Source organism: Choloepus didactylus, chromosome 14, assembly GCF_015220235.1.
Source record: "Choloepus didactylus isolate mChoDid1 chromosome 14, mChoDid1.pri, whole genome shotgun sequence".
Classification (NCBI taxonomy): Eukaryota; Metazoa; Chordata; class Mammalia; order Pilosa; family Megalonychidae; genus Choloepus; species Choloepus didactylus.
This window is the reverse complement of record NC_051320.1, coordinates 46600472-46709606: the sequence shown is the minus strand read 5'-3', so window position 1 is coordinate 46709606 and position 109135 is coordinate 46600472. Positions and strand designations below refer to the sequence as shown.

At 37.4% G+C, this 109135-nt stretch overlaps 2 protein-coding genes across 2 annotated transcripts; both read right to left on the bottom strand.

Annotated features, from left to right (window-relative positions):
• Positions 1 to 200: 200 nt before the first annotated feature.
• On the bottom strand, positions 201 to 91851 carry LRRC69 (leucine rich repeat containing 69). Its single transcript, XM_037803327.1, has 9 exons — positions 91769 to 91851; positions 89329 to 89514; positions 71387 to 71513; positions 62485 to 62557; positions 57698 to 57893; positions 55972 to 56043; positions 19173 to 19274; positions 14542 to 14721; positions 201 to 509 (listed from the first exon to the last, which is right to left on the bottom strand). The coding sequence occupies exons 2-9, from the start codon at positions 89509 to 89511 to the stop codon at positions 399 to 401; spliced, it is 1044 nt and encodes a 347-aa protein (XP_037659255.1). The 5' UTR covers positions 89512 to 89514; positions 91769 to 91851; the 3' UTR covers positions 201 to 398.
• A 10570-nt stretch (positions 91852 to 102421) lies between these two features.
• Positions 102422 to 104063, bottom strand: LOC119508839 (tandem C2 domains nuclear protein-like). Its single transcript, XM_037802599.1, has 2 exons — positions 103976 to 104063; positions 102422 to 103887 (listed from the first exon to the last, which is right to left on the bottom strand). Exons 1-2 carry the CDS (start codon positions 104061 to 104063, stop codon positions 102422 to 102424), a joined length of 1554 nt encoding a protein of 517 aa, XP_037658527.1.
• Positions 104064 to 109135: the final 5072 nt, after the last annotated feature.

Genomic DNA, 109135 nt, shown 5'->3' with positions numbered 1-109135 from the left:
TATAAAATATTCATAAAAGAAGTACTTTTCCCCATAAGTCTCTTAATACTAACCTACAAAAGGAAGGTGATAGCCATTAAATGACAGAAAAAAAATAATACTCACTCAGCACACATACCTCTTTTAGCCATTTTTTTTTTATTTCATTTTTAAGCCAAAGGAAAAAAAAAAAGGACACATAGAGTCGAAACTATCTAACGGTAGATCGTAGTGCTTAAATTGAGATCTTTACAATTAAATTATTTTTCTTCCTTTGTTCCTTTGCTCCTCTCTTCCTTTGCTGTTTATTTACAAAGAGATCAAATATAGCTTAGTATCACAGTAGGAGATAATCTGACAGTGCATGCAGAGCTGAGAGGGCAAGTTGAGTGAGTCTACGAGGGAGCTTCTTACCTGCTCTACACTTGAGCAATTCCAAAGAGGTTAGAATCATGTTGATTAAAACACTTGTAAGAACAAACTAACTTTCGAAGAGGTATCAGCTGTAGATTTCTGCTTATCTTCCACTTCTAAAAAGTAAAGATTAAAAATTAATTTAACAAGGCAGTGTTCAATAACTGTTTTTGAATGAAATAGATATTAGCTTACTCAGAGGCTTCAGAACATCAATTTCTAAAGGACACACAATTCTATTTATGCTTGACTTGCATATGTCACACAACACAAATAAAGTTAACTTAGAAAGCCATACTCAACACCATTGCAATGGTAAAGGATCATCTATGCTTTTATCCAAATATATTATTATATAGTCTAACCACAAAGTATTTCAGATGAAGGTAAAAAATGGTACAGAAGCTACATGAACCTAATATCTGTTCTAGCAAAATGTTAAAACAATCATCCAGCACACATTTACTCCTCAATGGACATCTGTTTTTACTTGTTCAGCACCCATTTCCCAAGGAAATTAATCTTCCTAATATTCTTCAGTCACTGTCCAAAATGTTCATTAAGATCTTCACCAGCCATGTCTTAAGCAACTTGCCCAAAACATGATTTAAGTTTCTGCACTTCAAATATCTCTAATCTTACATCCTATTGCAAAAAATAGGCAGTTGAAAGTGCTGCTAGCCACCTAGTGTACATGTCCTGACCACTGATGTTGAAATAATGGTAACTTCAAAAGCCTAACATGTATATGCTTTAAAATCAATTTCTGAAGTCAACACAGCTCTCAGTAAGAGAATCCAGAAGATATTAACAGATAGTTTAATTGGCTGATAATGCTACTGTCCTAGTTTGCTAATGCTGCAGAATGCAAAACACCAGAGATGGATTGGCTTTTATAAAATGGGGATTTATTTCGCTACACAGTTACAGTCTTAAGGCCACAAAGCGTCCAAGGCAACACATCAGCAATCGGGTACCCTCACCGGAGGATGGCCAACGGCCTCCGGAAAACCTCTGTTAGCTAGGAAGGCAGCTGGCGTCTGCTCCAAAGCTCCGGCCAAATGGCTTTCTCCCAGGACGTTCCTCTCTAGCAAGCTTGCTCCTCTTCAAAACATCACTCCCAGCTGCACTCGTTTCCTCTCCGCCGAGTCAGCTCATTTATGTAGCTCCACCGATCAAGGCCCACCCCAAATGGGCGGGGCCACGCCTCCATGGGAACATCTCATCAAAATTATCTCCCACAGCTGAGTGGGGCACACTCCAAGCAAATCTAACCAACACCAAAACTTCTGCCCCATACAAGACTACAAAGATAATGGCATTTGGGGGACACAATACATGCAAACCGGCACAGCTACTTACTTTTTACCAGGAAACCATTTGGTTTTCATCATCACAACCCACAATGAGAGATTTAATTACTGTTTATTCTTCTACAAAATAACTTTGAGTGCCTGTTTAAAGGTTAGAACAAGTAAGCAGAGTTATGAATCTACCCTTGAGAGTAAAAAGGCCTTTCAACTCTGGAGCCCAAAGTCATACATAATATCACCTTCCCATCTACCTCCAACATAAGTGTGGAGTACATGGCACTACCCTAACCATAAAGTATTTGGGATGAAGGTTAAAAATGGTACAGAATCTTTATAAACCTGAACTTCATCCTAGAGGGATATTTAGCTGATCAATCAGCAAACATTTACTTAACTCCCCACTGGACATCTTGGGTATTACCTATCCGGAATTCCTTTCCCATTCTGCTGGTTCAAAAGCCCACTTTTCCCTTTGGGGACCACCCCTCCTCCAATCTGAGTACATATGTTGAGGGCAGGGTAAATGATACCACTCCCTGGCCACATAAGTCAGGTCCAGCCAATGACCCAATCGCTTCCCTCTGACCACTCTGTTTAATCTAGGGGGTAAGCATATGACCCAAGCTAGTCCAATACAGCCTCTGAGCATCATCCCCAGGGATTTTCCTGGATCTCTTGAGAGAGAGAAACTCTCCTTCTACTGACAGAGGATACAACACAGGATGCTCCTGCCTGAGAATGAAGCCAAGAAAAAGGTAAGTAGAGCCAATAAAGAAATTCCTAATGATAAATTTGGGCACCTGGATCCAGCCATGACTCAATATTCAATCAGACACATCCTTGGGCTTTTTATGTACATAAGCTAATAAAATTCTTCATTACTTGAGTTAGTTTGTGAATTGAATTTCTTCAACTTGCAACCAAAAAAATTATGACAAATTACAAGTACTTACATTCTGTACCACATTAGGCTAAGTGCCAAGGATACAAAGATATTTAACAATCTCTGCCTCTAAGACTCTTCTCAATATCTACTTTTGGTAAGATGAGAAATAAACACAAAAATAGCTAGAAACATAGGGCTTAACTCAGTGATAGTTTCTACATGAATGCAGAGAAGGAGGATAACACCATAGGCTGCATATTAAGCAAGATTTCACATTATAAGAAAAAGTGAGCTAGATTTTGAAGGATGATAGAATGTGGCTGCCTGGAGAGATGAAAGGACATTTCAGGAAGGGTGAACTATATGAGAGCAGAAATTCAAGAATGTGCATTTCGTATTGGGGAAACAATACAGTATAAACAATAAATAGACCATAAACTGTTAAATCATGTAATATCAACAATAAGTACAGAAGTTCAAAACTTAAAAGAACTCATAAGTATTTCTTTAATGAGAGACATATTATGCATAATATTTTAAATCTATTCTAATATGATAATATCAATTACCTAACTAGATTATAATGGCTAAGTGTTTAAATTGCACTTGGAATATTAATGACAAAAGTCAAAAGCTGAATGTAGTCTTTTCCTTTTCCATATAGTAGACAACCCTCTCATTCAACCAGCTCTTCCTGCGTGCTTTTGTAACATATCTAAGCTATACCTAATAGGCTATGGTTAACAAACTATGCTACACACACTTCACTCTAGAAACCAGGACAAAGAGTAGAGCCAGGAACTGAGAAGAGGAAGTCAAAGGAAGAAAGACAAACATAAACGAAGGAAGCAGTAGGGCCCTACAGTTAACTGATGCGCTCTGTCTCATTGTTCCATGAGGTGAAAGTTTATAATAGAAACTATTGAAGGCATTTTCTATTTCTAGGGTGGTTTTAGCCATTTCCCCTGTGTCATTAAGGAGTTACATGGGCAGAGTTAGGATTGGCTCTTGTTCCAAGTAGGAATGCAAAATGTCTGTGTCCCTCTTTCCCCTTCTTGGGGTTATAATTATTTAGTTAGTTAAAATGGAATAAATGTTTCATTTAGCTTTATAGGAAATTATATTACCACAGGTCATTATCAGTTTTGTATGGAATATGAAGCATTGCTGAGGATTGTTCTCTTCTTTTTTCTATGTCTGATATATTTCTCAGTACTATAATTTGTATCCTAGAAATTTTATTGAGAAAAGTTGACCTCACAGGATTCCTTGGTAATAACTTTTCTTTCGAGAGTCATTGTATTCAGTAATGTTTACATGAAAAAAGAAATTTTCTAATACCTTACCTCTCAGTGCCTATTTAGATTCCCATTCCCATTTGTAGTAACATCGCAATTGTTTCTACTGGTGTGGCATACAAGTCCATTTGAAATGATGAGCAAATTACAAAGGAACAATGACACTCTCTTAGAGGGGATCTCCCATCACAGACCTCAATTAATAAAACCTCATGACTTTCCAAGGTAATTACTGCTTTGGTCCTTGTTCACAGAAATTAAAACATTGAAAGAAATATCATTTTTTTTGCAAGTCAAAGTCAGAAAAGAGGAAAAGGAGTCAGTCAATGATTTTGAAAGTATATCCTTTTAGCAAAAAGCTCTAAAAATCAAAATACCACATAATACTCTAGGTTTTTACTCTTTACTACCTATAGTGAAATGCATTATTCTCTAAAGTGAATAAACACATGATTATAGCCTCTCCCTATTATTGGGGAAAATAGTTTTCCACTTAAAATTTAAATATACATGTTTACTAACTTTTATGTCTGTTGAATGGTAAAATTAAGGAGAAATTTTTAAAATCATTCAACTTATGCCCCAGTGACAATCACTGCCATATTTTAAATTTGAGAAATCAAATATCATAAAATGTATATATATTCATGTCACAGAATATGGGTCCAATGTAAACACCAGGATCATTAAAAGTAGAAGAGGGAGGCAGAAGAGAAGGTGCAAGTGAAGTGGTGTGAGGAGGACTAGAGCCACCACTGCTGGCTTTAAAGATGGAGAAAGGGTACTATGAACCAAAGGATGTCTAGAAACTGGAAGGGGAAAGAAAACAGATTCACCTCTAGAGCCTCCAGAAAGGAAAACAGCTAATACGTTGATTAGCTAATATGTTGATTTTAGTCCGAGGAGATCTGCACGGGACTTCTCACCTACAGAACTGACAGATAATAAATCTGTTTTGTTTGAGCCACTATGTTGGTGGCAGTTTGTTACAGCAGCAATAGAAAACAAATACAGGTATCATGTTCCAAATCAGCAGGTCCATAAAAAGCTTGAGTGTGGCAGTCCTCCCCCTTCTTATGGAATTGAAGCACTTTGAGCTAGAAGCCCTGGTCCAATCCCTTCATTTTCCAAATGAGGAAACCTAGTCTTCATATGGTGATGGTTCAAGGCTGAGGCAGGACTTGAATCCATGTTCACTAAATTCTAGATCAGTGTTAGTCACAGTACACATCCCTACCTCTTTCACTAATATGGAGTTTAGATTATAGTTTGATAATCACTGAAGAACTGTTTGGAAGAATGAACAAGTGTTGGAAAGTGCATAGGTTTTTAAATAATGTTTTGAAGGAGTCCATTAATTAACTGTTCTGATCTCCTTCCAACTGATAGCTAAACATGATACTTGAATTATCCATGCATCGCTTGAAATGCAACATGTCTAAGATGCACCTCAACTCTGGACTTTGTTTTTCTCCTTCACAACCGTCAGAGGTTTCCCATACGCCATCCATCAGCAAGTACTGTTGTCCTTCCGTCCTCATGTTGCTTCCCTTCCTTGCATTTCCACTGCTACACCGTATAGCTACTCTAGGTGGCTATCTCCAACTGGTCTCCTTTCTTCAGTTTCTCTTCTCTTCAGTCTTGAATGAATCCAGCACACTACTGTCAAACAACTCTTTTTAAAACACACCTTGCTTTATGTCATTGACTTGCACCCACACATTCAGTAGGACTCCATTTCCAAACAAGATCAAGTTGGAACTCCCTAATCTATTCCTGAGGTTAGTAGAGTTTGAACCCAATTTGTTCATAATTTCTTCCACAAGCCAACTTCAGTTGATTCACTGCCACATGAGCATGACTTATTCTCCTCCACGCCAATCTCTCCTTCTTAAATGTCCTCTTTTCTCCCTTCTTCATTTACCTGAATTTCAACCTATTCCAAGGCCCTGTATAAGTCCCTGCATCTTTCTGGGGCTTTCCCTGACCAGACAACCTTCAGGGATCTCACCTTCCACTTTGACCCTAAAGCAATAATTGACTCGGCCACTCATTTAATATTTAGCTTTTCTCCCTAGTATCCCTAGTGTAAAAATGTCTTTACAGCTTTAGATTTTAAACCATTTCGGATAAACTAGGGCCCCTACTTTTTTGAATTGTGCTTAGCAGCCAGAGTTGCATACTTAAAGCAGGCCCCCAAATATTTATGGAAGAACTAAAAGCAATTTTTAAAAATGCAAACTGAACATTCAGAATGATAACTCCTCCACACCAGCAGCCATCAGTGCCAGCAGTGAGCACAAGTCTGAAGTTAACTGCTCCATTTGGGAAGGAGAGCCGTACACTCAGATTTGCTCCAGACAGTATTGTTTTCCTGCTGTTTTCCCAGGTATTGATAAAGTCCCCCGTCACTCTCAAAAGCATCTTGGCTTAGATGATACATGATATGGTCATTCCACCCTTAGGGCATTTTGACTGTGGCAAGGGCAGAAACCAGAACGAGAATCCTGCTTGTGTTCCAGGCAGCTATCCAGCGAAGTGGCGTCCTCTGCCCCACAGAGGACAGAGCGATCTTGTTCCCCAGCACCATCCCTGCATAGTCAAGGTCCTCTGAATTCCATGTGGGAGTTTTGAGCGTTTTGGTGATGCACAGATTCAGATAAACCGACTGAAGTTGAATACAATTCAAGATTCTTTAGAAGAAAAAATAATAATAATAGATGCAGGATACAATTGTGACTCTATCCAGCAGTTGAAGAACAAATGTTAGAGTTCTCTGAAGGAAAAAGAGGATTCAGTGATTTCTCACAGGAGTAGAAGTAATTAAGACACAGTGTGTGGGTTCAATTATACTATAATTGTTTTGCTATTTTCTGAATAAAATAATGAGCACTAAATACATATCAATTTTTCTGAGCAATAAATGCATATATTACTTTCATGACTGTTTAAAATTAGAAATACAACGCCTTCTTATCCTCTTTGTGCCTAATGTACATTAAATTGACTAACCACTTGCATAAATATTTTAAAACCTACATTCATTTCCACAGTTGACTGGTTGAAGTGATAAGTTTCATAAATGAATGTCAGTGGTATCTAAACAGTAATAACTTTTTACTGCAAAGTAAAATTTTGTTCTATAAGTAATGAGTAAAATTATTAAAACATAATCTTATATTATGTTTCATTTCTGGCAGCTTGTCATTAAAAGGAATTAAAGTTACAAATTTTCATTTATTTTCATAAAGTAGTTCAGCATTTTCACTCACTTGTAGTGAAACCTACTCACTCTAATCTCTTTTGAGGGTAGTTTTAATTACATGACATCATTCAATACAGGGTTGAGGGTTCATGCTCCAAACCATTCCTCTCCAAACTCCTCAATGTTAAAGGAATCTGGGGAAATGTAAGTTCAACTAACGTGACTATAAGAAATGAAAACTATCAAATGCATATCTTGGGCACATTCAAGTGTTTAGAAAGGATTTTTATGAGACTCTTTAACTTACCTCTAAGTCACTAGTTCATATATGGCTCAAGTTGGTAGTGACTAAAAGGGGTTGATTTTTTGTTATTGTTTCAAAGATTTTTATCATTAGTAGTTAATACTTAAATATTAATTGCATTGAAATTATTGATAATTTTATAACTTCTAAGGACTAACAAATTAGATGGCAAGGGCTATAACGTTTAGACAAAAGACAAAAGTGTTTGGATAAATCATGGTAAAAGTTACTAATGAGCTATGAGTAAAGTTTTTCATCTACTGTTTTCCAATCCTCTTCTAGCTGTTTCATTAGTAAGCAAGACATCCATCTGAATAGAAGCAAACACGATTTGATATTTGGGTGTTTCTAAAGATGCAATTATAGTCACATGTTTCCTACCTGCAAGAGTGCCTTCAGATGGCAAACCACATTAGAAATGGAACATTCTGTAAACCAAAACAAGGGCGACCAGATACTGGCATTATCAAATGGGTTCTCCCTTTATGATAAACTAAGTGCTATAATGATCAGCAACTCTAAGCTTAGCTCCTGAAGAAATAATTAAAATAGTTGTATTTTATGGTACAGAAGGGAGGGTTCTAGGCAACCCAGTATTTGTTTTATAATCTTTTCTCTACAATAACTGAAAAAGTAGCATAAAATCTTAAATAAATATAAAAGCAACTGTTTATCAATGTGATTAATCTAATTATCATTTCTATTAATTTTGTGCATGTAATCCTTTTTTTCATTCTGGAAACAGGGATCTAAACAACCCCATTAAAATAGCATGTTTCAAGTACAAAGAACCCAGTAATACAAATTTATATTTTCTTTATCCAAATTTTAATTTTAAATATCCTTAAATTTGGCTTTTTAATCAGCCCATTCTTGAATACATATTGGAGAGAAAAAGCAGCCAAATTTTCTCATGCCCCAGAGAGTGGTGTAGAAGTGGCTGGAAGAGGACCAGCAGACAATAGGGACACCACGATCAGAACAAGAAGGCACAGGGTGGATAAGCAGAGATCAGCAGGGAATGGATGTCTCAGCAGATGCCAGTATGGAAATATGACCATAAATGAGACCTAGAAAGGAAGTCCATGCACGTCGGAGGATGCCCGCATGGAACAGAGGACATCAGCTGGGTGTTGCACCCACTTCCTAATGCCAGGACACTCCTTAAGGGCTCTAAAAGTTGGATAATACAGGGTAGAAAGAGAGCAGAAGGTGGAGAAGGAAATCCTAAGTGACCAAGTTTAAATCTGAAATGACTGCGAACATCCAAAAATCACCACATGAATGTGGAATTAACTAAAATAAAGTTTCCAATAGAATTGAGGTCCAGATAGAGGCTACATTCAGAATTAAAAATAAGAAGGTTCTATTTCTTGCATATCCGTGTTTTATAGCTGGACAATTTGTGCCCACCATTCTTGGTTTTGCCTCTCCCCCACCAACTGCTCGTCTTCATTCTGCTTTGCTGACTCTCACTTTTGTCACACCTTTAATTTTGCTGTCCTCAAGGGTTCTGTCCTTCTGCTCTTCTTACCTCACTGTGTAAGTCTCTCTTCATCAAACAAAAATCTCATCTTGCCACTCCTCTCCTCAACAACTGTCTGTAGCTTTCAAAATAAAATACAACTTCACACACAAGAGCCAGCCTGATCTCACACCCGCATTCCCCTCTGACCCCACCCCCCTCAATAAGGTCCCTTTAGTTATATGCAATTGACTTGCACAGTGTTATCTTTGCACAGGCAGATCCCTCCCCTGGATGCCTGTCCATTCGTTCTTTGTTCTGACTCCAACCCAGCCTTCAAAGTATATTTGCAAGTAATGCCTCTTAAAATAATTTTAACATGCATCATAATTCTCCAAGTACCAAGCACAGGGATAGACCAGGGAATGAATCCATGTCTCTGAGATGCCATTCTCTCAGGGCACTCTGTGCACACCTACATCATAGTGCTTATCACAATAATGCAATCATTCTTTATTGTGTGAAGGCCTTAAAGCTCTTAAAAAAACTATATTTATTAAACACTATGTGCTACCTTTATTAATCACCCACTGTGCTAAGCACTTTCTATGCATTACCTCATTTATCACTCACCACAGCCCTGTGAAAGAGAAGCTCTTATTATTGCCACTTTGCAGATGAGGAATCTTAGCCTTGAAGAGGAAATTAAGATGACACAGGTGGCATGCGGTAGGACTGGTCATCAAACCTAACTTGTCTGATATTCCAGTCACATTATGATACCACTTCTGGTGCATGGGACTTCCTGAAGGCCAGAGCTCTGTATTGCCAGCCCCTGAATGAGTTTGAGTGGATAAATAAATGATAACAAAATAAAGTTTTTATCATAAATTTCTTAAATTCATTTGAAACAAATGAAGAATGCCTGGGTTGGAAAGAATAGGAGAGGTAGTCCAGCATGTCTGGTTAAAAGAAAGGAACATCATGTGTGAATTTCCTCCCCAGAGTCTCTACTTGGCAGCTTTGTGAACTTGGCTAAATTATTTCTCTATGCCTTTAGTTTCTCATCTATATCCTAGGGTTATTATGGACATTAAGTAACGTATTCCACATGACATGCTTAGAATGATATTGAACACACAATATCAAATAAATGTTGGCTCTGGTTACTGTTATTAGGTTGCAATTTCTGTAAGAGAAACTTGAGATGAGACTAGATGCTCATCAGATGGTTTTGAGAGGTAATCTGTCAGTCAAGAAAGGCTAGTTTTAAAAAAATAAACATGGCAACTTGTCCAAGGTGTTCAGATCACACCTGGTGGAAAGCAGGATATTTTGGCAAGTTTTGACAAGTAATCTAGCATGTGTTATATTCATTAAATGTCCCTTGAAGATAACAATAATAATCCATTCCAGGTGATAATGAGAGCAATTCACAGCTACGTTATATATGGGACCAAGATTACATTTGTATCCCCATTTTAAGGACTAAACATATATTTCTATCTTGACTTCTAACCTTGGGACTCATTTTTCTATTTATGATCTCTTTTCTCCCTTGGTATATAATGTCTTTCTGATTTTGATGTTGTCATGTCTCCTCAAACATTGTTTGAATGCTCTTTGGCTACATGGGACGTTCCAATCCCAGGGTTTTTTAACTTTCACATGAGCCCTCATTTGCAGCAGCTCTACTAGATTTTCCTCTGTGATACATTTAATATAACATATTAGTAACCTAGTAAAACAGGGGAGCTGGTATTCCAATTGAGATCTGATTAATCATTCAGTAGAAATAAAACATGTCCCAAGCACTTAAGCTCTATACATACAATGGTGAATAAAAACAAAATGATCCTTGAATTCCTTGAGCTTGGGGTTCATTGGTAGAGATAGACATCAAACATATGCAACACCAAATAAATAATTTCAAATTATTCTAAGTGCCACAAAGACTCCGAATCTTTCCAGTATAAATGCTGATTCAACTCTTTCAAAGTTATTTCCATAGCAAGAGTATAAGGTACTGAATGATCAGTAGAAATTGTTTCTTAATTTTAGGCAGCCCCTATAATAGAGCCCATCATATACATGTAACCAGTTTAAGGATACTTTCTCTGATTAGATGCTTCTTTCTAAATGACAAGTGGAAAATGTCTATTAAAGATAAATGTCACACATGACTGCATCAAGAGAAAAAAAAAAATCTAGCTTTCCTTTAGGTTCCCCATTCCCCAGAAAATATTTGCAAATCTGGTGCCAACATTCTATAGCTGGATTGTGTTGACAGTATGAATTTCTTGGAAATGATTCATATGGAAGAGGAGTGAGAGCCATATCCTCTCTTAATTTCTTAATATCATTCCTTTCTTATGAGTGAAAGCTCATCCATGAAGACATGACATCAGTGAGGTTATCAGGTGTAACTTTTAAACGGTTGGTGGTCTCAAAGACTTTGGCAAAAGACATTGTGAGAAAATGTTTAGTAGCTCTATACCAAAACCATAGCTGACTTACATCTTTGACTCTTTACTTGCTCTGGGAAACCTGGTAGTGTTCTGGACAGTATTCTTGTGTAAGTACCTGACACCAGGTGATATGAACTCCAATGATATTTCCCTGATTTCATTCTACAGGATTATAAATGACCTACTTTAAGTGGCTCTTATAAAAATGGTGCTTTGCTTCCTAGAAGTTATAAACAGAGCGGTACCCTCTGGATGTATCCTATGCAGACCAAGCATGGGTAGCATATCTAAAATAGCCTACACATCTTCTGGTCCATAAATATTGTGACATCTGCTGATACTCTTACAAAAGCTTTCTACCTGGTATTTAGGACAGATTTTGATTTGATTCATATTTTTGTATTTAGGAACTACTTTTTTATTTTTGCCCCAGAAATTGACACAATCTCTCTAGTTAGGCCATTTTCTTGGTTGATGACAATATCAAATTTGTTTTAAACAAGACATAGCCTTAAAAGTAAAAATTAACAAGACATAAAGCTAACGGAATACAATATTTAAAAGTGGTGACTCTAGGTAAAGGGTATGTATCTGTTCATTGAACTATTCTTTAAAGCTTTTGTTGCTTTCAAATTTTTAAAAATAAAAAGTTGGTGGAAAAGTTGTCCTTACTGAACTTGATCATGACATCCATATATAGAGAATGTCATGTAATAAATTCCCACAATTGGAGTTTTGAGAAAGATAATGTAGCTCTGAAATATAAGCAGTAATGACCCCATCCAGCTGTTGAAGAAATTTATGAAATGTAAACCTGTGAAACAACAACTAACAATGCTGGTGAAAATATATTATCTGCAATCACACACACTCATCAACTATCCTTGGGGAGCAAAGACTGTGAGAGGCGTCATCACAGTTCCACAGATAATGAACACATGTTTGTGTTCAGAAGCCTTTGTTTTGTTCCTAGCAAGATAAATTGAAAGCCTTTCAGCAGATGCATTCCAAGAAGCAGACTGAATGAAAGCAAACTCTTCAATGTGCCCTAAAGCAGCCATGTCAAGGATTCACTCAGGTTAGGGTAGAAGCCTTATTAAAGCGTTTACCAGTAGTATTCCACAATGAGTTTATCCCCTCCTCCACCGTATTTTTATTATTATCCATATCCCTTTATAAAAATAATTCCATCCTTTCACTAAAGATAATTTATTAATTCATATTCATTACTTCATCATTTATTAATTCATTTATTGATTCATAATTTATTAATTCACTTCACTTTGATTTTTGGCTATGTGTGAGGCACCAAGTGAGGTCTTGCTTACAATGGTAAATAAGACACAGCCATTGCCCTGTGGTTCTGGGACAGACTTAAACAAGCAGGGCAGACCCCAACTCTGACTGCTCATGAAAATCAACTGGGAAACTTTATAAAAATGTGGATGCCCAGGACACTACCCCCACAGATTCTGAATTAGCATGTCTGGGGTAAGATGTCTGTATTATTTTAAATTTTCATAAATAAATTGGTGAGAGGTCAGGGTTAAGATCTGCCTAGATAGATGTAAACTGACACTCTACTCAGGGTCATTGGCAAAAAGACTCCTCTGGGCTAACACTAAATCACTAGAACTAGAGGAGTTGGACTCAGAGAATCTTTAGAAATGGAAATGACTTTGGAGGTCATATATTCAGCTCCTCATCAAAACCTGCCCCCAACCCCACATGGACACTCACATACACACATATACACACATCCACAACTAACATTAAATCCTAGATCCCCCAGCACGTCTAACAGATTGGACATGGCTTCTTGTTGCTCATGATCCCTGACTGCAGGCTTCTCACACTTAACCATATCCAAAACAGAACTACTATCTCCCCCAATAAACCTGCCCTCCTTAAGTCTTCCCTACCTCAGTAAAAAAAACCTCCATCCATGCAGTTGTTTAGGCCAGAAAACTGGGAGTCTAAGTCTTATGAGTTCTTCCTCCAAAATATATCTCAAATCCATTCATTGTTCTCCATTGCCACTGCTACCAACATCTCTCATCTGGTCTAGTACAACAGCCTCCTACCTAATCTCCTCACCTCCTTGTCCTACTAGAATTCAGTCTCCACTCAGAAGTTATCTTTTTAAAATGTAAATCAGAATATGTCACTCTTTTTCTTAAAATTTTTCAGTAGTATTCCCTCATACATTGACTAAAAGCTATTTTCATTCTGAGATGTGGAATTAAGGGATCTTTGTGCAGCAGGGATGGCTTCATAGAGTTTCTCAGGTATGGACCAGACACTTCCAACCCAAGGAGGTCAAGTGCTCACCAAGAGCAGAAAGGAAATTCTGGTGTCAGGAAAAAATGTTGGATGGTCTACAATAAGTATAGGGAAGCTACAAGCTCCCCAGGCCAGATCTGGTCAGTCTCCTGTTTTCTTATGACTTGTGAGTTAAGAATGGTTCTCACATTTTCAAATGACTGGGAAAAAATTTAAATATTTCATGACACATGAACATTATATGAAATTCAAATTTCAGGATCCATAAATAAAACCACACTCATTCATTACATATCATCAAAGGCTGCTTTCATACTACAAAGACAGAGTCAAGAGGTTGTGACATAGATTGTATCTGCAAACCTAAAATATTTATCTGGCCCTTTATAGAGAAAGTTTGCTAACCTCTGGTCTAGAACATGCTTCACAGGCTATGTGAACTGCCCAAGGCTGTACAACTCATGGGAGATATAATGTTGTGTATGCACATCAGTGCACACTTAGTGTGACTGAACATCATCATGACATAAACTAACAAGCCCATCTAGCTTTCCTCCACCAAAAGTTTCACACCAGACTACTAAGAAATTCTCCTCCCTAGGGGAACATAGCTTTGGTTTCATTAAAAATGATTAAAAAAAAAAAAAAAAAAAAAAAAAACACCTCTTTTTTGATTGATTTAAATTTTTCAGTTTCCATGGAATTTTGCTAGAATGACATGCTCTGATAAATAAGGGTGTCTGTAAACGTAAATTGCATGGGTGATGATTATTACAGACACATCTAAATTTATTATCTAAAATTAACATCATATTATCACACACGTCAATTCTTAGATTCATTTCTAATTAGTATTGTTTGACTTAGGTAAGGGCAGAGGGTAGGAGGAGGAATTATGCTCGTATTCACACAAAAGCACCATTTACCTTTGGTGGAGGAACGAATTGAACACATTCCAGCCATATGGTTAAAAAGAACTTTCCACATATTGCACATTCTTTTTTCTGAGAGATTATGTTCCTGATCTGTGGGTAGCACTCTATTGCTTGCATTAGAAAACCTTTCTTTTCTCCTAGGTGATTCATTATAAATCTTGATGTTATTTCCTAGATTAAAAAAAGAAGGATATGGTTCCTCAGATGATTTCCAAAATAACTATTTTACATTATATTGATTCACATTTCACTGATTTATATTTTTCTTATTCCTGTTTTTTTATTCCTATTTTTCTGTTAAATTAATGTTCTGCAGCATATATAATGCATTATGTTTAAATGACTGACATTGCAAATAACTTAGTTTTCATCAATGTAAGGATAGTAGGTCAGTTACATTATAATATTTCTATGCCTATTATATGCAGGTACCCAAGTAAAATAAATTTGTATCACATATTTTATAAAATTAGATACATTTCAGATTAAAATCTGGTACCTGTCATTACAATAAGCAAGGATAGTGCAAATGTTCAGACTGGACTCAAAAGCTAAGTCAGTCATATCCACTAGGGTCTAACTCCTTCTTTAAAAATGCTTCATGGACCAGTAGAATTTGCATCATCTGGGAGATTGTTAGAAAGGCAGACTCTCAGACTCACCCCACACTACTGAATCAAAATCTGCAATTTAACAAGGTCCCCAGGTAATCTGTATGCAGGTAAAAGTTTGAGAAGCACTGGTCTAAATTATTTGCTGCATGGAGAACATGAATATAGTCATCTTGGTAAAGTTCAATGATGTCTATGAACCAAATCTCTGAATTAAGTCTGTATTAACCCTAATCCACATAGCTATGTCCAGAAATGCGACTTAGTGCAATAATAGTATAATAATATTAAATAACAAAAGAGGTATGAGGAAATGGAGGATGCCTTTCACCATGAAGATTAACAGCATTATTCTCTTGAAGGAAAAAATATTATACAATATATGAAATTAAGTCATCACTGACCAAACAAAGAAAACAAAATAAATATTTGCCTTACTCCACTAAAAGACCCCCATTGTTTATGCCAGTGGCATGGAAGTCCTGTATAAATGTTACATAAGCACTGCATGAAATTTTAATGGTGCATGGGGTTGACTTACTTGGGACATTTTTTTCTGGCCAAAGTGGAAGATTTTCCCCTGGAATTAAAATAGTCCATGTCCGGCCGTACTAGGGATCTTTGGGGACACAGCATGCATACATAATCTTTTACTCATTCACTCCAATTAAAATCTTAAACAACCTTAAAAATAACAACAACAACAAAATCCTATGAATTGCTGTGTCCCTGTTCCCAATCACCCTACCCTTCTGGTTTACAAGCATCTGGGAAAGCTGCCCTTATGCAGCAAACAGCCCTGAGCACGGCTTCCTTAAACATTTGATCCTTCAACAGCACATTCTCCTGAATGGCTACATGACTGAGGCTATCCTTTCTGAAAAAATTACCCTCTCACACTAATATTACCACAACTCCTAAAGTGGGTGTCTATAATCACCCTTTCTCCAACTGCTTACACAAAGCATAGTTTTTGATTCTGAATGAGATATTGACTTTATAGATAGGTTTTTAGCTACCTGCTGAATTCAACAGCTAGGTCTCAGTATAAAGCTGCATGTAACTCAGACAAGGATTCGCTCCTTGAAATAGCAGATGGTGGAAAAATTTGCAGAATTACATGGGACCTATAAATAGGTCACAATGCAATACAGTTCACTTTTTCCACTTATGATTTCTGGAAGGCAACATGTTTGTTGCACTCAATGTATCTCTTGACAACTCTTATATCACCCATTATTTACATTCTTCTCCAACTTGCTGCCAATGTGTTACTTTGGAAGAATAATATATACCATTAAAATATAAAGTTATCAGTTGGAAATGTGAGTATATATAAAATAAGATACTATTGCCATGACCAATATTAGAGACACATACAAGGCAGTTTTTAAAGACATACAACTTAATGATAGCTTAGTTCTAGTGTTATTTAAAAGTCAAGAAATCTTTTATGGACAAATACATTATTCCTTTGGAATAGTTTATATACAACTAAATTAGAATATTTGCTAGCTAACTATATGTAGGTCAGACATTATTCCTCTTTTTACTCCGTCACAAATTGAAATTATTTTCAGGTGTATTTTTTTATTTTCCCCTGCATATGATTTTTTATACTGTTTGAATTATAAAATGTCAAAACAAATATGAATCCATAGAAGGAATGATAAACTTTGGAACTGTGCATAATCAATTGTTATTATGTGCATGACAGAGTAAAGCCTAGAAGTCTGACAGATATATAGGTTTAAATCCTGGCTCTATGATTTATTGGCTGTGTGACTTTGGACAAATCACTTAATCTCTCTGAACTCAAATACTATATGTGTAAAATGGGGATTTTCCCAATACTCTCACATAGGATTGGGAGAATTAAATTAGCTAACACTGGTACAGCACTTGGCCTGCCATCTACTAATGCAATATATGCTATTATTTTTATTATAATCTAGTTATTAACATTAAATTTTAGTTCATAAATCTCAGAGGTTAGGACAAGTTTCAAAAAAATCTTTACTAACATGTAGCCTGAATTAAAGCCTTGAATTCTTTGATTTCCCAAGTGGTTTTATCAGTAATGTTGACCAAATGTCCAGAAGAAATGACTTTTAATTTAAGTACAAATATTAAATGTATAATCAGTTACCTCTCTAGGAAAAAAATTCTTGGAGATACTTTTAAAATACTCAAATCATTTCTATATTGTAAGTAAAAAAACAGTCATTTCTATACCAAATATACCTTGCGCTCCTAGGTTCTTACAGTTTTGAAGAGAAATACTGTTCTCTCACCCTGAGTCTTGGTCCTAGACACAGTGCAAAGTTCTTGCCCTTGAGAGCTCCCTTAAATGCTAATCCATCATCCTCCACCAACCAGAACTTCCTGTGATCAAGACTATCCCTCCCACCCTCACCGTCCCACACACCCCACTTTGTGAAGCAATTTTGCAGCACGTGGCCTGGAACCTTCCTGCTTGCAATGACTTCATTGGAGGATTAAATTAGTTAATTCCTGTTAAATGCTTAGAACAGTACCTTGCCTGTTAAAAGCTGTAGCTATTATTATTATTTTGAAATGTTTGAGGCAAGGAAAACAAATCCAATATGAAGGATGAGATAAAATAAACACGGCAGCTTTTAAAATTATTTATAATTAAATTTCAAATGAGATTTGTTTTCTACAAAAAAGTAGCAAATAATACTGTTTGTGGAAATATGGATTGATTCTCTGGAAGGGAATTTGACAACAGATAATTTGTGGGCCCAGCAATTTCACTTGTAGAGAAAATATGGATATGAGCTAGAAATTTGCTAGAAGGATGGTCATTATAGCCTTGTTTATAAAGGTCAGAAGGCCATAAATTTGTTAATAATCTAAATGCCCAACAATAGGAAAGTAGTTAAATAAATTATGGAACAATCATATAACATAATACTGTGTATTCATCAAAAAAGATGTTATAGACTGATTTTTACTGATAATGGAAAAATATTTGCAATATTTTGAGTGACAATTCTCTAAATAGTATGTATAGTTTGAACTCATTTAATTTTAAAAATTTCTGGATGCATAGAAAGTTCTGGAAGAGCTCAAGGAAAATGTAGTGGTTATATTTCTGGTACTGGATTGCTGAGCATTTTTATAAACTTCTATTGGCTTATTTTTTGTTTTCTAATTTCTCTAAACGAGCTTGTATTAGTTTAATAACAAGAAATATTTTAAAAATCAGTATAATATGATAACTAATTTTTATTTTCTTCCTTGCTCATCTCTATTTTCTAGTTTCTATAATAAACATGTACTACGTATAAGCAAAAAAAAAGAAAAGTTACTTTAAACCAAACTAAACCATCAAATAAGATTGGTGATTTCCTGCAGCCAGGAAGTCAAAACCTTATACAATTCCATAAAATCTTAAGACAACCTTGCCTGTTCAACTATAGATCCACTGGCTGACCCAAATGGATATGGGAAGTCAAGATCTGGGATGGAGAATCACATGCAAATGCAGGAGTTTCTGCAATCTTTAAGCCCTCTACCATCAGAGAACACAAAAGAAGGGTCCTCTAATATGCTCTCATATTCCTTCTTTTAATATCATCAACTTGTTATACTAAAGTGAACATGATTTCAGAATCATATTCATTCATTTATGAGGGATGGAGACAAGTGAAGAGGATGGAAGAGGTGAAAGCCCTGCCAGGGTTTTTGCTTTTGAACAAATCAAATACATCCTTAGATAATGCTGAAAACTTACTTGGAAGACTAAGAGAGAAATTAAATTTCTCTCCATTCTTTTCATCCAACAAAATATTTCCATTTCTCCAAATTTAATCACCCTAGAAATCAGATAGGATTAAATCAAATTGTGTAAGCAAGACAAAGGGATTACATCTAGGATTCACGGTGCCAACGGACTAGGGTTACATTAATCACTGGCGGGTTTGGCAAGAATCTTTAAAATCATGGCTTTAATTTGCAGATGTGTGTAATGACCTAAGCTTTCACCTGTAGACTCCAGACGTCCTCCTGTTGCACAGCCTTAACCGGATGCCTCAGGAGCAGTGGGTTTCCTTCACAATAGAATTCCCTCAGCTTCAGAGTCTGAAACTTTTAAAACAAAAGAACAACTTCACTGCCTAACAAATATAATAAACGTCACCTCTGTAGACTGAGGCTACATCTTCAATAAAATTAGAATGAAATTACTTTAATTAGGATTTATATTCCACTTTAGTATTTTAAGAGCAGGACATAATACTATAGTTGTTAGAAGCATCAGAGTCTTCACCCTGACATGAGTGCAATGCCCTAAGAGATGACTGATCACTTCCCCAACACTGGACAGCTGAGAAAACTTATTCAGGGTCCTAGAACTATTTCATAATAGAACAGGGGTTAATACTTCAAAAGCTGGGAACATTTTGCAAACATTTGTTAGAAAACCAAGTATCAAAAATAGCACTCTAAAATGCATCAAACTCCAGATTTATAAAAAGTGTCTTATGATACATGTACATTCAGTGAGGAAGGTAAGGGAAACAGAGGAGCATCATGTTATTCTCATTCTAACTTGGACTGCACAGTGAAAATAACTGCCCTACAGGATATTATTCTATTGTTTATGTCTAAACTCGCAGTCCTGTTTTTCAAACTGCTTCAGAATGTGAACATCCTGGTGCATGTAAATATGATTAATTTATATTAACTTCATTTCAAATTTGACCATGGTTCAAAGGACATGCATTTCATTTCAGGGATCATGTTTCCCTTGCTTCAAGTCCCGACCACAATCCTCTCATTATTTTTCCATCAAACATGGTAAAGAGCTCCCCAGCTTGCTAACTCACTACTATATCAGAAAGATGTTACCTTACATGAAAAAAAAAATTCAATAGCCTGTGTTTTGTAGCAGAAACGTTTCAGTAACCTACATTCTCACAATGTCTTGCTGTCCACTCTGAGGATTCCCCAGGATAATATTTTTTGTACCCACTTTCTATAGGCACTATAGGCCTATGAGCCTGGCTTCTTGAGGAACATTCTTTCCTAATGTGAACACTTCAGTAGTATAATCAGTTACTTCTTTGATAATAAAATATTGTTAGGGTCTTTTCAGAATCTCTTTTTACATGCCTATTCAAGCAACCAGTGTTATGGGATTACAGCAGTGTTGCTCAAATAGCACCCCCCAATGTCAGGGGATATTTTGGTTGTCACAGCTGGGAGGAGGGTTGATACTGGCATCTAGTGGATAGAGGCCTGGGATGCTACCAAGCATCCTACAATGCACAGGACAGCATCCTGCAAGAAAGAATCATCAGGCCCAAAATGTAAATAGCACTGAGTTGAGAAATCCCCTTTTAGATGCACAAGGCCACAAAAAATTAGATTCATCTAATCTGGAGAGGACATTAGCAGCTGGAGGGAGAATAAGGCTCAAACGAAGTCTTTTATTTTTTTAAGATGAAGATTTGAGCATATAGAAGGTAAGGGCCAATACACAGAGATTAATATAGAGAAGAAAGAAGTAATAGTTTAAATAGTAATTATCAGGTGAAGAACAGAATCAATTTTGAATGTTAACATTTTTAAATTATCTTCTCTGAGGCTGGAGGATAAAAGTTGTTGGTGCATCAGTGGATAAATTTGAAGTTGTGGGATTGGATGGTTAAAGGAATCAAACATGATCCTTTCAGTTTTGTCTTTGGAATAGGGAGTAAGACCATCTGCAGAATGAGTTGTAAGGTAAGGCATCAGCGGGGAAGGAGGCATGAAGAAAACGATGAATGTTTAGAATATACTAGAGGTTTTAAGACAGAAATCTACCTTCTGTCTTCTTAAAAAGCCGGGACAAGCAAATTATCACATAAAGGTGCTCAGGAACCCACTGGAGTCTATGCATAAATGATGATCCCTGTCTGCATAATTGTGTGCTTCCCTTTTGCATTCAGAAACACAGATCCAGTGCAAAAAGTATGCAGAATGGGTGTGTCAGAAAGAGAGGGAATGAGCAGGCTGTGTGTACTAAAAAAATAATGGTCACACAAGTCCTTTAAGTTCTAGATTGGAGAGAGAAAGAAAACAGTTCAAAGCTCCGTTGAACTAGGAGTAAAAGGAGAAGTAGAGAGACATGAAGTCTCAATGAAGTAAAAGAAAAGATGTGGTATACATAAAGCCATAAAAGCTAAAACATGGCAGGAGACAGTGATCAGATTGCTATTCTGGACTAGAATTCTTCAAATTTAGAGCGTGAAGATGATGTAAAAATATTGGATATGACTGTGGAGGTGGTTTGCTGCAGCAAAGACCGGGAAATCTCAATATTATCAAGGATTCAAAGAACTCGGCGCAATCCTTGTTTGTATGGGCCACTTTTACAAATCAACTTTCTAAGCTCCAGTCTCAAATTTCTGGCTGTCTCCTGGACATCTCCAGCTGGAAATCCCACAAGCAAATTAAACTCTAACATTCCAAAACTGAACTCATGATGTCTTCCCCAAATTTTGCTTTTTTTTTTCCTAATCACTCACATTGAATCTCTCACCAAGTCCTATTATTTCTCCCTCTTAAGACTTCTGGAATCTTTCCACTCTTCTTATCCCCCTATCCCAGCCATCTCCTCACCACTTTCACACAATCTCCTCCTACCAGCTCTCCAAACCAACTACCCCAGCCTGGTTGAGGCCTTCACCTTATTCGAATTATTGCAACAACACTCTAATTGGCTTCAGTGCAATCTTTTGCTGCCAGAGTGGTCGTTTTAAAATGAGTCTGATAGTAATACTACCCATGTAAAACCCTTCAATGCTTCCTTTGTCTGTAGGATAAATCTTAAGGCCTTAGTATGTCATACCTGGCTCTCCTTGACCTACTTCTTCAACAATATATACCAGCAAGCTCCACCTTCACCTTTACAAATCAGTCTTGCTGAGGTTCGTAGGGGTCTCACAGCAGACCCATGTCTTATCTCACAGTTAAGCTGTGCCCTTTTACTCACCCCACTCCTAGATAATTTCTTCAAGATTGAACAATCACCTCTGTAAGCTTTTGCAGCCTATACCAAATCTGTTTCCTTGTTTCCTCATTTGGCCCCATATATAATTTAATCATTGCATCTACAAATAATGTAGCAATTACTGTTAAAAAGCCCATATTCATTTATTAGGCTTTGGTTTCTTTAAAAACTATGTCTAAAGTGATTGTTTAACAAAAGCTCTAAATGCAGTACCAAACACATAGCGAATACTCTACAAATAATTGGTAAATAGATGAATGTCTTCTCAGAAACCCCAGGCAAACACACCTCTCCTTGGGTGCTCTAGATTTGCAGAGGCCTTCTTCCCCAGACTTGGTAAATGGTTATAACTGTTCCTACAAAGTCCAAGTGTCAGGAATAAGGCACAAGATGAGCAAGTTCCTCCATTGGGAAGAATGCTCCAGACTACCTAAAATAATTTGGGAGATAGGAAGGAGCCTAGTTTAGCAAGAACAGTGCTCATGTAAACAGGAGGAAATGAGGCTATTTCACATGGACTTGAAACTAGGACTGACAAATAGGCTACAGCAAAGTACTGTGTACTCATCTCAAAGCTCATAGGGTTACCCTTTAGCAAGAACTAAGATTTCTAAATAAGCTGAAGGCCGACTTGCAAGAAAATTTAAGGGTGGAGGCTATGGCATCCATGAAATATATTTAACTAACAATTCTAAAAAAAGATTCAGTAAGATTTACAACCAATGGGAAATTCAAGAAAATGTATGATAAACCTTGGTATCTAATCAGAATTGTAGAGTTCTTAGGCTGATATCATTTGAACATAGGAAAGTCAAAAAACTGTACTCAACCCACTTTCACACACTCTGCACGTGTGGCAGGGAAAATAGGCAGGAAACAACCCAGAGTCAGAATCCCTCAGTATCTGCTGGATACTTGTCCCAAGAGAAGATCCTTAAAGGAAGTTGAAGAGAGGATGCCAAGAGCCAAGCCCAGGGAGAAGAGATAACTGAACTCTCAGACTATGAACACATACACACACACACACACACACACACACACACACACACACACACACTGAGACCCTCCTGATTCTGGCCATGGAGAAGCAGCTGAAGTCCTCCAAGCCCAGGCCCTTCCCTGCCATCAATACCCTGGGCCTTAAAGTAGAAGAGAGCCCCCTCCAGCACTCTTGATTTTAACATTACTATAGAAAGGACAATGAATCTGGAGGCGCTGGTTTGTGTCTCCTCACAGTCCCCATCCCACTAGACCTCACTTCTGCCCTTTAACCACCTGTCACCAGCATCCTGGAAAGGCCTCTGCCTCCACTTTGCCTGTGTGTCTGTGTGTGGTGAGCGTGATCTCCAAATGTGTGATCTCTTCATGACATCAATCAGACCACACTGGTGCCCTGCTCAAAACTTTTTGATGATCTCCCAGCTCACTCAAAATGAAATACAAATTTCTTGTCCTGGATTATGCAACTCTGTTATGATTTGGCCCTGACACCATCTCTGACCTCATCTCCTGGTGCTCATTCTCTCTTTCTCTATTTACTCAGCACTGCTGGCTTTCTTTCCAAGCATTCTCCATCTCAGGACCTATGCACTTCCCCCTTCTTGGAACACTTTGGTATCATAGTTCTCCATACCATTAAAAAGTCAGGAAAAAAATGGAATTAGATCTTTTGAGGTCTGAGAGGGGAAAAGCTTATACCCAGGGACTCTGTATCCAGACAAGTTTCCCTTAATTTGCAAAAGCAATACATAGATCTCCTATATGCAAGAGCTCTGAACTTATACTAACCGCATATGTACCTTACTATAAGAAAATGACTCAGCACACAGCAGCTAGCTAAAAGAAAGTAGCACAAAATAAGTATTCAGGGAATACATAATTTTTGCTTGTCAAAACATAAAGAATAATTATTAGAACACACAATGCCCCAATGCAAACAAGATTAGGGGAATCTGATTGGAAACAAATTGGCAAAGTCATTTAAAAGCCTGAAAGTTCACTCTAACTGTGTAATTCTACTTGTAGAAATTTATCCAAAAGAAATATTTGAAATGGGAACAAATACTTATGCACAAAACATCTCTCTCAGCATTATTTAAAATATGAAAAAATATTTCCTGCATTAAAAAACATATGGTAAATTACATTATATGCCATTCCTTTGGTCCTCTACCTTTTCACTCCATCTGTCTTACAAAACCCAACCCTGGGTCATACCTGCTATCAGCTTTCACTGCCTCTGCATCCAAGCCATCAAATGCTGTTTGCAGAGTCACTCCTCAGTCAGACAGGAATCACAATAAATTCTTCATCACCAACTTCCATTGTACCCTTAGAGGTTGTGAAAATTCTACTCTACTTCTCTAGTCAACCTACTCTCCCACTTTATGTTTTCTTGACTGGTTCATCTTTCTTTGCCCAATCATGAAAGAGTCTTCCTAAAGCCTACTCTATTCTCTTTCCACTTTATCTTCTTTCCCTAGGCAATCTTACCCATACTCACTCCTTCATTACCACCTTGATGCCAGTGACTCTGGTTCCACACCCTAAACTCAATTGCCTATCAAAATCTTCACTTGGATGTCTTAAATACACATTAAACTCAAGACTGAACTCATGATCTGCCCCCCTAAACTTGGTCATTTTCCACTGCTTTCTATCATAGCCCATAGAAACTTACTAGTCCATCAACATTTCCAAATTTACCTCTTTAAATACCTCGACTCTGTTCACATCTTTCCACCACCTCTGCCACCACCTTCTACCAAGGTATCATTGTGTCTTACTTGGATTCTGCAAAAGCCCACCAGATGTGCACCCCACATTCCCTCTGGCCTCCCTCCAGCATGTCCTGCACACTATAGCCAGATGATCTTTTCAAAATACAAATATGATTGTTACCCCTCTACCTAAAACCCTTTGAGACTTTCCATTTCCCTTGGAAAAAAGATAAAAATCCTTAGCATATCCTGCATTCCCTGACCACAGCTCCCTCCCATGCAATTTCTGAGTTCCAGCCATACTGAATGCCTTCAGTTTCTGAATATCCATGTTCACTCCCACCCCAGGACCTTCCCACATGCCTGGAATGCTTCTTTTCCATTCAACTAACTGATTCACCTAACTTATTAGTCCACTGATTTTAGTTCATAATTATATATTCATCACATTAATAATTTTATCAATATCTGTCTCTCCATATAACTCCAAAAGAACAGAGACTGTGTCTGGTTTTGTAACCATTATATCCCTGGTTTGTAGTACAGTACATAGTTTGTAATATAAGATGTATGGATTTAGGAAGATGGACTTTGGAGCTAAATTGGCTTGGAGTCAAATTGCCACACTTAGTAGCTGGGAGACCTTGAGCAGCATTACTGGACTGCTTTAAGGAAAATGGGAATAATAATCAAAGGTTCCTCATATGGTTGGTGTGAATATTAGATGATATAATCTATATAAAGCACTTACAGCAATGCCTGTGACATAGTAAATGCCTAATTAATATTAACTATTATTAACAGAGTAGGTAGACAACAAATGGCTTCAACCATTAATAATTTAAATGTGTTGTTTATTAGTTAAAATTTATATCATAATAGGTTTTAGTAAATATTAAGATTAAATATAAGGCAGCCTTTAAAATTTATTCAAAATAAGAATGTTAATAAATGATGTATACAAAATATTTTTAACAACAAAGGAAAATTCTTGTAATATTGAGTAAATTAAGCAATATGCAAAATTGTAAAAAAGAAATATCTTTTCCACCATATATTTAAAACAAAGCATAGGAAAATAGAAAATATGCCTACATATTAATAGCTGTCATTGGTTTGAAGTAGTTTATTTTTTATTTTCCTTTCTATTTTTTTCTGAATTTTCTAAAATTTTCTTCAGAGAACTATTTTTATAACCAATGGAAACACTGGAAAAACCACTTGCTTCATTTTAACATTGGGAAATAGACCAAAAATGGGCCTTCTAATGTGAAAAAAAAAAAAAATTTGCTTTGCCAATTTTAACTTCAAGAGTCTTTAATTTTTTTTTTTTTTTTTACCTTTTACTCTTCTCTCTTCAGTGAGTTAATGTTTAAGAATCAGGCAACATGCTCATTGTTGGCCTCCACTGATTTTCTTTAAAGTCTATTCTCTGACCTTTAACAATCTAGTGACATTCACTAAACTAACCCTTATTTTAAATGCTCCTTTTTCTGGAAGACCATCACTACTAAATTAAATCTTATACCTACTTCCATTCAACTGTTTCTTTCTCCTGTTGCTGTTTGTAAGGTACTTCTCTTCTCACCAACTGTTTGTATTATCTAACATCTGCTATGCCGCTCTTCAAACAACTGACAAAGTCTTGCTAATTTATTTCTATGAGTTTTGTCTCTTTTCCTTTTAAATAATATCCAGGTCATACTTGATATACATTGTCTTTCTCCGTGTCATAAAGCAATAGATCCATTTGCCACTTAGGTTACATGTATATTATATCAGCTCCATGTGTTATTGTACCTCTGATATCTAAATATGTCACAAAATCATAATGAAATTTCTCTACAACTATATTTCAGAAAAGTGAGTGACCTCAGAAGTTTCTCTCTCTTTCCCCACTAAATAATTCCTGAGCATAGGGCAAGGGCACTTCAAGTTCTGTCTTGTCTTGGTTCCATCACAATTTTACATTTCACATTTCATTATTTCAATCTGTTCATAACTTGTCCAATAATATCTCCTTAATGATACAATTATTTTGTCTCTGGTAACTATTTTATTTCTAAATAATTCCTACAAAGAACTGCTAGCAGTTCTTGTCTTCTTTTCTCCAGATATCTCCTTGAAATAATCATAAAATTCTTCTAATCTTAAATCTTAATTCATTCTGTTCATCACTGGTACCTGAATCACTACCAAAAAATGCCTCTTAAGAATCACACTCAGATACCTTACAATAAAAATTTCAGAAAATAAGTCCAGTTGGACTTTTTCTATCAGCTTCTTTGATTCATAACGGGGCAACAACTTTTGACTAGTTCCATTCTTGTTTTTTTCTCTCAAAGATATTTGTACAGTAGTAAAAACTTTTTTTTTCTTCTTTTGCCCTTCCACTTTTTACTCAATTTTCCCCCAAAAATCTTTTGTTTTCTTTCCTCTTTTCATCCTTGTCATTATTTTTTATTCTCCATTCTTCCCCTACTATCATTCCCCACAGTCATTCTCTTTTGCCTCCTTCAACCCAAAAACATCAGAATGTAACAACTGTAGGTTGTGTACATTCTTTGTCCTGTGCCAGCCTCTTGTTCCTCCTAAACTTTCATGCATTCTCAATTCCTCCACATTTTCCCCCCTGCCTTCAGTTTTCTACACATTTTTGAAGTTACATCCTCAGCCTACAAAGCTAGAGGACAAAAATATGTTAGAATATTCTTGGCTGTTAGTGTATTGTGATGGTTTTAAGATATGTCCACAAATTATTTGATACTCCTTCAATATGGGCTAATTCTCCTCCCCTTGAGTGTGGATTGGACTTAGAGACTTGCTTCTAAGAAATAGATTAAAGGAGAAGTGAGATGTGCAATTTCCGAGACAGGTCATAAAAGGAACTGTAAAATCTGTTTGCATTCTCTCACTCTTGGGTCACTCACTCTGGGAGAAGCCAGGTGCCATCATGTGAGAACACTCAGGAATCTTTGTGGAGAAACCCAGTGTTGAGAAACTGAGACCTCTTGCCAACATCCAGTGAAATACTAAGGCCTCCTGCCAATAGCCATGTGAGTGAGCCATCTTGGAAGCAAGCTTTCCAGCCCCAAGCAAACCTCTAGATGATTGCAGCCCCAGATGAAAGCTTGATTGCAACTCATGAGAGACCCAAAAGCACCCAGCTAAGACACTCTCAGACTCATAACCCTCAGAAACCATATGAGATAATAAATGCTTTTGCTTTAAGTCACTAAGTTTGGGGGAAATTTGTCACATAGCAAAATGTAACAAATATATATAGCCTCTGTTTTACTAAAGCCAATGAATCAATATATTGATAAATTCCAGCACCTACTAAGAATTGGGCTCTATTTTAGAAACAATGGAAAGCAGAATGAAATGTCTCATTCCTGCCTTCAAAAAGCTTATAATTGAGGTGAACTCAGAAACTTTGTGGCACTAACCACACTGTATTATTATGTCCCTATTTACATTTTAATTTTATCATTTACATGGCCATCTCCCATTGTCTTTGAGCCCCTTGTATAAGAACTATTTCTTATTCTTCCTTGTCCTCCAATCTAGCAGAAGTTTAATTCATAATAGGGGACCAATAAATGTTTTTCAATAAATGCTTGATTATCCATACCAAAAAGGTATTTCATCAATAGAAGGTAGTGAATGCCAAGGGCCAAAAGAACAGTGCAGATGATAATGGTATTGGTGGAAAGGACATGTACTACACAAATGGTAGAACAGAAAAAGGGAAGGAGGGTGGAAATATAACACTTGAGCAGTGAAGACTTGTGTTTAAATGCAATCACTTTGGAGTCAGCTAGACTCATTCCAATCCCAGGTCTCATTTAATCTTCAATGAAGTAGATACTATTAGTTTCTATTTACAGAGGTAAAATGTGAGAACTCTATGGATTACAAACATTCTGCCAAACATGAATAGGAAAAATGTTTCATCTGAATTTTAAATGTCAAGAAGAAATTCTAGAGGAGAAGGGATAACACCCAGGGGAGTGGAAATTGGGTACTCACAGGCATCCAGGAAGAAAGCTGTCATAGCTTCAGGCCAATCCTGTCCCAGGGTCACCCCTCAGGTGATCCTGGTTTCTAGGGGCACCAATTAAGAAAAGGTCTGTTGCTAGAAGCTGGAAATCCACCCAAGAGTTCCTGAGACCCTTTCAAATAGTGCAACAGGATCCTCATATAACAAACTTCTCATGTCCTGAAGCATTTATACCCTGAAAACTCTGAATGTTCTTTAAAGTGTAAAAACTCATATCAGAGGATAATATTCTGTGAATTTTACAGGGACTTTTGTTTTATTTATCAGGAGTTTCTAAAAGTCATGAGCATCAACTTGGGTCCTAATATTGTCTAGTAAATAAGAAAAACAGGAAGATAAGAACAAAAAGTTAGTTTCCTGCTTACCAATATATTCACCTCGATTTCATATATTAATTATATAGAGTGCAAACTCAAGAACACTTGTCTTCTTGGATTGCCCCTAAATCTCTCCCCACGTCTAGAGAGGAAGTTATTTATGTTAATTACAGAAACTAAAATAATACTCAGAACTACTTAATAGCTGTCAAGGGTGTGGTTTCAAGTAGCCTGGGAAGAAGAGGGGTCATGGCAATGGTAGCACACAACTTTTCAGGTGTTACAAAGAGAACTGAGATAGGCCTCCTTTCCTGAGGTCTTTCCAACTCATTTCACCCTGTCACCAAACCTGGTGATCCCACAGCACAAGAAAAGGAAGTAAGAAGCAGGCAGAAAACTTACAATGTGATGAGATATTGCAACCTGGAAAGTATGTAGAGAGATAGAGATGAAAAGAGATAACATTATAGATTTTTATCCCTACAATTCAATTGCTAAACACTACAACTGGAGTTTTGTGTTTTTTGTGGTTTTCCTGTTTGTTTGTTTGCAATTTTTTGCAGTTGGATGGTTTATTATTTGTTGAGTAGCATGTCCAGTGGTGTTTCAAAACAGCAATCATATACACCTACAAAGGGACCTGGTACTATTGCCATCAAAAGAGCCAATTTTCTTATTGTATTAAAATCACTTACCAAATGTTACTGCAAGGACATTTCATGGCTGGCTAATCAACCAGAATGCTGGTTGATTAAATTATCAATTGACTGCATCTATGGCTGATTACATCTATGATCAACTAGGGGAGTGTCTTCTGCAAGGAGAGAATCCAATCAGTTGGATTTAATACAATCAGTTGAAGACTTTTAAGGGAGAAGAGAGAACTTTCATTTTTAATTCAGCTAGCCAGCTTCTTCTGGGGAGTTCATTGAGGACCTTCATCAGAGTTGCCAGCTTGCAGCCTGCCCTACGGAATTTGGACTTGTGCATCCCCCACAGTTGCATGAGACACTTTTATAAAATCTCATATTTACAGATATTTCCTGTTGTTTCTGTTTCCCTACAGAACCCTGACTAATACATCAAAATAAGGATCCTTAAATAATCATCTTGAACTATGATTCTTATTAAAAGTACTTAAAGGTAATAGTTGTTCATGTCATAATTTAATACAAAGAAAATGGAATAGGCAATGGAATATTTTCCTCAGCTCATATCTAAGAATCAGTCTATATAAAAAGAAGAATTTTCAGGCCTTTCCTAAAATACCTTCAGAAATAACTTAATAGAGAATATCAAAAGCTTTCTTTTAAACCTGCTAATATTTACCATTTTTTTACATGTAATACATCAACATGTGCAACATAAGTTTTGATACTATCCATTCAGAATTGCCACTGATGGTTCTAGACTGCACATTCTTTTTGTGCTAATCAGTAAGTTCCTGATTAAAGATATTATAATTAGAAACAAGGTTAATTCAGATCTGATTTTCCCCCCAAAATTAAAAGTTCAATTTCTAATCAAGGATACAATACTCAATTTTTGTTAAAATGACCACATACTTAGCTAGGTTTATAATTAGTCAATTATAAACATAAGTAAATTAAATAGGACAATATAAAAATATTTAAATTTATTTATTTAGGAGACATCATATAGAAGGATGGTTCCTAAACCAGCTGTCAAAGCAACCACTGAGGAAAGGGGCAGTGACAGTGTGATGAAAGTTGGCAGATGAAAAAAAGATGTATAATGAAATAAATGCCTTATTAGAGATATCAACAAAACATTAAATAATCATATGTGAGAGGTCAAAGAAGATTCATGAAAAAGATGCTGTTGATCTAGGCAAGCAATACACCAAAACGGAAGTAGAAGTCATCTCCAGAGCTCATCTAAAGTGCTTCTTTGAAGCGAAAGTCAGATCATGTCACTCGTCTGCTCAAAAGGCTCCCCTGGCTTCACATCTCAATAAGAACAGTGCCCTGGCTCTCAAGATACTTAAACATTAGTCAGGAATATCATTAGACACATCCTAGGACAGCTGAACTATCCCTACTCTGTTGATCCCTGCCCCCTTCTAATTTAAGCCTTCCACCCAGAGCCCCTGCCACCTACATGTTTTATACCATATGATTCTACCACCCGGATACTGAACCGACTGAACAAGGGCTTGAAACTTGATCCAAAGAATGCCAGTCATAGACTAATCAGCAAGCTCTGATCAAATCATCCAAAATCAAAAGAACTGGACTAATCATACGTTTTTTTTTTTGAGGATCTGAAGAAAGAAACATGGAAATAATATGGCATTTAACCCTAAAGCTGAAATAGAATAGCTATTATCAAGGGGCTGGAGAGTGGGCTATGTGTACATCAAAGTTATAGGGGCGTAGAGACACGGTATTAGCAGAAGCAGCATATGGAACATGGCTAACCTATGGCAGTAGTGTAACAAGTACGATGACCTACAAATTCATGCAGCTGAGGTTCCCAAACCTCCTTGAACTCAGAACCACACACTAGCTTCAGTACCCCTGAGCTCTGCCCAGCCTTACCATATATCCCTCTCTGAATCTCCAAGAGATTCTCCTTATACCTCCTTGAATAACTTTAATTAAACTCCATTTATGTTGCAACTAAAGGACTAAATGAAAATATGCACACCAAGTCCAGCATGTCATGGAATACTCTCATCCCACCCTCAGTAGATAAAGTCTCCAGTGTCTCTGCATTGCTCCAACTCTCATACATAGTTCTCTGCAAATCTTCCTTTGTAAAATGTAAAAATTTCACTTCTCGCTTTTCTCAATCTAGCTAAGATTCTCAATCCTGATTCACCAACTCTTCAAAAACAGCCTTCTTTACAGGTTTTAAAGTCCAGTTAGATAATTAATGTCTTTTCACTGCGTATGAGATTATATATCTAGAGATGCTCTTTTATCCATATTTCTAAGCCTTGTATACCTGATTACAGAGAAAAGGAAGAATAAATAGTAACCAAACTCTATAAAAGGCATTTTCTTCAGAGAACTCTAATGAAATGAAAGCTCCCAACCTCTGCCCTGGAATAGTCTACACTTTAAATTGGAGAATTCTATTTTACAATTTATTCAGACCAGATAACAATTCAGAGCAGTGAGCTAGAAAAAAGACATTCAAGGATTTTGTGAAAGCTGTTTATGGTTTGAAAACTAATTGTGGGATCTACTGTCTTTCATTTTTCTTATCCTGACAGGAAATTAAAAGTTGAGTGTGCAGATTCATGATGGGAACTACAGAAGGAATATCAGTTTATAACTTCTGCCTTGGTTTCCACACAAGTCCCAATATGGTTTTAAATAAAGCTTTTTGGAGGTAAAACATCTTTTACTGCATTCATTATATTTTTGTTCTTTTTTAATCAGAATAGATAACAATATTTCAGGGATTCCTGGTTATCTTTTTCTTCTTTTTCTTAAGCTGGTCACTGGTATTTTAACCACAGCACATTTTTTTTAGCTTTTCATATAACTTTATACTTAATACTAGAATAGAGAAGGCGCTGAACATAAAGACAGGAGTCTAGGTTCAAATTCCAGTTCTTCCACACAACCTTTCTGTACATATTATGTAAATTATCTGAGCCTGCTCCTCATCTGTAAATAGTAGTAATAATATCCATCCCACTGGTTGTGAAGATTAAATGAAGGCTGCTGAAAGCAACTGTAAATTTCAACGCATCCTAGAAAACTAAGGTACCACACCAACATGTCTAAAGCAGGCAAATCATACTTCTTATTTTCCCTTCAAAAGAAAAGACTAGATCTGCCATTTTTTCTTCTTTTATTCATTACTTTGTTTCAATTAAGCTCTACCCGAAAAGGTGAAGGCACTTCCACAGACTGCAAGTGTATTAGTAAACTGACACAAGTACTTCTAGTTTCAAGATGGTAAACTGTGCACATTTAGCAGTTTCCTTCTCCTACAAAACCTAGAAATGATGGAATGGCTTTTAAAATAATAAACAGCAACTTAAAAACAGGAAGACACATCAACACAGGAACAGAAACCGTAAGTAAATAGTATCGAAGTAAATAGGGAGGCATCAACTCAAGACGCAAAAGGGAGCCAAGGGGAGAACTCCCACAAATAATGGAAGTAAAACTGAGGAGCTAGGTACCCTGAGGTCTCTAGAGAAGAATGGGGTGGAACGGCAGCACACAGGGGTACTTTCTCAGGAGCAAGCAGACAATGTGCACCCACCCACCTCCCACCCTCCCACCCCCATAACTCCCTCTCCTGAATCTCATGCACATGTAGCCTGGCTGAAACAGTTCTTTGAAAAGAGAGAGATAAGATGGCGTCCTAAGCAGCCAGCAATACCAAAGAGTAATGGGGAGCTGTTAGAATGCATTATACCTGCTGGCATATTGCAACCATTTCCACACTCTCACTGACCAATGCAAGCTCCTGTCAGCATTTTTTCCTTTCCCATTAAGTAGATTGCAAAGACAGCTACCTGTCTTTCAGGGAATCTTGAAAGTTCCAAATACAAAAGTATGCTCAGAGAGTTTAAAAATGAAAGTACATGATAATCACATCATGAGAGTTATCAGTGGAAGAATTTATACCAGAGTAAATAGAGCAAATAGGATAGGACTCTTAAATAATTAGTATAATTCATATCTTCAGAGAGATTTGTGAAAAACTGCTTACATGAAGCAAGACTAAGAAGTGATATAAAAGAACCAATCAGAAATCTTGGAAACGTCAATTCATACAATATTTACGAAGTAAAGTTTGGCAACATTTATCAAATCAGTAAAACTGTCCATAATTTTTGATCCAGCAGTTACACTTGTATAAATCTATCCTGAGGGAATAATTACTGATATGCACAAATATCAGCTATATGGCCTCCACCAAAGACTTTTTAAAAGACTTTTGTTAAAATTTTTGAAATATCCTACCTGTTCAAAAAAGATGGTACTGCTTAAGTATACACATGTACCAATGCTATACAGCCATTAGACATAGAGATATGGGAAAATTGTTTAAATCATGGGGAAATGTCTATAATAAAAACTGAAAAGACATTATAAAACAGGCATGTATGAATAATACACTAACAAGTATGAATAATACTAAAACATAAGCATGTGTACCTATTCCATTTGTGGGGGAAAAGCTATATGTGCATGTATATAAAAACATTCATCTTCATATACAAATATATATTTCTTAAATTGTGAGAGTAGAAAAGAAAAACACCAATATGTTGACAATGCGGTAGATTTTTCCTGCATGGTCAGATTATGGATAATTTTACTCTTCTCCTTTTCACTTACCTGTATTTTCTAAATAATCCATAGTGAAAAGAAGTTTTTAAAAGCTTTTCAAGGAATGACTAAATTCACATCACCCTCATTCTGATTGCCAACCTGGCAACTTTCAGAGAAAGGCAAATTTGGGAATGGAAGCAATAGGAGACAGACTCCTCCTGCATGGTTTGAAAGTAGGGAAATATAATTCCCAAAGGGGATAAAATTTTCCCAGGACTAAAAATATTTCAAGGATTTCAAGAAAGCCATATGAACATCTGTGTTGATTCTGAGATTTTCTCAGAAGTTTGAAAACTCTCCTACATTATCTGGCCCATGAAGTATAAAATAAGAAATATTTTTTCATGCTCCATGCTGGTTGCACCCATGCATTTCAACAGAGGGTGATATCATCTACAAGGAGGTGAAAACTGGTTTATTGAGGAGGTGAAAAAAATCTTAGATATTTCAATACTTGTAATTTCCAAAACTCAACCCTACCTGACAACATAAGCAAATATACAGTGTATTTGTGGTATTAAAATTTCATTGGAGGAGTGGGAGTTTAATAGCAAAAAAAAAAAATCTAAAAAGGCTCCAGGGGCAAGGGAATGGCAATAATCAAAGAAAGAAAAAAAAAACATTGAGAAATACTGGTTCAATTATAGGAAGATAATACTTAAATACCTTTTGTCATATATCTTGTCTCTTGGATAGTCTGCTTAGAGTCTCAACACATACTACTTTAATTAGAAAAAAAATTATACACACACACACATACATTTATATATGCTCCATTGCTTCAGGAAACTATCAATTGAATATTCAATAACTTGCTTCTATATTGAAATTTCTACACCCAAAAGGATATTTTGTAAAGTGCTGGATTTGTTCTAAACATTGTGTTGCTTCCTGTTTTCAAATATAAGTGTTTGATGCTTTGATGAAGAATTGCAATGATTGCTATTTACATTAGGCCCAAGATTTTAGATTCACAGATTTTTTTTTTATTTGACTCTTGAGTCACTCACATTATTATTACTCCTGTCATAAAAAAAAGATTAGGTGTTCAACAATATTTAACTTAATATAATTAAGAGCAACAATTTTTGAGCACTGTTTTGGAAATTCCTGCCATGTTTTTATATGACTTACCTCATTTAATTCACATTACTCTGCCTATAATATTCTTTTCTTCATATCTTTGCCCACTTGTTATATTGGTTGCAAAACAGCAGATAATACATTGAGTGTCATTTATCTCATGCAACAAGTGTCCAGGGATAGTACAGCCATGCAATAATGCTGCCAGAGACTTGACTTTCAGTCCATCTCGCTTAGCTTGCAGGTCGTTTTCTTCATGCTTGTCACCTGATAGTCTCAAAATGGCTGCTAATAATGAAGTCCAGGCAACCAAAAAAAAAAAAAAAAAAAAGGAAGGACCAGGGAGCAATAGGTAAATCTAGGAGGAGCCTGTCCAATTTTATTGAGGAAATAAAGGTTTCTTAGAAACCCCACACAGAAGATTTCCACTGATATTTCTTTGACCAGAAGTGTGACCCATGGCCATTCCCATTGGAAGTAGTTCAGGAGAGGAGGGTTGGAGCTAGGGACTTGGGTCTGCTACCCAACAGCACTTGCCACATTTGTTCTTTTGCATATGTCTCTCTCTGATCACATGTCAATCCCTCCAAGAGCCTGTCCCAACTGCCCCACTTAAAATAGCAGACCCTCCTTTATACTCTATTAATTCGTCACACTGTTGTAAGCAATGAAGTTAGAGCAGTGCCCCAAACAGACATCTCCCCTCCTGGGTTTATAGTGCCCTATTTCTTCTTCTTCATAACACTACCTGAAATCATATATTTTTTGTTTACTTGCTTGTTGCCTATCTTGTAAGCTCCAAGATGGTAGCAGGTTTGTCTACCAAAATGCCTGGAACAGTTGCCAGCATACGAAAGAAACTCAGTGACTGTATGTTGAATAAATGAATTAACGAATAAGGAAATTGAGACTTTGGAAATTTAAGGATCTCTACCTGAGGTCACACAGCAAATCAGTGGCAGAGCAAATATTTTAGGAATCTCTGACACCAAAGATGTCCGTATTATTATCTCTTAGAATTCTAAACCAGATCTTCCACGGGTGTTTTGGAGTTGGCTGGTACTGGTCGGGAGAGCCACTTATGAGCATCAATTTTCAACTCCACTTTCAGAAAGTTCTATAATATTGGAAGCTTGAAAAAGGCAATGGTGGGAGTATTTACACCATGAAGTTGACAGATGCTACAAATCAGGGCTTTTCCTCCCAAGAGAGCCAGTTGTTAGGCATTTATCCAGCAATCCATTGATACTTCCCACTGCCAGTTCCTTGGCTATATTAATGCTGAAAGCACTCACATAAGCCATGTAGGCTTCCTGTCTCCCTGCTCTTTATTTTGCTGCTTCTATGAAACCCACCAAGTTTTCAGCATAGTGTCCTCCTCTTGCTATCTCCACTCTCCAAATCTCTAAATCTTGGAGCAAATATCACAGTCCAACAGAGAGGAGAGGGTTGGGCAAAATAGTAACTAAAAATTGTGACTATTCAGCAAGTAAATCCTCTAACATCACCAGGCCCTAAGTGGAGAAAGAGAACAACTGAACATACAACCTGCTTCATGTCTACAAAAATGAGCAGGACGGCACCTTTCTCGGAAGACAGTGCTTGGTTGGCAGCCCTTGGCTTACTCCAGAGAGGCATAAATCCTCTTGTTCTTTTTATATGAGGACAGATCGTGCTGGACTGACTCTGCTTCTTATTCCCCAGGGGACATTCAGTGAACTAGTCTTCTTAAAATAGTGAATTCCTGAATATAAATGTTGTGGAATAACATTTCATAAAACTGCCTCTTCCACTCTAATACTAAACAAAATATATATTTTATTAATTTATTTACTTTTGGTTCTTGCTTTACAGAGAAAATGTTTGACCCAGGAACAAATTATAATTCCTCTTCCTGCTATAAAGTTAAAAATTTTATATACCACTGTTGATATTAATTAGATTTCCAACAAATATATTTCCTCAGGTATTCAAAAATTTGATTTATCTATTTATTTATAATTCCTCCAAATCTCCCCTCTCTCCAATTCATTCTCTCATAGTCTGGGCCAGATTGCCCCAGGGGGCTCCAGACATGTAAAGGTTAACCGAAAGAAAAAAAGCGGGGAAGGACGCAATGACTTCACCTTCTAACACGACTTATTTAAGGCACTGACATCAGAGGGGCAGTCCCAGGACTGTAATAGTTTCTACAGGATGGGAGATCATGCTTGTGCTTTGATGGTGATAGAGGAAGATAGGAATTGGGAGTAACATAACACATACAGCACTTGCTATGTTTCTGGTGCTTTATGTTTGTTAGTTCAGTCAGTCTTCAGAACAGCCAGTACAGTTTGTACTATTATGCATTTTTTTAGATAAAGAAATGGATGCGACTTTAGAAAACTTGCCCATAGTCACTTAAGTAGAAAGTTTTTGCAAAGCTAAAATTTATATACATTCCATGAAAGGTTATGTGCCTTCTACTATACAATGTTGCCTCCAATGAAGACGGCACATAGCACTTCTTCATTCTATTAAGACCTAAAACAGAAGTCACCTCCAAAAATCTTAACTCACCAGATTTCCCTTGGAAAGCTAATTTGTAAATCCACCAAGGAAAACGTGTCTTCTGCTATGCTTAGCTCAGGGATCTCTTGCAATGGGCTGTTATCTGAAGGAATCATTAGATGTCAAACATAAATATCAGAACCACAATCCAAACCCACGTTTCTCTGACACCAGGGCCTACACTGTTTTCAGCCAACATTATTCTTCCATTAATGCAAAAAAGAGATCAAAATATATCTAATATTACATAGAAATTTAAAACTTGTTAACTACATATATTTATTAGAGTTTTGCGTGTGATCAGTACAACTGTAATTCTTGTGACAGAGATGGATGTGGAGGAAATAAAGTCTCAGACTCAAATAACCACCCCAAACCATGGGAAAATCTTGTCACCAAATGATTTTCATAAAATAGCAACAACTCCCAACTCGTAAGCATAAAAATGGAAAAGTAAGCAAAATTTTTATATTCGGGGGGGGGGGTGCGGATAAAAAAGCTCCATGGTCTCTCTCAATAATACAGTCAGCTTTCCTCAACATCATCTCTGAGTCAGTTCCATGAATTCCCTGTATAGCTTAGTTGTGCAAGCCTTCTACTAATTCAGTGTCTTCTGTTTGGAATTATTTTCTTGATTTGTAGCTGTTCGGGTTCGCTAATGCTGCCCATTATGGAAAATACCAGAAATGGATCGGCTTTTATAAAGGGGGTTTATTTGGTTACACAGTTACAGTCTTAAGGCCATAAAGCATCCAAAGTAACACATCAGCAATCAGGCACCTTCACTGGAGGATGGCCAATGGCATCTGGAAAACCTCTGTTAGCTGGGAAGGCACATGGCTGGCAACTGCTCCAGAGTTCCGGTTTCAAAACGGCTTTCTCCCAGGACATTCCTCTCTAGGCTGTGGCTTCTCTTCAAAATGTCACTCTTAGTTGCTCTTGGGGCATTTGTCCTCTCTTAGCTTCTCTGGAGCAAAAGTCTGCTTTCAAAGGCCGTCTCCAAAATGTCTCTATAAACTGCAGTTCCTCTCTTAGCTCCTGTGCATTCTTCAGTGTCCCTCTTGGCTGTAGCAAGCTTGCTCCTTCTGTCTGAGCTTATATAGTGCTCCAGTAAACTAATCAAGGCCCATGCTGAATGGGAAGGGACACATCTCCATGGAAATTATCCGCTGAAAGATTTTGCCCACAGTTGAGTGATCACATCTCCATGGAAACATCCAATCAAAAGTCTCCAACCTAATCAACACCAATACGTTTCCTGCCCACACAAGACTGCATCAAAGATAATGGCGTTTGGGGAGACATGATACATCCAAACCAGCACAGTAGCTCTGCTCTCTCTTTGGGGCATCCTCCCAGAAGCCACACCTGCAATTTCTTGAAGTTCCCTTTTCATCCTGGGCCACAGGACTGCTAGCAACGGAGTCTCAGATATGGTGCTCAATGCCTTTTCTTTCTCTCGATAATAAGGTTAGATGTTCTTTTTGTAGGGGGACTCAGATGTTGTTGATTGTCCCTCCTACTTACCAGGCACAAAATTCTGTTCACCAGGGGTTTTCAGTGTCAACTGCTAATCTTAACTCTTTATCACCAGTGAACCTGTGCCTTCAGCACTCCTAAAGAACACATTTCCAGGAGACCTGACTTCCACTTTGTCTAGTGAGCTTGGGCTTAGGGTATAGACAGATGGATAGATGGATGGATGGATGGATGGATGGATAGATAGATAGATAGATAATAGGAATATAGGGAAAGGAGGGGATCAAAGATCAGAGTTTTCTCTCTGGCTTATTCAACTCAGCAATGCCTTTCTCAACAAATGAAAGAACATGCCATCTTGGAAAACTGTCAGGAAAAATACGTGATAATCAGGCATAATATTTTTATATAATGTACTACTGGTAATTATAAGCACTTTGGTTTTGAAGTCAAATTTTGTCTACATTTGAATTTCAGCTCTGCTCTGTAACGTTGAGCAAGGTAACTTAATCTCTTCTCAAAGTCTCAGTTTTCTCATCTATAAAATGGACATAGTAATAATACCTGCTCATGGGGCCATAATGAGGATTAAATAAGACAATGCTTCTAAAGTGCTTAGCACAAAACCAACCACATGGTTTTCAGAGAATGTTATCAATTTTATTGCATGGTAACTTTTACATATTTTCTCTTAGAATATTACTCATTCCAGCAAGCATCTATGATCTGAGTACATGAAACTCTCACTAACCATCCTGTGCATATAACAGACTGAAGCGTATCCCTCCTACCATTGTCTTTGGCCATCTTTGATGGTTCTGCCCTAACTGTAAGATTCCTAGTCCATGGAATTTTCTTACCAGAATTTCCTAAAAGAGAGCTGCCCTGGTACCACTAAGAGAAAGGACTTCTTACTGGGCCTAATTCCTTGACGCCTCTGGGGCAGTTCTCCCTTTGACATAGAAGTGATTTTTCCCTCTCTATGTTCTGGGAGTGTCAACTTATCAGAATCTCAGTCTTTATTGGCACTAATCACTGTATCTATCTCCCTGCCTCACCTTCTCTGCAAGAAGAGAATGATTTTCGGCATATGGGCACCTAGAGAGAAAAGCAAAGAGATAGCTCACATTTATAAAGTATCAGGCAGTTTGACATAATCTTATTTGATGATCTCATAAAAATCCTAGGAGTCATGATAAAATTGATCCCCTCCATCCCATCCTCATTGCTGATAACAAATTGAATGTTTTGAAATACCTTGTAACTCTATATAGGAAATTTTAGAAGTCTCCTTGGATACCATCTCAGTCGGGGCCTAGATTTTTATTTTGGTTTTGGTTTGTATTTTAATCTATTTCCTTTTAAGGACGAATTTACTTGTTTCATAATAGAAGCCATATAAATTGTGGCCAATAAAATCATATGTAGAAAAAGATCATTTTAAAACTGTAAGCTCTTAATTTTTTTCCTGAACTTCTTGGCAGCCAAGATAAAAAGAATATGAAAGGTCTCATGTAATTTTAATTGTCTGATTAAATTAAAAAGGAAATATAGCAATAATAGAAATGTAATACAGTTATTATACAGAGATTTCCCTTAGAGTGGCTTGGAAGCTCCAAGAATCCTCTGAAGGAAGAGTGGAACAGAAAAGCAACATACAACCAAGCAAAGAGACTGAAAGTTGGGAGAGATAGGAACAAGATGGACACAAGTTTCACATTGACCTCAAGATTGGAGAAGATCCTTGAGACCTTCCCAATGCTTGTGACTCATGGGCATTAGACAAAGAGTAGGGAAGACAAATGGCTATGGTCAGGACATTCATTCATTAATTCCTTGGACAAATATATATTGCATGCTTACTATTTGCTAAGCACTGCTCCAGGCATTAAGCATATAGCAATAAATAGACAAATATCCTGCTTGCATGGGAACTTACATTCTGTTGGGGGTAGAAGGAGAGATGGTAGATAAAGATAAACAATAAGTAAGTAAACAAATAAATAAACATGCATTTTATAATATTGCAATAAAGAAAATGAAATAATTTGGTGTGATATAGTGATTAGAAATCTTCATTAATTGGATGGTGAGGGAAGGTTTTTCTGAGGAGTTGATATGTGAGCTGAGACTTACGATACAAAAGAGTCAGCCAAGGGTAAATCAGAGAGAAGGCTTTTCCTCCAGAAAAGCAGGATAAAAGAGACCATCAGCCACTTGATCAGAGAGCCAGATCCAGTAACTATGCATAAACAAAAGGATGGTTCGCTGGGTCAGAGTTAAAATGCTTTGCTCCTTCAAGTTTTGTTACCTGAAAAGTCCTAGAAATGATTGGAAGTGAATGTTTATTAAGAAGAATAAACCTTGAGGAAAGTAAATGTTTTTTTCAGAATGGATTCACTCAAGTTTTCTCAGTGTCTTAGTGAAATCTATCAAAAAAATTTCCAATTCCAGTAATGAAAGACAAGGTAGTTCTGACAAAATCTCCTATTGAATGTAAGTAAAATATAGTTCACAAGGTGAATGTTTCCTATTCATGTCAGTAGACAGTGGATGGTCCTATAATTTTATATTACTATTGGTATATCACTCTTAGAATATATAGTATATACAATATATAATAGCAATAGTTTCCATTCTTTAAACAGCAACTATGTACATATATCAGAGTTATAAATATCTTCTTAAAGGCATTAAAGAGCTAATAAGACATTGAAGAATAACCAGGACAAGATCTAGGGGCAGAAAGACATCCAGAGAAATGAGTTCCACATTTGGAATCACTTTTGCCCTAGGGCTGACCATTTATCTAGAAAAATATTAAACCATCTCATGCTTTGTGCTGAGACTGTAAAGGGATTTTCATCTAGAAATAGGGTGAATCAGAAATTACCCAGCCTCATACATATGGCAGCACAGCTTTGAACTCTCTGGGTGACTCTTAAGAATTAAAACCAGATTAGGGTGGTACCATATTATTAATGTCACCATTGTATAAAAATGATATTATTGCTTTGTCATGGCAAAAGAAAATAAAAGCTTCTCTAGGAAGTTATATGATCTAAGGCCTCAAGTTATTTTCACAAATAATTTTCAAATATAATGTTAAAAACACAATCAAAGATAACCAAGTACACAAAAAGGCAAGATGGCATTACCAGAACCTGCACAAACAATAGACAATAGAAATCAACACCAAATACTCCCATTATCAGATTTATCAGACTCAGACACTAAAACAACTACACCTAACATTTTAATCTAAGCTTAAAAATCTCAGATTATTGGAAAATATAAAAAATAGCACAGTAGATTTGAAAAAGAACCAACCAGCAAATGTAACACTGAAAAAAATTGAAATAACCTAATAAAATAAATTACCCTAATAGATGGGTTTGGCAGTGTGTAAGACACAGCTGAAGAATAAATTACTAAATTGTAAAATGTATCAGGAAGAACTATCTAGAATGCAGCATAGGGAGAAAAAAGGATGGAAAACAGAGAAAAAGATAAGACACAAAAAATATAAAGTGATAAGTGTAACATATGGGGAATTATAGTCCCAAAAGAAGGATAGAAAATGAGGTGGAAGCAATATTAGAAAAGAAAATGGCTAAGAATTTTCAAAAGTAATAAAAGACATCAATCAATATATATATGAGGCCAAATAAATACCAGGTAGTATAAGCAAAATGAATTTTACATCTAGATATTTTATAATTAAAATGCAGAAAATAAAAGACAATGAGAAAATCTTAAAAGCTTCCAAGAAAAGAAAAACACTATCTAAAAAGGAGCAATAGTTATACTGGCAACATACCTCTCCATGCCAGCAATGGAAGCTAGAAGACTATGGAAAGAAAGTTTGTGCTGAAAATGTATTACTGACTTAGAATTCTATACGCAGCAAAATATTCTTCAAGTATGTTCCAGTTTGCTAATGCTGCCCTTATGCAAAATACCAGAAATGAACTGGCTTTTATAAATGGGAATTATTTGGTTACAAATTTACTGTTCTAAAGCCATGAAAGTGTCCAAACTAAGGCATCAACAAGAGGACACCTTCACTGAAGAAAGGCTGATGGCATCCAGAACACCTTCATCTGCTGGGAAGGCACGTGGCTGGCATCTGCTGGCCCCTTGCTCCCAGGTTGTGTTTCAGCTCCTCTCTCAGTTCCTGTGCATCTAATCATCTGGGGGTCCTCTATTAGCTTCTTCAGAGCTAACTTTGGGCTAGCATCTCCAAACATCTCCAGGCATCTCTAAGCATCAGTGTCAGTGTCAGCTCCTAGCTTCTCTCCAAAATATCCCCCTCAGCTGCTCTATGTGAGCTCTCTTTAAAGGACTCCAGTGATCTAATTAAGACCCGCCCTGAATAGGTAGGGTCCACATCTCCATGGAAATAATTCAGAGTTTCCACCCTAATCAACAGACTGATCAGTCTGCCCCAAGATTGCATTAAAGAATATGGCTTTTCTGGGGGACATAGTATATCCAAACCAGAACAAAGTATAAAGCTAAAATAAAGATGGTTTAAACCAAACAAAAACTGAGACAATGAAGCACAAGTAGACTCCCTCTAAAGGAAAAGCTAAAGAATGATTTTTGAGCCAGCAGCAAACATAGAATCCCAAATGGAAGATTGGCGATACAAGAAGAAATGAATGGCAACAAAAATGGTAAACATGCATATAAATCTAAATAAACACTATGTAAAATGATAATAAAACTGCTAAAAAATACAAAAAGAATTAAAGTGCACAACAAAAATATCTAAGAATGGAAGTGGGTATATGGAATTCACAAAGCAAGAAAGAATTTTTCTTTAGTATTAGGATAGCCATTTAAAAAGTATTGAAAATTATACATAAAATCTCCAAACTAAGATTTTAAAAATGTAATCATAAAAATATTCAATCATTTCAAAAGAAAAGAGAGAAAAAGGAACATAGAATAGGTGGAAGAAATTAAAAATACATAGTAAGAAGTTAGTTTTAACCCCAAATAAATCAGCAATTACATTAAATTTAGATGAATTAAATGCTATAATTAAAAGACAAAGATTATAGCATTGGATTTTTAAAACTCAACAGTCAGATACTATTTACAGGAGCTATAGGAAGGTTGAAGGTGAGGGATAAAAACAGATATATCATGCCAACATGAATCAAAAGAGGGTTGATAAAAGTATTTTAATATCAGAAAAAAATAAATTTTAAAGCAAAAAGCATTATTAGCATATATTAGCACCTCTGGGCATGGAGCCAAGACATCAAAATTTTAACAAGTACCATGATGATTCTTATGTACTCTAAAATCTATTTGATAAGGATATATGTAATAGGGATTAAGGCCTGGAAAACATAGAGGAAGAAGTAGGTATCAAATGCCTTAAGTTTCTCAACCTTAACACTATTTACTTTTGGGTCATTTAATTCTTAGTTATTGGAGGCTGGCTTGTGCACCATAGAATGTTTAGCAGCATCTCTGGCCTCTATCCATTCAATGCCAGTAGTAGTACTACCACTCGTCAGTGTGACAACCAAAAATATCTCCAAAGATTCTAATGTCCCCTGGAGGGCAAAATCCCTTAGGGTTGAAAACCACTGCCTTAGACCACTGCATTGTTTCAAATCAGCTTCTATTTTTTAGGCAGAACTAAGCATGCATCTTTGTTAGTTAAAATCCATATACACTGTGCTAGATTGATATCGTTATGGACCCCAAAAAAGCCATGATCTTCTGACCAATCTTGTTTGAATGTTTCCATAGAGATGTGACTCACCCAACTGTGGGTGAGTTATTTGATTGAATTATTTCCATTGAAGTGTGGACCCCATTCATTCAGGGTGGGGTTTGATTAGTTCACTGGAATACTCAAGAGCCGACACAGAAGCCGATGCTTGGTGACGCTTGGAGATGCAGATAGAAGGATGTTTGGACATGCTAAGCCAAGAGATGAAGCCCAGAGTTTACCCCAGAGAAGCTAAGAGAGGACCCCCAGATACTTAGAGAGAAACGCCTCAGGGGAAACAAGCAGAGAGCTGAGAGAAGCTAAGAGAGACAGAAGAACAGAGACATTTTGGAGAAAGCCATTTTGAAACACAACCTGGGAGCAAAGAGCCAGCAGATGCAGCCACATGCCTTCCCAGCTGACAGACATTATTGGCCTTTCTTCAGTGAAGGTATCCTTTTGTTGATGCCTTAGTTTGGACACTTTCATGGCCTCAGGACTGTAAATTTGTAACCACATAAACCCCCTTTATAAAAGCAAATCCATTTCTGGTATTTTGCATAATGGCAGCATTAGCAAACTGGAACATACACCCATCCATCCATGTATCAATCCATTCATTCAACAAGTATTTATTGGTGCCTACTGGTGCCAGTCACTCTTCTACACGTTTGTGATATATCAGTGAAAAAGAGACAAAAATCCCTGTCCTCAGGGATTTTTTTTTAACATTTTATTAATTGTGAAATATAACATATATACAGAAAAGTGATAACTTTTGTGGGGGGGGGTTGGGGTGAAGAAGTACAGTAGGGAGGATTCATCATGGAAATGAAAATCAGTGCCTAAATGTGCTGCACAAGAGCTACCTTATTGAATTTCGCTTAAAGTCTCTCTTAAAAATCATCTCATTTTTTTATTAGGCTTACTCCCTGAAAAATACTGGTCCGGATTTTGAAATCATTTAAGCTCCACTTCTATCACGAGGCAGAAAAAGACAGCAGCGGTGACGCTCTGGTTTCATGAGCAGATAAACATCGGATATTCTTCCTATCTCTCAACAAGCAGGGATAAATATTGGAATCTGTTTTGAAGGTAAGCAAGGCATCTTGCTTGTCTCCCAAATCACTTTTTTTAGCTACTTGGCTAGAAGAACAAAATCTCCAAGGGGAACAACTAGTAATAAACACTGCCCACAACCCCAATACCACGTGGTACAGGAGAGTTCTTTGTTGCACCTAAATTTTACATGCACCTGAGTCTGGCCTATCTTTAATTCTGGTAAGAGCACATATAGAAACAGAAAGTCAGAATTCAGATTACTTAATTTAGCTAAGTCGGGAAAAACAGTTAAGCCCTCTAACTTTATTGGGCCATCAGTTTTTTGAACCAGAATTTTAACAAAACCATTATTGCATCCAGGGTATATATTTTATGAATTTTCTCTGTGCTTTTCATTTCAAAGGGTCTATCTTATGAAATTTTAGAAACAGAATGGAGAAAGAAGCAAAAACATGTAATTCAAAACCCTCCTACTTGCCCACCCCTCATATAAGAAACAACAGAAAACATGATCTCATTCTCATAAAAGTAGTAACAGGCAAGGCTTTAGTTAAGTTTTGGAACTCACTAATTCTATATTAGCTAAGCTTACATCACTTATATAAACCACAGAGCCCACAAGAGGTTTCCATTAGGAAATCATTGGCTCATGTCCCATTTTTTTAAAGGTCGCTGAATGTTGTTTTAAATGTATGTCTCCTAATAAACTGGGCCACTGAAGGCAGAACTGACAACCAAAGAAAAATGTACTAGTTTTAAATTAAGGTCAAATTTTAGAGAGGTATTTAATGAGCTTCAAGGATAAGGTCTAGTTTTCCCTGATATTCAACAGAGACAGAAAAGAAACTATAGGAATGGGAACAAGAACAAAGTGGATCCCTAATGTTACTATTCAAAAGAGGCAGAAAAACAAGGTAGATAACTGGAATTTCTCATGGCTATTTGAGTAAAGTGGATACTTCAAACCAAATCACTAGATTGTGGAGATATTTGAGGATGTCTTTGAGCATAGCTTTATGGACATGTTACTGCCTATCATTTTTAAACTTTTAGGCTATTTTCTAACCATCTTGCAGAAGAGTTTCAAAAGTCTTCGTAGATGTTTTGATGCAAGGCAAACATCACAATTTCACTTTCCCCAAGGAACTCCTTTCCCACAATTGTAATAGTTTCTAGACCACTTAAGGACACTTTTGATAATGGACATGTGGGAATTTGAAATAACTGTTCTCCAAATGTTCAACCAATTTCACAGAAATAGTTCTCTTAATCCAAAGATAAATTCTCTCCCTAGGAATGCAGGTTTTATGTGCATATATTCATGGGTCACTGCTCTTATACAGAAAATCATTCTATTGAAGTTGGATGAGCTCATTTGGAATTGGTGAAAGTCTTCAAAAATAAACACGGCTTTCTTCACGTGACTTTATATTAACCACAAAAAAAAGTAAAACATTGAAAGACACTGGGAGAACTTTTGAAATATTTAATCTTTATGAATTAGCCAAGTATAAAGTCAGAGAATGACAACAAACAAGTGTCTGTACCATGCTAATGCCAGGCAAGCATCTGGAGACAAGGACACCATAGCAAGATATGCTTAGACTGGTGTGCCAGTTTGAATGTATTGTGTCCCCCAGATGCCATTATCTTTGTGGTCTTGTGGGACAGACGTTTTGGTGCTGGTTAGATTTGCTTGGAATGTGCCCCACCCAGCTGTGGGTGGTGACTCTGGTGGGATACTCCCATGGAGGTGTGACCCCACCCATTCAGGGTGGGCCTTGATCAGTGGAGCCATATAAAACATGCTGACTCAAAGAGACTGAACTGAGTGCAGCTGTGAGTGACAGAGTGCAGCTGTGAGTGACGTTTTGAAGAGGAGCAAGCTTGCTAGAGAGGAACGTCCTGGGAGAAAGCCATTTTGAAACCAGAACTTTGGAGCAGATGACAGCCACATGCCTTCCCAGATAACAGAGGTTTTCCAGATGCCATTGGCCATCCTCCAGTGAAGGTACCCAATTACTGATGTGTTACCTTGGACACTTTATGGCCTTAAGACTGTAACTGTGTAGCCAAATAAACCCCCTTTTCATAAAAGCCAATCCATCTCTGGTGTTTTGCATTCCGCAGCATTAGCAAACTAGAACAACTGGTATGGATCAAAATCAGTCAGCATTATCTATAGGTATAGAGAAGTCATTATGAACCAAAAATATCCAGGAAAAGAAGGGACATCTGGATAAGTAGTAAACAAAAAGTTGAGTAATGGGTTAAGAGAAAGGGAGTTCACTAATAAGGGGTCCTGTTTTCAGAGGAACCCGGTCTACAATCAGAAACCAGGTGAGTCAAGAGGCACAGGGAAAGGATATGTCAGAAATAGAGACTCAGAGGCAAAGATTCAGGGAAAGTGGGGCTGCCCTTCAAGGAGACAGTTTGTTGGTTCTATTTTATGGTTTGACCAAGATAGACCAGAATAATGTAAATGTGTCTACAGAGGAAAATAACCTGGGAGGTTATTAGGGCAAAAGCACTTGGAGGATGGGAAGCGGAGTGAGTTCCTAATAGAGGCCATGCTGCCCCTGCACATAGCTGGGTACAGATCAGCATTTGTTTACCCTGATAATTAAAAGTTAGAATCACTCAGGTACACTCATGGCTCTGAAAGCCTACACGTACTTCCTTGCATTTGGGATGGATTGAGTGGCGGGTAGCTCAAACCAAACTTTAAAATGAAAAGAAAATAATATTGAATATTATCACGTGTCAAGCACTAGTAAAGGATTTATATACATTATCACATTTAATCACTCATTCATTCATTCTCTATTTGCCGAGTACCAACTATTGTGTCACTTTCCCGTGTTATGATACAAATGTTATTAATATCCCCAATTTACAGAGGCAAAAAAACAGCTATATTAGTGATTGAGTTATGTGCCCAAGGTCACACAACTAGTAAATTATTAAACTAGGCAAATTTGATTTTCATTTGAAGTGTTAAAAGAAATAAAACACAATATTGTTCCATGGCTAAGAAATTTCAAATGGAGTCAGGATGTCATTCTGGAGATTACTCTTACACAGGTCTCTGGCAGACATCACAAACTGCCAAAGTATGCAAGCCTCAAGCAACAATGTTCCTCAAAATGCTAAGGACATCCGGACACCATAAACAAAACTTAAGATAAAAAACTCAGTTAATGGTCTAACGTGAAGGACAATTAGAGTAACCCCAAATATCTACCAACCATCCCAAACAACTTGTCTAGTCTTCTTGTCCTGTAAAAACCCTTGCCTGGAAATGCCAAGATGGGACACAATTTGGGTTGCTACCTGGATCTGTGCTCACTGAATTGCAATTCTAAGACCCCCAAATAAATGCTTTTATTGTCTTGCAGCTTAATTTATTTCTAGGTTGGCGGTTGGCAGTTGGCAGGGAACTGTGGATTCAGATCTTCTCTTCGCTATTCAAAGGATTTGTGCATCTGGGAAAGTTACTTAAATTTTTTTCTCCCATGTTTCATATTCCGTAAAAGTAGAAAGTGCTTTTACTGTTCTCAAATTTGATTTATAATAAATCTCAAGAATTTCTAAAGGGGAAAAGGGGGCATTGATGAAATGGAATAGGTGCTATAACTATTTTCCCTTCTTAAATAGCCCAAGCATAGATTTTCTCATAACACCATTGCATGAGGAATTTTTCCCTTCTTTTTTTTTTTTTCTTATGAAAACACTATGTGCCTACAAATCTTAGGGAGATGCAGATACTTAGGATTCTTAATTCTGACACAGAATTTGTTTATGGAGGCTATAGATTCAAATGAATGTTAATATCATGAATTTGAAACTGTAAGAAAGTACAATTGCAAAAAAATATAGCACTGGCTATGATTTACATCTATGTAAGCATATTTCTTGAGTGTCTAATCTCAGCAAAGCACTTTCCCATATGCCATCACATTAATTTCAAATACATTCTCTTTGTTGTGTCCTTGGAAATGTTTTAGCTAAACCCTAGTTTCACTTCCAGGCTACAGCCACCCAATGTAAATGGAGAACTTAATAAAGACAAGACTCAGGAACAAGCAGGAGTAATGTGGTGAAGACTTGGCCTCCCCAAACTTTCTCCAAAATCAAATTTAGTATTTAAAGTACCTTGCTAAGAATCTCTCAAATTTTTAGATTGCCTGAAGAATAAATGTATGAGAAATTATACCAATGGCATATAGTACTGGGTGTTCTTCAGTGTGGCTGATGGGGAGTAAAACTAATTTGATTAAGACACCTACAAAACCCAGCCTCCAACTTTACAGGCGCTCCTTGTGTACACACACGAAAGTCCTAGTTTCCACGTGAAGCATTTTTCAGAGTACCATATACAAGAATCCTATAGTCCAAAGAAAGTTCCTTGAGTATCATTTTAGTCAAGGACACAGTTAAATTCTCAGAAACCAAACTCCTAGTGAGCTAAAAGAAATGTATTATTTGTGTAGTATTAACTGTGACTGCCCCTGCCTGTGGCTCCTGAGAAAAAGAAATGAATTCCTGTCATTTTTTTTTTTCTTTCTTAGAGGTAGCATGCTAATGTGGGAGGAATCCCAGACTTAAATTCCAAGTTTACCTTTGCTCCTTATTTCAGGCCAGTGGTTCTCCAAGTGTGGTCTACAGACCCTGCGGTATCAGCATCGCTGAGAACTTAACAGAAATGCAAATTTTGGGGCTCTCCAATCTATCAAATAATAAATTCTGGAGGTGGGGCCCAGCAATCTGGGTTTTAATAAGCCCTCCAGGTGATTCTGATACTCCTTAAGTTTGAGAACAACTGCTTTAAGCAAATCACTTCTCTGGAGCCTCAATATCCTCAGCTCAAAACATGAATAATGACACCAAAATTGCTTTCTTCAAAAGACTATTGAAAATCAAATAAATTTGGTAACATTCAAAATTGCTTTGCAAACCTGCAAATTACTAGATAATACACAGTATTGCTTTGGAAAGATAACTTTTAATGCCATATCTCAATCTGAAAGGTAGTTCTAATAGTTCAGTCTATTAGATGTGTGGCTATTACAGAAATGTGATGTTTTCTGTTAGTTCTGCAAATGTTTTATATATGATACTTTGTTATATACTTCACATCAAAGGCAAACCTCCTGATGTCCCAGGTGATGGTCATTAACGTTTGTCTGACTTCTGTCAGATCAATACATTCTAACTGGGCTTCTGAGGGAAAGAGGAGCCAGAGAAAGAAAGCTTTTGTTTAAAAAATAAAATATAATAATTGTTTCAAGGGAACTAAAAAACTCAGTAGTTTACCTTTATCCCTGTTGAAAAGACTGAATCACAACTACTTCAGAGACTGTTTTCTACCCTTTCTTTTAAAATCTAGAGAAAGAGGTTGGCAACCCTTTCCTACCAGAAATCTCATTATGATATCTTATCCAAAACCTTTCTACAGCAAATAACAATTTGTGTTTGTTTGTTTTTTCATTGTGAAAAGTTATGAAGGCAACTGGTAACTCTCCTTCATATTTTGGATGCAACAGGTAAATTACCACCCAACCTCACCCCAACCCTTTTTTTCCTACACTAATGCCAGTCTAATTATTTTTCCTTAATTTTAAATTTCTGCATGCTCCCTGTAGGGCCCATTTCAATTTCTAGAACTGTCTTCCAACAGGAGTTCCAAGGTTCCTACAGGGCAACATGCATATTTGTTTTCTTGCCTCCCCAGAATTCCCTAAGGGTAGGAATTCTTTAAATCTTCCTGCCTAGCAATTAGAAGAGAGGTACTCAATATATATTTGCTGAATTTAATTTTCATATAAGAACCACACAGCAGAGTTAAACAGAGAGGTGCTAAATAAAGTCCTAAAGCTCATTTTTCTACCCAAGCATCATTATTTTCTGCTCTGCACTGGCAGTGTTTCCATATATTGTCCGCTGTCCTCCTCAAACCACATTATAGAAATGTTGCATTCCCAAAGAGAGATGCATAATAAAAGACATTTTATTTCAAATCATTCTTTTCCTCAGAGACTTGTTCATTCAAAATCTAAGCCCAGTTACAGCAATAAATAAAAATATGAAAAAAATGAAAATATAACAAAGAAAAGGTAGTGTAACCAAAAAGTTAGGATTTAAGGAATAATTGTGATTACTGAATCATTATATTCCTTTTTACTTTCTGGTATGTTAGAGTAGACAGAAGGAAATACCTGAAATCTCTGAATGTAGTCCAGCTGTCTTGATCTCTGATAATGATTGTATATCCTTATCTTGTGCCCTGCTGATTGTAAGACTTGGTGACTAACCTTCACTTGTACCCATTTATCCAGTTTTTTTACTTTAGAGCCTTACCATCACTAAAGACCACCACTAATGCTCATTAATGAAGGGTCTTGGATCAGCTCAGAACTAACCCACCCCAAGTCCAAAGTTATCTTGATAACTGAAGCTGGATCTAACCAAAATGGGCCCACCTGACATAGGCAGTAGCTTAGACTTTAACCTACAAGTCACCTATACCTCATTATAATACTAAAAGTAATCATAATATTTTCTTACATACATCTGTGACTAAGCGTGTAACCAACCTGTGCATACTCAATAATTAGATCACATCCAATTAAATCATCTAGAGCCATTGTGCTCATTATCCTAAAATCTGCCCATCTTTTAATACTATAAAGCTATCAGAATTACTGCAGTTCAGGGAGACAGATTTTTGGGCTGATAGACCATCTGATCTCCAGCTTCACACCTAGCAATAAACTTTCTCTTTGAAACCCCAATGTCTCAGGAATTGGTCATTTGAGCGCATTGGGCAAAGAATCTACCGTCTTTGTCCGGTAATAGCAGGATAACATCTAGTCATTAAAAATCACATAACTGAAGATTTGTTTAATAAAAATGCTCAATATATAATGTTAAGTGAAAAGCAAGATGCATAATACTAAATACACAAAAAAAGCATAATGCATACTTCTGTGTACAGTATGTTTCAATTTTATTGTTTTTAAAGGGCACATATAAAAATGAAATGCTTGAAGAAAAAAAGACTGTTTATAGGAAGTAAACTTAAAGTCACCTTGCTTACATTTTGCTCTTTCTATATTTATTTATTTTCTAGATTTTCTATAATGTATGACTTACTTCTATAATCCAAAAAAAAAAAAAATGCTTTTTATAAAAAAGGGTATGTCAAGGCTAAAGAGCTAAATGAATGGAAAGAAAACAATTATCTTAAAATAAATCTTAACTATCCTCATTCATTCATGAAGCATAGGATACTTTGCAAACTATCAAAATGGAAATATTTTGACATGTATTAGACAAGAATTGGATATCAAATAATTTTATCTGAGACACTGAGGAGAATATACTCAAATTATGCAATGATATATCAGACCAAGAAATTCAGCCACAGAGTTTTGCTTTCTCTCTGCTGGTTTTTCTACTACTGATGACATCTTTTGAACATTTGGATGCTATTTTCTTAAAAAGTTTACTCATACTGGGAAATTAAATATAATGAAGAGAATGAAACCAATCCAGATATAATGTGATGGAAGAGTCTTTGATTGGAGACTTTCACTTCTATTCTGTACTTCTATATTGCTTGAAATTTTAGGAAGAATGCATAATTTGTATAATTCTTTAAATTAAATGCTTAAATCAAGAAAATAAATAAAAGTTAAGGAAATAAACAAAAATCCCAATTTACTAAATCTGACTACATGATAAAAGAACTAATGCTTTTCTAAAACAACTAATTCACTATGTATTACAAGAGAATTTTTCTTAACAGTTAATATTCCAGAAACACTCTGATTCAACATATTTGACAAATATTTATAATTGTCCCATTGTCTTGCTGTCTTACTATAGAACTCCATTTAATGTACAATTCTTATACAAAAATCTTGAGGAAAATTCAGTCCATGTTCTTCATTTCTATGTTATTCTGATTCCTAAAAAAACATGGCCTAATTGTTGTTAAAGTCAACTACCTTTATTTTGACACTTACTCACTATATCACTAATAATTACACCATGACAAGAATCAGCCATTTATTCTCTATGTTCAACATTTGGCCCACTGATTGCTCCATCCATCAAGTGTGAAAAATTATTGGTTTGAGCCAGTTGGACCAAAGCTAGGATGAGTTCAAAGACTATCTTATTTCAGGGAGTTTACCAGAAACTTCTGAAATACACATCACAAAAACTCCAACCAAATTAGATCCTGTCAAAATTACTGTCGATTAATGGGACCTGAAGTAATGTTGTTTTACCAAAGTTATAAGCACAGAATTAGTTTGTAGAAGAAAAAGTGAATTGATATTGTGACTAGGGTTGATACTGAATGTAGTTTAAGAACATTACTTAGATTGATTCATTTAATGAGTATTTATTGCACTGAAATTCAAGATACTGCACATATTGAGTTGACAGGAATATTTCTTCCCTTTGAAAGATTCCAGTCTAATAGCAGGGCAGCTCTGGAAAGGATTACTCTGGTATGTGGTATATCCCACACTGGTGCCATGGCAGAGGCAGTCCCTGGATGCTGGTTTGTAAGTCAGAAAAGGAATCACAAGGTAGAAAGGGTTGAGCTAAGACCTACAGGGTGAGTAAAATCATGGAGAGTTTACCAGGTCAATATTTATAACACTTTTAATATTCTTACTAAGCTTATTCAACTTTCAAAACTTTATACTTTTCCTAAAACACAGACATTATACTCATTTTCATATTTGATCATCTTTGGTGTAAAATCTTGTTCTAGTGGATCAAAAGGCCCAAAACCTCAAGTTGGGGTTGATCAATCAGAAAAAATAATTAATGGATCAACAACTATATATTAAGCACCTTTTGGATTGATGGGCTTCTGATTACCTTGCATGTACAAACATGTCCACTCAGATTTTAAAATACAATATGAAAAACTTTCATTTCCTTCCCAAGTGTTAAAAGTTGCCAAGACCAACTGCTTCTCAGTTATTTGAAACAAAGCAAAGTCAAAATTTATTTCCAAATGGGAAAAAAGTGCACTTTTCTATGTTTATGTCTCACAAACAACTAAAAGAAGTATCACCTTTGGATTAATTACAAGGGATAAAAATTTATGCTCTGGAAAGCAATATTTTCAGAAAGTCTGTGGTGACCAAAATCAGTGTGTAATAACAAAAACATTTAATCATAAGTGATATATTAAAATATTTATGATAGCAATCAGAGTTTACTTCAAACAAGTTCAGCAAGCACAGAAAATAAAGGAAGGAATGGGGGAGAACAGGTTTCGAAATGTTAGAACAAAGCAAACCTTTGAATCATTTATTTAATTCAAGGTTTCAATCAATACAAGTTTTACTGGTTGCCCATATTTTTCTATTCTCAATAGCATAAAAAAATTAAACTACAATTATAATAGAAAATTGATTCTACTTACTCCTGGTGGAAGTATCTGAACAATATTTCCAGCTATGTCTAGGACTCTTAAGTTTAAAAGAGCACAAAGTCCCTGTGTGAAAACAAAAGAGAGATTTAAATACATATATATATATATATTCTTTAGAATCATCAATTTTTCTTTTAAAAAAAGAAGGGAGGTGACCATCTTTTCTAACAAACTGATCAATTCTTCAGTACATCCCCTGCAAGGAGATTGCTCTGTCCTGGGTTGTCAGATTCTCCATTTCTCTGACCCCTCCAGGGCAACATAACATGCTGGCTAAGAATAGACTTATGAGTTCAAATCCCACCTCTCATACTTACTAGCTATGTAACTATGGGCATGTCTCTTAATCTTTTTGTACTTCAATTTCCCCATTTATAAAATGGAAATGCTAATAAAAGCCCCTACTTCATAAGGTTGTTGAATGGATTAAATTAGTTACTAATTGGAACATGCTTATTAAAGGGTCTAATAGGAGCGGGCACTGAATTTACACTAATTACCTGCCATTATATTAGAAAGAACCACTGAGGTACAGAAAGTATGTAATCTTGGAAAGTAGTCTCTATTGAGAATTCCACCAGCATTTATCAAGCATCTACTTCACACTTAGCACTGTGCTAATACAATCTTTTCCTCAAAAAGTAAGCAGAATTTGCCACTGTCTTTATCTACCTGCCCAATGTGATTGTGCATTATCATAGTCTACCACATGGTTGTTATGGTATATATGCTTTCTGTTATTTCTACTAGGAAGCAAAGGCTGAGTAGTTTCTTTTTTATTTTAATTAGAAATATCAGAAACATTTTTAAAATTTGAAACTAAAGATATGATTTACTAAATGTTTCCAACCATTGTAGACATATTTCTAAACTGTTACTCTTGTTTTGATGGCAGAACTTCTCGCTAGGTTGTGATATGTATTTTTAGTCTTTCCAACTGTGTTCTCCTCCTTGGTCCTATCACATGCTGGGTCATCCGAAAGCAGATGCTGAGATGGAGTTTGTGGTGTTCTAATTATAACGACCCACTCCTAACCCTGACGTCAACTAGCAGCACCCTGACAGGGAGGACGCCGGGGGAATGCCTTCTGGTTCTCATTCTCTTCCTGCCCTTTCACCTCCTGCTAGTGCCTGCAACTGACCAAGTCCAAGAGGAAGTCAAAGTACAATGCCTTTATGGCTCTTTATGCCTAAATGGCTCAGTCCCGCAGGCACAGAAAAGATTGCAGAAGGATGGAGAGTGGAAATGGAGGAAAAATGAAGATATCCAGCACATATTCCAAAGCCAAAATAAACTTAAATATAGGGTGGCCAGATAAAATACAGGACACTCACTGAAATTTAGATTTCAGTTAAATAATGAATTCTATTTTTTTAGTATATGTCCCATGCAATATTTTGAACATACTTACACTAGAAAAATATTTGCCATTTATCTCAAATTCTAATTTAAGTGAACATCCTGCATTTTTAAAGTGTGCATCCTGTATTTTTATTTGCTAAATCTGGCAGCCCTAGCTATGTGGAACAATCCAAGTTATAACCCTCCTCCCCCTTAGGGATTTGGGAATCGACTTCATCTAATCTGAGAGAAAACAAGTGATGAGTACTAAAAGGCTTGTACTCAGATGCCCAAATCTATTCTGTAACCAGCCCTCATCATTTTCAAATGAGTTCCTCTCCAACAAAAGGAACTTTGGTTCCATGTGTTGCTTACCTCCGGCAAAATTTTAATGTTGTTCCTGATTAGAAGAAGCTTCTGGAGATTCTGCAAGAACTTAATCTCTTCTGGTAGGCAAATGAGCTGATTGTAGTTAAGGTGAAGTTCAGAAAGATTCTCAAGGAAACTAAGTTCTCTAGGAATGCTGGTTAGCTGGTTATAATTTATACTCAGATGCGTAAGATTTTTTAATCTAAAAAATAAACAAAGTATATGAATGAAATTCACAAGAATAAAAAAGTCCATTGTATAGACACCACATATCAGAAGCCATGCATGTATCAATTCATTTTTTGTAGCTTATCTGAACCTGACTACAGTCAAGCGTTCACAGCTACTGTGAATATATGAGTATTAGAAGTCTTCACTGAAATTTATTTTTTAAGATCTTTAATAAGATGGTTTATTTTAAAGCTATTATAATCAAAACCTAGATTTAAAATAAAATTTAAAATACTTATACATACCCCTATGCAAACAGTAGCAAATAGGTGTGAGTACTGCTTAGGCATAAAGGTAGATAAGCCATAAATTTTGCCCTTATGGACAGCATAGTCTAGAAGGAAATATTAAAAAGAGCCATAAAATAAAGATAGAAATGCCATAAGACAGGGAGAAAAATATTAAAGAAATTTGATTCTATTAATTGCAGATTTGGTACCAGAGAATTCCTGAGCAATATCACAAGCTTTTTAGAAGAACTGATACTTTGAACTTGGTGCTAATAATTGAACTTGTAAAACTAAGGCATCAGGAAGGAATAATAAGCTGAGAAAACATTATGAGCAAAGAAGCTGAAGGGAACTGGCACTACTGAGCACCCACTATGCACAACTCCGACGTTGTGACTATTGCCCTTATTTTACAGACGAGGAAAATAATGATCAGAGACAGTAAATTTATGACCCACCCAAATTACCCATCTAGTAATTAGAGTCAAAATTCAAATGCAGATGTGTCTGTTTACAAAGCTGAGAGTGAAGATATGTAATGAACCTAAGGTTACATGTGTTCAAATCAAAACAATGACAGAATAATGAGGTGACCTTAGGCAGTTGGAAATAGGAGATTGAACACTAGGGAGTGACTAGTGCTAGTGAATGGGATTTGGGGAAAGACTGGAGACAAGCTAGTGGAAGCCAAGTGAATAGATGTGATTGACAAGGAAGAAAAAAAGAAAGAGAGAGAGAGCACCAATGGATTTTTGAGAAATACAAACATTCAACATAAAAAAACAGGCATCCAGAAAAGTCATAAGCATTGAAGCAGAAGAACCAGGTTAGCAAGGAACCTATAACTAGGAATAACCCAGATGCCCACAAATTGGAGAAAAGACAAATAATCTGTAGTACATTCATGCAATGAATTACAATCAGCATAAACATAAAAGAATGAACATAGATAAATGTAAACAATAAGGTGAATTTCAAAAATATTATGCTGAGCAAAAGAAGTACAACAGATTATGTACTATATGATTCCATTTATCTAGTTCTAGTACTGGCAAAATAATTTATAGAGATAGAAATCAGAATGGGTTCCTATGTGGGGTAGGAATTTGCTCTAAGGTTACATGAAGATATGTTTGTGCTGAAGGAAATGTTTTATATCTTATTGGGGTGTACATATTTGGCAGAACTCATTTAATTGTACAGTCAGTTTTTTTGTTTAATTTTTATTCAGCACAGAGGAAAGACCATTAGATTTGGTCACTTAAAGGACATTGCTGATCTTCGAAGAGGATGTTCAGCAGAATGGAAAGGAGAGAAGAGAATTTATAAGGGGGTAAGTAGGAAGCAAAAGCAATAGATAACTGCACTTTAGAGAAGTTTGGCTATAAAGGTAAGGAGAGAAAATAAGGAAGAAAGAAAGGGAAGTGGATCAATTTGCAAAGAGTATTCAGTCATTTGCAAAGAGTATTCAGGCTCAAAGAAAGTAGACCCAATATTTAAAGGAAGTAAAAAAATGTGTGAAGTAGGTCCTGAGGAGAAAGGAACAGAGTTGATTTTCCCCATTAATCATTGTTATAATCATTATTATAATTGACCCTTCTTTGGATTACTGTATTAAGGAAGTTGGCTTTTCATTGTTTTGTTATTTCAGGCAATAAACTGAGCTCAGAGCATATTGTAAATGTGCTTTGTTGAGATAATTGTCCATCATTCATTGGGTGAGTAAAGAGGAGAAGGCGGAAAAAAGCATCTGCCATTGTTCCCATTTCCACAGAGCAGGCAGAGCTTCCACCCTCCCAAAAGGAAAACCACAGGAAGTATACTTGCCCCTTTCCCCTGCCCTCCCTCCACCCCAGCAAGCTGAAGAATAACTTACTTCACTGCTTAGTGAGTCAGAAGAAAGAACTGAGCTCATTGGCTTAGTCCCTTCCTCCCTCCTTTGTTTCAGAGAGACTCTGTCCCAAGGATGTCCACATTCTCCTTCTCTTCTGGGCAGCTCTGCCCATGACAGAGCTTGTACATACTCTTTGCAAATGACTGCCCCCTATTTTGCTGAGAAATTTGAGTTCCCTCAGATCCCCTCTTGTCATCCTCATTATCTCCATTGATCCACTTCCCTTTTCTCTTTCTTCCTTATTTTTCTCTCCTTACCTTTATAGCCAAACTTCTTTAAAGTGCAGTTTATCTATTGTTTTTGCTTCCGACTTACCCCCTTATAAATTCTCTTCCCTTTCCATTCTGCTGAACATCCTCTTCAAAGATCAGCAATGTCCTTTAAGTAGCTAAATCTAATGGTCTTTCCTCTGTGCTGAATAAAAATTACACAAAAAACCTGACTGCCCAAGTTTTACCACTTAAACAACTTGGTAAAACTCTCCTGTCCAGGATTGACTCCAAGCCCATGTACCAATACTACGTAGTTTAAGCAAGCCAATAAACAAAACTCCTCTCTCCCCATCCTTTGTTCTGAACAAATCAATAAAGACATGGGAATCAGAGGGAAGGATAGCAAAACATCAGCAATGATGTGGATGGAGTAGATGTGACCACCCTCAGACTCACAGCTCTCCTTCCTCTGCATTAAACAAACCCACCCAGTCACAGTCTTTCCTGCTAAGGTGGCTGCCCACTTTCTGGCAGGGCAGGAGGAGAATGCTGAGCCATGTATACTTAATTTTTTTTTTTCCTAAATTCACTAGTAAGTTGCTCTTTTATCTCTGGAAGGGAATGAATGAGGGGGGCAGAAAGTAGCTAGATTAAAAATAACAATCAGTAGTAAAACTTAGCATCCATCTAATACTTACTATTCCCCAGCCTGAACCGAAAAACCTAATACAGATTAGCTTGTCTACCCCTCAAAATAACCTTATTAAGTAGGCACAATTATTTTTCTCATTTTGCAGATGAAGGCAGTAAAGTATAGGAAGGTCAAGAAACTTTCCTAGGGTCAGAAAATGGAATCCTGGTATAGGAGGAGACCAATTCAGCTTATATCTAGGGCCCAGCCACAATACAGACAAACCAGAATTAGCAATAAAAGAGTATGGACCTATACATTTTGCAAATCCTACTTTTTTCAATGAGAACTTTCATTTACTTTTCTAACATATCACATTAGATTATATGATTCCTTGAATATGGTACCTTTTACTACAAAAAGAGTGAAGTTTACTAAAATGTGAAATCATAACATGTTATAGCTTTAAGGCTTTGAAGCTCATCTACTCTAAATTCTTCCTTTGGAGATGAGGAAGCTGAGGTGAGGTCCAAGGCAGTTAAATGTTTGCCCATGGTCACAAGGCTAGTTGAAGAAAGATATGACCTGAATCTAGGTCCCCAGATCTCCCAAGTTCTGCTTTTTCATTATATCGTCATCAATACATAAATCGATTGATAAGCATGCTGAAAAAACAAAATGGCAGACGACTATTGGTATTTTCATTGCTATAAATATTCTTCTACATAAATTAGATTGATTCATATTTTTTCTAGTTTCTCTAACTTAAAATATTACTCTCCCTGGTAAAATCTATTTGGGAAACATAATCCATTGGCTAGAAGTATTGACAAGTGAATTGCAATCGACTTTGGGTGCTGCAGAAAGCCCTGTGTTTGGGGACTGTTCACAGTGTTATATCGTCCTGAAAACACTATTATGTTCTGACTTTGTAATACAGCAGTGTCTGTTCAACAGGCAATAAAGAGAGTCTCCAAAGTAAACTCGAGCTGAGTTCTCTCTCCATCTGTCAGAAGAAAGGCCCAAGAGGGTGTTTTGCCTACAGAAGGACAAGGCCCTCAGTTGGCTCCAGAAAGGCCCTATAATGGCAGCCTGTCTGTGCAGGTGTGCAGGATAAGAGAAAACAGCATTTTTTTTTGTTATTGTCAACGATGATAAAATGTGTGTTTTTTAAAAATGAAAAGGATGTCTTGGTTTAAAATCATTTGCTTTTATATTACCTTTCCATCAAGCCCAAAATGGCTTATAACATTCATGTGAAATAAAATTTAACATCCCCAATTCCATAGCTGAGAAAGCTCCAAGAACCCCAGAGTTGGAAAATCAGTAACACAGTCAGCTTTAGAACTTTATGTTTCACACCTCCACTTTTACACTTAGCCACAAAGTCATACCGTTTCTCATTTCTCTGAAGTGTTTTAGGAATCATCCACTTAAAATCAGTGGCATGCCCTGATGTTCAGGACCCTCTTTGCTCTGCATACACCCTGCAAGCACGTGATCCTAGGCATAACACATTTGTATAACCTGAATGAGGATAGAAAACAAGAGGAGGTATAGCATGTTTATCCAAGTCTCACTATAAACAACATTACCTGCTGATTTCTGGAGGAAGGCACATAAGCAGATTGTTGTTCAGATTAAACAGGATCAAATTTTCTAAGCCATCTGTTAGAAAACAATTTTAGTCACTTTATCCATCTGTTAGAAAATAATTTTTAGTCACTTTTTTATACAACTTTATTTTCCTCCTCACTCTTGCCTTGGCCAATGCTCTTTTGGTTGCTGGTAACAGATACCCTCTTAAACTAGCTTAAGCAAAACTAGGGAAGAATTTATCACAAAATTACAGAGCTAAGTCATGATGCCTAATAGCTAAGGGTACAGCCAGGCTCACCACAAAAGAAACTAAAAGGAACACAGAACCCAGGAATGTACTGTCTGGGCATCTCTGCAGAACATATAGTTTAGTGGCTCATCACATTTTCTCTTAGCTTCATATTCATATTCATATTCATTCTCTCCCCACCTTCCCTCTCTTATTCTTTCTCCTTTGAACAGATTTTCTCTATGTTTCCATATATTTTTGGCCGTCCCACAACCCCTGAGTTTGAATGTTCACAGAGAGGACAGACAGGGTTCTCAAACTCCAACACCTACAGGAATCAAGCAGATAACCCAAAATATGGCTGTGGGCCTGGGCCACGTGCTGAGCTGGAGAGCACCTGCACTCCTATCATTCGTTGTGTCATGGAAATGTAATCCCAGTGTTGCCTAATCTTTCTCTTTTTCTTAAACAAACAACAACAACAACAAAAGAGCCACAGATCCAGACTTTTAAATGAACTCTCCTGATTTGCACATTTTGGTAACTAATTCAAAAATTTTAAAAGGCAAACAAAACAGAAACAACCTATCTGTGAGCTGCATTCAGCGCACGCTCTGCTCTGATTTAGTTAATGGGATTAATGCAAACCAGTTAAACTGTTGTAGACTCTATCACTATCCCCAAGCAAGAGAATCTACCTGAGCTTGGGTCACATGCCCGGCCCTGATCCAATCCTCTCTGCTCAGGGAGACAGGGTCATAAATACAATGAGGCTGCCTGGCCCCATGCTGGTTACAGTGCTCAACTCCCTGGATAATCAGGAACATAGAACATAACTATGTCAATCACCTGGGTTTTTCTAAGATCAACACCCCAAATTCAACAATTACAGAAATTAAAGACATCCAGGGACACTACACACAGGTTTCATATATATATTTATATAGATATACAATATATAATACAGAATATATATTATATATATATATTTAAACCTAACCTGTTATTTCAAATTTAAAGGCAACACAAGAAAAAAATTTCCTTATAGAACCTTAAATTAGCATAATATGCTTAGATTTTTTATATACATCCGGTTGTACTTCTGTTTGTCCCTGCACTATAGGTCATAAAATATTGTCTTTTTTTAGTAGACTTTACTTTTTAGAGCAGTTTTAGGATTCTGTACAGAAAGTACAGAGAGTTCCCATATACCCCCACTGTCCCCTACCCACACACAGATTCTCTGTTATAAACAATTTGCATTAGTGGAGTACATTTACTGCAATTGATAAACCAATATTGATATAGTATTAGTAACTAAAGTTCATAATTTACATTAGGGTTCACTCTTGTGTGGTACAATTCTATGACAAATGCATAATATCATGGACCCACCATTGTAGTATCATTCACAGTAATTTCACAGCCCAAAAAATGCCTGCTCCACCTTTTCATCCCTTCCCCTTTCCCCTTAAACCCTCACCAACTATTGATCTTTTTACTATCTCTATAGTTTTGTCCTTTCCAGAATGTCATATAGTTGGAATCATACAGTATACAGCTTTTTTGGTATGACTTCTTTCACTTAGGAATATGCATGTATGGTTCCTCCAAGTCTTTCATGGCTTGATAGCTTTTATCTTTTTATTACTGAATAATATGCTATTGTATGGATGTACCACAGTTTGTTTATCCATTCACCTATTGAAAGACATCTTGGTTGCTTTCCATTTTTGCCAATTATGAATGAAGCTACTGTAAACATTTGTGCTCAGGTTTTTGAGGGGACATATGTTTTCATCTCATTTGAGTAAATATCGAGGAGTATGATAGCATTGTAAGAAGCAACCAGACTATCTTCCAAAGCGGCAGCACTATTTTGCATTCCAACCAGCAGTGAAGTAGAGTTCCCATTGCTCCATATCTTCACCAGAATTTGGTGCTGTCAGTCTTTTGGATTTAAGCCATTCTAGTAGGTGTGTAACGGTAAATCATTGTTTTAATTAGCAAATACCTAATAACATATGATATTGAATATCTTTTCAAATGTTTATTTGCCATCTGTATATCTTCTTTGGTGAGGTGTCTGTTCAGATCTTTTGCCCATTTTAAATTAGGTTGTTTGCTTCATTACTGTTGAGTTTTGAGAGTTCTTTGTATGTTTTGGATACAAGTTCCTTATCAGATATGTGTTCTGCAAATATTTTCTCCCAGTCTATTGCTTGTCCTTTCATTCTCTCAGCAATGTCTTTCACAGAGCATAAGTTTCTCATTTTAATGAAGTCCAACTAATCATTTTTTTCTTATATGGATGGTGATTTTGGCATCTAATCTAAATATTTATTACCAAATCCACTGTCACCTAGATTTTCTCCTATGTTATCTTCTATAAGTTTTATAATTTTGTGTTTTACATTTACATCTTGAGTGAATTTTTGTGAAAGGTAGAAGACTGTGTCTAGATTCATTTTTTTTTTTTTGCATTTGGATGTCCACTTGTTCCAGTATCATTTGTTGAAAAGATTATCCTTCCTCCATCCAATTGCCTTATTTCCTTTGTCAAATATGAGTTTAAAATACTTTTGTGGATCTATTTATAGGCTCTCTATTCTCTATTCTATTGAACTATTTGTCAGTTTGTTTGCTAGTACCACATTGTCTTGATCACTGTAGTTCTTTAGTAAGTCTTGAACTTAGGTAGTGTCAATCCTCCAAATTTGCTCTTCTTCAGTATTGTGTTGGCTCTTCTGGGTCTTCTGCCTTTCCACATAGACTCAATCGGTTCATCAATATCCACAAAATAACCTGTGATTTTGATTGGGATCACATTCAACCTATAGATCAAGTTGGGAAGAACTGACATATATTGAGTCTTCCCATCCATGAATGTGTAACATCTCTCCATTTATTTAGGTCTTCTTTGATTTCCAGCATCAGAGTTTTGCAGTTTTCCTGTTATGGATCTTCTACAAGTTTTATTATATTTAAACCTAAGTATGTCCTTCATGTGGTACTAATGTAAATGGTGTTAAGTTTTTAAATTTCAAATTCCAATTGTTCATTGCTAATATATAGGAAAGGGATTGTGATGGTTTGAAGCTATATGTACCCCAGAAAAAACATGTTCTTAAATTTAATCCATTCCTATGGGTATAAATCCATTGAAAGTAGGATCTTGTGACAAGGATTCTTCAGTTAAGGTGTGACCCACCTTATTCAGGCTGTCTCTCAATCCTCTTACTGGAGATCTTTATTTACAGAATGAATATAGTGAGAAAGGGAGAGAAAGCCATAGAAATACGAAGCTGAAATCAATGAAACCCGGAAGAGAAGGAAGAGACCAGCAGATGCTGCCATGTGCCTTGCCATGTGATAGAGGAGCCAAGAATTGCTAGGAGCTGGTATTTGGGAAGAAAGCATCACTTTGATGATGCCCTGATTTGGACATTTTCATGGCCTGAAAACTGTAAGCTAATAAATTCCTATTGTTTAAACCTGACCCATTTCATGGTATTTCCTTTAAGCAGCCAGGAAACTAAAACAGGAATTCCATACATTGACAATCATATCTTCTGCAAACAAAGACAGTTTTATTTCTTCCCTTCCAATCTATATACTATTTATTTCCTTTTCTTGTCTTATCACATTAGTTAAGACTATATACTGAACAGGAGTGGTGAGAGAGGACATCCTTATCTTTTTCCCAATCTTAGTGGAAAGCATCCAGTTTCTTACTATTAAGTGTGATGCAACAGCAGGTGTTTCATTTCCTTTTTTTAATAGATGTTCTTTATCAAATAAAGGAAGTTCTTTTCTATTCCTAGTTTGCTGAAAATTTTTATCATGAATGGGTGTTGGATTTTGTCAAGTGCTTCATCTGCATCTATTGATATGATCATATAATTTTTCTTGTTTGGCTTGTGTGCTGCTTTGGATGTATTATGGCCCCTAAAATGCCGTTATCTTTGATGCAATCTTGTGCAGGCAGACATATTAGTGTTGATTAGCTTGGTACCTTTTGATTAGGTTGTTTCCATGGAGATGTGACCCACCTAACTGTAGGTGATAATTATGATTAGATAATTTCCATGGAGGTGTGGCCCCATCCATTCAGCATAGGCCTTGATTAGTTTACTAGAGCCCTACATAAGAGCACAAACAGAAGGAACTCAGTGCTGCAACTTACAGAGACATTTTGAAGAAGGCTGTTGAAAGCAGAGTTTTGCTGACACTTTGGAAGTACTAACCCAGAGTTTGTCCCAAGAAGCTGATACAGAGACATTTTGGAGAATGCCATTTTGAAACACAACCTGGGAGCTAGCAGATGCCAACTATGTGCCTTCCAAGCTAACAGAGGTTTTCTGGAAGCCAATGGCCATCCTTCAGTGGCAGTACCCTACTGTTGATGCCTTACCTTGGATACTTTATGGCCTTAAGACTGTAACTTTGTAACCAAATAAACCCCCTTTATAAAAGCCAATCCATTTCTGGTGTTTTGCAAAATGGCAGCATTAGCAAACTGGAACAGCTTGATATAGTGGATTACATTAATTGATTTTCAAATGCTGAACTAACCTTGCTGTGCTGTTTTGGATATATTATGTCCACCCAAAAGCCATGTTCTTTAATGCAAATCTGTGGGGGCAGACTGATTAGTCTGTTGATTAGGCTGGAACCTCTGATTAAATTATTTCCTTGGAAGTGTGGTCATTCAGGGTGGGTCTTAATTAAATCACTGGAGTGCTATAAGAGAGCTCACAGACAGAAGGAGGTCAGAGTAGCTGAGAGAGACTTTTGGAGAGATGCTTGGGAGCTGACAGAGATGCTCATAGATGCTTGGAGATGTGGACAGAAGAACACTAGAGAGAACTGCCATGGGAGAAAGTAGCAAGGATGCTTAGGAGCTGAGAGGACCCCAGAGAAATTTTGGAGAAAGCCATTTGACACACAACCCAGGAGCAAAGGACCAGCAGACACTAGCCATGTGCCTTCCTAGATGACAGAGGTGTTTCAGACACCATCAGTAATTCTACAGTGAAGGTATCATCTTGTTGATGCCTTAGTTTGGACACTTTTATGGCATTAGAACTGTAAACTTGTAACCTAATAAATCCCCTTTATAAAAGCCAATCCATTTCTGGTATTTTGCATAATGATAGCCTTAGCAGACTGGAACAGATTTTGGTAGCAGGAGTAGGGTGTTGCTGAGTTTGCAAATATCAAACATGTTGAAACAGTTTTTTAAATGGATAAGGAAAGATTCTGGAAGAATTGTGAGGAGCATAATAGAAAAGGCCTAGATTGCTTTGAAGAGACTGGTGATAGAAATACGGACTCTAAAGATACTTCAACAAGGTCTTACACAGAAATGATGAATGTGACATTGCAAACTGGAAGGAAGGTAATCCTTGTTTTAAAGTGATAGAGAGTTTAGCAAAATAGAGTCCTGATGTCAGATAGAAGGCAGAATTTAGAGGCAATGAGCTGGGACACTAAGCTGAAGAGATTTCAAAATTAAATGTGGAAAATGCAGCCTGGCTTCTCATTGCAGCTTATAGTAAAATGTGAGACGAAAGAGCTAAGCTGAGAACTGAACTTCTGGGTACAAAGAAACCAGAAATTGACAGTCTGGAAAACTCTGGGCTTCCATAAAGTGAAACCCCAGAGGCTACAGCCCCACATTAGGTTTTAACGCAACCTGGAACCAGCCAGTCATTTCAGTACAAGCCAGGATTGGAGATGGAGTTTATTCAGGAAGGATTTGTGGAAAGTCCTATTGCCTGATGGTTTAGACCCCTGTATGCTGCATGTCAAGCCAACAAATTTTTGCAAGATCTGTGTAGATGGAACCACTGCCAGTCTGGACCAAAAGAGACAGAAAAGGGAGAGATTGAAGGAAAACTTTCTTCAGAGAAGGCATAACCATGGAAGCCAAGAAATCTTGGGCAAGGAGAGCAGAGCAACCTATGCATGTGGAAAGGGTTGGAGGCAGAGGGTGGGCCTTCCACCTTGATTCTCAGGAAGAGTGCTGCTGCCTCAGGCCTCAGAGAGGGTGGAGCACATTCCCAGGGGATTGGGGAGAGCCTGGCCACACCCCACTGTTTGAAGAGGTAAAGCCTTTGCTCCAGAATTGCAGAGTCTGGGTGGCACCCTCATGTTTAAAGGAGGGTGGGGCTGAGAAGAAGGTGGTCTCCCCAATGTGCGGATATGTTGGAGCACTCACCCCAGTGTTTGGAGAGAAAAGGGCTGCCACAAAGGCCCTTGGAAAAGGTGAAATGTCAACTCTCTCAAGTCCCAAATATGAAACATCATTCTATAAATGACTCTCAGACTTTGAAATCTAATGAAGTTTGAACTGTTTTGGTCCCACAAACCCTGTCTTCCTCCCAGTTTCTCCCTATGGCAATGGGAACATTTATCCTATAACTGTCCATCCTTTGTAGATTGGCAATAGATAACTTGTTTTGAGTTTCACAAGTCCACAGCCAGAAGAGGATGTTAGAACTTTGTACTTATCTATATTTTGATGGAATGAATGTATTTTTTGCATTTGGAAAGCACATGTGTTTTAGGAATGTGCTGGTTTGGATATATTATGTCCCCCAAAAACCATGTTCTTTAATGCAATCTTGTGGGGCAGATTTATTAATCTTTTGCTTAGGGTGGAAAACTTTTGATTGAATGTTTCCATGGAGATGTGACTCACCCAACTGTGGGTGATACTTTTGATTAAATTATTTCCATGGAGGTGTGGCTCCAGCCATTCAGGGGGGTCTTGATTAGTTCACTGGAGCATTTAAGAGAAAAGCTAAGAGCCAACATAGACCCAGATGCCTGCTGACGCTTAGGGATGGTTGGGGATGTGGACAGAAGGACATTTGGAGATCCTAAGCTAGGAGATGAAGCCCAGAGTTTGCCCCAGAGAAGCTAAGACAGACCCAGAGACATTTTGGAGGAAGCCATTTTGAAATTCAACTTGGGAGCAAAGGAACAGCAGATGCTGGCCACGTGCCTTCCCAGCTGACAGAGGTGTTCCAGGAGCCATCAGCCATTCTTCAGTAAAGGTATCCTCTTCTTTATGCCTTAGTTTGGACACTTTTATGGCCTTAGAACTCTAAATTTGTAACCAAATAAACCCCCTTTATAAAAGCTAACCATTTCTGGTATCTTGCGTAACAGCAGCATTAGCAAACTGGACCACTTGCATACATGCAATAAATCCCACTTGCTCATGGTGTACAATTCTTTTTACATATGGTTAGATTCAATTTGCTAATATTTTGTTAAGGATTTTTTTAAATCCCTGTGTTCATGAAAGATATTGGTCTTCAGTTTTCTTCCTAGTAATGTCTCTCACTGATTTTGGTAGTATGGTAATATTTGCCCCATAGAATGAGTTAGGAGGCGTTCCCTCTGCTCCTATTCTCTAGAAGAGATTGTAGAGAATTGCTATCATTTCTTCTTTAAATGTCTGGGAGAATGCATATGTGAATCCCTCTGGGCCTAATGCTTTGTTTTGAAGCAATATTAATTATTGATTCAATTTCTTTAATAGATAAATATCTATTCAGATTATCTATTTCTCCAGGTGTCTATTTTGGCAAATTGTGTCTTTCAAGGAATTGTTACATTTCATCTAAGTTATAATATTTGTCCCCTCATATAGTTCATAAAGTATTATTGCGTGTTTGCATTTTTTGCATGCCCTTAATTTTTTCTTATGTCTAAACTGTTTTCTTCTGAATTAAATTTTTTAATTAGAGCCTGAATCTATGACTTTGTATATATAATGTGCATAAGCATCACATACTGTTTTTCACAGTTATTCTTTTGAGAAACATTTTAAAGTACCTTTAAAGAGATTGTACTAGGGTCTATTTGTGCTATTTGCCAAATATAACCTCTATTTTAGTGCCATATTTAATCACGCTCTTAATAAATGCTTCTAGAAGATGACAGTGATTATATATAGCACCCATGCTCAAAAGCTCACAGACTTTATAAATTTATAATATATTTCAAGCTTTACTTTCGGGGACCAAACATAAGGTGGTGAAGTGCCTTCTATGAGTTAAAGTTAATGAAGCTATAGAAATCACCTGGATGTCTTTGTTTTAGTTCTGTCCTTAAGCCCACATTGCTTATACCAAAAGAGAAAAAGTGTCATTTTGACTAAAGAAACTATTAGTTTAAGAAAAAGCCAAGAAAAAAATGCCTGTTGGATTTCATGTATTTTCCTTAAAATTCTCCCCAAATTGATTTAAACTTAGAATCTAGAACAAAGATGACAACTTAGCATTTGAGACAGAATAAAAGTGAAAAGAATAATGAAAGCTGTGAGAGCTTGATTTGATTTTCAACTACTCACCTCTCTGGCTCAGGGAACAGGCCCCCAGATTCAAGGGTCTGAATGTATCCTGATTCTGGAAAGGGGAAAATTCACTAACAATAATGCTTACTTGTTTTCATAAGTCTATGTGTAAAAAAATACATGACACAATGGTTGAAAAAAGGGTGTTCCCCCCAAATTCCTTAATTTCAAGAGTAGTATGTAAAAATTTTCAAAAAAAAATTAAACCATGTAAAATTCTTCTTTCCCTTGAGTCCTATATTATTAAATATGAGCAATTAAATTTGATATTCTTGTTGCTCTTATTTGAATAACTTACCACATGCTCCAGGTGCAAATCTATGAATCCTATTTCCAAATAAATGGAGCTTCTTCAGGGATTTAAGGTATTTCAGCTCTTCTGGAACTTCTTCTAAATGATTGTTTCCCAGATTTAATGCTGTCAACTACAAATATAGAGAGGTTTAATGGACTCACACATCAAACGAAAAAAGAAAAAATTAAGTGCCTTTTCTCAGATTTCTGTAGCCTAAAAAATCTTTAACATAGTCTTAAACAATTATTTCACATACACCTAAATTTATCTTTATAAATAAAGTCCATTCGAGCTTCATGCTCAAGCACCTTATGTCAATTACAGCACAATTTAGTTTTTCAATTGAAGCATTCAATTCATTAAAATTGTATTACAATCCATTCCAAGGGTATTAAAAACACAATTGATTATCCAATCATACCTCACTTGGGCAGCCCAACAGTGTCCTAACATTGTGATCCATAGAATCAATACCATTAGAAACTCAGCAAAGGAGCTAATCTCCTGAAATCAGAAATAGAGGCAAATGTTTGAGGTCCTTATGCCATATTATTCCCAAATGAGCTATCTATTTAGGCCAATAAGACTTTTCCACAGATACTGTCTGGGACCTTTAACTTTGATATCACTCTGTGAGCAGTCATTCACAAAGGATACTACTTAAATGGGATAAGGAGGGTAGGGAAGAGCCTCCCTATATGTACTTATTCCTACTAATGATGGATTGGTCAGACATAGGAAGAACAATGCATAAGAGGAGTTAGAAAGGTCTTCTTGACCCTTTATCTAACCCTAATCTAATGCATCAGTGATACAGGAAAGTTCCCTAAAACTTGGTATTTTTTTTGTTTGCTTTGAAATCTAATTGTACCTTCCAAGAAAAAAAAAAAGAGTCTTTTCTTTCATCCCCAAATATAATGAACTATTCATAGTTCCTTACCAACTTCACACTTCATAATTTTATAATTTTATAATAATAAGAGGTTAAATAAAAGGGGTTATAGGAGTTTGACCAACCAATGAGTTGACATAAGACAGGGAAAATAAGGTGGAAATTTAGACAATTTAGTGTTTATATTTTAGTACCACCCTGGCCTCGAAAGTATGTATTTTGATATGCCAATAATTTAAATTAGTATAAAGAAGTAGACATAGATATATTTACAATGAAGTTCCTTATTCTTAGACTTCATGGTAAAAGTTTTGCTCCCATACATGCTCTTGCTCTGAGAATTCCCATTATTCTATAAACAAAGGATAATACATCTACCATCTTGGAGATCTTATTCTGTCATAAAGGCAAAGTTAAAATACATTCATGCAACCATTTGAATGAAAAGACTTAATCCAAAGTCTCTGATTGCATTTGTTTCCTATTCCTACTGTAACAAATTATCAAAAACTTAATGGCTTAAACCAACACAAATTTATCTTACAGTTCTGGAGATCAGAAGCCCAAAATGGATTGCACTGAACTAAAATCAAGATTTGGAAAACTGGCTGAAGTGGCTGAGCATAAGTGGGTAGTGGGAAACCCAGCAAAAATGAGGTTGGAAAGGTATACCTATCATATACAGTTTATATGCAAATGGTAAGAAGTTGGGATTTTGCTGTAAGTGCAGTGGGAAATGACTATAGGATTTTGAGCAGACAATTATATTATTTGATTCATGTTTTAACAGGATCACTCTGGCTGCTGTATAGACAATAGCCTGCAGAGAGAGTAAGAGGTAAAACACGGAAATATCACAGAAGCATTACTGCAGTGATCCAGGTGAGTGATAATGTTGGCTTGGACTAGGATGGTGGTGGTAGAGGTGGAGAGAGGTGAATGGGTTTGGGATATGCTTTGGATGTACAGCCAGAAATTTGTGAGATGTGAGAGAAAGAGATTTGATTTGATTTTCAACTACTCACCTCTCTGGCTCAGGGAACAGGCCCCCAGATTCAAGGGTCTGAAAATCAAATCAGCCTGAGTACCTGATATGGGGAAGACTGGGGCAAAGGTAGGTTTGGAGAAAGGACACAGAATCAAGAATTCTGTTTTACCCATGTTAAAATTAAAATACTTTTCAGCCACTCAAGTGGAAATTTCAAGTAGGCAGTGGTAAATGCAAATCTGGAGTTCTTTGAAGTGGTCAAGAGCAGTGGATAAATTTGTGAGCCCTTTGCTAGTACAAGGCATCATATGGGATTGTAAGAGCTCATCGAGGATGAGAGTGTAGAGAAAGAATTGAGTCCAATAGAGAAAGAGATTGAGAAGGAGGTGTCAGTGAAATGGAAGGCAAAGGTGGGACACCTATAGTATCTGGAATGCCAGATATCTTTTACTGAACCAGTGTTCCTGTCCCTCAGCTTCTGTGGATTTTTCCTGCTGAGAGATTTCTCCTGCATCTTTCTTTGAAGAATTCCCCTTGGAGATGCCTGGGAGGTTATGCCTCTATCCTACTGTTTTTACTTACCAGGGCTGCTATAAAAAATACCACAGATTGATTGGCTTAAACAGCAGGAATTTGTTGTCTCACAATTTTGGAGACTAGAAGTACAAAATCAAGGTATCAGAAGGCCATGCTGCCACTGAAGTCTGTAGTGTTCTCCTGGTGGCTTGCCAGCAATCCATAACTCAATCTCTGCCTCTGTCACATGTCTCCTTCTGTCTCCTACTCCTGACTGTGTCCACATTTCTTCTGTTTATAAGGACTCTGGTCACGTTGGATTAATACATCAGCTTGGCCTCACCTTAACTGACAACATTGGCAAGGATCCTATTAACAAATGGGTTCACATCCACAGGACCAGAGATTAGGATTTGAACATGTCTTTGAAGGGGACATAATTCAATCCACAGCATCCACACTCTAAGGGCATATTTCTAACAATGAATTTGGGGATATAATAGCCCAACCCCTTTGCTGCTGTGGAGCAAGGCGTGATATAGAACTCTAGAGAGATAAGGCATAGGCTAAATTTCTCCTGAAACCACATCTTTACCTGGCTCCTTTCCCTGACCTGTCCTATTTACCTCTCTACCTTAAATGTTTCTCCTAAGAGGACTACCTCAGTAAATTACAAAAATCCTTGTCTCAGTCTTTCCAAAATATATAGCATCACAAGAAGCCAAGGGAAGAGAAAAGGGAAAAAAGGAAATCATTTAAGAAGGAAGACATGGGTCAAATTCTGGAAGAAGGAGATAAGTAAAATAAAAACATAGAATAACCACTGGATTTAGCAACATGAAAGTCATGGGTGACCTTGACCATATGGGTGAAGTGTTGGGAAAGAAAGTCTGATTGAAGTGGGCTGTAGAGAAAATGTGAGAAAGCAAAGGCATGACTAACATACAACCCTCTTAGGAAATTTGCTGCAAAGTCGAACTAGAAAATGATGCAGTAGCTGGAGGGATTTTTTGTGGAGTTTTTCTTTGCCCCAAGAAAAAAGATCATGCAAGTTATGTGTATGCTGGTGGAAATAGTCCTGTAGAGTGTGAGAAACTGCTCTGCTGTTAGAAGGAGAGGGATAATTGCAGAATCAAAATCTTTAGAAGGTGAGAGAGAATAGGATCTAAAGTACTAGTGGGTGCTGGTCTTAGATAAGGGTAGGAACTTTTCACCAGGGGTAGTGAAGGAAATGTAGAGCAGGTAGATGCAGATCAGGTAAGTGGATGGATCTGACGATGGGAAGATGAGGGAGTTCCTGACTGAGATGATGTTTTCTCAGGGAAACATGAACCAATGTCATCTGCTTGGAGAAGAAGATGTAAGAAGTTCAAAGAAAGAGAAGATCATTTTGGAGAACTGTCTAGGGGAATGTAGGGTGGCTGACTGTCACAGTTGGATTTCTGATCCCAACCTAGCTTCCAAGAATATGGTATAAAATGGATAAGATGACCCTCAGGAAAAGAAACCTCATCTGTACGATGCTTTAAATACATATATCTTTGGCTAGCATTTCACACCCTCTAGAATGGCTACTATTAAAAAAACAAAAAATTACAAGTGTTGGAGAGGATGTGGAGAAACAGGAACACTCATTCATTGCTGGTCCATATCTCCATGGAAATAATTTAATCAAATGTTTCGCCCAGAGTTGATTGAGTCACATCTCCATGGAAACACTCAATCAAAACATTCCAAGCTAATCAACACTAATATGTCTGTCCCCGCAAGATTGCATTAAAGAACATGGCATTTTGGGGGGGGACATAATACATCCAAACCAGCATAATTGCCTTGACAAGGTTGTTTCAAATGGTGTTTTACTAACAAAGGATTTCAGAAAAATCAGACATGCAGAAGGAGCACATGCAGTGTTTTGTTAATAACACTCTCCATGGTCATGGGTTATTCCTGAAAGAAAGCTTTAGACATACAAGAGACAACTACTTGATAAGTAGAAAACTTGCATTGCTTCAACAATTATCAATAGAATGTAGTTCTATTGATTTTCTCAGACAGTAACTCCTCTTACTTGGGAACTGGCATGTTTTCATAGATTGAAAGATACTATTGCTTCTAAATCATTTCTTATGGGCCCATGTTCCAGAGAAGAATAGCATCTGACAATTAGAAGGAACTTTTATAAGTCACCTAGTCCAACATATCAAATGCAGGTGGGCAATTACATACCTTCCTCATGAATAGACCCAGCAAAGGGAAGCTCTTTTATCTTTTTTGGGGAAGTCCTGTTTATTGTTTATTTTATTTTTATGCTTTCTGTAACTTCTACCTACTTATTCCCACAACAATCATAAAAAGTTTTGTTCCCTCTCCTCCTCCCACATAACCGTCTTTCAATTCTTTGAAGATTGCTACCATATTCCCCTAAATTTCTTGTAATCCCCTTAACTGTTTCCCTCAGGACATAATTTCCAGACCCCCCACCATCCTGCTCACTCTCTGATTTTTGTGAGCACCTCTCTAAAAACATGGCACCTCGGGTGAGACATGAAATGTGATTTTTCCAGAGAAGATGCTGGTGGGACTGCTGAATCTGCCTTGGGCAGATACTACACTTCATTAATGCAGCCTAATGTGGCATTCACTCTTTCTGCAGCAGGGTACATTGCTGGCGCATAAATAATTTTGTTTGTGGCCAATAAAAAACCTAAATTAATGGTCAAGCAGATAACCCACATCCTGCACTTGTGTGATTGAATTCTTTTTTTAGCCTAAATGTAGGAATTTACATTAATCCCTGTAAAAATTGAGTTTTGCTTTTTTTGGCTCATATGACATCTCCAGTGGATGTGATGTTGTCACTCTAAATTCAGTGTCTCAAACCAGACAGTTTCCCTGGATAAAACAGATCTATTTTCAGCATCCCACTCTGGTTAGTGCCTCAATGTTCTCATAATCCTATGGTGGCCAAACTTGGGAGTCACGCAGCAGTTCTTTCTCTCCCTCCACCTAAATTCAGTGTCACAAAGTCCTATTCTCATAATTCCTTTTAGATGCATCTGTATCTCTAGTCCCATTCAATCATCTTGGTACTAGTTCTTATTCCTGCCTGCTTATATCATTGCATAGCAGAAGAATGAAGTAATGTAATGAATTATCACCTAAATTCCTTTTATTCAGTCATACTAGATTATACTTAAACTAGCTTCCCAAATAAACAATCCATGAGGAATCTTCTTACCTAATGAGTCCTAAATGTTTCCAACTTCCTTGTTGCCTTTTCTATATCTTTGTACACCCTCCCCAAATAATGTAGGTCTAATCCAATTCTTCCTGCATTTTTTTTAAATTTATTTCACTGTATTGGCCCACTCATACTTCTCACTTACAACCTTGTGGTCTACCTTACAATAGATATATTTCTTCTTACATCTTAGATATGAGGTAAATGCCACAGTGTCCAATGATGCATTTGGATTATAGAATCCTAGTCCAATGAACAGCAATCTTTGCCTTAAGTAGGAGAGTAGAGGATAAGAAATTTCAGAAGGAAAAGTACCGATTAATTTATTAATGACAACATTAATGGCTAACATTTAAATTTATTTAAATAATATTTAAATAATATTTAAATTTATTTATTAAATAAATTAATGGCTAACATTTAAATTTATTTATTAAATAAATAAAATGCCAAACACCACACTAAGCTGTCTTGGAGTCTTCACAATAATCCTGATTTTATAGAAAAGGGATCTGAGGTCCAGGCTATGATTTATGATGGAATAATATAATTTCACTCTATGGCTTATATTTTTAATGTCTACCCTACAATGTCGACAGTAATATGCTGCCTATTTTTAAAAAACTTTTACTATTGCTCAGAATTATCACATATATATGAAACATATATATATACACACACACATTATATATATATACACACACACACATACACACATGCACACACAATGGAATTGTCTTGTACACAATACATGGAATTCTCATTTTAAAATCTTTGTTCTGTTTGTGCACACACTCTTTAGTCAGTATCGTGTGTTAGGAAAAGCCTAAGCTTTGGAGACCATCTGTTTTGCAACTTACTATGTGATTTTGAGCGTCACTTAAATTGCTGAGGCTCCATTTCTTTTTTTAAAATGAAGATACTAGCATCTATTTCTCAGTACTGTATTAAGGATTAGAGGCAATATTATAAAGTGCCTGGCAAATAGCTGATATTATACAATGCTAACTATAATAATTTAGGATCAGGAGAAGACTGAAACAAAATGCTAGACTTATATGGCGTTAGAAGTGCAATAAGTGTTTAACATATATATATTAACACTTTCACCTGGTTTCCAAATTTGAGACCTATAGGTTTCCTTAATAATTTCTAATTCATTTTTTTCAAAGATTTCTAAATTCACAGCCACTTTTGAGTGACATTTTCAGGAAAAAGGAAGTCATCCATAGAATAATACGACTTTTTGTTTATTTGTTAATTTTGCTGGGAAACTTTTTTTACTGTTTCTACAGTTATAATGTTTTTAAGGATTCTGTTTCCATTAAACAATCATTATACCTTGGTTCCCCAAATATCATAATGGATTTCCATGTTTACTGTTCTCCCTTGCCATATGCCACTTTCTCTAGAAGTTATCTTCCCTTTGTACTTGCATAGCATGTGTCCTTTCTATAGTTAATACTGCTTTACCAAGTGTAGTGATTCATGTACATATCTTACCTCAACTTTAAGTTGTAAAATTTACAATGATAATGTCTGCATTTGATAAATCTAGCATTCAAAAACAGCATCTGGAATATCACAAATACTCAATAAATATTAGTTGAATACTGCCTGCTTAGGTTATTTCTGTAAGCTAATGGTTCAAACAGTGGAATATTCATTATGGTTCTTCATCAGACTTTTTTTTTTTAAATTAAGTATCTATTGAGCTCAGTTTCCTTCAGTGTGCCCAACTTGATTCACTTCCTTCTATTTGGGCTGCATGTTTTCTTAATTTCTGTCCATCTGCTCATCTTTACTCACCCCTATATTTAATTCAATGTAGTGCCTATCACATGAATGTCTAGAACTTGCAACCTCTCCTAATATTTAATTATGCCATGCTCTTTGAATTACCAAAAATTCATGCTATTTATTAAGTCTTTCAATTACTTAACTTTTTTGATACCCATGACTAACTAGGATAAATTCTTTTTAAAAAAAAGTGTTTAAAAAAAACCCCAGCTCAAATACCCACCTTTATCTTGAAGTTTCCTGAGCTAAATCATCACATGGTGATACCATTTTGTCATAAACTATTGGTTCATTTGCCTTTAACATGTACAAATGTATTTGAACCAGTATTTGAAGTCTTAACCTTTAAATTCCTTAAGGCATTGAATATCCACATGCACTATACCCAAAATGTATACACTATAGCACTAGGTTCTATAAACCATTTAATAAAAATAACTGATTTAAATTAATTAGAAAAGAATTAAATGGTTTTTACATTTTGAATTAGCATATGCATGACCAAGACATGTGTGGGAGGTCAGCATTATGACTCACACTGCTAATTCTTCTAAATGCATTTTTTTTTTTAGAAATCTGTCACCTTTAAAACCACAGTTCAATACATTTTCCAAAAGCATTTTCTGAGTCCAACTATCCCTGAAAGAATTTGTTTATTTGGATAAATATCATTTAAATTTTGCAGCAATATTATAACATATAAAGTCAAATTTCTTGCCCTCAAAACAATTACAATCTAATTGGAATCTGAGGAGAAGTTTCAAGGTCCAGAAAAACATCTAGTTTCTAGAAATTTCACTTGAGAAACATGTGACCTTTAAGCGCTGGGCAGTTAGAGCCCAAAGTTAAACCCAGTGCTATGGAATTGGAACATTCTACTCACTCAAAACGAGAAGGAATCTGATTGGCATTTGTCTTAGTTTCCCAGCTGTGATCACAAATACCACATAATGGGTTGACTTAAACAATGGGAATTTATTGGTTCCCACAACTTGAGGCATCAGCAAAGCGATGCTTTCTCCCTGAAGATTGCGTTGTTTGGTGCTGGCTGTTGGCAATCCTTGCTCCTTGTCTTTCATGTCACACAGCAGGGCACATGGTAAAGGCCTGTCTCTTCTGGGTTCTGTTGACTTGCAGCTCATGCTCCTCCATGTGGCTTTCTCTTCATAAAGCCTGCAGTATTAGGATTAAGGCCCAACCTCATTCAGTTGGGCCACACCTTAACTAAAAAAAAAAAAAAAAAAAAAAAAAAAAAAAAAGGCCCTATTTACATGGGTTTACACTCACAGGAATGGAAAAGATTAAGAACGCCCCCTTCACCCCATACATAATTCAACCTACAATAGCATTCACAATGTGGTAGATTAAATTATGTATCCCAACAAAAACATGTTCTTAATCTTAACCTGCATTCCTGTGGGTGTGAACCTATTTCTAAATAGGACTCCTTGAAGATGCATTATCAGTTAAGATATAGACTCATTTGTGAATAGGATCTTCTAAGATCCTGTTTAGGTGTAGCCAAACTGAATCAGCATGGCTTTTAAGCCATATTACTGGAGGTCTTATAGACAGAAGCCAGAAGTCAGGGGAAACTGGCAGAGCAGCAAGAGATCACCATGTGATGGGTGGCAGAGACACAAGCCAAGGAACCCCAAGGATAGCAGCAAGCCAGATGTCGGGGAGAAAGGATGGCCCTGCCATTGCTTTAATTTGGAATTTCTGGCCTCTAAATTGTAAGCCAATAAATTTTTGTTGTTTAAGTAAATCCATTGTAGTGGCACTTGTTTTAGCAGCTTGGCAAGCTAAGATGCATAGCAAAAGCATTAACAATGCATTATCTGTCAGAAACTCCATAAGGAAAGAATAAATAAGAAACAAGGACAAGAATTCCAAATTATCAGAAAAGGGGAATTACAACACAACTACATTCAATTAACGTGTAAAACCTTCAGTGTTTGGAAGAACTAAGCACTTGGATGTTTGAGTGAGGGTAAGGGTTAAAGTTTTCTGAGTGATCAAATGGATAGGCATTCAATATGAGGTAGTTAATGTTGACAGCAACCTTTGGAGGAAAGAATGATGGGACCATTTTACAGATGTGTCAAGAGACGCTGAGAGAGATTATGCAAGTTGTTCCACATCTCCCCGCTGGCAAGTGAGAGAGGATGGTTGGGCGTCTTCTAGACACCTGCCTGCCAGCTGGAGGAAAAAACTGAAGTTCCAGTAGGGGATGCAGTAGGCTTAAAGCAGGTTCAAGCATGGAAATGGAGGCAAAGGAGGAATGAAGAGAGCTTGGAGAGAGGAAACTTGCTGGTGTACTTGTGCCAGGATAGGATACAATAAACCAGAATGGATGACAAATCCTTGTTTTGATAGAAAAGCCAGGCTTAGAAGACAAGAGGCATCACCTACTTTTTGGAGGAAGAAGAGATTCCCAAAGTATGGGGGGACAGGAGAAAGGAAAGACCTGATGCTGATAAACAGTACAAATGACATCCGATCATTTCTGTCCTGTTAGAGTTAGGGAGTGGAATCCAGAATGAGGGAGACCCAGGGGAAGTCTTGGCATTATGCTGGTCCCTCTGGTATTCCACTTGGTAACTTCTCTTTCAGATCTTAGCACAGATGCACTTCCTCAGGACCACCTACTCTGAGTTCTCTGACTAGAGACTCTCATGGCACTGTTCACAATAGTAATTTTACATCTGTGTGTTAGATTAACTTCCCCCACTAAACCTGAGAATAGGGATATATGGCCATTTTTTGTTCCTTTTATTATTGCCAGCATCTAAGCAGAGTGCCTAGTCCATTGCAGGCACACCACTATTTGCTGAACATAAGAGTGGATGAATGAATGAATGAAATTAGGGGTTATCAACAAGGACAGTCAATGTACATAAAGGAGAGACTAAGAACTCAGTAACAGATTTACAAACCACCCAATTCTGCCTAGAGTTGGTCTTATTTACAGTCAATTGTTTATGGTCAAATAAAAAGCTATGGCAGATTATATATTTGTCTAGGGCAGCAACAAACACACACATGAGCAGCTTAAGGGGAACATTGCTGCACTGCCATTGAACCTTACGATGCATGTCAACTGTGCTGCACATAATTAGAGATGATGGATATTTGTTTCTTTGGGGATTTTAAAACTATGGCTGATTTACCTATTAGAGATCTTTGTTCCTAGATTATTCCATAATCATGGTAGCACATGTTTGGTTAAGCTGGACTTCAACAAATGCTTCCATTCCATTCCACTCAAGTTGACATTATATGGCTTACTAGGTGCCTGGCTTTAGGGACAAGACAAGGTCTCTTCCCCAAGACTTTTAAAGTGCTTCTTTGAAAACTGTTGATATACCAGCCACAGGCCAAATGCATTCACAATAAATTCCAGAGCATCAACACATTTTTTTTTCCGTAGAAGTGACTGAAATTTTCCAGAGCTTCTCTAGTGGAATTAGCAAAGAAAGCAAGAAAAAAGAGGTGGGTCTGTATTCTCTAAAGAAGCTCCCACCCCCATTTTTTGTTGCTTCCAGCTACAAAATAATGATCATAATTATAATAGCAACTATAATTTCCAACGTGCCAGGCATGGAGCTTTACATATATTAACATTTAATTTAATCCCAAACTTGATGGCAGGAACCACGTTTTTATCACCCAGCATAGACATAAGATGATGGGTGGTAAATATTTGTTTTAAGAATGAATAAGCCAAAAAAAAAAAAAAAAACAAAAAAAAAAACAGAGGGACAATCCATGTAATGTTCAAACCTGTCATTTTCAGGCAACCCAGTTTTTATTTTTAGAAAACATAAATCGAACACCACACCCTGGTAAATTTTACACTAAATAAAATAGAATAAAACACAAGAGCTGAAGGAAGCCCCAAAAGAGACCTCATTTTATAGATATATTCACTGGTTGTATAAACTTACACAAGTGACTTAACTTCTTCCTGAACTGTACATCTTATTAACAATATGGGGCTAATAACTTCCTTGAATGATTACAGAAATTTGATGAAGAGCTCTAGCATTGTACCTAACTCTCAAAAAATGTTGATATTGTTATTCTATTTGATAATACTTCGTAAGTGCATAAATTTAAATGTAATGTTTTGGTTTAGGAACTTAACAAATATCAAAACTACACTTATACTTTGCATTCTATGGAACACAGGAAAAAAATCAGTATATTGGGGCAAGCTGAACTTCCTACCATGAAAATAGAAAGACTAGTCCAAAAGACAATTTTAAAAAATGTGTAGGGGAAATAATCCTAATCATTAGTGATAAAGATTATGAGCTGTAGAAACACAAGAAAGAATTCAAACTAACTTTTGAAAATACATTTGGGGATTTTATAGAAAACTATTAGAATAAGAATTATGATATTTCAACTCAGACATACACATTACCAAGTTATAAAGACCACAAGGGCACTGTGCAAGAGGTCCTTTATCAGCATTTCATCTGAATTCCATGACACGTCCTGTCCTCTTTTCCTGTTATTTTTCTTCTAATCTAATCATTAATTCTTCTAATCTAAGCACTAATCACCCTAACATTCTATTTATTTTGCTTGTTTCTTACACCTCTTCTGACTAGAATTTTGTAAGCTCCACGAAGGCAGGGATTTTCATCTGTTTTGTTCATTGTTGAATCACCAGTTCTTAGTGCCTGGGACACAGAGAGTGCTCAATCCTAATTTGTGGATTGAATGAATGAAGGCAGTAATGGAGGACCTGAGAGATGAAATGCCTGGTATTTAGCTGGTAAGTGGATGAGCCAGGGAAGAAATCCAGGACTTCCAAACTCTCAGCCAGGGTTCTTTCCAGCTGTTTAAGCCCTCTCTCCCTTTTCCTAAATTTTTGTCTGCTCTTTCTATTACCAACTGTGAAAATGACTGAGCAGCATTTCTGAACTGTGTGGATAAACCATACGCATTCTTTGAGGGTTTCTAACATATTTCATTTGGAGCTGATTCTAGAACTCCCATTATAAAAGGGAAATAGTATTTTTTGAAATTCCACAACCTTGGAGACTGTATAGGAAAATAATTACTACTTCATGAGCAGCTAAACAACATAATGCCACTGGCTTGAATCCAACATGTAAAGCATTTTAAAGACAGACCACAAGAAGCCTAGTTTCAAATCAGTTGCATTCCTAGTGGTGTGATTGTAAGAGCTGAGCAGAGCCAGCTCTCTATTTTAAGAAAATTGAGAGTGAGCAAACAGAAGTTAAAATTTAGTTAAAGTTAAAATTTTACCGAATAGTAAGAGTAGGGAGGAAACTAAGGGAGGAAGCCACACGAAGATGACAAAAGAATGATAATCAAACTGTCAAGCTTTTATTTCTGAGGAAACATATTTTATAATCTGTGAATTTTTGCTAAACAACTGTTAATTGAATGTGAGGGAAGAATACACATTCTTTTCCAACATGCAAGGACTCAAAAAGTTATCTAACACATACCCTTACTAGGGTAGTATCTGGAGGCACACCCCCACAAAATAAGGGAGTAAACCAAGAAAGAGGAAAATTTGGGATGCAGGAAACTGGATCCAATTCAGAGGAGCAGAAAAGGATTGCCCAAGGATGACAGTATATAGCAAACCTAGATAGCAATCAACTTAAATTGGGGCAGAGGATGGCAGGCTCTTGGAGGGAAGTCTCTCAAGGAAAAAAGCTCATTTGATAGAATATGTAATGTGATTGGGTTTGGCATAAAATGAGGACATGATAAAGGCAAAAAGCACAAGCAAAAATGAAAGGCAATTAGAAACTTCAAAGGAAAAAATGTTATATAAAAAAGGAAATATAATTATAGTACATTAATTGATGCTATATAAATGATATTGACTTATTAACCATATAAATTTTAGAATTTTAAAATTCTCCAAGAGACAAAGCAAAGTAGATTTAATCATGGTTTTCACTTAGCAGAATATAAGTGCTATAAATCTTGTAAAAGTAAGAAGTTTAAAATTTGTGACATGGAAGAGGGGAGGAGTGCTAAAGTTGGATTACAGGTGCTAATGCTGTCATTTTTAAAAGTGTGGTGTTAAAGAGACCAGTTGGGGAAAGAAGAAATAAAGATGTAATAATATTAAGTTTAAAAGATAACTATGGATAATCTAAACATAGTGATAAAACTATTGGGAAGGTAAAGGGGAGTGCTGTCTAAAAAGAGAAAATTAAGAAAAAAAAAGATGAGAAAAGTATTTATATGTGGAATTCCAGATTGGGGATGAGGGCAAGTGGGGCAGGAGATAGTTGCTTTTTATTATAAGCTTTTTGTAGCATTTGATTTTCTTAAAATAATGCACTGCACTACTTTGATGGAAAAAAAATTCAAGTGGAAAAGAAAAATCAGCTCATGGCTCAATCAAGTCCTAAATTATTTTGCATAGAAACTCTTATACCCTATTAGAAATGGCCAAATCCTTTTTTTCTTGTAACTAAAGGTGCAATTTTGAAAGTTACTATTAGCAAGGGAAATTTGTGAGTATTACTCTATTTCTTGCAAAGTATGGGCATAGATTGCAAGCTCAAAGATTTTCTTAAAAGGAAATCAAGTAGATAGAAGGTAAGAAAATAGATTTATTTTTATAACTCGACTAAAAACTAATGAGCTACAATGACTTAGCTGCCTATAGGTTCTTTCAGTGCTGACAACAGTTTAGAAGTGAATAAAAAGACAATTACAAAGTTAATATCCCTTGCCTTCTCTCAACCTCAAGATTTTTGGCAGCTGGAGTTTCACATTGTTAGGCAGAAATGTTTAACACAAGCATCTGGGATTCATTCATGTCAACTGTTGCTCTTTAAGAGAGGTATTCTTTATTTAAAATATTAACCTTCTTTTAAAGACTACTTCAGAAGAAATGACTGTCTCTTCCTTCTCATTCCCTGCCAACACTCCATTTCAAAGTTCATCCTGCACTAGGAAATTGAAAAAGGATCCCCTTCCTACATCCGAAATTTTACTTCATTCCATATGCAAAAGCTTCAGGACAGTCCTCAGGGTGAAAGGCATCTCCAGGATCCTCAAATCCACTTCCAGATGTGAGCCTCCAAGGTAGATGAGCACATTAAAGCTTCCAACCACTTTCCAGATGATAGCCTGCAGAAAGATGAGTGTGGCAGAGACCTAATCCCCTGATTCCAGATGTGGGCCAAAGAGCACATGAATAGTTGAAAATCTTCTCCTCTCACCAGATGTAATTCCCTGGGAAAGCCTTCTGATGCCTCTCCAGTAATACTTCAGAATAAATCTCCAGAAAGGTAAGAACCTAGGTCTTATTATTTTGCCTCTCACCTTTTAAACTTTTCCCTTTCTCCCTGTTCAATTAAAAAAGATATGCTAGTGATATCATCAACATGGTGATGTAAACAACTAATGAAAACTTCTCTCCAGAGATTCAACCAAAAAGAACATTTCTGAATTGTTTGAAACTCTGGAGGAGGATATAGACTGCAGAAGGATGCTGCAAATGCCAATTGAAAAAAAAAGAAGAAATATCAGGTAGGAATCTTCCATCCCAGACCAGCCAGTCTTCTCTCTTCCCCCTCACTCAATCTCAGTGTGGGAAAGGCACAGAATCAGCAGACAGGACTACTCCCACCATGGACACAGACTATAAAATCTCTCACAGCAGTGAGACATACCCCCACTGTTTGAAGACTCAGGGGATAAGGGAGAACATCTCAAGGCCCAGGTCAGTGGGAGATAAAGAGACTGAGAAAATGTGCACAGAGACTGTGTTTCCAGCACTGGGTCTGAAAACCATTCCCTAACTATTGAGGGAAGCAGCTTCTGGTGGCTGTTTCTTTGCCTTGGGGATGGCTGGAGAACTGAGTCAGATGAGGGAATACTTTGCCACAGGTGGAGCCCCAAATCAAGCCAGACTTTGGCCTGCAAAGTGAGGGCAAAGGCATCCCACAGTTTCAGCTCACCTGTGTAGATGCAGCCTGTGCTCATAGGCATTGCAGCTTCTGAGGAGGATTAAGTTATCGAACAGCACCATCTGTTGGACAGTCCAGAAGGGGCAAAGGAATTGAAGCACTTTTAAAAAGATGCTCCAGATCCTTTCTTAGGGCCACAGGAGCTGGTCTACATACTCTGCATGGAAACCCGGCCATGTTTTGGCTGAGAAATACAGAAGACCCAACTGTTAAAGCAGGGCTCTAAAACATACCCTGGTCTTGCTGGCCAGGGGAAAGCAGAGCACCACTGAAGCCAGTAGATTTGTATTACCACACACAGTGAACTTGCTGGGGTGCCCAGTGCCTACTTCCCATCCATACGGCAGGCCACAGTGGGTACCTGATTTGGAGGGGAAGACTGGAGGCAGAATAAACCTGACAACTAGCCAGCAAGAGAAACAAAGAAAAGATAGAGATCAAAGACAACCAACAAGAAAACCCTAGGCAAAAGAGAAAATAACCTCCAGAATAAACCAAACAAGAAAAGCAGATGCCTAGACAGTAAAAAATCATGAGCCACATCAGGAAACAGGAAGATATGGCCTAGTCAAAGGAACAAACTAACAACTCAACTGACATACAGGAGTTGAAACTAATTAAAGATGTTCAAACAAATCTTCTAAATCAAATCAATAAGTTGAAAGAAGATGTAACAAAAGAGATGAAGGCTATAATGAAAGCACTGGGTGACTATTCTGGTTTGCTAATGCTGCCTGTTATGCAAAATACCATAAATGGATCAGCTTTTATGAAGGGGGTTTATTTGGTTACAAAGTTACAGTCTCAAGGCCATAAAGTGTTCTAGTTTGCTAATGCTACCAGAATGCAAAACACCAAAAATGGATTGGCTTTTATAAAAGGGGGTTTATTTGGTTACACAGTTACAGTCTTAAGGCCATAATGTGTTCCAAGGTAAGGCATCAGCAATCAGGTACCTTCACTGGAGGATGGCCAATGGTGTCCAGAAAACCTCCGTTAGCTGGGAAGGCATGTGACTGGTGACTGCTCCAGAGTTCTGGTTTCAAAATGGCTTTCTTCCAGGATGTTCCTCTTTAGGCTTCAGCTTCTCTCCAAAATGTCCCTCTCGGTTGCTCTTGGGGCATTTGTCTTCTCTTAGCTTCTCTGGAGCAAAAGTCTGCTTTCAAAGGCTGTCTCCAAAATGTCTCTGTAAACTGCAGTTCCTCTCTCAGCTCCCGTACATTCTTCAAAGTGTCCCTCTTGGCTGTAGCAAAGCTTGCTTCTTCTGTCTGAGCTTATATAGTGCTCCAGTAAAGTAATCAAGGCCCATGCTGAATGGGTGGGGCCACATCTCCATGGAAACTATCCAATCAGAGTCATCACCAAGAGTTGAGTGGGGCACATCTCCATGGAAACACTCAAAGAATTAAAATCTAATCAACACCAACACATCTGCCCACACAAGACTGCATCAAAGATAATGGCATTCTGGGGGACATAATACATTCAAACTGGCAGTGAAATAAGGAAGAATTCATAAACTTGAAAAAAACAAATGGCAGAACTTATGGGAATGAAAGGCACAGTACAAGAGATGAAAAACACAGTGGAGACATACAATAGCAGAGTTGGAGAGGCAGAAGAAAGGATCAGTGAACTAGAAGACAAGACATCTGAAATCCTACACACAAAAGTACAGATAGGAAAAAGAATGGAAAAATTTGAGCAGGGGCTCAGGGAAATGAATGACAACATGAAGCATATGAATATATATGTTATAGGTGTTCTGGAAGGAAAAGGGAAGGGAAAAGGGGCAGAAAGAATAATAGAGGAAATAATCAATGAAAATTTCCCAATTCTTATGAAAGACATAAAATTACATGTCCAAGAAGCACAGCATATCCCAAACAGAATTGATCCTAATAGACATACTCCAAGAAACTTACATATGTCAAAGACAAAGAGAGAATTCTGAAAGCAGCAAGAGAAAAGCAATCCATCACATACAATGGACTCTCGATAAGATAAAGTGTGGATCTCTCAGCAGAAACCATGGAGGTGAGAAGGTAGTGGTATGACATATTCAAGATACTGAAAAAGAAAAACTGCCAACCAAGATTCATATATCTGGAAAAACAGCCCTTCAAAAATGAGGGAGAGTTTTAAATAATTTACAGATAAACAGTAGCTTTGATCCTTGAAGACAATTGTATAATGTTTGACTGTGTGATTGTGAAAACCTTGTGGCTCACATTCTCTCTACCCAGTGTATGACAGATCAGTAGAAAAATGGGTGCAAAAAGTAAATGAATAATAGGGAGGGATGATGGGATGAGATATTTGGAGTGTTCCTTTTTACTTTACTTTTAATTCTTATTCTTATTTTTTTGTGGTAATGAGAATGTTCAAACTTTGTGGTGATGAATGCACAACTATATAATGGTACTGTGAGCAATTGGTTGTATACTTTGGTTGATTGTATGGTATATGAATATATCTCAATAAAATTGAATTTAAAAAAAAAGATATGCTATTCCTCACCTGGGTTAAATTGCTTATCTCTGGGCAGACTTTGGAGATCAAGTTATTCTTCAGGTCTAGCATATTCAGGCCAGGCAGTTTTTCTAATCCTGATGGCATCTTTGTAATCTTCTTCCCATTCAAGGTAACAATCTTAGTGGTTTTACCACCCTTTGTTGCTCTTATTAATAATCTTTCAGCCATAGGCTTGGAGAAGTATAAAAGGGAGAGAAGGTAATCATTAGGGATTACAGTTATTGACTGGCATCTTAGAACCTCTAACTGAAGAATTGGGGTGTCATGGAAACAAAAACATTCTAGGATCCACCATGTTGAAAGTGGAAGCATCACATGGCTTCTTCTGTAAGAAGTTGAAGTGGGAGAAAGGATGATTCCAAATTTGAGGCAAGGAATGTACAAGATGAGCCAACCATATCTTGTGCCAGAATTAAGAATGTTATCAAATACTAATGAAGTAATATCAAAAGGGAAAGAAGCCAACTTCTAGGGGCTCCCACTGGTCTATGAAGGAAAAACTGGAGGATCAGAAAAATAATCACTATTATATATAGAGAGAATAATCACTGAAACACATAAAAATATATTAATATCTAAGAGTTCATAATGGTATTTAAAAAGACACTCAACATTTTGGAGGTTTCCAGGGCCCCAACTCATAAGTTTGAAAATTGATTAAAAAAAAATCAAGCATCTATCCTGCTTTTCCAGTACAAACTGCATTTCAGAATAACAAAATAATTGCTAAATTTCTTAGTTATAGAAGAATTGAAGCTAATAAATGAGGAAGGAAAAATAGATTTAAAAATCACCATTGTTTCAAATCCTACTAAAAAATGGTTCTATGCAAAACATCATAATTGGATGTTAAAACCATTAGGTGAAAGGCTGATGAGGAATTTCATAAGTAAAGGATCTGACTAGCAACTCACTAATCAATTTTGGTATCACTAAAACTGAGACAATCACGTTATAAATCTCATGGCATGATGCAATAGAAAGGATAGAACACAACGTATGAAATGTTCTCACCTAAATACTGAACCAAATATAATCATGCTTCTAGATCTAATAACCATTTACAGAAAATATGAGAAATAGAGAACAAGTTAAATTCACCTCAGGGGGAACTTTCAGTCAACAGGGTAGTGTAAGATTTTCCAGGGTGCTGTTCACCCACTGAACAACTTTCAACAACTAGCAAAACTGGCAGAGCAATCAATCTTCCTGAAAACTCCAGAAAACATTAAAGGGTTACAGTAACTGGATGAGTGCCAAGTCAAGAAAATACACTTCAAAAATGGTAAGAAGACCTTGTGGCACCCTTGCTGGCCCCTCCAATATTCTCTCCCTGGCCTGGTGTGGAGCCAGCCTGTGCTCCAACTCTTGGTTCCTGGCACTGATCCAGACAAAGCAGCATAACTGCTATGTGCATAAACAGCTATATGTCTCTGTCAGTCTGTCAGGTGGCAGCCTGAATGACTGAACCAGGAAACTGTTTTCCGGCTCACCCTCCCAGAACTTGTCCTGCAGGCAGAAGCTGCTTGCAGACAGCTAAAGCAGTGTAAGAAACTAAGTCAAAGTGGCTTGGCACAAAGGATCACTAGCTTTAAGACATACATTAGAGCACCTGAGGTGATGGTGGGTGATATTTCATTGGGAGTAGAAGGGAAATTCAATTCCTGTAAACAGAGGAATTACTAAGGCCACAAATGAGTACAAGCACAGTACTATGCTAGGAATTCTAGGTAGAGCAATTAAGAAAGAGAAATAAAAGTCATCCAAATTGGAAAGGAAGAAGTACAACTTCTGTATTTGCAGATGGCATAGTCCTATAAATAGGAAATCCTGAAAAATCAATAACAAAGTTTCTAGAGCTAATAAACAAATCCAGCAAAGTGAAAGGGTACAAGATCAACATGCAAAAATCCAAGCAATGTTTCAATACACTAGTAATGAACAATCTGAAAAGGAAATCAAGAGTAAAATTCCGTTCATACATTATGTGGAATAAATTTGGGATGAAGTGGAATAAATTTTGGAACAGATACAAATAAGTTTAACCAAGGATATAAAGGAGTTATACATAGAAATTACAAAGCATTGCTATAAAATATCAAAGGAGACCCAAATAAATGGAAAGACATTCTGTGTTCATGGACAGGAAGACTAAATATTGTTAAGATATCAATTCTACCCAAAGTGATTTACAGGTCAACCCAACCACAATAAAAATTCTAACAGCCTTCTTTGCAGAAATGGAAAAGCCAATCATCAAATTCATATGGAGAGATGTGACATCATCAACATGGTGATGTAAACAGTTACTGAAATTTCCTGTCTAGGGATTCAACAAAAAAAATTTCATATGGAATGGTAAGAGAACCCAAATAGCCAAAACCATCTTGAAAAAGAAGAATGGAATCGGAGGACTCACACGTACCTTCACGGTTAGAAAGGCTGAGATGGATGCAGCAGCGATCGCATGGGGCTTCCTTTTTTAAGAATCAGTGTGAAGAAATGGAGCCGAACCACGTTATTTAGGGAGGCCTTACCGCACTGCCCCTCCCACATGTAGGTAGTGGGGCTCCGATCGCTGCTGCATCCCGGAGTAACGGACACTCGGCGGCACCGGGACCGAAGTGAGGCAAGGGAGAGCGGCAAGCTGCGAACAAAAACCCCTGTTGCAGGCGGAGTCCGGGACTTGCGACTCCTCAAAAGGGCGGGGCCCCAGCCATCGTGGACCCGGTGCCGGAAGAGGAGAAGGCGGGAGCCTGGACTGTCAGCTCCGAAGCGGACACGGCCACCGCGTTTGTGCGCCGTGATGCTCAGGGCGCCCAGCAGCCGGCGACCTCCTTGGCCTTGGCTTCCGCGGCTCCACCCCGCAAGGCGGCAATAGAAGTCGGGAGGCGGGAGCAAACCCCTCAATGGCACAACAGCGACAGTCCGGAGGCGGAGGGCAGCTGCTAAGTGCTGACCAGCCCCTTCCCCGGGCCCCTCGCCAGAAGCTTGCGCCCTCTGCACCTTCAAACCCGTGCAGCTGCTGCCGTCAACTCTGTGGAACCGTCCGCTGTCGGACCTGGTGCGCGAGACCCCAGGCTGTTCCATAGGAATGGCCACTGGACTGTACGAGATGGGAGGCAGAGCGGCACGCTAAGCTGCAGCAAAGTGGGAGGAGCACGAGAGGATCATTTAGGAGGAGAAACAGCGCCTCTTCATTCCCCTGGGTTCTGGGCCGTTGCGGCCTCCAGGCCTCTGCCTCGAGTGCGAGCAGCAGCAGTAGCCGCAGCAGTGCTAAGCCTCCCGGCCTCGCCTGCACCGTGTGGCCTGCAAAGCCTTCTCCAGCCCCTCCCCAGCTGGCAGACAGGTAGAAAGAGCCACTCCCAGTACTCACTATCCCACCTGTGTGAGGGCGCCCTCAGCTTAGAGTCTCGTGCCTCTTGTCCTACAGCGGAGAGAGCCAGCGGGAGTTGGGCTGGCCACAGGGGCCCTGGCCAGAAATAGCTGCCTTGCTGATTTGGCATCCTCTGCCTCCAACCCTCTAGGCTTCCTGTCTGCCCTGGCCCGGGTTCCACTCAACAGCTGCAGCTTGTCCTGGTGACCAAAAAGGGAACTCCCACTGCCTTTAGTGCAGCCCTGATCTTTGTCTCTTTGGCTGCCGGGCTATCCTGGACCCCTTGGCTCTGTGACTAGCAGCTGCCCAGGAATTTTCCTGGAGGACTGAGACTGGAGGGTCCAGGTGAAGGTGCCTGCTGCAGACAGACATGAGGCACATCTGGGTGAAGATGACTTTGCAATCAAGACTTTCTCTCTGCTGGATACAGCCTTACATCCTTATGAGCCAGGAGACCAAGTGTTATTAAGTGTTATGGAAAACATGGAAGAATAAACACCCTGAAGAACAACTTACCGCCAATGGGATGGACCTTACATTGTGTTGCTAATCACTCACTCTTCTCTCAAATGCAAGGGTATTAAGTCTTGGATTTATCATTTGCAAGTTCAGCCAGCTCCAGAGGAGAAAGAAGTAGAAGAAAACACTACCTTCTCATGTACCCCTACTGCTGATTTAAAATTACTCTTCCAGGAGCTAAGATGGCAGCATAGAGAGGAGCGGAAGACTGTTAGTCCCCCCAGAACAATTCATAAATGACCAAACTAGTAAATAACCTGGAATAACTGTGGGGAGACAAACATGACTGTCCACTCATCATCCACCAACCTGAATTGGGAGGAATGCCTGAGATCGCAGCATAAAATCTATAAGTAAAAACCATGGACCCGTGCTGAGACCTGAGAGCCCCTCACTCATGGAAGCCTTGTGGTGCTAGAGAGCAGCATTCTCTGAGCAAGCATGTGGACCTCAGCCCAGATTCAACTGGGGTTTTAATATTAACCACTTAATACTGACAACAAATCCCCAACAAGCATACAGAGGCTTTTGGTGACAACTGACCTTGGGAGACTTGGGGGACATATCTGACCCAGAGGATCAGGTGCTATCTCTGCCTGATGGGTGAATCTGGGAGCTTTCTGTCCCTTTCTCTGTGGAGAAAGCCTCAGACATTTGCAGCCTGCAGTGCTTTGCAGTAAAGAAAGCCTCAGCCATTTTAAAATTGCAACACTTTGACCAGCAGAATCAGAGAAACAAAGAACTTATAGATATGCAGATGACCTCTCTGGAGGGGGCATAGCTTCCCAAGAGGAAAGGGAGGGGCCCAGCTCTACTGCCTGCCTTACTGGAACCAGACCCCAAAGCCTGGGGGAGGAGAGCCACAGGCCACACCCCTTTACACCAGCCACCGACAGGCTGACAGGTGCACCTGCCAGGCAGAAAAGCACAGGGCATGTCAATACTCTAAGAAAAACCATCAGGGAAACTGGATACTGAATATTTCCTCCTTCTGGGACCTGAGTCTGTTCTTGTCTGGGAAAACCTGATTGGGGTGGCCTAGGAGGTCAGATGCCTAGACAACAGAAAACTACAACCTACACTAAGAAAAACAAAGTTATGGCCAAGTCAAAGGAACAAATGTACACTTCAACTGAGATACAAGAATTTAAACAACTAATGCTAAATCAATTCAAAAGTTTAGAGAAGATTTGGCAAAAGAGATAGAGGCTGTAAAGAAAATAATACATAAGGCAGAAATGAAAAGTTCAAAAAAACAACTAGCAGAATCTATGGAAATGAAAGGCACAACACAAGAGACAAAAGACACAATGGAAACATACAACAGCAGATCTCAAGAGCAGAAGAAAACACTCAGGAACTGGAGAACAAAACACCTGAAAGCTTACACGCAAAGGAGCAGATGGAGAAAAGAATGCAAAAATAGAAGCAACATCTCTGGGAACTTAAGGATGAAACAAAGTACAAGAATATACATATCATTGGTGTCCCAGAAGGAGAAGAGAAGGGAAAAGTGGCAGAAGCAATAATAGAGGAAATAATCAATGAAAATTTCCCATCTCTTACGAAAGACATAAAATTCCATATTCAAGAAGCACAGTGTACTCCAAACAGAAGAGATCTGAATAGGCCTATGCCAAGACACTTAATAAGCAGATTATCAAATGTCAAAGACAAATAGAGAATCCTGAAAGCAGCAAGAGAAAAGTGATCTATCACATACAAAGGAACGTTAATAAGACTATGTGCAGATCTCTCAGCAGAAGCCATGGAGGCAAGAAGGAAGTGCTGTGATATATTTAAGATACTGAAAAAGAAAAACTGCCAACCAAGAATCCTATATCCAGCAAAGCTGTCCTTCAACTATGAGGGAGAGCTCAAAATATTTTCTGACAAACAGACAATGAGAGACTTTCTGAACAAGACATGCATCCTACAGGAAATACTAAAGGGAGCACTACAGAGTGATAGGAGAAGCCAGGAGTGAAAGGTTTGGAACACAATTTTGGGAGATGGTAGCACAGCAATGTAAGTACAATGAACAAAGGTAACAATGAATATGGTTGAGAGAGGAAGTTTGGGAGCATGTGAGACACCAGAAGAAAGGAGGAAAGATAAAGACTTGGACTGTGTAAGTCAGTGAAATCTAGAGTGTTCAACAATTGTGATAAAATGTACAAATGTGTTCTTTTAAGAGGGAGAACAAGCAAATGTCAACCTTGCAAGGTGTTAAAAAATGGGGAGGCATTGGGGGAGGGATGCAATCAACATAAACTAGAGACTGTAACTAACAGAATCATTGTATTATGCTTCCTTTAATGTAGCAAAGGTCATATACCAAGGTAAATGCAGATAAGAGGAGGGGATAAGGGAGGTGTGTTAGACACTTGACATTGGTGATATTGTCTGACTCTTTACTCTACTTTGATTTAAGATTATTTTTCCTTTTGCTGCTTCCTAGCTGTCATTTTTTTTCCTCTTTCTTTTGCCTCTCTACCTTCTTTGAGTCTCCCTCCTTCCTTGTGGAAGAAATGTAGATGTCCTTATATAGATAATCGTGAAGGTGGTGAACACATAAATATGTGACCATACAGGGAACCATTGATCATTTACTTAGGATGGAATGTATGGTGTGTGAACAAAACCGTATTAAAAAAAAAATGAGTTGATGACAAAACCTCAAGGGCAATATACTGAGTGAAATAAGCCAGAAACATAAGGACAAATATTGCAGGGTCTCACTGATAGGAACTAATTATAATATGTAAACTCATAGACATGAAATATAAGGTACCAAGATATAGGACGAGGCTTAAGAATAGGGAGCGGTTGCTTAGTATGAGCAGAATGTTCAACTAGGATGAACTTAAATGTTTGGAAATGAACAGAGGTGTCAGTAGCAAGATGTGAGAATAACTAATAGTGCCAAATGGTGCATGAATGAGGTGGAAAGGGGAAGCTCAGAGTCATATATGTCACCAGAAGGAAAGTTGGAGGTCAAAAGATGGGAATGTATAAAACTGAATCCTATGGTGGGCAAATTCTATGATTAACTGTACAAATATTAGAAATCTCTTCCATGAACCAGAACAAATGTATGACAATACAATTAGAAGTTAATAATAGAGGGGCATATAGGTAAGAAATATATACCTATTGCAAACTATATACTACACTTAGTAGTATTTCAAACGTTCTTTCATAAACAGTAACAAATGTACTATATCAACCCTATGAGTCAACAATTGAGGGGGGTTGGTTAGGGATATGGGAGGATTCGAGTTTCCTTTTTTTTTTTTTTCATCTTTCACTTTATTTCTTGTCTGGAGTAATGAAAGTTTCTAAAAATTGAACAAAAATTAAGTGTGGTGATGGATGCACAGCTGTATGAGGGTACCAGGGACAACTGATTGTACAGTTTGGAACTTTGGATAATTGTATGCTATCTGAACCATCTCAATAAAAATTAAAAAAAACTTATTACAAAGCTACAATAATTAAAATAAAATGATACTGGCACAAGGACAGACATATTGACCAGTGTAATCAAATTGAGAGTCCAGAAATAAACCCTCAACCTATGGCCCTTTGATTTTTGACAAGGGGACCAAGTCCACTCAATGAAGAAAGAATGATCTCTCCAACAAATGGTGCTGGAAAAATTGGATATCCAAATTCAAAAGAATGAAGTTGAACCTCTATCTCACACTATATACAAAAATTGAATCAAAATGGAATAAAGACCTAAATATGAGAACCCAAACTATAAAACTCCTAGAAGAAAACATAGGGAAGCTTTTCAGGAGATTGTGTTAGGCAATTGTGCCAGTTTGGATATATTATATCCCCCCAAAAGCCAAATTCTGCAATGCAATCTTGTAGGGGGCAGATGTATTAGTGTTGATTAGGTTGGAATTTTTTTATTGTTTCCATGGAGATGAGACTCAATCAACTGTGGTGAAACATTTGGTTAAATTATTTCCATTGAGACATGGAACCCACCCATTCAGGGTGGGTCTTGATTTAATCATCAGAGTCCTACAAAAGAGCTCACAAACAGGAGCTCAGAGCAGCTGAAAGGGACATTTTGGAGAGAAGTTAAGACCTGACACTGGCACTTGGAGATGCTTGGAGACATTTGGAGACCGTAGACCACAGTTTGCTCTGGAGAAGCTAAGAGAGGACCCCAATGTTTAGATGCACAGGAACTGAAGAAGCTAAGAGAGATGCAGAGACATTTTGGAGAAAGCCATTTGAAACACAACCTGGGAGCAAAGGAACAGCAGACGCCAGCCACGTGCCTTCCCAGCTGACAGAGGTGTTCCAGACACATTCAGCCATTCTTCAGTGAAGGTATCCTCTTGTTGATACTTGAGTGTGGATACTTTTATGGCCTCAGAACTGTAAATTTGTAACTCAACAAATCCCCTTTATAAAAGTCAATCCATTTCTGGTATTTTGCGTAAAGGCAGCATTAGCAAACTGGAACAGCAATGATTTCTTAGATTTTACACCAAAAGCACAAGCAACACAAGAAAAATAAATAAATAAATGGCACTTTTTCAAAATTAAAAACTTTCGTGCACAAAGGACTGCATCGTGAAAGTAAAAAGACAACCAATATCAAGGGAGAACATACTTAGAAACCACATATCCAATAAGGGTTTAATATCCAGAATATATAAAGAAATCCTACAACTCAACAACAAAAAGACAAATAACCCAATTTAAAAGTGAGCAAAAGACTTGAATAGACATTTCTTTAAAGAAGATATACAAATGGATAATAAGCATATGAAAAAAATGCTCAACATAATTAGCCATTAGGGAAATGCAAATCAAAACTACAATGAGGGGAGGCGAGGCAATATGGTGGCATAGGGAGGTGTGGAATTTAGTTAGTCCCCGAGAACGACTAGTAAATAGCCAGGAATACCTATAATATAGTCTGAACAACTGTTTGGGGGACATCCATGACCAGACACACATTGTATACCAGTCTTGAATGTGTGGAATGGCTGAGATTGCAGAATAGAACTGTAAGTAAAGCTCCTTAAACTGTGGGGTTGGCGCCCCTTCCCCACCAGCATGGCAGGCTGAGTTGGAACACTTCCCTGTGGGAAAAAGAAGAGATCTCTGCTGGGAGCAAGGGAAAGCAGCTCAACCAAGCACCAATCACAATTTTAATTAACAAATTTGGAATACTGACTACAAGCTATAGCACAGATGAAACAGGGCAAGCAGAAAAGGAAACCTGCATTCTCTCTCAGCAGAGAGGAGTTGGGGCTGATGGGAAAAAAAAATTAATAAAAACGGAGGCTTTTGGAGATGGCTGAGCTCAAAATACTGCAAAAGAGCTGTATTCCAAGAAAAGGGGCACATAGAACTGTGTACCAACTCCAGTCAACTGGGGAAACTTGGTGGTGGGGCTGGCCCTGAATAGGGGTTTCCTTTCTTTCTTTCTTTCTTTCTTTCTTTCTTTCTTCCTTCCTTCCTTCCTTCCTTCCTTTCTTTCCTCCTTCCTTCCTTCCTTCCTTCCTTCCTTCCTTCCTTTCTTTCCTTCCTTCCTTCCTTCTTTCCTTCCTTCCTTCCTTCCTTCCTTCCTTCCTTCCTTCCTTTCTTTCTTTCTTTCTTTCTCTTATTCTAAGTAGCTCATTAGAGAAAGCCTCAGGCAGTTTCAAATGTCAGCACTGACCCAGGCAAGGGTGGAGTTAAGATAGAGAGTCAAAGGAAAAACTCAAGTGTAGGAGACAATTCCATAAAGGCCTTATCTTCCCTAATAAAAGAGAGGCAAGGCCCAGCTCAAGTGGCTGCCCTTCCCTCAGAGAATTCAGACCTCAGGGTCTGGGGAAAAAGAAAAAAATAAAATAAACAACTTAAGCTTAGCTTTGAATTCACCCTTGGCCCCTGGCAAGGTGAAATAATGCATCTTGAATTTTCTTTAAAATTATTCAGAAAGCAAAAGTAAATCAAAGAAGATTGACAATACCTTCATAATTATTGATGCTTAGAGACTGGTGTATAGGTTCATTATATAATTCTCATTATTTGTGTGCATGTTTGAAAATTTATAGAAAATAAGCTAAAATCAAAGACAAAAAGAATAAGAGGACAGGGTGAACTGGAGCCAGTGATATTTGATTACTATTAGACCTCATTTGTACCCAGTGATAATGAAGCTTGGAGGTATTCTGGCTATATATATGTGTGTGTGTATATATGTACACACACACACACACACACCAACACAATGTTTAGATTGGCAATTTCCAAGAACTTGAAATAAAATATATTATGCACTAAAAGTAATCTGAACAGAACAGAATTGCATCCTTCCTTCATAATACCAAAATAACTTTATTCATTTATTCAACAAATATTTATTTAGAATCTCCTATGTGCTCAACACTGTTCTAGCAGAGTGAATAAAAAAAACACAAAAATCCCTGCTCTCAAGCAAATTACATTCTAGTAGGAGGCTAAAGACAATGAATAAGAAAAGTAAATCTAATGTTAGCTGGTGATAGTTGCTAATGAAAAAATAAAGTAGGTAAGTGAAATTGGGAGTGTGGGGAGTTAGGAGTTTACAATTTTGGATAAGGTGACCAGAAAAGGACTCACTGAGAAGCTACTATTAAAGTCAAGTTCTTTTCCAATAAGGGCATGAAGCAAGTGCCAAAGTCCTAAAGGAGCATCATTACATTTATAAAAGGTATTATAATAAACATCAGTATCATCATTCCAGTAAAACAAGTGACTTCCAGGGGCTAGAATGATGGATAAAATAACCACTGCTCTTTCCTTTGTGTCTTACAAACTTCTCTCTCAAATTCTTTATGTTTATTTATTTTCTTTAATTTTTTAATTTGTTTTAGTTTCCTAAGAACAATCAAGCTGTTAGTATCTAAATGAACTTATTAGAAGGCTTTGTAGCTCTGCATGACCAGCATCCCAGCTGACAGTGGCACAAACACTGGAAATTTCTTAAGTTAAACTTAAGAAACCAGGCCATTACCTTGCTTAACCTAGAAAACTTAGTAAATACTCTTTAATACCCATATGTAACCTCTAGTGTGGCTTGGGCTTCCTTTCCACCTGGTGGCTTGGTTCTAAGGGCAAGTGTCTCAAGAGAAAAAGTGGAATGGAAGCCATATTGTCTTTTATAATCCAGCTTCAGAAGTCATGCAGCATTACTTCTGCCATGCTCTATTCACAAGAAGCAAGTCACTGAGGCCAGCCCATATTCAAAGGAAAAGAAATTAGACTATACCTCTTGATGGTAAGTGACACAAAAAATTGTGGCCATTAAAAGACAATACTGACTGTGTTTTGTTTTGTTTTGTTTTAAATAAAAAGTTTTTCTTTTTATTGTTTCATTTACCTAGGATTCTAAGATACATGAGAAACCAAGACGCTTTCCCATATATAATTACACATTGTACACACATTGTAAAAATATTGAAAATTAAATAAAATAAAGAGTCAAATATATGACCACATATATTAGAATTTAGGAACTAAAAGCATTAATAGAACACATAAAACTGCTAAAATAGAATTCTAGATTTTTTAATAAAAAAACAATAAAATTTGTTATTATCTAAAACCCAATAAACTTACTTCTTCAATGGCTGTTAAAATAGTTGCATTTATCTCAAAGTTTCTAAATACTACAAACAAGGTGGTTTCCCTCAAAAGTCCATGTGACTAATGTTGATTATGTCATTTTTCACAAATGAAAAAGTATTTCAAAATGCACAGTGGCAAAGTGACTCTACTGGCATACCATAAAATCTCGGCAGTAGAAGCAAAGGGGATGTAAAGAGGATACATTCTACAGTTTGAGGAGGTGGTGCTAGGAAAAGGGGAATTAGGTTTTTATTTGGGAAAACCGTAATGATATACAGAACATAGAAACTGGAAAGAAGAGGGCAAAATTGAACTATACCAGGCCATATTACTGGCCTTAAATAGCACCATCTATCTCTTGGCATGTATGGAACAAATTAAGAAAGGAAAAAAAAAAAAGAAAGGCCATGAACGCACAGCATTTGGTCTACTCACTAGCAAAAATAAAGTCTAATTTTCTAAGATTGTGTATGGTGTTTTTTGTTTCTCCAAAAAGCTGGGAATTTTTTGGTAATACCTCATACAGCCAAATAAGGTAAAATTATTCCCACGAACTGAGTTCTATTGAGTATCTAAAAGAGAACTGCAATAGAAAATATTTGTTTACTACGTAGTGTTACCAGGTATAGTTATAAAATCATGGGGAAATACTCTAACATTGTGGATTATAAAACAAGTAATTTATCTTAAAAATAATAACAATGAAGTGATTACCACAAAATATTGAATTTTCTATTTAGGCTGATTTCATTCTGCTCATTAGGATAGGCCACATGAATGATAATCTTATTTTAACTCTAAATAAAACAGAGTACAAGATTTGAAGGAATAAAATATGTATATATTCTAGCTTTCCAATGAAACTTCAACTTCCTGGGTTTTTAATTTATTTTTACCATAAAATAGTTTCCTATTTCTGAAGGAAATGACTTACTAGTTTTTTGGAGATAAATAGATTACAGAGTGGCAATGTGATATGCCTTATGGGTAAGCAACTGCAAAACACAGGGCACGAACTTTCCCCAAATACAAAAAAGGTTGAAAAGTCTCCGTTCATTTTTACTTTGAGAGAAAATATGTAGAAGAGATAAACAACAAAATACGTAGAAGAGATAAACAACAACTTTTACCACTGACTGAAGTAGTCAATGGAAGTCTTCTAAATGTCTAATAGTATCAACAGAGACTTGATAGGCTAAATTTTAAATATATAGGTAAAGTTTGAAAAAAACCGAAACCATAATAAAGCAATATCTATAGTTGATATTTTTGCTGATTTTGTAATTTATTCAGTTGCCCTAATAACACTAACCTTCATTTTATTATCTGTTTGGACTCAGTTTTAAAACATTTCCCTCATTTTGGATATCTGATATAATTCAATATATTCTTCATCAAGTTTAATTTTTTTATCAGATCCATTATATACTGTAATTATGGCCTCCATAAAAGTCTTTACAAAGGCAGTGATTTGTCTCTTCTCATTCGTAGCAAACTGAAATCATGTCTTCTGAAAGAAAGTTAAATTCTTCACCAAATTAATGTTTGAAATATTCAAAATGGATATAATTTGTGCCACTTAATAACAACTTTTTCTGGATTTGTAATTATCTCTTCCCACTGTTTCACTGCTTCAGTGTTATTACTGTCTTCGCTTATCCAAATCTGGCCCACAAAGCGCTTTCTTCTTACAGAGCTTCGACTATAAAACTTAAGGAGAAAAATAATTTCTTTTTCATTCTGTATAAGTGGAAAAATCGTAGTCTCTCCCCATTTTACTCTTCCATTGGAGGCCTTCAGTAAGCATGTCTTCTTTTTATAAATCAAATCTCCTGAGCTAAACATTGCCACCTTCACAAAACAACTTAAGGTTAGAGGTGTTGATGAGCTTGGAAGGTACTGTGCCTCAAGAATTTGTAACTGAATTCTGCTATTTACTGCTTGAAAACAAGTCCCCAATTCAAGCTCTGCATGGCAAACAGAAATTTTTGAAGGTGGTGTTATATCCAAAGAGTAATCCATTTCCTGTGTGCTAAGAGTTCTGAGGGATAATGAGCATTCTCCAGTGGTTTTCTTCCTGGGAGTCTGGGTTTGACTCTTAAATACAACCCTTACAGTTTGTAGACTTTGGAGTTTAATAGCAAATACAAAAGTTTCCATAAATTCAATAGTATTGGAGCCTTCTCTGGCTGAAGACTTGAAATGCACTGGTTTGGGTAAAGTTAACATTCCTTTTACAGAAATAGTAGGAGTGTCTCCATAACTAGAGGGCCAATTTAAATCTTTGCACTGTAAAACTGTGATCCAGATCTGCTCTACTGAAGAATTATAAAACAATTTCACATTCAGTCTCCCAAAATCTCTTTCATCCCCTGATAAAGTAATTGTATCCAGACTTCTGTTACTCCCCTGAGAATTCTTCCTCGAAGAAGAGCTACTGGGTACACTGGACAAGGAATCATGTCTCTGAATAAATTGCTGAGATGAACTTGTAAGATCAAACATAGATTTGCTTAACCTGAGGGAACTGGGAAGTTTGTTGGTCCTTAAGTCACAAACTGATCCATATAGTCTCATTGCTTCTGAACGAGGAGGAAACCACCGATCCAAATCAGGTGAAATATGGTGAAACATATAGAATGGGTTGTATACATCATAACTGGGTCCATGCTGGGATGCAGAGGAAAGTTCTACCTTTTGATCTCCAAAAGACGCTCTGGCTGATCGTTCAAGTTCTTCCAGATGTGAAGGAGTTCCTTGGGTCCTGGGCTGTACATAAGATAACTTAAACTTGGGCACTACAAATGGTACTTCTTTGCCATCAGATGGTAATTTAGAAAGTAAATAATCCTCAGAACAGCCAACCTGAGGCTTTAGAGAAACAGAAGTCAATGGAGGTGTACAGATAGCATTTTGACTATTTGAGACTAGTGGTTTAAATTCTCTTTCCACGGAAAAATCATGCGTTTCTGCTTCACCATAGAAACATCCTCTAAAGCAACTCTTTAAAAATTCTGTTGCTATTATATTCAATTTCCAAAATCCAGCAAAAGATACAAACTTCCAATTTTAATATTAATTTTCTGTTTAACACTTGGCACCCAATACTGCACCGGGAACATAGCTGGAACTCAGCAAACACCTTTCCCCAACGGGGCCCAGCCGCCCTGCGTGGAATCTCCATGCGCAGCTCCATGGGGCGGCCCTCTCCCACACGGCGTTGAAGCAGGGAGTCACCGCGGCCTGCCAGCTCCAGGCAGCAGGTGCTTTGGGGGTTACTGACTGTGTTTTAAAACTTCAATTTCCATATGAGACCAAGGGAAGAGATGGGTATCTGGAGCAGGATCGATATTTTCTGTAGCACACTTAATTTAACTGGAACAGTCAGCTTGTTCAAACACCACAATTACATGGAACTTAGAACAGTAAGTGAGATCTGGTAGGTTTTACAGGTTAGTGTAACATAGCGACACATCCCAGAGTAATTTGGGCAGAGAATAAAAATACATGTGCAGGGCCCCCCTGAAGAGCTGGGGGAAAATGCAGAAGTTTTGTACTTCTCACCTGGATTGTTGCTGATGTTCTCAAACGTTAAGGACTGACAATTTGGTATACTGAGCCCTCTATCTTGGGGCATGCCCTTGTGAGGCTCGTTTCTGCAAAGGAGAGGCTAAACTTGCTTATAACTGTGCCTAAGAGCCTGCCCGAGTGCCTCTTTGTTGCTCAGATGTGGCCCTCTCTCTCTAGCTAGGTCAACTTGGCAGGTGAACTCACTGCCCTCCCCCCTACATGGGACCTGACTCCCAGGGGTGTAAATCTCCCTGGCAACACAGGATATGACTCCTGGGGATGAATCTGGACCTGGCATTGTGGAATTGAGAACATCTTCTTGACCAAAAGGGGGATGTGAAATGAAATGAAATAAAGTTTCAGTTGCTGAGAGATTTCAAATGGAGTTGAGAAGTCATTCTGGTGGACATTCTTATGCACTATAAAGATAACCCTTTTTAGGTTTCAATGTATTGGAAAAGCTAGAAGTAAATACCTGAACTATCAAACTGCAACCCTGTAGCCTTCACTTTTGAAGACAACTGTACAGCTGTGTAGCTTACAAGGGGAGACAGTGTGATGGTGAAAACCTTGTGGATCACACTCCCTTTACCCAGTGTATGGATGGAGGAGTAGAAAAATGGGGACAGGGACTAAATGAAGATTGGGGTGGGATGCAGATGATGATTCAGGTGATCTTTTTTACTTTTTTTTTTATTGTTATTTTTATTCTTTACTGTGTAAAGAAAATGTTCAAAAAATGGATTGGGGTGATGAAGGCACAACTATATGATGGTACTGTGAACAGTTGACTGAACACCATGGATGATTGTATGGTATGTGAATATATCTCAATAAAACTGAATTTTAAAAAAAAATTGTGGCCGTGTTTTTAGAAAACCACCACAATCCACCCTCTGGCCAAGAGTTATTTACATTCCTCCTGCAACCAAAATAGAGATACCTTCTCCAAAGACCCACACCCTCTTCAAAAGTTTCATCTATTTAGAGCATCAGGCTCAGGCTTGAGGTCCAAGAACCTTCTCATCTATATCAGGTCCAAAGGTGGATGCTGCTCCTCAGGAGCAGTTTCTTGAATCCAGCTGCATACAGTTTATCTCAAGACCTATGAACTAAAAAGATAACTTATCTTTACCCACATACCCACAAAGCACAAGTGACCTGGTACATAGCACTTTTGAAATCCAATGGGGCACAGTTCCTTTATTAGGGTTCAGTCCTACTGCCTGAGACTGGTTCTTGAGTTCCCAGTTCTAAGTTTCCTTCTGCTGAGCTCTAGGGTCTACCCTCTGAATTTTCTTTCTTTACTCAGCCCATGTTTGCTGAATAGTTTTATCAGATTTCTTCCTGTCCATAGAATTTTAAGGCCTCTTTTTCCTTCCCTTTCTCTTTCCCTCCCCCCCCTTTCCTCTGCTTTATTGAGACATAATTCACATACCACATTGTGCTGATTTGTATATTTATGCCCCCCAGAAAAAGCCCTATTCTTTAATGCATTCTTTTTTTTTTTTTTTTCATTTTTATTGAGATTGTTCAGATACCATACAATTATCCAAAGATCCAAAGTGTACAATCACTTGCCCCTGGGTACCCTCATACAGCTGTGCATCCATCACACTTAATTTTTGTTCAATTTTTAGAAACTTTTCATTACTCCAGACAAGAAATAAAGTGAAAGATGAAAAAAGAAAAAAAGAAAAGGAAACTCTAATCCTCCCCTATCCCTAACCAACCCCCCTCAATTGTTGACTCCTAGTATTGATATAGTACATTTGTTACTGTTTATGAAAAAATGTTGAAATACTACTAACTGTAGTATATAGTTTGTAATAGGTATATAGTTCTTCCCTATATGCCCCTCTATTATTAACTTCTAATTGTATTGTCATACATTTGTTCTGGTTCATGAAGTGATTTCTAGTATTTGTACAGTTGATCATGGACATTACCCACCATAAAGAATCAGACAATACCACCAATGTCAAGTGTCTAACATGCCTCTCCTATCCCCCCCTCTTATCTGCATTTACCTTAGTATATCACCTTTGTTACATTAAAGGAAGCATAATACAATGATTCTATTAGTTACAGTCTCTAGTTTATGCTGATTGCATCCCTCCCCCAATGCCTCCCCATTTTTAACACCTTGCAAGGTTGACATTTGCTTGTTCTCCCTCGTAAAAGAACATATTTGTACATTTTATCACAATTGTTGAATACTCTAGATTTCACCAAGTTACACAGTCCCAGTCATTATCTTTCCTCCTTTCTTGTGGTGTCTCACGTGCTCCCCATCTTCCTCTCTCAACCGTATTCATAGTTACCTTTGTTCAGTGTACTTACATTGTTGTGCTACCATCTCCCAAAATTGTGTTCCAAACCACACACTCCTGTCTTCTATCACCCTGTAGTGCTCCCTTTAGTATTTCCTGTAGGGCAGGTATCTTGTTCACAAAGTCTCTCATTGTCTGTTTGTCAGAAAATATTTTGAGCTCTCCCTCATATTTGAAGGACAGCTTTACTGGATACAGGATTCTTGGTTGGTGGTTTTTCTCTTTCAGTATCTTAAACATATCACAACACTTCCTTCTTGCCTCCATGGTTTCTACTGAGAGATCCGCACATAGTCTTATTAAGCTTCCTTTGTATGTAATGGATTGCTTTTCTCTTGCTGCTTTCAGGATTCTCTCTTTGTCTTTGACATTTGATAATCTGATTATTAAGTGTCTTGGCGTAGGCCTATTCATATCTCTTCTGTTTGGAGTACGCTGCGCTTCTTGGATCTGTAATTTTATGTCTTTCTTAAGAGATGGGAAATTTTCATGAATTATTTCCTCTATTATTGCTTCTGCCCCCTTTCCCCTCTCTTCTCCTTCTGGGACACCAATGATACGTACATTATTGTACTTTGTTTCATCTTTGAGTTCCCGGAGACGTTGTTCATATTTTTTCATTCTTTTCTCCATCTGCTCCTTTGTGTGTAGGCTTTCAGGTGTTTTGTTCTCCAGTTCCTGAGTGTTTTCTTCTGCCTCTTGAGATCTGTTGTATGTTTCCATTGTGTCTTTCATCTCTTGTGTTGTGCCTTTCATTTACATAGATTCTACCAGTAGGTTTTTTGAACTTTTGATTTCTGCCGTATACAGGTCCAGTGCTTCCTTTACAGCCTCTATCTCTTTTGCAATATCTTCTCTAAACTTTTTGAATTGATTTAGCATTAGTTGTTTAAATTCCTGTATCTCGGTTGAAGTGTACGTTTGTTCCTTTGACTGGGCCATAACTTTGTTTTTCTTAGTGTAGGTTGTAATTTTCTGTTGTCTAGGCATGGTTTCCTTGTTTATCCAAATCAGGTTTTCCCAGACCAGAACAGAGGGAAGAAATATTCAGTATCTGGTTTCCCTGCGGGTGTGTCTTAGAAAATTGCTCCACCCTTTGATGCCTCGGGTCACTGTGCTTTTCTGCCCAGCAGGTGACGCCTGTTAGCCTATAATTCTTGACTGGTGTGAGGAGGTATGGCCGTGTTCCCCCAGGCTCTGGGGTCTGGTTCTGAATGGAAAGGGCCCCACCCCTTTCCTCCTAGAGAAGACAGAGCCCCCAGGTGGAGGTCATTAGCATTTCAATTGTCTCGCTCTCTGCTTGTGGTGTCTCCGCCCTTCCCCGAGTCACAGCCCTGGAAACTTAAAATGACTGGGGCTTTCTCCACTGAGCCAAAAAAGAAACTGATAGTCCCCTTCAGACCCAGTCAAGGCGACCCTCCGGCTCCCCCAGGTCAGTCGTCACCCAAAGCCTCTGTCTGTTTTTTGGGGCTGCGTACCTGTAGTGAGCAGTTCACACTCGCTACTTAAAACCCCAGTTGGAGCTCAGCTGAGTTGTATTCGCTTGCTGGGAGAGAGCTTCTCTGTGGCACCACGCGGCTCCGCAGCTCGGGCTATGGGGGAGGGGGTCTCCCGACCTGGTTCCACAGGTTTTACTTACAGATTTTATGCTGTGTTCTCAGGCATTCCTCCCAATTCAGGTTGGTGTATGATGAGTGGATGGTCTCGTTTGTCCCCCCGCAGTTATTCTGGATTATTTACTAGTTGTTTCTGGTTTTTTGTAGTTGTTCCAGGGGGACTGCTTAGCTTCCACTCCTCTCTATGCCGCCATCTTGCCTCCTTTAATGCATTCTTGTGGGGGCAGACATATTAGTGTAGATGGGGTTGGAACCTATTGGTTCAGTGTCGTGGAGACGTGACCCACCCAACTATAGGTGATAACCCTGATTGGATAATTTCCATGGAGGAATGGCCCCACCCATTCAGCATGGGCCTTGTTTGGTTTACTGGAGCACTACATAAGCTCAGACAGAAGGAACTCATAGCTAGCTGGAGCTGAGACAGACATTTTGAAGGCGGCCATTGGAAGCTGATGCAGACATTTTGAAGAACACCATTTTGAAACGCAACCTGGGGGCAAGCAGACGGCAGCCACATGCCTTCCCAGCTAACAGAGGTTTTCCGGATGACAATGGCCTTTCTCCAGTGAGGTACCCTTTGTTGATGGACACTTTGTGGCCTTAAGACTGTAACTGTGTAACCAAATAAACCCCTTTTTAAAAGTCAATCCATTCCTGGTGTTTTGCATTCTGGCAGCATCAGCAAACCAGAACACATACAATTCACCCAGTTAAAGTGTACAAGTCAGGAGGATCTAAGATGGTGG

Excerpts from the sequence above, each read along its gene's own strand:
- LRRC69 (XM_037803327.1), bottom strand. The coding sequence starts at position 89,511 with ATGGCTGAAAGATTATTAATAAGAGCAACAAAGGGTGGTAAAACCACT. Across the intron at positions 14,722-19,172 it reads AGGACGTCTGGAGTCTACAG|GAAATAACATCAAGATTTAT; the intron begins GTGAAAGCTTAG and ends TTTTTAATCTAG. Across the intron at positions 510-14,541 it reads AATTCGTTCCTCCACCAAAG|AAGTGGAAGATAAGCAGAAA; the intron begins GTAAATGGTGCT and ends TTTACTTTTTAG.
- LOC119508839 (XM_037802599.1), bottom strand. The coding sequence starts at position 104,063 with ATGGAGCTGCGCATGGAGATTCCACGCAGGGCGGCTGGGCCCCGTTGG. Across the intron at positions 103,888-103,975 it reads CCAGCTATGTTCCCGGTGCA|CAACAGAATTTTTAAAGAGT; the intron begins GTATTGGGTGCC and ends TGAATATAATAG.